The 144,179-nt window shown below is 42.4% G+C and overlaps 1 protein-coding gene across 4 annotated transcripts; it reads left to right on the forward strand.

The window, feature by feature from the left end:
* Positions 1 to 3,707: 3,707 nt before the first annotated feature.
* On the forward strand, positions 3,708 to 85,302 carry MALT1 (MALT1 paracaspase). 4 transcript variants are annotated; one of them, XM_073343639.1, is made up of 17 exons: positions 3,708 to 4,009; positions 10,393 to 10,559; positions 23,995 to 24,116; positions 25,878 to 26,028; positions 36,509 to 36,687; positions 38,338 to 38,434; positions 39,225 to 39,257; positions 41,672 to 41,698; positions 47,242 to 47,274; positions 51,884 to 52,087; positions 65,700 to 65,877; positions 68,891 to 68,965; positions 74,402 to 74,529; positions 77,200 to 77,349; positions 78,885 to 79,042; positions 80,597 to 80,722; positions 82,093 to 85,302. In XM_073343639.1, the coding sequence occupies exons 1-17, from the start codon at positions 3,849 to 3,851 to the stop codon at positions 82,540 to 82,542; spliced, it is 2,439 nt and encodes an 812-aa protein (XP_073199740.1). In that variant the 5' UTR covers positions 3,708 to 3,848; the 3' UTR covers positions 82,543 to 85,302. The 4 variants fall into 4 exon arrangements, with proteins under 4 accessions (XP_073199740.1, XP_073199741.1, XP_073199738.1 ...); XM_073343637.2 differs by lacking the exon at positions 3,708 to 4,009 and adding an exon at positions 7,644 to 8,046; XM_073343640.1 differs by lacking the exon at positions 39,225 to 39,257.
* Positions 85,303 to 144,179: the final 58,877 nt, after the last annotated feature.

Consider the following 144,179-nt stretch of genomic DNA (forward strand, 5'->3'; position numbering starts at 1 on the left):
CTCACACGGTCAGTGATAGTGCCCCAATTGTGGACGCGCTCTGCTGACAGAGGGAGTGAGTGTGAACATGACAAGCCAATTATTATTATAGCGATTTTTGAGTGTCAACATCTGTAATATAAACAAGGCCTTAATCAGGCAGTTAGGTAGCTAAGTATATAGCTAGTCCTGTCTCAGGATGCCTAGGCTTTGTGTAAAACCTAGGCTGGAGTCTCTAATAACAATCTTTTTCTTGGTTGTTCCATAAGCATGGTCTAAAGGGAATGTTCACTGGAACTTACAACTACCATCAAGGGTGTCAATTAGTATCAACTGGAGCAGTTGTTTTTGTGATCAGGTCAATCATTGCTCAGTAGAAACTGGACTGAGACATATCAAACTCACTTCAAGGCCACGAAGGAGCTGTCAGGTAGTAAAGACTTACATACGCTGCCCCTCATTAGCTATATTTTACAGCATGGTGTCTGAAGATTGACAATTTAGAAAAAATAACTTTTAGATGAAGTGCCTCCTGTAGGAGTAACACAATAAACAACTTTGAAAGCAACTTACTACAAATATTAATCATACGGAATGTAAATAACCACAATGTGTAATGAAGTCCTCCTCCTCCTAAGCAGATATTTGCATATGAATGTACCTTAATATCCTGGATGAAATCCAGGCTACATTAACTTTAATAGGGTCAGGATTTCATCCCATGGTGCCTTTACTAGAAGAGGGAAAAAAGGCTCTAAAAACTGGAGGTTCTGCTTAAGCTTCTTTTGTGGGGGAAGAATGCTGGGGGAACAGAGGGCACAGCTGGAAGTGATAAAGCACTGAAACCAACAAAAACCTAACGTGCTAGCATTATACATCCTAGAACAGCCAGCCACAGGCATGGGCACACTGCCCCTGTTCATGAAAGGTGCTCTATTATAATGCTAACCCTTTCTCAGAGTGGTCATTGCTGCACGTGCTACTGCCAAAGAGAACAGAAACACCGTCAAGTAGGAGAGGAATGCCAGTATTCAGTAAAACAACATACAGGAAAAATTCCCACAATCTGACATAAATCTGGAAGTTAACAAAGGGGGTTTTAAAGGGTCAGTTTTAATTATTGATTAAGTGTCTGCAGTGATCTTGGCACTGTACAAGACACACAGATGGAGGCGTTTGGATATCCGGATGATAGGGTTAGCTTGGAAATTAAAAAGAAAAATTTTAACTGAGGATACCTTATGCAAAAAATTCCCAGGGTTGGTGCCTGAAGTTTGAAAATCTCCCCTTAGAATATCTAAGGAACAATAGCAATTAGGGTCCACTCTCCCATTGACAGTAATTGGGAGTTAGCTACTTAGTTGCCATTTGTGCCTTTGAAAATCTCTGTAAACATATATTTAGGCATCTAAGTAAAAGCGGCTTGGTTTTCAGGGGAGTAAAGGTGCTGGGTATACTCAGCTGTCTCTCTCGGTTACAGCACATCACTGGGAAGGCTCCTGTGCTCTATTCCTGGCTTTACCAGTAGATCATTACATGTCACCAGCAAGTCAAGCCTCTTGTCATGTCTTTGCCTCAGTTTAACATGTCACATTGGTTTAAAAAGAGGTGCAATGAGGTTTATAAACCACATTGCGCTCCTGAGATAGAAAGTAATATTGAAGAACAAAGTATTGCTATTTAACAATTCAATTATCTTGCTTTCAGATTAGTAGTGTTTCAAGGAAAACAAAATGTGAACAAATGAGAATCAGAGTACATGGCGTTGGCTAAAATCATCCAATTTGAGTGCCTACAGTTAGCGACCTAACTACATATTTAGGCACCTCAATAGGTGGCCTGATTTTCATAGGTGCTGAATACCCATTGAAGTCAATGGGAGCTGCAGATGCTGCCAGGGATCTTTGAAAATCAGGCCACTTATTTAGGTGACTAACTTTAGGCACCCAAGTTTGAAAACTTGGCGATTGATTGAAATAGATGGTAAAATACAGAGAATTTATTTTTAAGTGATTGAAACAAATCACTGGCAATCTATATAGATACGCATCCTCTGGGTAGCCTCTGACCGTGGGTCTCCCCTGGCATCCAGAATTCAACTTGAAGTGTGGCTAAACTCATGTTTAATTGTTAGTCACCTGTCATACAAGTGAGGCCCCAGGAGTGTAAATGGTTTATTTTCTGAAATATAAAGCTAATTTTGCCTATTTTAAAGACCAGGTTGACTCTCCCCTTTCTGTTTTGTTTTTCATAAGAAAGCTTTTCCCCATGTCTAGGTACCTTCAACTTCATCATGACAAAGGGCAGGGCCAGTAGCTGCTTCTATTTGCAGCAGGCCTAAGCAGAGCAGGAATGGGGACATAGATGCATCTGAGCCTCCCACCCTCAAACTTTGCTTCTAGGCTTTTGTTGTTTCCTAATGAGCATAACAAAAACTTTGATGGTTTCATTATTTCCCTTTCACTTGTTAGAACAGCTGAAGTTTTCATTCACAGACTGAAATTACAGCTTAATGTTTCTAGAATAAAAAAACTTCCAAATTATAGAATCATAGAATATTAGGGTTGGAAGAGACCTCAGGAGGTCATCTAGTTCAATCCCCTGCTCAAAGCAGGACCAACACCAACTAAATCATCCCAGCCAAGGCTTTGCCAAGCCGGGCCTTAAAAACCTCTAAGGAAGGAGATTCCACCACCTCCCTAGGTAACCCATTCCAGTGGTTCACCACCCTCCTAGTGAAACAGTGTTTCCTAAAATCCAACCTAGACCTCCCCCACTGCAACTTAAGACCACTGCTTCTTGTTCTGCCATCTGCCACCACTGAGAACAGCCAAGCTCCATCCTCTTTGGAACCCCCCTTCAGGTTCCAAAGAGGAACATATTTATGTATGTTTCACCCAGATATAGGCCCTGTTGGTAGTGTATGGGCATTTCAAAGCTCTCCCTGGATCTTAGCCTGAGGGCATGCCCGTCCTTCCAAACTATCAGCCTAATGATCCATACTCCATGGGGGGAGGGGGGGGGATAAGAGGAGGGTGTCTCTGACTACTAATTAGCTACTACAACAATTTAGCAACTTGGTGGCCTGGGTAGTACTGAGAGGAGTTGGGACATGGGGCGGTGAGCAAGGCCCCATGGCAGGATCAGGCTGAGGTGAACTGGACTGGTACAGGGAGTGGGGAGCCATTCCAGGGTCTGGCTGAACTGAGGTGAGTGGTTGCGGGGGACCCATAGCAGAGTGATGCTTTAGCAAGGGACAGGCCAGGACAAGTTGAAAGAGTGGGGCAATCATGGCATGGTTAGACTGAGGGAAGGGCTGTGGGGAGCTGGGAGGCACAGCTGGGTGAGGATCTCCATAAGGGGCTCTGGGGGGCAGGCACAGAGACTAGGTAGTCATGCAGGGAAAGGGAGATGAGGGCTGGCATAGTGAGTGGAGAGAACAGCAGGGTCAAGCTGAAGTGAGATGAAGCGGGGGGAGGCACGGGGGGAACCCCGGTAGGATCAGACTCTCGGAAGGGCTGGCACAGGCATGTCTGGGGGAACCAGAGGCTGGGGCACAGAGCCGAAGGGGCTGACAAAGTAAAGAGGAGCCTCAGCCCGGGCAGGTTGAAGTGAGGAGGGGGGCTGGCCCAGGAAACGGGGCCGTCGCGGCGGTCGGGCGGGGCTGACACCGCAGGGCGAGGGAGGGTGGCGAGGACAGACGAGACCCAGCAGCTCCCTGCTCGCCCGGCGGGTGGTTGCTGGGGCGGGAATCCCCGGCTGGCTCCTTCCGGGTGCAGGCGCCACCTCCGCCCCGTTCCCGGAGCCTGAGGCGCGGGGGAGGTTCAAACCGCTCCCGGGGCCGCTCGCAGGGGTCTCTGCTCCCCGCGATGTCGGTCTCGCCCGTGGCCCCGCTGGGGTCGCTGCCCATTAACCTGCTCAGGGAGCCGCTGCTCCGGCGGCTCAGTGGCGTGCTGGACCGCGCAGCTCCGGGCAGGGGCTGGAGAGACTTGGCGCAGCGAGCCGGGAGCCACGGCAGGGTCCAGCTCAGGTGAGGGCAGCCCCCTGGGGGCGCCGAGGCAACGGCAGGCGGGGGGCAGGAGCGGTGGGGTGCCTGGCGCGCAGGAGCCCGGGCGAGTCGGGACAGAGGGTCTGGCGCCGGGCGGGGGAGAGGCACATGGGGCAGGCTCAGGTGAAACGAGCAGCCGGCGGGAGCCTGGCACAGGGGGCAAGTGAGGGTGGCTGGGGAGCCTGGCACAGGGAGGGGAGAGCCCTGCGGGAGTGGGGGCAGGTGAGGGTGGCTGGGGAGCCTGGCACAGGGAGGGGAGAGCCCTGCGGGGGGGGGGCAAGTGAGGGTGGCTGGGGAGCCTGGCACAGGGAGGGGAGAGCCCTGCGGGAGGGGGGGCAGGTGAGGGTGGCTGGGGAGCCTGGCACAGGGAGGGGAGAGCCCTGCGGGAGTGGGGGCAGGTGAGGGTGGCTGGGGAGCCTGGCACAGGGAGGGGAGAGCCCTGCGGGGGGGGGCAAGTGAGGGTGGCTGGGGAGCCTGGCACAGGGAGGGGAGAGCCCTGCGGGAGTGGGGGCAGGTGAGGGTGGCTGGGGAGCCTGGCACAGGGAGGGGAGAGCCCTGCGGGGGGGGGGCAAGTGAGGGTGGCTGGGGAGCCTGGCACAGGGAGGGGAGAGCCCTGCGGGAGGGGGGGCAGGTGAGGGTGGCTGGGGAGCCTGGCACAGGGAGGGGAGAGCCCTGCGGGAGGGGGGGCAGGTGAGGGTGGCTGGGGAGCCTGGCACAGGGAGGGGAGAGCCCTGGGGGAGGGGGGGCTGGTGAGGGTGCGGCTGGGGAGCCTGGCACAGGGGGCAAGTGAGGGTGGCTGGGGGCCCTGGCACAGGGAGGGGAGAGCCCTGGGGTGGGGCAGGTGAGGGTGCGGCTGGGGGCCCTGGCACAGGGAGGGGAGAGCCCTGCGGGGGGGGCAGGTGAGGGTGTGGCTGGGGGCCCTGGCACAGGGAGGGGAGAGCCCTGCGGGAGGGGGGGGCAGGTGAGGGTGGCTGGGGAGCCTGGCACAGGGAGGGGAGAGCCCTGCGGGAGGGGGGGCAGGTAAGGGTGGCTGGGGAGCCTGGCACAGGGAGGGGAGAGCCCTGCGGGGGGGGGGCAGGTGAGGGTGGCTGGGGAGCCTGGCACAGGGAGGGGAGAGCCCTGCGGGGGGGGGGCAAGTGAGGGTGGCTGGGGAGCCTGGCACAGGGAGGGGAGAGCCCTGCGGGAGGGGCAGGTGAGGGTGGCTGGGGAGCCTGGCACAGGGAGGGGAGAGCCCTGCGGGAGGGGGGGCTGGTGAGGGTGCGGCTGGGGAGCCTGGCACAGGGGGCAAGTGAGGGTGACTGGGGGCCCTGGCACAGGGAGGGGAGAGCCCTGGGGTGGGGCAGGTGAGGGTGCGGCTGGGGGCCCTGGCACAGGGAGGGGAGAGCCCTGCGGGGGGGGCAGGTGAGGGTGTGGCTGGGGGCCCTGGCACAGGGAGGGGAGAGCCCTGGGGGTGGGGCAGGTGAGGGTGTGGCTGAGGAGCCTGGCACAGGGAGGGGAGAGCCCTGCGGGAGGGGGGGCAGGTGAGGGTGGCTGGGGAGCCTGGCACAGGAAGGGGAGAGCCCTGCGGGGGGGGGGCAGGTGAGGGTGGCTGGGGAGCCTGGCACAGGGAGGGGAGAGCCCTGTGGGAGGGGGGGCTGGTGAGGGTGCGGCTGGGGAGCCTGGCACAGGGGGCAAGTGAGGGTGGCTGGGGAGCCTGGCACAGGGAGGGGAGAGCCCTGCGGGAGGGGGGGGCAGGTGAGGGTGGCTGGGGAGCCTGGCACAGGGGGCAGGTGAGGGTGGCTGGGGAGCCTGGCACAGGGAGGGGAGAGCCCTGCGGGAGGGGCAGGTGAGGGTGGCTGGGGAGCCTGGCACAGGGAGGGGAGAGCCCTGCGGGAGGGGGGGCTGGTGAGGGTGCGGCTGGGGAGCCTGGCACAGGGGGCAAGTGAGGGTGGCTGGGGGCCCTGGCACAGGGAGGGGAGAGCCCTGGGGTGGGGCAGGTGAGGGTGCGGCTGGGGGCCCTGGCACAGGGAGGGGAGAGCCCTGCGGGGGGGGGCAGGTGAGGGTGTGGCTGGGGGCCCTGGCACAGGGAGGGGAGAGCCCTGGGGGTGGGGCAGGTGAGGGTGTGGCTGAGGAGCCTGGCACAGGGAGGGGAGAGCCCTGCGGGAGGGGGGGCAGGTGAGGGTGGCTGGGGAGCCTGGCACAGGGAGGGGAGAGCCCTGGGGGAGGGGCAGTAAGGGTGTGGCTAGGGAGCCTGGCACAGGGAGGGGAGAGCCCTGCGGGAGGGGGGGCAGGTGAGGGTGCGGCTGGGGAGCCTGGCACAGGGAGGGGAGAGCCCTGCGGGAGGGGGGGCAGGTGAGGGTGCGGCTGGGGAGCCTGGCACAGGGGGCAAGTGAGGGTGGCTGGGGAGCCTGGCACAGGGAGGGGAGAGCCCTGGGGGAGGGGGGGCAGGTGAGGGTGGCTGGGGAGCCTGGCACAGGGAGGGGAGAGCCCTGGGGGAGGGGCAGGTGAGGGTGGCTGGGGAGCCTGGCACAGGGAGGGGAGAGCCCTGGGGGTGGGGCAGGTGAGGGTGTGGCTGAGGAGCCTGGCACAGGGAGGGGAGAGCCCTGCGGGAGGGGGGGCAGGTGAGGGTGGCTGGGGAGCCTGGCACAGGGAGGGGAGAGCCCTGGGGGAGGGGCAGTAAGGGTGTGGCTAGGGAGCCTGGCACAGGGAGGGGAGAGCCCTGCGGGAGGGGGGGCAGGTGAGGGTGCGGCTGGGGAGCCTGGCACAGGGGGCAAGTGAGGGTGGCTGGGGGCCCTGGCACAGGGAGGGGAGAGCCCTGGGGTGGGGCAGGTGAGGGTGCGGCTGGGGGCCCTGGCACAGGGAGGGGAGAGCCCTGCGGGGGGGGGCAGGTGAGGGTGTGGCTGGGGGCCCTGGCACAGGGAGGGGAGAGCCCTGGGGGTGGGGCAGGTGAGGGTGCGGCTGGGGAGCCTGGCACAGGGAGGGGAAAGCCCTGCGGGAGGGGGGGCAGGTGAGGGTGCGGCTGGGGAGCCTGGCACAGGGGGCAAGTGAGGGTGGCTGGGGGCCCTGGCACAGGGAGGGGAGAGCCCTGGGGTGGGGCAGGTGAGGGTGTGGCTGAGGAGCCTGGCACAGGGAGGGGAGAGCCCTGGGGGAGGGGCAGTAAGGGTGTGGCTGGGGAGCCTGGCACAGGGAGGGGAGAGCCCTGCGGGAGGGGGGGCAGGTGAGGGTGTGGCTGGGGGCCCTGGCACAGGGAGGGGAGAGCCCTGGGGGAGGGGCAGTAAGGGTGTGGCTGGGGAGCCTGGCACAGGGAGGGGAGAGCCCTGCGGGAGGGGGGGCAGGTGAGGGTGCGGCTGAGGAGCCTGGCACAGGGAGGGGAGAGCCCTGGGGGAGGGGCAGTAAGGGTGTGGCTGGGGGTCCTGGCACAGGGAGTGGAGAGCCCTGCGGGGGTCAGGTGAAAGTGGCTCCCAGACTGCTGCGCTGGGCATCACAACATGGGGAGTAGATGGCCAGCCCTCTGTGGAGAAAGAGGTGGTTAGGGACTATTTAGAAAAGCTGGACGTGCACAAGTCCATGGGGCCGGACGAGTTGCATCCGAGAGTGCTAAAGGAACTGGCGGCTGTGATTGCAGAGCCATTGGCCATTATCTTTGAAAACTAATGGCGAACGGGGGAAGTCCCGGATGACTGGAAAAAGGCTAATGTAGTGCCAATCTTTAAAAAAGGGAAGAAGGAGGATCCTGGGAACTACAGGTCAGTCAGCCTCACTTCAGTCCCCGGAAAAATCATGGAGCAGGTCCTCAAAGAATCAATCCTGAAGCACTTACATGAGAGGAAAGTGATCAGGAACAGTCAGCATGGATTCACCAAGGGAAGGTCATGCCTGACTAATCTAATCGCCTTCTATGATGAGATTACTGGTTCTGTGGATGAAGGGAAAGCAGTGGATGTATTGTTTCTTGACTTTAGCAAAGCTTTTGACACGATCTCCCACAGTATTCTTGTCAGCAAGTTAAAGAAGTACGGGCTGGATGAATGCACTATAAGGTGGGTAGAAAGTTGGCTAGATTGTCGGGCTCAACGGGTAGTGATCAATGGCTCCATGTCTAGTTGGCAGCTGGTGTCAAGTGGAGTGCCCCAGGGATCGGTCCTGGGGCCGGTATTGTTCAATATCTTCATAAATGATCTGGAGGATGGTGTGTTTTGCACTCTCAGCAAATTTGCGGATGATACTAAACTGGGAGGAGTGGTAGATACGCTGGAGGGCAGGGATAGGATACAGAGGGACCTAGACAAATTGGAGGATTGGGCCAAAAGAAATCTGATGAGGTTCAATAAGGATAAGTGCAGGGTCCTGCACTTAGGATGGAAGAATCCAATGCACAGTTACAGACTAGGGACCGAATGGCTAGGCAGCAGTTCTGCGGAAAAGGACCTAGGGGTGACAGTGGACGAGAAGCTGGATATGAGTCAGCAGTGTGCCCTTGTTGCCAAGAAGGCCAATGGCATTTTGGGATGTATAAGTAGGGGCATAGCGAGCAGATCGAGGGACGTGATCGTTCCCCTCTTTTCAACATTGGTGAGTCCTCATCTGGAGTACTGTGTCCAGTTTTGGGCCCCACACTACAAGAAAGATGTGGATAAATTGGAGAGAGTCCAGCGAAGGGCAACAAAAATGATTAGGGGTCTGGAACACATGAGTTATGAGGAGAGGCTGAGGGAACTGGGATTGTTTAGTCTGCAGAAGAGAAGAATGAGGGGGGATTTGATAAATTTGTTGACAAATTTGACAAAATTGTTGCAAGGGAGAAAATATACTGGTACAAATTGGTCTGCTTTGTAGTCTTCCTGCCAGGATGTCTTCACACTTGTCTGCTGCTGAAGTTTATTGGATCTTGGGTTATGTTAGTGTCCCTTTTTCTCAAGAGTCTAAAAACCCTTTCCTATCACCACCTTATCAATTAATCTGTAGCAAGTACATGGTAATTAAATAAAGGGGTTCTAAATAAACGTTTCTTGTGGTGACATATGACTTCATATATTTCCATAACTTTGATCCTCTCCTAATTCTTCACATTTTGAGACTATCCAGAAAAGGTTATTAGAAGTGGCTGTGAACGCTTAAGACTGAAGTTTTAATGCATGGATCTCTACGTCTGCAATTACAGATTGACAATGAAGCGTAAATACATTCATAGACTTTAAGGTCAGAAGGGACCATCTAGTCTGACCTCCTGCACATTGCAGGCCACAGAAGGCCCCTAACCTCTCGTTGAGTTTCTGAAGTCCTCAAATCATGGTTTAAAGACTTAAAGTTACGGAGAATTCACCATTTGCACTAGTTTAAACTTGCAAGTAACCCATGCTGCAGAGGAAGGTGAAATCACAGAATATCAGGGTTGGAAGGGACCTCAGGAGATCATCTAGTCCAACCCCCGGCTCAAAGCAGGTCCAATCCCCATTTTTTGTCCCATATCAACTAAACGGCACCCTCAAGGATTGAACTGACAACCCTGGGTTTAGCAGGCCAATGCTCAAACCACTGAACGATCCCACCAAACTATCAGATTGATCTCAGCCAATCTGACCCAAATGTGGTGATCAGTTAGACCTTGAGCATGTGGCCAAGACCCACTAGGCAAATGTCTAATATTTAATCTTTCTTAAACTATAGCAGTACATCAGTGATGAAAGCATCATTTCTGAAATAGTGTCTTCCTGGAACCACAGTTTAAATCCTGCCATTGGTGACTCATTGTTTATTGCTTCTGAAGTCGGCACACCGTAAATGGAAAGGTTTTTGCACAGGTATTTGGTTTTTCAGAGGAGATCATGAAAAGTGAAGTCCTGCCTACAAGTGGAGGAGTCTGCCCACTGTATTGGCTAGAATTGTTCTACACACAAATATTCTTTGTGTGGCATGCAGTTCACCTTCATTCCAGGCAGCTTAATTAAAGTGGCTGTGTATGATTTGTATACAGTTGTCATGTATTTTGAAATCCTCTTGAGTTGAGATGCTGCATATGTGTAAGATACTTTAAATACTTCCAGGAAACAATAAAATATAGAACTGGGAACATACCTCACATTAGTGGAATAATCTCTACTAGATTCATATATGAAAATCCACTGCTTAATTGGAGTCAGAAGTGTACATCAGGAAGATCTTGTATTTGTAGTAATGAACCAGATTCCTGTCAGTAATTTCCCCTGCAAAAATGAATATTTACTTTCACATATTCAGTTTTATCAATATTTCCGTACAAGGCAATCTCATCGGGGCAAAATTAGGTATGAGTATTGCACAGAGATCAGGTTTCTCTTTCTCCATTTTAAATTGATCAGCTGGCATACACACAAATGCACTTAACATTTTTATTTTATTTTTTGCAGTTCTCTGGAGTTGGAACAATGTTCTCTCAAAGTACTGGAGCCAGACGGAAGCCCCAGTTGGAGTCTCCTGAGACTAATGGGTGAAAGGGGTTGCACTGTGGTGGAACTGATGGAATTCTTACAGGCCCTGGAACACACAGAGGCTCTTCAGTGTCTCAGTCCTCCAGGTTAATTTTCGTTCTTAAATTCACCATTTATATGCATTATGCTGGAAACTCACTGCGGGAAGGGTCCTGTTTTACCTTTTTATAGGTAAAAGCTAGCAATACTACACTTCCAATTTGGAAACTGAAAAAACTTCCATAATCAAAGTCTTTTTTTATTTATACAGAAGTATTGAGGTGTGTGGTGTGTTGTTTTTTTATTTATTTTATTTTATTTTTTCAAGAATCCAGAATAGATGAACTGTTAGGAACAGATGGGCAGAACAGAAGAGTCTGTTATGAAGACAATAGGTATATTTGGGAGGGAAGGTAGATGGTTTGCTTGCCTAATTATTTAAAAAGTAAGGTTTTTGTTTGTTTTGTTTTTCCTACTGTAAGCCCTGCAGCCAGGACCACACAGGAGTCTGGAAAAGTGGATTCTTTTCTGTCTTATGAATCAACAGAACTGTCATTGGTCTACACTTAAAATTTGGATTGACCTAACTGGGTTGCTCAGTAGTGTGAAAAATTCACACTCCTAAGTGCCTTAGTTAAGCCAATGTAACCCCACCATTGTGGACCTGGCTAGGTCAATGGAAAAATTCTTCAGTCAACCAAACTGCTGCTTGGGAAGGTGGATTACCCATATCAATGGAAAAACTCTTTTGTCGATGTAGGAAACGTCTACATACATACAGGCCTGCTGACAGTGGGGGAGCAAAGGGGGCAATTCCCCACAGACCCAGGCAATTTAAAAAGGTCCAGGGGCCCCCAGCTGCTGCTGCGGTAGCGGCTGCTGGGAGCCCTGGGCCCTTTTAAATTGCCAGAGTGGGCTGCAGGCAGAGATGAAAGTAAGCTGGAAGGCCCGGTACAGTGTATCAGCAAGAGCCGGTGTGCCGTACCGGGACCGGCTTTCCCAGATGGCAATTTAAAGCCCTGGGGTAGCAGTGGAGGGGCTCTGGCAGGGATTTAAAGAGTCCCGGGGCTCCAGCCCACGCTACCGCCCTGGGGCCTCATCTGGAGTACTGTGTCCAGTTTTGGGCCCCATGCTACAAGAAGGATGTGGATAAATTGGAGCAAGTCCAGTGAAGGGCAACAAAAATGATTAGGGGTCTGGAACACATGACTTATGAGGAGAGGCTGAGGGAACTGGGATTGTTTAGTCTGCAGAAGAGAAGAATGAGGGGGGATTTGATAGCTGCTTTCAACTACCTGAAAGGTGGTTCCAGAGAGGATGGTTCTAGACTATTCTCAGTGGTAGAAGAGGACAGGACAAGGAGTAATGGTCTCAAGTTGCAGTGGGGGAGGTTTAGGTTGGATATTAGGAAAAACTTTTTCACTAGGAGGGTGATGAAACACTGGAATGCGTTACCTAGGGAGGTGGTAGAATCTCCTTCCTTAGAAATTTTTAAGGTCAGGCTTGACAAAGCCCTGGCTGGGATGATTTAATTGGGGATTGGTCCTGCTTTGAGCAGTGGGTTGGACTAGATGACCTCCTGAGGTCCCTTCCAACCCTGATATTCTATGATTCTATGAAATCCCAGCCTGAGCCCTGCTGCCCGAGCCCTGGGGTAGTGATGGCGGGACTCTGGCGGGGATTTAAAGGGCCGAGGCGATAGTGGCGGCTGGAGCCCCGAGCCCTTTAAATCCCTGACGGAGCCCAGCCGCCGCTACCCCAGGGCTCGGGCAGCAGAGCTCAGGCGGGGATTTAAAGGGCTCGGGGCTCCGGCAGCCACTACCACAGCGGAGCCCCAGGCCCTTTAAACCTCTGCCAGAGTCCAGAGCCCCGGGAAAGCGGTGGCAGCGAGGAGTCCCCAGGGCTCCTCGGTGACTTAAAGGGCCTGGGGCTCCATTGCCATAGCAGCAGCTGGAGCCCTAGGCCCTTTAAATCGCCCCCGAGCCCCAGGGCTCCCAGCCGCCTCTGCAGCTGGTAGCTTGGGGTGATTTAAAGGGCCCGGGGATTTAAAGCTGTGCTTCTTCCAGTTGAGAGCACGCCCCCTGCTCAGGACTCCGGCATACCGTTAAATCCTTTAACTTACTTTCACCGCTGGCCAGAGGGCTCCTAGGCACTCCTGACCACACTGGGCTCTGCGCTTTGGGGGGTCCAGTGGGCTGGCACGATTGGCCAGCTCGGTCAGTCCCAGAAGTGACAGGCGGTCCCAGAAGTGATGGATTCCTCACTTCCGCCCCGGTCCTCCCTCCTCCCCCTCCCCAGGGACGGCCCTGGCCTTGGGGCCCAGAATTGCTATCGGCGAGCCTGTGCCCATAGTGTAGGCATGGCCTAAGACTCCTCTCAACCTAGCTATTGCCTTTCGGAGAGGTGGATTAACTGCACTGATGGAAAAACCCCTTCCGTTGATGTAGGAAGCATCTAAACTACGGCACTACAGCAGCATGGCTGCCATGCGGTAGCTGTGCTGCTGAAGTGTAGACATAACCTGAGCAAACTTATTACTGAGGTCGGAGCACTCATTGTTTGCAGCTGTCCTTTATTACATGAAACAAGGCTAACAAAATGGGGTGCTGATCCTTAATTTGGATTTCTAGATGCTATGCAAATTATACATTTCAACAGAATTCCTATGTGTTAAAAGAGTAAATCTATGAGGGAGACCGCAACTGAGCAGTCATCTTGCTGAATCTAGTCCTACTGCATTTTGATGCTATCTGGTTTTGAATTCTAGATAGTAATTAATGAGATTTCACAAACAGAAAAAGTTAATGTATATACAAGAGCAACAGTCAGAATCATAGGTGAGTTTTGTACTCCTTGTCCCTAATTTTTGAGAATAAATGTGTTTTCATTACTACCTATAATGTATTCCAAAAACACCAGGCCAAATTCTGTTTTGTTATATAAATTGGCCCCCTAACATTAGCTTTTATAGTTTAAGGCCTTAAATCTGGGAAGAATTCATACAGGAATTGTTGTTTTAGGAGAAATTAATCTAGATAATCAGTTATCCTGTTCTGTTTCTTAAATCAGCTATGTGGGAATAGCTGTGTGGCATTTTAGACTCACTGTGCCTACTTTTTACAGTTGAATTATTGCTTTCGCCAAGATCGGTATTAGAACTGCAATGTGTTGCTTTGTGTAAAAGGAGGGTAATGTGAAGAATTCAAAGGTATAATGAACTTTTGTGACCGTCTAAATGAAAGTGTATCTGCGTGAACATATTAAGGCCAGGTCTACACTTGAGACTTTTGCAAGTATAGCAGTGTCAGGTACAGAAGTGATTTGGGGAGATGGCGCAACATTTCTATACTGAGAAAATCCCTAGTGTAAGTGGAGAAATGTGGGCTCGACAGAAATACCATTAAGTGAGTACATAATTGGTTAAACAACCACAAACAGAGAATAACTATTAATGGAATGATGTCAGATTGGAGAGAGGTCTCAAGTGGTGTTCCACAGGGATCTATTTTGGGCCCAGTGTTGTTTAACACCTTTATTAATGACCTGGATGGAGGTATAGGGAGCATACTGATCAAGTTTGCAGATGACACAAAGCTGGGGGGCGATTTGCCAATACTTTGGACGATAGAGCTAAAATTCAGAGGGATCTTAATAAATTGGAGAACTGGGCTATAGACGACAAAATGAAACCCAACAAAGACAAATGTAAGGTGCTATACTTAGGGAAGAAAAACCAAATGCACAAATACAGAATGGGGGAAAACTTGGGAGCAGAACTGTTGAGAAGGATCTGGGAGTTGTGGTGGATCACAACCTCAACATCAGTCAGCAACATAATGCTATTGCAAAAAAAGCAAATGCAAGTTTAGGTTGCATTAACAGACGCATAGCATGGGAGGTGATAGTACAGCCCTACTCTGCACTGATTAGGCCCCAGCTGGAGTACGGTGTCCAGTGTTGGTCACCAGTGTATAGAAAGGATTTAGAGAAACTGGAAAGGATCCAGGAGCCGGCGACAAAGATGATTAAAGGGATGAAATGCAAGCCATATAAGCAAAGGAGGAGATTAAGGGGGATATGATAGTGCTCTTCAGATACTTGAAAGGCTGCCATAAAAAAGATGGAGAAAAGTTGTTCTCTTTTGCCACAGAGAGCAGGACAAGAGGTAATGGGTTCAAACTACAGCATAGCAGATTTAGGTAAAATCTCAGGAAAAACTTCCTAAGTGTAAGAACAGTAGGACAATGGAACAGACTGCCTTGTGGAAGCTTCTTCACTGGAGGTTTTCAAAAAGATGTCTTGGATGGTGTAGGCGCAATAAATCCTGCATCTTGGCAAGGGGTCTGACTAGATGACTCTTGCAGCCCCTTCTAACCCTATGATTCTAAAGTGTAGTTATAGCAACATAAAGTGCTTTTATCAGTATAGCTATAGCAGCAAATGTAGACCTGGTCTTAGTGAAGTGTAAAGTAATGAAAAGGTGAAAACATGGGGGGTTTTGCTTTTGTTTTGGGTGCACAAGGAAGGAAGGAGTAGAAATCTCATCCCCTTGGTTATGATTGTGGGAACATAAACAATCTGGTCATGCTCAGCAATAACAGTAGCTGGAGAAGTTGCAGAGTAGCAGCCGTGTTAGTCTGTATCCGCAAAAAGAAAAGGAATACTTGTGGCACCTTAGAGACTAACAAATTTATTTGAGCATAAGCTTTCGTGAGCTACAGCTCACTTCATGCATCCGATAGTACCACAAGTACTCCTTTTCTTTTTGCAGTACCTAGAGAAACAATTCATTGTGTGTGTAAGGAATGAGTATGCCTGCCTGAGGAGGAGGACGATAAAGAAAATAAGATGGTCCATACATTCCTTTCTCTAGATTACTTGCTGTAGGTCATAAAATGTGCAGTCATGTGCAGACAAGAATTGAAATCTTAATGTGCTCTATCTTGTTAGTGATATGCACTTAAGATAACAATCAGGCAATTTAGTAAGCTATTTGCTTGTTGGAATTAGACCTTCCTATGGTCTAGGACCAGTACTTCCTTTGATATTGTGCCTCCTTTGAGCAGGACGCAAAGAAGCTGGGTCTGTTTGTAATGTCCAGGAGATCTCTTTGGGATCTAATTAGACTTGAGGTACATTTGCAGTGCAATAAAAGACCCACAGCATGGCTGTGGCTGGCCTTGGTCAGCTGTCTCAGGCTGCAGGGCTAAAAATTGCAGTGTTGTAAATGTTTAGGCTTGGGTTGGAGCCTGGGCTCTGAAACCCCATGAAGGGGGGCAGGTCTCAGAGCCTGGGTTCCAGCTTGAGCCCAAACATCTGCATTGTATATTTTAGCCCCACAGCCTGGCCTCTGAGCCTTAGTGCCACAGGTTTTTTATTGCTGCGTAGATATTCTAAAAGTGTTCCTGGGAAGATAACTTCATTGATAGAAGAGCTTTATAATGGAACAGAAAGCTGCATTTGAATCGGTTGAGTTTCCTATCCCCATGGGAGCGTGGCAAGGCTTTGTTTTGTCATCATCACTGTTCAATATTAGTGTTGATCAATTGATGGATAAGTTTTGAGGAGGCAGTTTGCTTTGAGATCTTGAATACACCAATGACCTTGTCTTGTTGACTAAGTTTGGAAAATTGCCGCAGTTTATGGCCAGTCTGGTCAGGCAAGAAGCAGCATGCATTAGTTTGGTTATTAATCCAGATAAAACGAAGTATCTGGCCATTATCAGGCAGTCTCCTCCATATTACAACCAGCTCAATATTAACCTTTCTGGACAGAACATCGCGCAGGTGGCAGCTGTCAGATATTTGGGCCCAGTGTCATAGATAGTGCTGGAGGATGCTTGAAAGATATAGATGCTTGTATAGCAGCAGCTGCTGCTGTGTTTCAGGCCCTTCAGTGGCTCTGTTGAGACGTTGTGACGTCAAGCTTGCTGCAAAGCTTTGGGTCTGTAGAACCATAGTTACACCAACTCTGTTTTATGGCAGTGAAATATGGGTGATGAGGAAAGCTGGAAGAACATCTGATAGATGTTTTTGATTTATGTCTTTGTCCACTGCTTTATATTGAGTGGCAGGACAAGATTAGAAATGGGGATGTTCCAAGCCAAAGCTAGCAATCATGTCTATCAGCACTGATTTGGTTTCAGTGGCTTTCTTGGTAGGGACATGTTATTAGAATGGAAGATCAACAAATTCCAAAGTGTGTGTGTTCCAAGGAATGCTGCTACACAGGTGATGATCGTAGGTGTCAAAAGCTTAGTTGGCATGACAAGATTGCCAGTGGTGGACATGAACTGAATATACAACCACACCACTTTAAATGCTTTGCCAGAGATTAATTTGGGTGGTGCTCAGTTTGCAAGGGTACCATGTCCCTTTGGGATTTCCCCTGATGATGACTGAGATCCTTTTTTGTAGTGGACAAGATCAAGAGGCTATTCCTAGTATTGGGACTAATAAGCAATAAAGAAAAGTTGTCTTATCCTGTCCCAAAAGATGTCAGATATGGACAACTTAATAAATGACTAAGGGGGACTCTTTGGATAGGGTGACAACTGTTTCTGTTCATCAGCTTCCTTTATCACATAAAACCTTAATACAATTTATTTTAATAAAGCCATCATTAGTCTTTCGCAGCCATGTCATCTAGGTGATTCTGATATACTGTTCTCAGCCAGTCCTGCATTGGTCTCTGTCAGGGTATGTCTTCACTAAAGAGAGAACTCAAGTTACATACTGTAGAGTTACAGCTCTCGAGTTAACCTAGCTCGAGTGAGAGTGGCTGCTCTGCAAAATAACACTTGAGTTGCTGTGTCCACAATAGCACTGCACTTACTTGTGGGTGACACTAAGACTTCTGGGGACATATCCAATGGGTCTCAGCGCTGCAGTAATCTGAGCTGCACTATGAATTGTTCTGCAGCGTGATGTGCGAGAACATGTCTGTTCTTTCTGGGCCCGCAGGGGGAATCGTGGGAAGTCACAGGAGGACTAATGGCACTCAAGTGCTGCTAGCCTGTATCCACTCTTCAGAGTGGTCATGTGAGCAGCTCAGGAGCTGTGCTCACTTGAGCTTTCACCTGTCTCTCATCTTGGGCCAGCCAACTCAGGTTAAACTCACCACCACATTCAGACTATTGGTTCTCAACTAGGGGTACACAGAGGCCTTCCAGGGGGTACATCAACTCATCTAGATATTTGCCTAGCTTTACAAAAGGCTACATAAAAAGTACTAGCAAAGTCAATACAAACTAAAATTTCATAGAGATCAAATGAGAAAGTAAGCAATTTTTCAGTAATAGTGTGCTGGCACACTTTATATGTCTGATTTTGTAAGCAAGTAGTTTTTAAGTGAGGTGAAACTTGGGGTATGAAAGACAAATCAGACTCCTGAAAGGGGTACAGTAGTCTGGAAAGGTTGAGAATCACTGGTCCACACTACAGATCCCTTGCTGGTATGACTATGCCAGCACAGCAGTTCAGGCAGACCCCGCGAGTGGAGATGTGGCATAAGCTGGAAGGACTTCATCTGCTGACATAGCTACACCTTCGCCCCAATGACATTAGCTGTGTTTTCAGAAGCACTGTTCTGTCAGCATAGTTGCATCTACACTGGGGTTTTGCTAGTGCAGCTGGCTGAAGTGTGTGGGTTTCTTGTGTCCCCCCCCCCCCGTTCCTAGCCCACATCTGTGCTGGCAAAACTGTGTAGACCAGGCCTTAAAGCAGGGATGTTGGGTGTGTACACAAGTCAAAGTGGGGCAACACTGGAGCTAAGTATGCAGTGAAGACAAGCTCTCAGAGGCTGGGAAGAGCAGTTACAGCTTTAGCAACCTGATCCCTATTGCATCTCATGGCTGTAAATCACATCCTATCAGTGGTGGCATTGGACCTGAGTCAGACAGGGGACATGAAGCCAGAGTGAATGCATCCCTATGTTGGTGACTCAGTAGGACACCCAAATTACTATGACTTTCCAGGACCCACTCAGAGCTCTGCTGATAGGCCAGCCTACGACAATATGTAGGTTGTTCTAGAGTGAGGACACTACAATCCATCAAAAAGGTGTAACCTCATCTATCTTGTTTAACTGAGGGTTATTTGGCTGGCTTAGAGTGACCCTGATAGTTCAGACCCCAAGGTTTTGATAAAGACCAAGCATGTGTTAAGACTGAATCTAACTGACAGCTTTTATAAATGGTAGAATTTTCCTGGGTTGGGTTATTTTGTTGTGTTTTTAAAGAAGAAATAACTCCTGATAATTATCCAGGTTTTTACTCCTAGAAACTCGGATTGGCCCTGAACTTTAGGTCAAAATGTACTGGTAATACCCTCAGTTTGATCTGATGATCCAAGCAAGATTGATTGCACAAATTTACTTGAATGTTGTGTATGCTTCTTTCTTTAAAATTGGTGGCTGGGTCATTTAATGTCACAATTGAGTAGCTGTCTTTACGTTAATTATTATGGGTATTGCTAGAGACTTTTCTTTCTAAGCTTAGTTTCATCCTAAGCAAATTTTTCCTGAACGTACACATCGTCTGAATAACCTGTTCACTATTAATGCTATAGGGTAGTCTCTTTGAGAGCGATGCACCTGTGCAATGAAGGCAATGGAGTTGCACAGGTATAACTGAAGGCAGACTTTTGCTGGCAGAATGTTCTTACTGGTGGTGATGCCCAAGAAGATAGACAGGTTTATCCATCATCTTCACATGTATAGAATATTGCTGCATGTGCCTCCAACAATGGCTTACCTGCCTGCTGCCTCAGTTTCCCCCAGCTAAACTAAACAAATATGAACCTTCCCCTTTTGGGATAACAAAAATCCAAACAATTCATTCATTTGTTCATTCTGTCTCCTGGAGTTGTGTAGTAAAATCAACAGACCAAATCCAAAGAAGAAATTTCCTTCCCAATCTCCCCTTGGTTTCCCGGCTCCCTATCCAGGAAGGACAAGGGCTCAACTGGCAGACTGCGTGCAGTCATACTGCCCAGCCTTCCGTGACCTCAGTGAGTCACACTGGTTGAAACTCAGGCAGAGGTATTTGCTGCCTCGAGTTCTTTTCCCATGGCAACTTAGGCAAGTCTGTCTGAATTTGTACAATGTTGAGGTTGAGTTTATACAGAACTGGTGCTTAGGGTCAAATCGTCTTTTTACGTGTAAACTATGTAGAAATCAGTGAAGGATGACAAACAGAAATCATGACACAGCCGTTTTAGCCACTTTTCAGGGTAAAACCACACTTTGACTTCTGCATTTCATCTTTCAGAAGAAGTTCAAGAAGCAGTAAAACCCATTTGTAATCTCTTACAAAGTAGCGTGAAAATTTTACATCGTAAAAATTTTCTTTATAATAAGAGGGTAATTGTATTATGCTAAAATATTTATTTCAAGGTGAAATTGTAAACATTTGCAGGAAAACAAACTAAATTCTGAAGAATGTTTAAACCAGTTTTCTCAGAACTTGCCAGTGTTACTGTAATATCTCCACAGAATGGGAGATGCTAGTCTTTCAGAGAATTTGGTTTTCTTACATATTAAAATGTTAGTGATAACTGGAGCTGATTTAAAAGAAATATTTGAAAATTCAGAACATTTCTTTTCTTTTTTTTAATGCTTGAGTTTGTTCCAGTTTTTCTGTAGAAGTATTGACTTTTTAAAAAAAAATTCTTTTTCAAAATTTACATTTGAAAATTAAATGATTTACTTAAGAAATTATAAGGTTCCCATCACTGCTGTGTCTTAGTGTCTCACAAACCTTTAATGTGTCTACCTTGTAATCACCTAGAGCAGGGGTCGGCAACCTTTCCGAAGTGGTTTGCTGAATCTTCATTTATTCACTTTAAGGTTTCACGTGCCAGTAATATATTTTAACCTTTTTTAGAAGGTTCCTCTCTATAAGTCTATATATTATATAACTAAACTATTGTCATATGTAAAGTAAACAAGGTTTTCAAAATGTTTAAGAAGCTTCATTTAAAATTAAATTAAAATGCTGATCTTACGCCGCCAGTCCACTCAGCCCGCTGCTGGTCTGGGGTTCTGTTCACCTAGGCCGGCAGCAGGCTAAGCGGGGCCTGCAGCCAGGACCCTGGCTGGCAAGGGGCCAGCAGCCAGAACCCCAGACCGGCAGCGGGCTGAGCAGGGCTGGTGGCCGGGATCCCAGACTGGCAGTGGGCTGAGCGGCTCAGCCCGCTGCCGGTCTGGGGTTCCGTCCGCCGGGTCCTGCCAGCCAGGGTCCCCGCTGCCGGCCCTGCTCAGCCCGCTGCCAGTCAGAGATCCCGGCCCTGCCCATATAGAGTGGGTACCCACCTTCTCCCTGGTTCTAGCCCATTCTCTTCCTCTCTCTTTGCACTGAGCTGAGGGTGGGAGTGCACTGAGCACAGGGCTGGGGGTGAAGGAACAGGCTGGGGTTTGGGGTGTAGGGTTTGGCCAGGAGCTAGAATGAGGGAGGGGGCTCAGGGTTGGGGCAGGAGGTTTGGGGGTGGAGTGCTTACCTGGGCAACTCCCATTTGGTGCGAGGGGTGCAGGTGGGAATGTGGGGGGTGGGTATAGGACCTCCTGTTTGGTGTGAGGGGTGGGGGTGGGAATGTGGGGGGTGCAAGAGTCAGGACATGGGGTATGGGGGGCATGTGAGGGGGTGCAGGAGTCAGGGCAGGGGGCTGGGGATGTGTGAGGAGGGTGCAGGGATCAGGGCAGAGGGCTTGGGGTGTGGGCTGGGGTCATGGGGCTGCTCCCAGCCCCTTGCCCTGAGCAGCTCACAGCAGGGGGCTGGAGGGGATAAGCCCTGATTCCACCCCCCTTCCCCAAGGCCCAGTCCCCACCTCTTTTCCGCCTCCTCCACGGAGGGGTGAGCTTGCTGCAGCTCCACTTCTCCCCCTCCCTCGCAAGGACCATCAGCTGATCAGCAGCAGGGAGGGAGAGGAGGAGGGGCAGGAACCCAGCACGCTGGGGGAAGAGGCTTGGGAGGGGGGAGCTTGCCTGCCCTGCAGCAGGAGCTGGCAGGACCAAGCTTCTTCACCCTGCCCCGATTGGGGTGGGGGTGGCGGAGAAGAAGAGCGAGCCGGGGCAGGCAGGATTTTTAATGGCACGCTTCTGCCTGCCGGGGTCCCGGCCTGGGTTTGTCAGCGGGCTGAGCGGGGCCGGCGGACCCGGCAGGCAGCAGCATGCCATTAAAAATCGGCTTGCGTGCCGTAGGTTGCTGACCCTAGAGGATAATAGAGTTATAAGGAATAGCCAGCATAGATTCGTCAAAAACAAATCATACCAAACAAATCCAAGTTCCTTTTTTGACAAGGTCACTGGTTTACTGAATGGGAGGAAGCAGTAAATGTGATTATATCTTGATTTTTAGTAAGGCTTTTGATACAGTCCCACATAACAGTCTCATAAGGGAACTAGGAAAATGTGGTCTAGATGAAATTACTATAAAGTGGATGTGCCACTGGTTGAAAGACCATGCTTAAAGAATAGTTATTAAGTGTTTCCTGTCAAACTAGGATCCTGCAGGGGTCCATCTGGGGTCCAGTACTATTCAGCATTTTCATTAATGGCTTGGATAATGGAGTGAAGAGTGTGCTTAGAAAATTTGCTGATGATACCAAGTTGAGAGAGGTCACAAGCTCTTTGGAGGAAAGGATTAGAATTCAAAATGACCTTGACAAATTGGAGAATTGGTCTGAAATCAACAAGATGAAATTCAATAAAGACAAGTGCAAAGTATTTAACTTAGGAAGGACAAATCAAGTGCACAGCTACAAAATGGGGAATAACTGCTAGGTGGTAGTACCGCTGAAAAGGATCTGGGGTTATAGTGGATCACAGTGTGATGCAGTTGTGAAAAGGGTAACATAGTGCTGGGGTGTATTAACAAAAGTGGTGTAAGTAAAACATTGCAGTTAATAGTCCTGCTCTACTCAGCACTGGTGAGGCCTCATCTGGAGTCCTGTGACCAATTCTGGATGCCACACTTTAGGAAAGATGTGGACAAACTGGCGAGAGTCCAGAGGAGAGCAACCAAAATGATAAAAGGGTTAGAAAACCTAACCTATGAGGAAAAGATTAAAATAATGGATATATTTAATCTTTAGAAAACACTGAGTGGGAACCTGATACGTTTTCAAATATGTTAAGGGCTGTTACAAAGAACAGAGGGCTCAATTGTTTTTTAGATCCACTGAAGCTAGATCAAGAAGTAATCTGCAGAAGGGAGATTTAGGTTAGATATTAGGAAAAAAACTTTCTATCTATAAGGTTAGTTAAGCTCTGGAGTAGGTTTCCAAGGGAAGTTGTGCAATACCCATCATTAGAGGTTTCTCAAAAACAGGTTAGACAACACTTGTCAAGGGTGATCTAGGTTTACTTGGTCCTGCCTCAATGCTGGGGCTGGAGTTGGTGACTTATGGAGTTCTCTTCCAGCCTTACATTTCTATGATTCTGTGATTCACAAATACTCCTGTAAGGTAGGAAAGTGCTATTATCCCTATTTTTACAGATGGGAAACTGATGGACAGAGACTGAAGGCTTGTTTACATGGGGAAGTTATTTTAGGATAAGTTAGTGTGAATTTAAAGTGTCATAGCTTTTCCACAATAACTCCTCACTGGACACTTATGTTGGAGTAAGAGTATCCAGATGGGAAGCTATTGCAGACTAGCTTATTCCATACTAACTGTTCTGGTCAGTTTCCCCATACAGACAACCCCTGAGTGACTTGCCCAAGATCACAGTAAGTCTGTGGTAGAGCAGGAAACTGAATGCTGGTCTCCCAAATCTTAGGCTAGTGCCCTAAGCACTGGACCTTCCTTCAGGTCTACTTTCCTCATCTTGAAAATATTCCCACCATGTGACTAGACCGATCAATCAAAATAGGGGGAAAAGGCCCACACACACCGAAAAGCCAACAGGTGAATGAATATATGTACACTTAAAATTTTTGTCAAAAATGCAAAAACCATTTGGGGAGAAAAAGTCTTCATGAAAATTCAGTTTAGAAATGTCCCTTTTTGACTAAACTAATTTTTGTTGGATAAATTCAACCATCGATAAAATAAATGAGATATCAGACAGTAACATATTAAGAACAGAACAAAACATTTAAAAGGCCTGATTCTCATTCATACTGAGTCCCCTATACTGCACTGAGGCAGTGTATTGGGGCCTTAAAGTGGGTGTAAGTGTAATTTGTGAATTCCTTTGTATTTAATACACATTTTAAAAGAACTTGCCTAATGTACAAAAAGTTAAATCCTTTCTCTGGCAACAGACTCCCAACCACAAATTTGTTAAAATTGTGGCAGTAAAAATGTTAAATAAGGTAACAATTTTTAATATTAAATAAATCTTATTTAATCATCAACATACCACTTACAACTAATCTTCATCACTTCAGACAATTGTAAAGTACATGCAGTAGGTAAACTGCAAAAATTCAGCAGCGCAGTTCTAATCGTATAACAATATTTAACTTACAAAAGACAAATGGAAGCAAGTTCATTCTTGTTGCAATGTCTTAACTTCTCCTTTTTTTTTTTTTTTTTAAAGGTATAAAGATTGTTGTACAGCCAGACCCTAAGTCAGTATTATCTGGACAAACGGTCAAACTATGTTGTTGGGCAACTGGATATCCATTTCTGCATTATCAGTGGTTCAAACAGAAAAAAGAGGTAATAACCAAATATAGGAAATCTCAAGGATTCGATGGAAGTATTGGGTAAAGTCAGTCTACAGAATATAAATCCTTACAAAAAACTGGAGTTCATCTTCCCTATTCCCCAACTGGCTCACAGATATTTTTAAGAACATTTATGGTGAAACTTTCCAGATTGGCAACCCGAAAGAGCAGAACCCTCAGTACTCTTGTCACAGAAGTAGTACAGCACAGGTTATGTCCATTAAAGTTTTCCCACATCACCCTTCAGATGTCATGTGCTTCAACTGTCTGTGACAGTGTCTAGAGAATAGTCCAGTCTACAGGTCCAGCTTGACCAATGGATTCTGTGATCCTGCAAGAATGGCACCAACTGGAAATGTGAGAGAACTGGACTGAGACCACCAACTCATTTACCTCAGGCCATTCAATCTCTGTTGGAATGTAACAACTTCCAGTTGCTATAGCACTAGAACATGTTGGAACTGGTCACCTAGAACTGAAGGGCTGAAGGCTTAAAGTGAGCATGTCACAAATATGACCAATAAAATAAATTGTTGAAGTGGGTCTGAGTTGATATTCCCAAGCAGGGCCATCCTTACCTATATGCAAAGTACACAGCTACGTAGGGCACCAGGAAACTTGGGGCACCAAATTTCCTGATGCCCTGCGCAGCTGCATGCTGGTCCAGCCCCAGCCCCGCCTCTTTCCCAGGCCCCCTGCCCCAGCCCCGCCTCTTCCCACCCCTGCTTCACCCCAGCCCTGCCCTGACTCCACCCCTTCCCTAAAGCCCCCGCCCTGCTCTGCTCCAGCCCTGCCTCTTCCCACCGCTGAGGAGTGTAGCAGGGCTGGGCCTGCGCTCACCGGCAGCGGGAAGTGCAGGGACCCAGCCCCAGTCGCGCCACCAGTGACTGCTGGGGAGTGGTTCCCCCCACGCCCCAAGACAGCCCCTCCCACCCCCGCAGAGGCCTGTCCCCCCCTGCAGGGGGGCTGCGTAGGGCCCCAGAATAGCTAGGGATGGCCCTATTCCCAGGGGCGTGCAAAATGGGGGAAAACAGCGGCACAGGCCACTCCAATAATCAGCAGGGTCACAGAGTGAGTTCTTCTGGCCCCAGGACCACTGCGGCTGAAGGAGGTATTAGCTCCTGCTGGAGGAGCTCTGCTGTCCCTGCTGTGTCCGCCCTCTCTTTTGCTATAATGAACCTCTGGCTATAATGGTCAAATGGCTTGGATCCCCAGGGGTTCGTTATGGCGAGGGTGTGCTGTCTTTTCTCATAACATCATGTGCTTAACGTGTCCCTCCAAAAGCGGTCAAATTTAAATTCCTGCACCCGCCCCATATTCCTATAGCCTGAGTAGCATTCCGCAGTTAAAAAGGAACACAACTTTTCTCCAATGCCCCCCACCCCACCCCTTATCCAGGTGTATCTTCCTGTAAGAGGAATGCCTATTGATGAACTCTTACATTAGCAATGATATTAAAGTCCATTTTTAAGATCTAGTGTTAGATCACTTTTAGGCCTTAAGCAACATGTTAAATTAGTTTGATCCAGATAGAGATTGTCTCCAAGTTACTAAAATGTGTATAATAATTGCACTATTTACTATATAGTTTTGATTCTTATCTGCTAAAGGTAAATTTATTTTCATGTATAGTCTTTTGCTGCACTAGTAGTCAGGAGTACTGTCCTTGCTAGAAACAAATATTCTAATGTTTACCCCAAACCAGCACCAGTCAGTCTAAGTTAAGTTTTTCTGTGGCTCATATGTAACACAGGTTCCACATGGGACTTCCCCAGAGTTGATTTTTAACCCAGTGAGTGTAAATGATTCTGGGTTTTACATCTGTCGAGTGAACAGCGATTCTTCCTTTGTGTTCAGTCGGTGGGCACAACTGGACGTTTGTGATCTCCAGGGAGTGTCTTATGGTGAGTTGCAAATGCCTTTCACAATGGGGCCCCTCTGTTCGGATCTGGGGGTGGGGAAGATGAACCAGATCATAATTCAGTAGGCTTAAAGTAAATACGCATCTGACAAATTCAGTCTGCTATGAAAGTGTCTTTGACTTGCTGTAACGACTTAATTAGCTAAAGCCCAGATTATGGCCCTGCACTCATGATTATACAAGTTAGTGAAGTGGGTGTTTTATGCCTCACTGCCTTGTGCTGGCTACCCATATCACGGCATATAGAGACGGAGGGAAAACGGGTTCTGCAGAGCTTGCTATGTATTGTTGTTCCCCCCCCAAAGTAGGTGGGAATGGTAGAATAGGTGTAGCCTTGACTCCATCCCTCCCAATGTGCCTGCCAGGCTTCAGCATAGTGTGCTGGCACATCAGCAGACATGTGCTGCACCAAATATAGACCTAGAACAGTCTCTACACCCTCTCCAGAGCAGTAGAGAAATTGAGAGGGAGATTAATTTATGAACTAGTCCTAACACACAGTACTTAGGAGAATATAAACCGATGTGTGGAGTGGTAAGTTTAAAAAAAAAAAGTGACAATGTAGACAAGTATTTTTTTGCATCCAGTGTTTGTCTATTTTATAAACTGAGTAAAATAAAGAGTTAGTATTTTCTGTGTGACTAGAATTCTTGTAAGTTTACAACTAAACAGTTAATTATACTAATGATAGATAGTCAGGTAAGTCACAGATATGGTTCACATTTACCTGTGGTAGGAAAATCATGCATAAATTACGTAATGTTAATGTGGAAAACAAGAATGCAGGAAGAAAGGAATAAATAAAGGGGAAGAGAAAACTAAGATGCAAAGATTAAAATCTGCTCACTTGTATCCATTTAGTTGCTACCAAAGTTGAGGAGAGTGTGCAGGCTTTCTTTTATTTGCAGTCCACTTTATAGGCCTTATTGTGCTAACACCATTCATTGCTTCCAGTTTCAGAGGCTGTGTGGTTTTGGTGGTTATTTTGGTAGGGTAGTCCATAGAACTTTTGTAATGACAGTTGTTCATCTGTAACAAATAGCAACATTTTTACTGTTTGTTAACGGCCTTGCTTGGAAGTTTTGGCATTTCACTGAGCCTACTGATGAGGTGAAATGTGCAAAGTTAAAAAAGCAAGCAAATCGTCTTCAATCTGTAAAGAGAGAATTTATTTTACTTTATTATGCAACTCATAGGCGGTACTTTCCTGTAGGCTTTTTGAACTACAGGAGTGTTCTGCTTACAATGTTACTCCAGACAGGAGAAGAGTGTAGGGAACACTGATCAAACTTTTACTAATGTTGCAAGGACTAATGCTAAAACAGAGACCTTTTTAACATCTGAAATTAAAGAATTATTCAATTTGATATTATCTGAACAATTGTCTTCTCCCACTTCACCAAAAGTGCAGCTATTTTTTAACAGTCTTAAATCATCCTGATTGTAACATTGGCTCCCATAGACCGTGAACTGGGTCATGGCTATTTAGTAAAACTGCAGAGAGAAACTAACTGCCCCTCACGCAAAAAAAACCAGAAAAAAACAACACAAGTGTTTCACCTAAGTAACACAAGTTCTGACAATTAAAGGGCAATGGATATATATATAGTCAAGGTTCCTTCCCCACTCTGAACTCTAGGGTACAGATGTGGGGACCTACATGAAGAGCCCCCTAAGCTTATTTTTACCGCTTAGGTTAAAACTTCTCCAAGGTACAAACTGTTTTACCTTTTTCCCCTGGACTTTATTGCTGCCACCACCAAATGTCTAACAAATATATAATAGGGAAAGAGCCCACTTGGAAACGTCTTTCCCCCCAAAATCCTCCCAAACCCTACACCCCCTTTCCTGGGGAAGGCTTGATAAAAATCCTCACCAATTTGCATAGGTGAACACAGACCCAAATCCTTGGATCTTAAGAACAAATGAAAAAGCAATCAGTTTCTTAAAAGAAGAATTTTAATTGGAGAAAAAGTAAAAGAATCACCTCTATAAAATTAGGATGGTAAATACCTTACAGGGTAATCAGATTCAAAACACAGAGAATCCCTCTAGGCAAAACCTTAAGTTACAAAAAGACACAAAAACAGGAATATACATTCCATTCAGCACAACTTATTTTATCAGCCATTTAAACAAAACAGAATCTAATGCATCTCTAACTAGATTGCTTATTAACTCTTTACAGGAGTTATGACCTGCATTCCTGCTCTGGTCCTGGCAAAAGCAACACACAGACAGAGAGAACGCTTTGTTTCCTCCCCCCAGCTTTGAAAGTCTCTTGTCTCCTCATTGGTCATTTTGGTCAGGTGCTAGCAAGGTTAGCTTTAGCTTCTTAACCCTTTACAGGTGAAAGGGTTTTTTCCTCTGGCCAGGAGGGATTTAAAGGTGGTTAGCCTTCCCTTTATATTTATGACATATATAATATGAGAGAGGCACGAAGAGATTAGATTATCAGTAAATGTCTGTAAGCATTGATTTCATTGTACACAAAAAAGTTAACAAATTTATAGAGGCAAAGTAAGAAGAATGCTACTTGAGAACTTAGAATTTGATTTAAGGATATTTACTTTGTATATTTTGACATGTGATGTTGAGAAATTGATGTTGACAAATTGTTTTTTAGTGATTATAAAGCTTAAACTTTTTGAATCGCAAAGTCTACTGTAATTAATAATTATCTGACCTCCCCCAATTTCCTGGAACTATGAACATTTAAATTGATGAAAAAAATGCTTAAAACCCCATAATTTTTGCAGAACTGTGAAACTAAGATAGAGAAAAATAAAAAAGCTTACAAAAAACATTGATATAGCCATTGAAATTATTAAAAAAAAAATTGAATTCTGCCAAGCCTGGATAGATACAAATAGAAAGCAATGCACTGTATCGCATTGGCAACAAAACATTAACATTCTTTTCTCCTCTTTCCCCCTCTCCGATGAAATTAAAGTCACAATGAAGTTTTATTTAACAGACGTATATGTGTCTAAAGCAAGAAGCCTGTGAGAGGAGGGGGATGGCTAGCTTTTAGCGCCTTTAGTGTTTTCCAGACATTGTAAGATATAATGAGGCAACAAACTGAGCCTACGGGGCTGGGAAGAAGTCTAGGCGCAGTGGTGCTGGAATCCAGAAGGATCTTTATTCAGCTTTCCTTATATAATACCATGTGCTTATATAGTGACTTTACTCAGTATGTATGTGGCCCTTATACTTGCCAGCTGGCATTTTCAAAGGCTAATAGGAGTTAGGGATGTAAAATATTAACCAATTAACTGTCTTGTTGGTAAGGTGTTCTGGTTAACATTTAAACTCCGGCTGCCCCCCATCCCCCGTGCCATGGGTCCTGACTGCCACCTCCCCCCCGTGCCACAGGTCCTCCCCGCCACCGGCCCCATGCCCGCCGCCAGCCCCAGGGCAGGAGCTGGGCACGTGGGACGGCAGCCAGGACTCCAAGCATGGGCCCAGCAGTGAGTGGAGTCTCTAGGCACTGGGGTAGCAGCCAAGATCCTTGGCGCCTGGGGAGGCAGCAGAGCCTAACAGTTAAATGTTTAAATGGTACAATTTTAATACTTTAAACGCTTACTTTTTTTAAATGTTATTTAGATCCCTAATGGGAGTTGGACACCTGATTTCCTTAGGCCTTTTTGAAAACCTCCACTTGCAACTTTACCTAAGAAATGTTTTCCATCCATTCCCCTAACCCTGCTCCACCGGAGGGTAGAAAGGACAAACCTTGCACCATTTCTGTATCTTAAGCTAAGCAACTGAGGTGCCATCCATTGGGCTCTGATTAAATTTAAATAAGAAATAATGAACCCAAAGAAGGAGGCAGCAACTCTCAATGGCCCTGGGTTGGCATGTTTGCTGCACTCCTACTACTTTTATTTGTTGAGCAGTCAGGACATAAACACCCAGGAAGGAGGCTTTGAACCCCTCTGTTTACAACTGATGCTAACCCTTACTAATTCTTTGACTAGTTAGAGAAGCAGTTTGACTTGGATTTTGTGGGACATTGGATAAATGGTAATTTCTGCAGCTGCAGAATTGCAGCAAATGAACGCTGGTTATGACTCTAGAATTTGTAGCATGTGTGGTACAACTGTTTTGCCTCCCATCATCCACACACGGGGAGACATAGTTTAAATCTGTACCAACCCAAGGAACTTGGAAACATACAGATGTCTGTTAGGTCAAGAGGTGACAGAACTCTGCAATCAAAGTGTCCGAAACAACAAACCACTGCAAGCTGATATAAAGTACTAAATTGTCAGTGTGACTTCCTCACATAGGTGTATGTTTCTGCAGTTCAATAACACTAGTAATAGTGTGTTTCTGCAGTTCAATAACACTAGCAATAGACTTAGCAAATTTTAAGTTGACCAGTGTTGAAAGTTGGATGGTAAGCCTGTCAGCCTTTACAGTAGCTCATTTCCTTCCTCAACAGTGAGCTTTGCATGGGGAGATCATAAAAAGTAATAGAATGTGCAGACTAAGGGGAAACCAGTCGTCCTCCACAGCCATTGAGAGTCCCTTGACAATGGTCCTGAATGTTATGGATGGTTTTGGGTTTTTTTTCCCCTATGCAAAGGGGAGACTGGCTGTGAGGGTCCATGTCGGGGTTGCTCACAACCTGTGTAATGGAGAACCTTCAGTGACAGTTGCTCTGGTCTTCAAAGGTAATCTGAAAAAGGGAAACCCACTTTGTGTTGTTTTATTTCCTTTTGGCATATATAAAGAAAGCCTGAAGGTCTGTATGGCTTTTACAGGGGTAAAATGCTTTTTTGTTTTTTGTTTTTTTTTGTTTAATCGTGTTTCAAGAATAGCCAGTCCTACCTTCTCTTTTTACTGGAGTTCTAAGAGCACAAGGGGGAGCTTTCTAAACTGATTGTTTGTCAGGCATCTGAGAAGTTAATAAAAACAATTTGCCTAAAAATTCCTTCCCATCACAATTGTTCGAGTTTCACCTCCTTTCAGAGTTTCTGTCCTGCAGGAAATTCTGAGATTTTTAAACTTTGGTTTTGTCCCAAATCAGGACAAAGTCAATATTTGAAATTATTACAAAAATATTTCATTTGCACTTTATGAAAAGGAAACCTGTTGCTCTTTTGTTTATATTATCTCAAAAGAGTAAGTCAAAAGAAAATGTTTTGATAATTTCATCAAAATTTTCACAGGAAGTTAATACATTTCTGTGGAGGTTGGGGATTCCCTGAGTCCAGACCAGATCCCAACCCAAGTTATTTATGATGCTCTCCCCCTGTTTGTACCACATGAGGCGTTCTCCAAACAAAAGAAAGGTCCATTTCTCTCTCTTTCCCTTGCGTAAGAAAGAGAAATCACAGGAAAAGAAAGGCAAAGCTTGCCTGTCTCTAGTCAGGTAGTCTTTCTGGGGTCAGCCCTTTGGGGCTTGCCTTTTCAGCTGGTCTACCTCCAGTACCTCCTCTTGGGGCATCTGGTTTATCAGCTGGTCCACGCAGTTTCAGGGGTGGCTAAGGCCTGCAAGTATCTCTCTTGGCTGATTTCTGTCTGTGGTCAGCAATCTCTGAGGTATAGCAGCCTTCTTGCAGCAGGTTTTCCCTTTTTAAGCTCTTCCCCCCACACCCGCCCAATCCATGCAGGGGAAGCCTTACAGGATGCCTTGTTAAGGCTGAACTAGGCTCGTTAGACTCCTCTCCACCAAAGTGAGACTTCACAGTTCCCAGAAATGTTTCAATTTTGTCAAATTGATACTTTCTGATGGAAAACAGTTCTGTCAGTAAATTTTCAGCCAGCGCTACCTCCTTTGCACCAAGGAAGCCATAATTTTGTTTGCTCTCTAGTTATTAATCAGCTTTCTGGAAAATCAGAGTAGATGAGATCTGATTTTCTAATGCAGAATACTAGGACTTGGGCCTTTCTTTCAATCTTTTTTCTGGGATGCCCATAAGAGATTTCAATGGAGTACTCAACTGCTATTCAAAGAGGGCAATTTTTGTTTTCCTTTGCAGATCACCTTAAGGAAAGAAATTGGAGGTTCTGACTTAATTCCCCCCAAAATGTGAAAATTAGTTGAAGCTTCTAGTTAGTCTTTAACTCTCTTATCTCTTGCTCGAGCATATATTTTGTAGGATCTCTGAAATACAGCGTGCTGTACACGCTGTGTTGCTCGGACATTGTAGAATGGGACAAAGGGAGTCAATGCATACAATACATATTGTTATGAGCTCTTAATCCACAAGTGATTGTCAGGTTAGATGCCAACATGTGTCTGCATATTCTGTACCTTAAATTTAAACACATTGAGATGACAGGTTTCAGAGTAGCAGCTGTGTTAGTCTGTATCAGAGAGTACTTGTGGCACCTTAGAGACTAACAAATTTATTAGAGCATAAGCTTTCGTGGGCTACGTCCCACTTCATCGGATGCATTGAATGGAACATATAGTAAGAAGATATATACACATACAGAGAAGGTGGAATTTGCCATACAAACTGTAAGAGGCTAATTAATTAAGATGAGCTATTATCAGCATGACATGAGTGACCACACAAGCTTCATGATGTTTTCTTTCTGGGAAAGTCTGCACTTGCTACCGTGGGTTTTTTTGTTGTTGTTTTTTTTAATTTTACCAGACATCCCATGCATATTTAAATTCCTCACAGTGAAGTTGCTTCTGTATATACAATAGAAATGTATTTAATCTCAATATTTTATCAGTTTCTATATTAATATATTTGTGAACACAGTTTTGTTTAGGAAGAAACTTTATCTAGGAGTCAGAACAAAGAGGTGAGTGGTGTTTATAAAGCACTTCTAGTACTATAGAAGAGCCCATTAATTCTGTTGTTGTTAATAGATTCACTGTCAAACTTGGCTATTTGAATTAAACAAATATTGACACGCTAAACTTGGTGACAATATTGCAGTTTCACTGTAACCCCCTAAAATGTTCACTGCCAGCCATCTGCAGCAACATAAACTGGTGGTGAGAGGAATTTAGTTCATGCATGCACATCCCTGCAGGCAGGTCAGGGGGTGCCATGCAACTCTTCACAATCACCATTGAGAGAGTGAAGAGGGTATAAGTAAATAGTCCAAAAGTGTAACTTCCATTGCTTTATATTTAAACCACTAATCCTGAAATCTACAGAATGCATTTCTCAGGTAGCCACACTGTTAACCATTTAATTTTTAAATCCCTCTCTCCAGTTTTAAATGTCTTTCAGATAATAGCTTTGTGCTAAGAAGCATCTAATATATAAATATATCAAATAAGTATTGAGGATGAAACAGGAAGACTCGGTTTTGGTTATACAAAACCATGTCAGCTAGGTTTTGGGGTCTTGTAAAAATAAACCCGGAGTTGTTTGAATCTGGATTTAATTTTATGTGAACCACAACAATGTAGGCAAGCAGGCAAGTTGTGTCCTGGATTAGGGTTTTTTGTTTTTAACCGAAAAAAACAAAATCCTATGTTTGGTTTACCTGTAATCAAAATATTTTATGTTGGTAATGCTTACTCTTGTTTCATTGAAAGTCAAAACCAGCAAATAAAGCCAACAGTAGCATATCCTTAAAGCATAATATACTCCACTGCACTGAAAATATACTTTGGGGGCACCAAAAGGGTCAGAATCTGAACTGCAGCTGGTTTCTGTGGCAAACAGTTGTAGTTCTGCTTCAGCAACAACAGCTGTCAAAGTTTCAGAGTTAAGATGCTGATCCCTGCATGCTGTGGTGGTAGTACATCATGAGCATTCAATTTGTAACACTGGAGGAGCTTCCTACAGAAGAGCATTCAGCCTTGAATATTCCGTAGTTGAATTAATGTCCTATAATAGATCACAAAGTGGTACTGGGGCTTATAACATTGTTGGGAGTTGTCAACTAACGCTATTAAATATAGTGTTATGTGTTCAGGTAAACAGAACTTATGGGAGACATTTCAGTGGTGGTACACTTCTTTTTAGATGCTGAACACGTCCTCAGTGAAATCTTCTATCTAAATCTCACTCTAAGAATCCTTTAACAGGTATAGCTGCAGTTGATAAAATATATACATAAAAGCATACTGAAAGTTATATGTTGGAAACATATACTACTGATCCCAATTGTGGGAGATGCAGAGCTGCATCTACAATGTACTAAGTCCCTTAAACCTCCTAATGACTTCAACAGGAGCTAAGGGTGCTGAGAAGCTTGCAGAAAGTACTCAAAATCAGGTCCTTAACAGTATTATTTCCAATATGAATTGCAAAGAAAAATCTGGATAAAAGGAGGATTGGTTTTCCAATCCTCCAGCAGTGCATGCTGGTCCCTAGAGGAAAGAGTGATTATCTGTTGTTTGCAATATTAACTTTTCTGTCTATTCGCTGTATGTATTAACATAGAGAGAGTTCAGTTTGGACTGCTATGAATAATGGACCAGATCCTCAGCTGGTGTAAAGTGGTGCAGCTTTATTGACTTCGGTGGTGATACACCAAGTGAGAATCTGGCCCATAAATTGAATGAATCAATTTTGTTACATATGGAGCCAAAATAATACTTTCCTGCCACACTTATGTAGAAATTGATAACTGACAAATATATATCAACCATTTTCCAGTATGAAGATTATGATCAAAGTTGTATTAAATGAACTCTGTTATGTTACCCCTCTTTTCCCATCTGGATTGTGAGATAATGATTTTATTGCTTTTTGCTTATGTCAGTCTTAATCTTTGCTGGCAAAGCCGATTGGTCTTATGGTGTTGAGGATTGTTCCAACACGTTCATTTTTCTGGCAATGTCGCTAACCAGTTTGTGTAGTGATATTGTAAGTTTTGCCTACTGTTGTTTAGATGAGGGGTACATCAAAAAGTGAGTGAGACGGGAAATAAAGTGAAGCTGGAAAATATGTAATCACTAAGGGCCAAGATTTTAAAAACTGACTAGTAATTTTTGGGTGCCTCAATTTTTGGATGCCTACAACTTTAAATGCCTTAAAGAGGCCTGGTTTTCAGAGGGTGGAGGCTTGGCACTTTCTGGAAATCAGACCCTGTCAACCAAATATAAAGGGACCCAAAATCACAAGTCATTTTTTAAAACATTGGTTTAAATTGGATAGTCTATAGACTGGTAACAGTCTTCATTGGTGCTATGTAGACAGAATAGCAGTAAACATACTGTAGAGTAATGGCTCAGTCTTTCGAGTCCTTTGTGCAAAACTCTCACTAAAATCAGTGGAATTTTATTCATGAAAGGCTTGTTGCATTTGGCCCTGTGTGTGATGAACAGCGAGGTATCAAAACTGGCTTTACTATCTTATTGATGACTAAATTTAGGAATGTAAAACATGAATGGGAAGAGGAATTAATTTTTTGAACCATGTCTTTTCAAAGAGGGAATGTTTTCAAATATGCCTTCCATGTTTACTCATTGTTGAAAATGAGGGGATCTCATTTCAGCTGAGGATGGAGTAATATATTTGGGATATAATATAGTTGGCCAGAAAGATTTTCAAGTTACCTGAAGGATTGAAAGGTTAAGTCTCATTAAACCCCTATCTACTGTTACACAATCTTACCGGAGTAGTGTCCAGGATGGCTTTTCATCTTGGTCTGATCTAGAAATGGTGTCCCCTTCAGTAGGATGCAGCTCTCATTATTGTTATCCCCACCCTGTCACTTAGATTAGATTACTGCAGCGTACGTGTATTACACTTTAAATCTATTTGGAAACAGAAGATGAAACAGAATACAGTGGTTCAGTGCTTTATCTTGCTGTGAGCACATGATATTGGTGTTCTTGAACCCTCACTGACTGCCTTTGAGTTTTGGGTGGATGTCCAAGTTTTGGTTTTGACTTGCCAAGCCCTAAATATCTTGAGTCCTCCCTACCTGAAAGAGGCACTTTTCCCATGCCATACTACTGTAGTTGTGATCCACAGAGGTATTAGAGTCCTTGGTTTTATTAGAGAGGCAGCTGCTCTCAGTTGTGAGGGTCCCTAATTTGCTCTTTCTCCTTTCTCCATTCCAAAATCGTCTGAATTTGCTGCTGTTTAGGGCATGCTGCAAAGCCCTTCTGTTTGAGCAGAAGTCTGGAACAGGCTGAGGTTTGGGGTCTCTGTGTGCAGTATTTTTGTTGTAGGTGGTTAGGATGATGTGGGAGCGGAGCTGGGGCAAGTCTGGTTGTTGATGATCTGATTTGTATGGAAAAGGTTAATGGTTTGTTTTCACTGTATTTTTAAGGTCCTTAGGCACTACTGTAATAAACATTATTAATAATAATAGTTTGTCACAGTCTAGAGACTAGGAGAGGTACCTCCTTATATGGTGAAATTGAAGTAAATAAAAGGCAAACTAATCATTCTCCACCTCTCTTTGTCTCAGACTCTCCCCTATTTAAGACAGAGCAGTAAAAAAGCTTGGGCTTGCTTCTCAGTGAATTCTTTTTGTATGTGTGTTTTTTCTCTCTCTTTCTTGTTTTTTTTAAATTTAAGGAAGCTTGGTTGGTTTGCCTGAAAACAAGATACATATCTGCATTCAGCCCCAATCACAAAACCTGATGGTAGGGGACACATTGGTTCTAGAGTGTGGTGCTGTTGGAAACCCAGTTCCTCATTACCAGTGGTTCAGAAATGGACTTCTGTTGACAAATGGGAACAGAAAGGTATATAAGGTAAGTTATTGAGGGGTTAAACTAATTTAACCACTTTTATCTTAGTTATTTGCCTCAGAGACTTTAAATTATAAGAATCATTTAGCCATGAGATAGCATAAGAACACTTTCAATTTTTTGGTGTCCCATTGCTAGTATTTCCATAGTAGTTTTGAGTCCCTTTGGAGAGCAGAGTTCTAAAATAAGTTTAATTAGGGGAACAGTGTCTCTGGTGGTATTAATTGGTTGGAGGCCATGGAAGATACTTTTGTATCCCAGGCTAGAGTGACTTTAATTTAACAGAAGGCTACAAAGAGATGTAGGATGCATTTATTGATTATATTTTGGACTAAATGTTTGCAGCACCTTTTCTCTATGCCATACCTGAGAATGTTGTATGTGGCAAATATTTTTCTCAACTCACCTGAGCTGTAGTATTCCATGCTTAATTAATCTCAGATCAGCAAGATAGATTTGTAGTAGGGTTGTCAGCAATTAAACAAATTAATCATGTGATTAAACAATAATAGAATACCATTTATTTAAATATTTGTGGATGTTTTCTAGATTTTCAAATATATTGATTTCAATTACAACACAGAATACAAAGTGTACAGTGCTCACTTTGTTTATTTTTGATTACAAATATTTGCACTGTAAAAACAAAAGAAACAGTATTTTTCAATTTACCTAATACAAGTACTGTAGTGCAATCACTTTATCATTAAAGTTGAATTTACGAATGTATAATTGTGTACAAAAATAACTGCATTCAAAAAGAAAACAATGTAATATCGTAGAGCCTGCAAGTTCACTCAGATGTTCCTGTTAACTGCTGGCAATGGCCCACCTTGATTATCACTACAAAAGGTTCCCCCCCACCCCACTCTCCTGCTGGTAACACCCATTTTTTCATGTTCTGTGTGTATATAAATCTCCTCACTGTGTTTTCCACTGAATGCATCCGATGAAGTGAGCTGTAGCTCATGAAAGCTCATGCTCACATAAATTGGTTAGTCTCTAAGGTGCCACTAGTACTCCTTTTCTTTTTGTTTGTCTTAGTGATTGGCTGAACAAGAATTAGGACTGAGTGGACTTTGTAGGCTCTGAAGTTTTCCATTGTTTTGTTTTTGAGTGCAGTTATGTAACCAAAAAAAATGTACATTTGTAAATTGCACCTTCACGACAAAGAGCATGCACTACAGTAGTTGTATGAGGTGAATTGAAAAATACTATTTCTTTTGTTTATCATTTTACAGTGCAAATATTTGTAATCAAAAATAATATACACTTTGATTTCAATTGTAACACAGAATACAATATATATGAAAACGTAGAAGAACATCCAAAATATTTAATAAATTTCAATTGGTATTCTATTGTTTAATAGTGCGATTAAAATGGTGATTAATCACGATTAATTTTTTTGAGTTAATTGCGTGAGTTAACTGCGATTAATCAAGAGCCCTGATTTGTGGTACAGCTCTTTGTCTCCAATCCTGCAACAAGCTTCATGCAGACAGATCCCTATGCTGCAGGATCAGGGCTTTTGTATTTGAAATCTTGTGAAGGATGTTTAGTCTTAATTTTTATGAATTTTTCCTTTTTATTGGTTTAACTGAAAATGCATTTTATATATTTTGAGATGTGTGGTTCTGATGCTTTATATAGGTGTCTTATGTGGACATGGAACATCAGGGGACCTATTGGTGTCATGTGTTTAATGACCAAGACAATCAAGAAAGCAAGAAGATAGAAGTCATGATAGGTAATGGTTCTGTTCATTTGACGTATAATAAAAGCTGGTAAATAAACCCTGATGACTTGGCATTAGAATTCCTATTTGAAGCTTCCAGTGCATGGCCATGGACAAGTCACTTAATCTTTCTGTAACTCCAGTTTGCCCAGCACACAGGGATTTTTAGAAACTTAACATTTTTAAAGTGCTTAAAGATCCTCTGCTAGTATCTCTGTGCAATTTATCAAGTTTCTGAACATGCTAGTATATAGTGAAAAGTCATTCAGTTCATCTAGTTTGTGAACAAAAGATAGGGCCAGTGCTTTGACAAGAGAATGACCGGTCTGACTATTGAGATTTCACCTATAGAATTTTGGTGGTGGTGGTGACTGAGTTACAGTTGCTCACTTCCTTCATAAGCACAAATAGCACCAAGTGAAATTACCCACAGTGAAGGCAAATAAATGTATAATCCAGTTTGTTTGGGTGTGTGTGTGTATGTGTACACCTGCAAAAGGAACCTAGAGAGTGGGAAAAATATATTCTAATGATTTATAGACTGGTCTTTATAGGCACTGGAATTGTAAATATGAATTTAGACTTATGATAACTATTTATTTGTATTTTCACTCTAATATTGTATATACCTCAACTGTGGCAACCAAATTTTTTCAGTGCTAATACCAAGAGATGGAGCTGTTTAAAATATGAATATTTATCCATATTTAGCAGTACAGTTTGGCAGTAACTGCTGTCGTCTTCTGGTAGTATACCAATTGAGAGCATGAATTATACTCAGATTTTTCTCTTAAAATACAAGGAAGAAAAGCCATGGAAGTGGAATGCACGGAAGGTAAAGTAAATCTTTGGTTGTGGGTGGCTTTAAAAATAATCCTGAATGCTAGGAATTATGGAGATTGCTGGATCTATAACTACAATAGTGTGTGAAGTTGAAGGCTTTAATGTGCTCTAGCATATTGATTTGCAACATAATTTGATACTTATGTATGTGCTTCCCATTGCTCCTTTGCATCTGGTTCTATCATTTTAAACAAAATCATGAGCTACTTTCTTCATCTGTGCATCAAAAATATTTTGGTTCTGCACTATCGCCATGTGCAAAGCTTGAAAAATTTACCAGATTCTTATGAAACATGAGGGTGCTGGGATGTCTTCAGCTAGGCAAAGGGGTAACATCCTTGGGAAAAGCGCAGCTCCCTAGGCACCAGTGGCTGCTGATTCAGACCTAGTGTAAATTAGAGCAGCGGCAGTACTCTCATAACTTATGTTGGCTGGCAATGGCCTGTGCAAGCAGAGACTGCTGGAGTGTGTCCTCTGTGTTGGGGGTGGCATTGGGATGGTTCTGCCAGTTCTACACCAGCTTTATGCCTACACAAATGCCTTATGCCTTTCTCCAGCTGTTCTATTAGGGCAGCTTTACTTCCTCTTTGCATTGCTTCATGGTACAGAGGGGATGTAATGAGAGCCAAGGATCAGGCCCTTAATGTCCATATCGTACCTTGACTACTTAAACTATACATTATTTATGGTATGCTTCTGTACAAAAGGAAATTTACTTAGAGATTTTAGGGAGATTTTATTTAACCTTTTCCAATCAAACCAGGCATAGCATAATTTTTAAAATATGTATATGTAGTAACTAAGGCTGTCAGTTAATCACAGTTAACTAAAGCAATTACTGCTCAACAAATTAATTAGATTAAAAAAAGTCACAATCACAGTTATAATCACACTGTTAAACAATAACAGAATACCAATTTAAATGTATTATAAATATTTTTGGATGTTTTCTTACATTTTCAAGTATATTGATTTCAGTTACAACAAAGAATACCAAGTGTATAGTGCTCACTTTATATTTTTATTTTTTATTACAAATATTTGCTCTGTAAAAAAAGATAAACAAATGAAATAGTATTTTTAAATTCACCTCATACAAATAGTGTAGTGCAGTCTCTTTATTGTGAACATGCAACTTACAAATGTAGATTTTTTTTTACATAACTGCACTTGAAAACAAAAAATGTAAAACTTTAGAGGCTCCAAGTCCACTCAGTCCTACTTCTTGTTCAGCCAATTGCTAAGACAAACAAGTTTGTTTACATTTATGGGAGATAATGCTGCCCGTTTCGTCTTTACAATGTCACCTGAAAGTGAGAACAGCCATTCACACGGCACTTTTGTAGCTGGTGTTGCAAGGTATTTACGTGCTAGGTATGTGAAACATTTTTATGCCCCTTAATGCTTTGACCGCCATTCCAGAGGACATACTTCCATGCTGAATTTAAATTAGTATGCTATTATTGTTTAACTGCAATTAATTGTGACTGTTTTTTTTAAAATCGTTTGACAGCCCTAATATTAACAGGTACATTGGAAGAAACAGGGAAGAGTGCAATATTAAGCTATTATGAAGCATTTTTTCACCAATATACAGAGTTTGGATGAGGCCCTATGAACTAGTTCTGCCTATGTGAGGGGCCAAGTGCCAAAAGTAAATGGAACATGTAGGTGCTAAGTACCTTGCAGTATTGAGCCCTTTACACAGAATACCTTCAACGTCAGATTGGTCTTGTGTGGGCCCTCTGCTTTGGTGTGAGTCTAGAAGACTGTCTAGATTTCTCTGTCTCCGGGCACTTGAAATAAATTTTCCCTTAGCTCCCATTGAAATCCCTGAAATGAAAAATCAGAGAGTCCTGTGAATGTTTGACATTTCTGAAAATCATCCCAGAAATGTCTTTATTTATCTTTTTTAAATAAATATATTCTTGTTTAGTATGTTGCCATTTTAGAATGTTCATAAAAACAAATATCTTCAAATGTGTGATTCCATCTGTTTTCTCACTTGTCATTAAAGCTGCTTGAATGTCTGTGGATTAATTCGGTGAAGTATATACTACATATTTTTCCCATTAGTGTTTCTGTTGTGTCTATTCCCTGATATAGACACTATAATGAAATCTGAGTACCGTAGCTAATCATATTTCGTAATTTGATGTAAATCAACTTGTAGTTTTTTGTTCTGTGTGTGCGGTGTAGTGGAAGCTTGTGAAGGGATAAATTTACTAAACTACAAAAATTCAGATTTTTTTTAAATAATTTGTCCAGGTTTTAGAGCTTGATTTTCTAGCCTTCAGTTTCTGTTAAATACAGAATACGATAGTTGATCATTTTTATAACCAATGTTTATTTTCCTTCTTGTTTGTCAAAACTGTAATTTCATTATTTTTATGTATTTCTCTACAGAAGAGTTAAGTAGTCTTGGAAAGCCTGGTAAGTAGCACACGTTTTGAAATAAATAGCTTTAATTTCAGATTTGAAATGTATATTAAAAACTGAATAGATCAGCGCTGCAAAATTTTAGTTATATTTGCATAGTCCAGGTGTATTAGATCTGGGGTTTTGATTCAGTCACACCATCAAGCTGTCCTGCAGTCACTCAAGAGCATGAGTACCAATCTCTGGGCAGACTGATAAGAAGCAGGGCACAAACCCCAAATTGGTTGTGAGTTCTATACTTAAATTTTGCCAATCCATTATCAAGTATAAACTCCTCAAGCATGATAACAGACTTAATATGGCGTCACGGACAGTCCTCTTGTGGACTCTGATCTATCTTGCCACCTAGGTAAGCTTATCTTTGTGATAGATGATCCCTTACATCAAATATCACAATAATATTTAGGTTTCAGAGTAGCAGCCATGTTAGTCTGTATTCGCAAAAAGAAAAGGAGTACTTGTGGCACCTTAGAGACTAACAAATTTATTTGAGCATAAGCTTTCGTGAGCTACAGCTCACTTCATCGGATGCTGTAGCTCACGAAAGCTTATGCTCAAATAAATTTGTTAGTCTCTAAGGTGCCACTAGTACTCCTTTTTCTTTTTAATAATATTTAGGTTACTCCCAGTCCCAAAGGACAAATCACTTACCCAGGTCATTTGCACTTTAGATATAACACCAAAGATAGCACTTGTAGCCAATGCTATAATAAACTATCTAAAGATTTATTAACTGGGAAAAGGAAATAAGCATTATTTACAAGTTTAAAGCAGGTAGATGTAGATACCCAAATGAGTTCCTATCTTAAGTTTCAAAAGGTAATAGAAGCTTTTATAATAAACATTATGTCCCTTAGGGCTAACCCGGGCTAAGCAGCTGGGGATGCCATGCTTATGCCTAGAAATCCTGCACCCCTAGAGCAGCAAAGAGATACAGTTTTTCTCCTTGTTAGGGCTTTTTTATTCTCCTCCCCCGCCCCCCTTCTGATTCAAGTTGCAAATTTAGCTGGTGAAAGGAATTCACTTGCACCTCTCCTTTTCATGGGGAAAGGGCGGGGGGAGGGGAGCAACAAAGTATTTTGTCCTCTAATGTTCTACAGTAGTTCGTATGCTGTTGATGGACCTTCTTTGTCAGGTGGGAGATAACGTCCTATTGGAGACTAGTTTTTCACTCTAGTTAATGTTTCTCTACTGTCTGATGACTTACATAGTTACAGAGGCTTATCATGCAAATGCTCAAATATTACCTTACAATATGGGATACAGATGATATTGTAAGTAAGATTGTTGCATGCAGCAATTTACAATTCAATGAAGCCTAAACACTATTCATATTTTTATAACTCTAATACCTATTTCATGAATATTAACACACAGGTGAACCAGACTGATTCCAGCTATATGTTTGTTAGTATCCAAGTGAGGCATGGGGACCTTGGCATAAATTGGCACCTGATTTGCCAGCGTTACACCTATATCTATTAAAAATGTTAACTATCATGTTGAGGGCACTAAAATAAATTAGTATAATTTGAAGATAACCCAGCAAATCAGTTTATATAGTTGCAAAACTACAGCAAGCCACTTAATATTAAAAAATAAATCTGGTTTGTTTGTTTTTTGGCTTCCTGTATGTGACCTTTGTATTTGAGATGTTTCAGTGTGATGCTGTTTTTAGCAGATTATCTGCTGCTAGAATGACAGGTTTCAGAGTACCAGCCGTGTTAGTCTGTATTCGCAAAAAGAAAAGGAGTACTTGTGGCACCTTAGAGACCAACCAATTTATTTGAGCATAAGCTTTCGTGAGCTACAGCTCACTTCATCGGATGCATGCTGTGGAAAATACAGAAGATGTTCTTATACATACAAACCATGAAAAAATGGGTGTTTACCACTACAAAAGGTTTTCTCTCCCCCCACCCCACTCTCCTGCTGGTAATAGCTTATCTAAAGTGATCACTCTCCTTACAATGTGTATGATAATCAAGGTGGGCCATTTCCAGCACAAATCCAGGGTTTAACAAGAACGTCTGAGGAACAGTGGGGGGAGAGGTTTTAGTTGGGGGCTGAAGGTGATGGATAGTGGCGTTCTGGTCACTTCAGCCCCCAACTATAACCTCTACAACCTATCCTGAAGGAGGACCCATCACTCTCACAAATCTTGGGAGACAGGCCAGTACTTGCCTACAGACAGCCCCCCCCAACCTGAAGCAAATTCTCACCAGCAACTACATACCACACAACAGAACCACTAACCCAGGAACCTATCCTTGCAACAAAGCCCATTGCCAATTGTGCCCACATATCTATTCAGGGGACACCATCACAGGGCCTAATAACATCAGCCACACTATCAGAGGCTCATTCACCTGCACATCTACCAATGTGATATATGCCATCATGTGCAAGCAATGCCCCTCTGCCATGTACATTGGTCAAACTGGACAGTCTCTACGTATCATAGAATCATAGAATATCAGGGTTGGAAGGGACCCCAGAAGGTCATCTAGTCCAACCCCCTGCTCGAAGCAGGACCAATTCCCAGTTAAGTCATCCCAGCCAGGGCTTTGTCAAGCCTGACCTTAAAAACCTCTAAGGAAGGAGATTCTACCACCTCCCTAAGTAACGCATTCCAGTGTTTCACCACCCTCATAGTGAAAAAGTTTTTCCTAATATCCAATCTAAACCTCCCCCACTGCAACTTGAGACCATTACTCCTCGTTCTGTCATCTGCTACCATTGAGAACAGTCTAGAGCCATCCTCTTTGGAACCCCCTTTCAGGTAGTTGAAAGCAGCTATCAAATCCCCCCTCATTCTTCTCTTCTGCAGACTAAACAATCCTCCCTCAGCCTCTCCTCATAAGTCATGTGTTCTAGACCCCTAATCATTTTTGTTGCCCTTCGCTGGACTCTCCCCAATTTATCCACATCCTTCTTGTAGTGTGGGGCCCAAAACTGGACACAGTACTCCAGATGAGGCCTCACCAATGTCGAATAGAGGGGAACGATCACGTCCCTCGATCTGCTCGCTATGCCCCTACTTATACATCCCAAAATGCCATTGGCCTTCTTGGCAACAAGGGCACACTGCTGACTCATATCCAGCTTCTCGTCCACTGTCACCCCTAGGTCCTTTTCCGCAGAACTGCTGCCTAGCCATTCGGCCCCTAGTCTGTAGCGGTGCATTGGATTCTTCCGTCCTAAGTGCAGGACCCTGCACTTATCCTTATTGAACCTCATCAGATTTCTTTTGGCCCAATCCTCCAATTTGTCTAGGTCCTTCTGTATCCTATCCCTCCCCTCCAGCGTATCTACCACTCCCAGTTTAGTATCATCCGCAAATTTGCTGAGAGTGTAATCCACACCATCCTCCAGATCATTTATGAAGATATTGAACAAAACCGGCCCCAGGACCGACCCCTGGGGCACTCCACTTGACACCGGCTGCCAACTAGACATGGAGCCATTGATCACTACCCGTTGAGCCCGACAATCTAGCCAGCTTTCTACCCACCTTATAGTGCATTCATCCAGCCCATACTTCCTTAACTTGCTGACAAGAATACTGTGGGAGACCGTGTCAAAAGCTTTGCTAAAGTCAAGAAACAATACATCCACTGCTTTCCCTTCATCCACAGAACCAATAATCTCATCATAAAAGGCGATTAGATTAGTCAGGCATGACCTTCCCTTGGTGAATCCATGCTGGCTGTTCCTGATCACTTTCCTCTCATGCAAGTGCTTCAGGATTGATTCTTTGAGGACCTGCTCCATGATTTTTCCAGGGACTGAGGTGAGGCTGACTGGCCTGTAGTTCCCAGGATCTTCCTTCTTCCTTTTTTTAAAGATTGGCACTACATTAGCCTTTTTCCAGTCATCCGGGACTTCCCCCGTTCGCCACGAGTTTTCAAAGATAATGGCCAATGGATCTGCAATCACAGCCGCCAATTCCTTCAGCACTCTCGGATGCAACTCGTCCGGCCCCATGGACTTGTGCACGTCCAGCTTTTCTAAATAGTCCCTAACCACCTCTATCTCCACAGAGGGCTGGCCATCTCTTCCCCATTTTGTGATGCCCAGCGTAAAAGAATAAATGGACACAAATCAGATGTCAAGAAGTATAACATTCATAATCCAGTCGGAGAACACTTCAATCTCTCTGGTCACACGATTACAGACATGAAAGTTGCGATATTACAACAGAAAAACTTCAAAACCAGACTCCAGGGAGAGCCTGCTGAATTGGAATTCATTTGCAAATTGGATACAATTAACTTAGGCTTGAATAGAGACTGGGAGTGGCTAAGTCATTATGCAAGGTAACCTATTTCCCTTTGTTTTTTCCTCCCCCCCGCCCCGCCCCTGTTCCTCAGATGTTCTTGTTAAACCCTGGATTTGTGCTGGAAATGGCCCACCTTGATCATCATACTCATTGTAAGGAGAGTGATCACTTTAGATAAGCTATTACCAGCAGGAGAGTGGGGTGGGGGGAGAGAAAACCTTTTGTAGTGGTAAACACCCATTTTTTCATGGTTTGTATGTATAAGAACATCTTCTGTACATTTTCTGTATTTTCCACAGTATGCATCCGATGAAGTGAGCTGTAGCTCACGAAAGCTTATGCTCAAATAAATTGGTTAGTCTCTAAGGTGCCACAAGTACTCCTTTTTGCTGCTAAGAATGAAGTGTTACTGAGTTAAGGTGACTGGCTGCCAAACATAAAAATGGTTGTGATGATATAGTGTCAATCAAAGTAGAGATCAAATAATGTAATTTGATACACATTTGTTTGTGTTGGTGATTCAAATATTACTCCATTAGGAATTATCCCAGACACTGGTTCCCAAAAATGTCACATCATAAAGGCCATATAATTCCTGTGCTGGACACAGAAGACAGGTTTACTTTTGATTTACATTCCAAGAGAATCTATTGACAGGGTTGTCATGATATATGCATGTTAACAAAAGGGGTAGGCATTTCACCCACCTGTTATTCAGCACTGAATATCGTTGTTAGCTCTTCCATACCACTGCAAGTGGTGAAATAAAAATTAAAGAATTTCTAGCAAAGCAAATTTCTAGCAAAGCAAAATTCTCAACCTTGCTAAATATAGAACATAACCCAACTCATGATCTGTTTGATTCCCTGCAATACATCTGATCAGAGAGGCTATACTGTACAGTATTTCAGATTTTATTGAAAATACTAACATGTAGTTTGTAAGATCAAAATCCACATTTCCTTGCCATCTCAGGTTCAGGGTGTAAAATCCCCCCCACCATACATATCCTACTAGAGCAAATGTGCTGGAGGTGGGAAATTAGGATAACAGCAAATAACTCATATTGCTAGGCATTAAGAGTGAAAACTTGTGCTGCAAAGTTAGAAAGGAAATAAAGACCACACCAAGCTATAGAAAAGAACTAGCTGAGATAGGGAGCTGTCTTAAATTAAACAAATGCACAACTTGTTTCTCTAATGTACACAACTACATTTGAAACTACTGATCCATGTTTTTCCTCTCTTTTAAATAGACCTTCAAGAGCAATCAGCTGACAGGCCTTCTGGTGAGTAGTTTCATATCCATGATAAATAATGTATATTCTGAACAAGAAATTGCTAGGGCAATACGTCTGCAGTATACTTAATGGCTATATTAAGAGAGGTATAAAAATCTCTGCAGCTTATTGGTTCTTTGGTTAGCAAACTTTAAGTATTTTAAATTAATTGGCATAGAATTGCCTTTCGGGTCTCATAATTTCTAGCTCCTTCTGTCTGTGGTCTCAACATGTATGTTGGTGCAGTATTTGAATGGTTTGACAATCTAAGATGGTAGAATTAGAATTGTTTCACACACAAGGTGGTTGTAATTTGTCCGATAAGTGAAAACTTTTGTCTCTTCCTCTATTTTTCCTTAGTATAGGACACCTGAGTTATAAATCTGTTTATTAGCACCGAATAGCTCACTGTATGAATCTCTCTGGTATTCCCTCATGCCTGCCTCTGTGTTACATGATCACCTATGCCTTCAGATTAAGGTGGAAAGCAAGGGGTTTTTTTTAATTAAATAAAAATAAACAACACAATAATAATAGGTGTTCCTCAGTCAGTACATGAATATCTTGGCTGCAACAAATACTTTCTGGTGGAAATGTGTGCGCACTGACTGCACACACACAAGGTTTGAGTGTCATGGTAAGTGTTGCAATACACTTATTAGATGAGTTCTGCCATACTTTACTAAAGATTAGGGTTGCCAACTTTCTAATTGCACAAAACCAAACATCCCTACCCCATCCCTACCCCACCCCTACTCCTTCTCCAAGGCCCCACCCCTGCTTGCTCCATCCCCCTCCCTCCGTCAGTCGCTCTCCCTGACCCTCACTCATTTTCACTGAGCTGGGGTAGGGGGTTGGGGTGTAGGAGGGGGGTTAGGGCTCCGGCTGGTGGTGCGGGCTCTGGGGTGGGCCCCCGGGCATAAGGGGTTTGGGGTGTGGGAGAGGGGTTGGGGCTGGTGCATGGGGTTGGAATGCAGCGGCGGTATAGGCTCTGGATTGGCGGTGTGGGCTCCAGGCCCCTGCAGCCCCTAGGTACAGTGGACGGCCAGGGAGGTTCAGGGTGTGGGCTCCAAGCCTCTTGCGCCCATAGGCACCACCTCTGTAGCTCCCATTGGTCATGGTTCCTGGCCAATGGGAGCTGCAGAGCCAGCACTGGAGCAGGGGCAGTCTGCAGAGCCTCCCTCCCTGCCTGCCCATGCGCCTAGGGGCTGTAAGGACCTGGCAGCCTCTTCTGGGAGCTGTGAGGAGCTAGGGCAGGCATGGAGCCTGCCTTAGCCCGGGACCCTTGCTGCACCATCGACTGGATGCCTGGCAACCCTACTAAAGGTATAATATGTTTCCTAACTTTATTGTGTGATTTTAATCTTGTAAGTAGAGATTGTTCTTCAAAGAAAAAAATAAGTGTGATGGGGAGAGAGAAGGTGAAAGGGGGTCTCTACACATTACAAGGGACCTATCTAATTGGGACATGTCATTTATTTATTTATTATTATTATTAACTTGAAACCACCCTGTTAGCACATCTGAACTTCCATCTTCTTGTAAAATCTTTCTTGCTTGACCTTCTTGTGAAATATAACCATACCACTTGGCCTTATTCAGTACTCTATTTTGTGCGTGGGTTCGTTGCATTTGGGCTGGAAATCTCTGATCAGCCCCCCTCCCCCCCCCCCCCCCCAAAAAAAAGGCCAAATTACCTCTTCGTTGCAAACATTCTAAGTTATATATTTTTGACAGTCTGATTGCCTTAGTAGTCTATCTTTGATTGATTATTAGGTGTCCGGAATGGCAGATACAAAATATATGCCTATGTTCAACCTGATTTGAACATTTGATTTTCAGAAATCATAAAGTTTATAAATAGACAATTAAAAGAACCTCATAGCTTACAGGCATAGACACATCATAGCACCTCTGGTACCGTGTTTGTTATAGTCAAAGAATTCCTAATGTCTAAGTTAAGCAACAACTTTGATGCTCAGTTTCTTTTAGACAAGGGGAATTTCTTACTCCATTGTCCATTTTTGGGGATTTGGCCTTGAGGTAGCTTGAAAACGTCCACTGGAATTGGATTCTTTGGCTAAGAACCTTCCTTGTGAAAGGGAATAAACATAGACTGTAACAATAAAAGGTCAAAGCATTTTGTTGAAACAGCTAGATACAAGCTGTGTGCATAATGACAGGCGTCCATGCCATAATAAGTCACTACAGAGAGAAATTGATTGCTGTTTTTGCCTGAGCCAATTCAGTTGTGTTATACAGAAGAATCCACACAGTAGAAATAAAATGGATCTCGTACATCTTGACACCCAGTACAAGTTGAAACTCCGTACCTCATTACAAATTTTGTGGTTTTCCCTGTTACAAGTATCACAGTCAGATACTGGGCAGAAGTTATGTGCTGAATCATGCAATTCAGTCTCTCTTATTAACAGTTTTGAATGATCACTGGCTAGAGTTAATAAGCTTGCTACCAAAGTTTAGCGTGGTGTGATTTCAGATATTAAATTGTGTATAATAGGATCTAATTCTGGTAGCCAGTTTACTAGCAACTAATACACAAATTCCAGGTACAACCTCCTCTTCCCTTAAAATCATAGTTGAGAGTTAGTGCTTCCATGACCTTAACTAGAAGCTCTTTACATGGATTTATTTAAACATCCTTGCACTAAACCCTTTCTAGAAAAAGCATTGAGTTCATATCCAAGATATTAATAAACTCTACTGGCAAAATAGACCAGTACCTTTCAATTTCTTACCATAAGAATAGCACATGGAAATTCAACTTGTGTATGTTTAAGCAATTTAATTAGACTTGATGGCATGTAAATTGTTTTGTTAATTTATGGCTCCTAATTTGTAGTGTTAAGTAAGAATAGTCCAAAAATGCAGTGTGGTCAGCATAAATAGGCAAGTGTTAATAACACAACATTGTACAAAACATCTAAATAGGTGGTTATTGAAGCCCTGAAAGTGTGTAATTTTTAAGTATCTCTCTAAAATGGCTTTCATTATACTGTAGCTTAGCTAGTTATAGCACTTCCTATAAATGACCTGTTTCTCTCTTTCACTCGAAAACTATGAACAGCCCAAACAATAAATAGACTTGGAAGCAAATGGCTTAATTTTTTCTGCCATTTGAACAGGTATCTACGGAGCCTTGGTTCTTTTTTTTTATTCACAAAAAGAAAAGGAGTACTTGTGGCACCTTAGAGACTAACCAATTTATTTGAGCATAAGCTTTCGTGAGCTACAGCTCACTTCATCGGATGCATACTGTGGAAAATACAGAAAATGTTCTTATACATACAAACCATGAAAAAATGGGTGTTTACCACTACAAAAGGTTTTCTCTCCCCCCACCCCACTTTCCTGCAGGTAATAGCTTATCTAAAGTGATCACTCTCCTTACAATGTGTATGATGATCAAGGTGGGCCATTTCCAGCACAAATCCAGGGTTTAACAAGAACATCTGAGGAACAGGGGCGGGGCGGGGGGGAGGAAAAAACAAGGGGAAATAGGTTACCTTGCATAATGACTTAGCCACTCCCAGTCTCTATTCAAGCCTAAATTAATTGTATCCAATTTGCAAATGAATTCCAATTCAGCAGGCTCTCGCTGGAGTCTGGTTTTGAAGTTTTTCTGTTGTAATATCGTAACTTTCATGTCTGTAATCTTGTGACCAGAGAGATTGAAGTGTTCTCCGACTGGATTATGAATGTTATACTTCTTGACATCTGATTTGTGTCCATTTATTCTTTTACGTAGAGACTGTCCAGTTTGACCAATGTACATGGCAGAGGGGCATTGCTTGCACATGATGGCATATATCACATTGGTAGATGTGCAGGTGAACGAGCCTCTGATAGTGGGGCTGATGTTATTAGGCCCTGTTCATCATCTGGACCTCGTTCCTCAGGCCTTACCCCTTACCATGCCGCTCAGAACAGCAGGAGCTCACAGCCACACTGCTGTGCTGTGCTGCAGGAGCGGCGGGCCAGAGTGCTGGTGGCGAGCTGAGGCTGTGAGGGAGGGGGAACAGTAGGGGAGGGGCTGGGAGCTAGCCTTCCCGCTGGTTGCTCAAGGGCTGGGCAGGATGGTCCCGTGGCCAGATGTGGCCCGCGAGCTGTAGTTTGCTCACCTCTGCCTTGGAGGCTTTTCAGCTGCAAAAAAAGTTTTAAAGATAAAGATGCTGTGAATCTTTTTGGGGGAGGTGAAAAGGTATAATTTAATAGTCAAATAAAACCAGACAGTTGCTTCCAAAGCAGTTTTGAAGGTGTGCACTTTCCCTCTTTCCCCTCCCCCAAATACACACATCGAAGTCAACTGGACTCCCCCTGCATGTATGAAAAGTCACTTGTGGGATCAGAGTCTAACTTCCTAACTTAAAGGCCAGTGATTCTGTGTGCATGCTTGTGCAGCTTGGGAATCTGTCATGCACTTCTCAGTGCGGGATCTGGGTTTTAATGAGAGAATCTGTTGTTCATGGTCAGCATAAAATACTACAATATACTAAATATTGCACATGCACTTAGATTTGAGAATAGCTCATCTTTTAAAAAAAAACACCTTATATTTGATTCAAAAATGTATAAAAATATGTTCATTTCTTTACAGCAATTGACAAGGTAGCTCTGTTAATAGGAAACATGAGCTATTGGAATCACCCTCAGCTGAAAGCTCCAATGGTGGATGTCTATGAATTGACCAACTTGCTGAGACAGCTGGATTTCAAAGTTGTTTCTCTGCTGGATCTTACTGAATCTGAGATGCGGAATGCAGTGGATGAATTTTTACTTCTTTTGGACAAAGGAGTGTATGGTAAGAAAGTCATGATCTGTCCAACTAATTTAGTAAAACATTTTTTGAGTCAAGAACACTCAGACGTTAACTTTCACCTCTGCCAGATCACTAAGTCCTATTTGACAGTAAAGCAGACTTCACTGTAAATAGCATGTATATGGGGGGAAGGAGGAAGTGAGTTAAACACCCGCCAACACATCCTGTGGCTTTGAGTAAAAGGTATTGTTGCTTTTATTAGTGAACAGATAAAATCTTTGAGCCTCTTTTAACCACACCTAAATGTATAGTATTCTGCTAAATACTGCTATGTATTTTCATATTAAAAGGTGTATTATTTGCTAAAGATTGCTGCATTTGTGTTGCTTGTTTTGGTAATGGGACATGCATAATTGTGATCTAGGGAAAAAACCACTTAAGCAAGAGTCAGCGCTGTGTAGTGTTTCCCAGAATGCACCAATACAGTAAGGTAGTGTAGCAGATGTAAATGCACAAACCTACTTGCAGTGGCGGAAAAGAAGCTGTGAGGAAACAATATTACTTGTAACCAGCTAGTTATCTGCCACTAACTGGTTACAAAATCACGAATGAGCCCTTTGAGTCATTGTGCTACATGCATTTGCAACTTTACACTCACTATATTTTGTTAACTTTGTACTCCTACAACTTAAAGATGATGTACAAATGAGGAAAAAGTTGTTTTGCTTCTTCAAGACATATAAATAAATTCCTTTTCTGCTTGCTTGTTTACCTTGGGACTGACAGGTCCTGTCTTTCCTTTTTTTGCTGAAGGTCTCACTGGAAAACCAGGAAACTGGAGGGGGGAGCTTTCTCAGCCTTAAATTACATGGGTAGTAATAATTTATTTGTATTACAGTAATGTCTAGAAACCTAAACCCAACTTGAAACCCTGTTAAGCCCGGCGCTGTATGTACATAGACTAAGAAACAATCCCTGTCCTGAAAACCTTGCAATATAAATAAACAAGACTAAGACTGGGAGAAAATAAATGTTATCCATGTTTTTTTAAATGGAGCAGGGTATTGAACCTTTAACACAGATCTTTTCTCCCAACTTTTTGTCAAGCTTTTAGATTAAATAGATGGTAATAAAAATTTCCTCTCCCTCCCAAGTTGTGGTGGTTTTCACTTCCTTGGTACTTGTGATGTTGTCCTGCTAGTTCTGCAGTAGTTCTCTATATGGGGTTAGGGTAGACAAACCTGAATTTCTAATGTGGAAAAACAAGCTCAGAAAGCTTTTAAAAAAAGCTAACACCACAATATTAGCCCTTCTGTATACGTAATGAAGAAACAAAAAGAACTCGAACTAAATTTGTCTTTATAAGTCACCGTTAGATTGTAGAGAAAGAAGCTGGGAACTCTAGTGAAAGATATGCCATGAACTTCTGATGCAGTTGCTTGTCTGCAACTTCAAGTGGCCAAGGGTTCATCAAATAATGTTAAATCCTAAGGTCCCTGTGACGTTGCACTCCATATGTTTTATGGAAACATGCTTAAGAGTGTGAATACAATGTAACTGGAATATCTTTATGAAAAAGGTCTCTTGTGAGATATCATAACAAAGATTATAACCTACTGAATATATTCCTCCTATTTGTATATATGAATCATTCTTGTATCTGAAGCTAGAAATATAAAGTATAACTCTGAGGTCCTATTGTAATTATGCAAAGTGTGGGCCCTTAATGGTGGTTTAGAATCTTGATGGCTCCCATTGACTAGGACAATTGGTTGTGGATGGTTTATTTAGCTGTGTATGTGTGGGCCAGCCCATGGGTAATGAAGAACGAGGCTTGCCCAAGGGGCAATTTAAAGGGCCTGGGGCTCCCAGCAGTGGCTGGAGCCTCAGGCCCTTTAAATTGCTTCCAGAGCCCCGCTGCTGGAGCCCTGGGGTAGTGGCTGCGGGGCTCCAGCGGCTATTTAAAGGGCCGGGGCTCCTCTGCTTCTACCGCCCCGGCCCTTTAAATAGCCGCCAGAGCCCCACCGCCACTGCTGCGGGGACTATTTAGAGGACCAGGGCGGTAGAAGCAGGGGAGCTGCAGGCCCTTCAAATAGCCCCCAGAGCCCTGGAGTAGCGGGGGCTCCAGGGGCTATTTAAGAGGCCGGGGCTCCAGCTGCCTCTGCTGCCCCAGTCCTTTAAATAGGCGCTGGAGCCCCGCCACTTCCCCAGGGCTCCGGCGGCTAATTAAAGGACTGGGGCACTAGAAGCAGGGGAGCCCCAGGCCCTTTAAATAGCCTCCAGAGCCCCAGGCTGCTGCTGCTGCTACCCTGGTGGTGGGGGGGAGGAAGAGGAGAAGGAGGGGGAGCACTTACTTTACAGGGTGGGCTGGGGCTGGCTCTGACCCCCTCAGCCCTGCCCCTTCCACCCTAGGCCCCGCCCCTTCCGGGGGCCAGAGCTGGCCCCAGCGTACTGGTAAATCACTCAACTTACTTTCACCCCTGTCTTACAGTGACATGTGACCATGTCACCTGGTAATGAAATGCATCTTAAATCTGGTACTTTTCCATTTAGAAGGAGGGGTGGGGACCCAGAGAGACAAAAGAACCTTGCCTTGTGCCAAAGCTATAAAATGGGCGGTGGGAACAGAACAAAGGGGGCTGCCAGTCATGAGAACACCCCTGCTTTCCACCTAAGATGTCTGCTGGAACTAACAAGGACTGTACCAGGGGAAAGGATTGGGCCCAGACTAGGAAGGAGTCTAGTCTGTGAAAGAAGCTTATTGGAACATCTCTGGGGGTGAGATTTTAAGTGTAATCAGTTTCTTAATGTATTAGGCTTAGACTTGCGTGTGTTTGCTTTATTTTGCTTGGTGACTTTCTTTGTTCTGTCTATTATTACTTGAAACCACTTAAATCCTACTTTTTATACTTAATAAAATCACTTCTGTTTATTAATGAACCCAGAGTAAGTGATTAATACCAGGGGGAGCAAACAGCTGTGCATATCTCTCTATCAGTGTTATAGAGGGCGGACAATTTATGAGTTTACCCTGTATAAGCTTTATACAGCGTAAAACGGATTTATTTGGGGTTTAGATCCCATTGGGAACTGGGTATCTGGGTGCAGGAGGCAAGTAACCTGTTGAGCAGTTTTTGGTTAAAGTCTGCAGCTTTGGGGGTGTGGACCAGACCTGGGTCTGTGATGCAGCAGCCTAGTGTGTCTGGCTTGACAAAAAAGAGTTCTGGAGTCCCAAGTTGGCAGGGAAAACGGGCTCAGAGGTAATTTCAGCACATCCAGTGACAGTCCCAAGAGAGTCTCTGTGACTGAACTCGTCACAGTCCCAATTCAGGCAGAACTCAAACAGAACTGTTAGTGAACACCTCTGGTGGAACTTCTCCCTGAATAAATACTGCAGGATTTGCCCCTTCATATATCTTCATGTATTGTGTAGGGAGAGCAATATGTGGACAATGACAGGGAGAAATAAGTTAGAAAATGGCAACTATAAGCTATTTCAGGATTGAGATAAAAGTGTACTTTGCAACACAGGGCTAACTTTAATAAGTTTAAATTTAGAATGATATCCCCTGGATATTGACAAATTATGGATGTGCAAACTAGTTTACAGGATGAATATTGCACATCTGGTGTCACATTGAGCTTAAATTTCCCCTTTCCCCCTGGACAGGTTTGTGATTTAATTCACAAATTAACTATGCTAGTTAAGTATGCTAGTTTCTGGTGGAGTTTTTTGTCATTAAAAACTTGCCTTACAAGCGAGTCATTGCCAGTACTGTGATAATGGGCAAGAGATGAAGATTGAGCTATACTGGTGAAATGTATCAACAATTTTCTCACGAGCATGTGGCATGGAAAATTGATCTGTCTTTCCTAAGTCTCATCTTGAAGGGGGAAGCTGAGTTACTGTCTCTATTACCTTGAAAGTGGAATAGATCAATTCAGCCAAAACTTTACTTCTTTATTAGGGAGCAGGCCACCCTGAATTATCTGATGCAGCGTGTGATGAGAGGTCTGCTGTTGACTAGCTAGATTTGGGTTTTTTTAAAGCTGTTTTTGTGTAAATTACTTTTAAAATAAGGATTTAGGACAGAGGCTAGAATGCTAAACGTAGGTGTCCTATACAAATGGCTCTAGAATTCCCCCCCTACCTAAATTCAGCCAAGAAACTGCTTAATCTGGTATTTTACTGAAACGGGTGCCAGGCCCACATGAAGTTATTTCTCTGCGTGGCTTTCACACTCATGTGATACCTGATGCTTGATAGGACTGGCCGACCTGACATTCAAAATATCTTTCACCATTTATACATCAGAGCAAAGACTCACAATCATATGGACGTTTATTATAGCTGTAAAGTTCACTCAGCTTTCTGATGGTATGACTTCCATTTGCCTCTCATGTAAAATACTTACGTTGTTTCTTGTGTGTTTGGGTGAGCTATGGACTCCTATTCTGTTTAAGGCTCTCTGTTTAAGTTAGCTGTTAACATGAATTAAAAAAATTAAGTGACCAGAGACTTTGACGTAATTCATACTAGCTCCACGTCAGAGCATTTGCAAAGTACATTTATACAGTTTAACCTTCATTTTTCCATCTAGCTGATACCTGTGGAAGCCAAGCATGGCATCTCCCAGTAAAGTTTATCATTAAACCTTTATAAAACTACTTTATCATTTAAATGATCATTCTGGATAGTAACTATGAGTGTCTCAGAAGCAATATAAAATATGCTGTCAGGGTATAAATTGCGAGTGATTTATTGCGTTTTAGTGGGCACAGCTCCAAACATAAGAGGCACAGCTGCTACTCCCATTTAGACCTTGTTTCAGATATTCATGATATTTACCATGACACTGTGTAATTACTACTTGCTGCCAGGAATGTGGCATTTCAAACACTGTTCACTAAAAGTAGAACTGATAAACAAATTGGTGATGGTGGTCTTGGTACTTTAGTTCCTCAATATATTTGTTATTAAATGCAATGCAGAATTATTGTGCTCATCATATATAAATGAGATGAGAGATGTAACAGCATGCATTTTAAAGATTGAAAGTAATCTGGCTATTTTCTTAGTAAAAACTCTGGAGATAACTTAAAATGTTGATTTCTGTGATCCTGATATTAGTACAATAACTGTTTGTGACCACTGCATCTTAAATACTTTTGCTGGCTGCTCATCAGATATCCTTAACCCAGTTACTTGCCCAATGACAGGAAAGAAATCCAGTTACCATTTTAAAATAAACCTATCTGGGGCAGAAATGCTCTGATAAAAGGTGTTCCTGCCCACTTTGTTTCATAACCCTATGAAAAACATAGTATGTGATCATGTAATTAAAGGCTACTATATGCATACATACAGGAGGCTGGATTAAAGTTGCATAGGCATTTCCTAGCTTCTGAGTGCTTTTACAGCAGATCCTTTCAACAAGTCGAAGTATCTGAGGCAATAAGTCCAGCAGTTCCCAAACTGGGTCACTACCCAAATGGAGTAACACCATCAGCAGAGGGGGTTGCGGCAATCCCAAGTGTGCGGTGGAAGCACTCTTGCTCTACATAGCATGACCTCACATGCATCATACGTCGGAGGTCACAGTGTGCAGAGGACACCATTTTGCTCTTCAAATGGTGTCCCCCATGAGGCATGACCTCTCACATGCCGTGTGTAGAGAACACCATTTTGCTCTTCAAAATGGCATCCTCCATGCTGTCTTGGGTCCTGGAAGGAAGTATTTCATCAAAATGGAGTCATGATGGCAAAAAGTTTAGGAACCTCTGCAATAAGCCATGTTTCCAGATTTCTGAAATATAAATGAGATGGATATGATGTATTGTAAGTATGTTTTATAGAGTGTGAGGCTCATATTGGCTCACAGGTCCCACTTTGCTGCCTGGCAACTTTGGTAACATCTGCAATCATATAGATGGTGGTTTATAGCTAATAATAAGGAGATTAGAGCCAGGCTTCCCTGACAAGTACCCTAATTTACTGTTTCTATATACTCACCCTGGGGGAAAAAAGGCTCCATAAACTCCCATAGTTTAGCTGTCATGTTTCTAGCTATTAACGTACAGCAGACTGACTGTTTTTCTCTGTCTTATTTATTTGTCCAGGGTTGTTGTAACATTTTTGTTTTTTGAAACCCAGCATGCTTAGTAAAGACACAATGAGAATGGAACCATTGTCAGTTCTTGAAATACCTGTGGCACTCTGCAACAAGAGGAAGGTTTGGATATTTATTATCAATAATATTCAGAGCTGTCATCATTAGTGACAAGTTTTGGAAGGGATATTAAACCTTCTCCTTCAGAGTTTAAGCCAATCTAACATTAGAAACAAGGATGAGACCTATTTGGGGGACAGATTATCCCACATCTGCCTATGGCAGGGTTCTTACACCTTCCTGGTATCTGGTGCTGGCCAGTGTCGGAGAAAGTATATTGAACTAGATGGACATATGGTCTGATCCAGAGTGGCTATTTCTATGTTCTGAAGGGGAGAGAAGGAGGAATTATGACAAAAAGTGGACAACCTAATGAGGATAAAATATGCCACCCATCTTTACTCTGTTTTTTTTAAAAAAAGCATTGGGGGAGAGAGGAATCTTCTTCCCCCAGCTCATCCCTGCAGCTCATCTCAACTCATATAAAGAACATTCTTCCTGAAAGAATGGCTGGCTGGCCTTCCTCTTGTTTAAGGAACTTGTTTTCATTTGTGAGGATTGTGTGACATGATAAAGTAATGACATCCAGTCCTCACAGGTGTAAACAAACAAGTCCAAGGCCAGCCGGCTTTCCTCTCAGGAAGAAAGTCCTTTAGATGAATCAAGATGAGATGCTGTTCTGGCAGATTGGGGGATGAGCAGGCGGAAGAAGATTCCTTCCCAATCACCCTCCACCCTCCAAAAAAGTATTAGAAACAAAAGTAGCAAAAGTGGGAGGCACATTTTATCCTCATCATTTTGTCCACCAGTTAGGCCTAATATCCAACACTCCAATTTTGTTTCATTACATTCTGGCTCCACATCATCTATTTTTAAACAAGCATAATTTCAACAGTCCTTGGATTATGTCAATGGGGCCTTTTTGGTTTAGACTAATCCAGTTTCTCTGTCTAGTTCTCTTGCACCAGTTTTTAACATTCAGTGTCTTAAACAACTTGACCTATTTTCATGGTTATTGTAACATCGTAAACTTTTGCTTACTTTTTACAATTGATTTTAGGGTAATTTTGTCCAATAATCACAACAAGGCCTGGCGTGAGTAGACATCATATTTTAGTGCAGATGATGCTTGATCCTGTCACCCTTCCTTTGGTACTGATCGATCCAGTTCTTGGCAGGATTAATCTACATAAAAAGCTCTGTCTAGTTCTGTGTCAGGGTTAGAATACAAGCCTATGCTAATGATTATTTGTACGATATTAATAAATGGCTGACTGCCTTTAAACAGAATAGGACCTAAATTTGGTCCACAACTACCAAGGACCAAGATGTTAATACTGTCTTATCGGTGGCTGTTGTAAGCACTGACTTCACTGGGATTATTTATGTGCTGAAAGTTTGGGTAAACATATTTTAATACCATACGGCATCCAGGCCATGGCTAAGTAGTACAAATTAAATTGCTAACTCTTCAGTTATTCAAACCTTTCTACCATGACTGGTAGTGGATAACAGCTCTCAAAGTGAAGAAACTTCATAAATCTGGGGACTCATTCTGATCTCACTCACTCACTTCATTGACATCAGTGAAGATACTCTTTATGTACTCTGATGCAAATAAGAGCAGAATTTGTCCCCTAATCTTTTTACATTGACCCTATGATCCTGAAAGCAGGAATATAATTGGACACACAGATGCTGCAACAAGTATCCAGGTGTTCACCTTTATTGTAAAAGCAATGTCAAGCATTCAATTTCCAACATTTCAACTAGTGTATATGTAATAGCAATTTGTTAAAATAGGACCATCCAAAATAAACTGGCAAAGTCTATTGAACAAACGAACACAATCAAGTGATTTAAGTTCTGCCTTAGAAGCCAGTTTGTAGATAATGCCTATGATTGGTGATCAGTTACTAAACTAGATAGTTTAGCCATTGCGTACCAGCCATATACAGGGAGAGCATTTGCAGAATGATATAACTAGCTAAAACAAGGAAGGCATTAATTTAGACATAAGTTTATTCATATGCCACACTTACCTGAGTAAAATGCATCTGTATATTTAAAACAAAGACAAAGAGAATTAATTTTATTTAAAAATACACCTATGCAACAGTTGCTCTCATGTGGTTTCGATATGTACGCAAGCACAGCCACAACTGAATTATTCACTCTAGTATGTTAATTTGCACAGTTTAAAAAAATCTTTTAAATACATAAGTTAGTGTGTTGCAGCAGAGATCATTTCATAGTACTGCTCTGTTAGTTCAAGTGGAAGATCAAAGGTTGAATGCCAGATGTGGTCTTATACTCTCTAAGACTGCTATGGTCCATTACTCTTCAAGCTAATGAAGGCGGAGACCTCCTATATCTTCTATTCCCACCTTCCATATCAGGCTCTGAATTTCTTTTGGGCGTGGTGGGGGAGGTGGTACATTTTCAGTTCAGAGAATGTGAAGTAGGCAAGTGCTCACATCTGTAGGGATTGATGCTTGTAATCTAGCTGCAGTCCAGAAAGATCTATTAAAGAATTTTTTATGTTGAATTGAACCTAGATGAGTAGGTGACAAGGATTGTGTTTTATATTGTGCAATAGCTACTTCCATGAGTTGTTCTACAAGGAAATTTTTTCAGCTTTCCATTTGGTCTAGGGTAGGAATGGGTTTAGTGTGAAAAGGTGCTTATAAACCGCTGGTAACATTGGCTAGACAAAGGAGTATAATCATCAGTTCAGGTGGTTAAACAATGTAAGGCCATGATTCAGGAAAACGTCCCTATTCAGGAGAGCATCTTAGCATGTGCTTCAGTCCCAGTGAAGTCAATAGGCTAATGAATGGGGGTAAGTAAAATTTGAAGGCATCCTGAATTTGTATCTGATTAGGAAGTTGATAGGCTCAGGAGCATGTCTGCATGACATTAGTACTATTTTCAATATTGAAGTAAAATACGTGTTGACCCCTGGAGGCTATTTAGAGTTGAGGAATGAAATGCTGTGTTGTTTCCATCCCTAGTTACATATGATATGCTCTTAGTGTTGTTGGGTGACTACCAAAGGTCATTACTAAAGCTGTTTTCTCCTGCTTACAGGCATGGGTTGTGTAAGCTGTGGAATGGTTTGGATGATGCCACTATAACAGTGGTACTAGGCTGACACAATAGGGCAGAAAAATCTGGGGCAACATTCTTTTTAAAGGGTTTGACTCTGTTCATTAGACACATGGACTGTTTTAACTAATACTTCAGTGGTTGTTATTTCCTGGTCTGTGGTGAGTGGTTATCTAGGTACATTATTGCATATTTAGACCTGTATAAATAAAAGTTTTACTAATTTAGGGTTAGATCCAAAGCATTTTAAAGGATCCCTTTGAATACAGTAAGCTTTGAATGAAGTCCTTTAGGATCATGCGCAAAGTGCCTATTAAGCAGATGCTTGGCACTCAAGTTGTTTTCTAACTTCTCAAAACTCACCAGTCAGCTGTAACCACAGGAATCTTGTAATTGTCTTACTGTTAGTTTAGTTTATACTGCAGATTGTTTTAACTAGATGTTATGTCAACTGTAAACCCTTTAGAATTGTACCTTTTTAATCAAGTGATGCTATTATAAGTCTCTGAGCTTCTGCCAGGTTTGAATGGCATCAAAATTCAAGTGGCATTTAAACAATTTTTAGGCTCTCACTTGTCTTGTATTTGCTTTCTGTGCACTTATCTTTACTCTGAATCTAGGTTTACAGTTTTCCATTGGGTTGTGAGCTGTGCTCATTGCATGTAGCAACTTTAAAGGTCTCTGTGTGACTTGGAAGCTTATAAATAATTGAAATTGTTGGTTTAGCTTAGAAGTGCCATGTCAGTCTCATGGTATTTCTGAAACACAAAGGACTGTAATTTAGTTGAAGTTGCTTTTCTTTTATTCCAATAACTAAAATGTAAATCTAGCTTTCTAAATATAAAAGCTGACTTTGATATAGGTGATTTCAGTGTTTTAAATGCACCTACTCTATTTTGAGCACTCAGAACGTGAAATTTTATGATGATGGGTGGTTCATAATTCCATTCATTTATTTTATTTGTATAGAGCCCCAGTCATACTGCCTATGAGGAAGATCCATAGCTGGCATATATTGTCATAACTCCACTGACCTCAATTGACTTATAATAACTTTCACCAACTCAGTATCTGGCTTGGCAACTAGAGTGTACTGCTGACTAAAGTTCCTTTTAAAACCAGATCCTGCAATAGATAAGTTAAGGAAATACCAGGAAGAGGCAGTGGGAAAATATATAAGCCTGTGACCATGAGTTATATAAAGAACAACTAATATACCATAAAAATTTACAAGAGGCAGAAATCATATTCACTGTCATAATTTTTGTTTTTGTTACTGAGATTAAATAGTTTTTATTTGATTTAACTGGTTTTCTTATCAAGGCAAGATATCAAGTATTTCTATTCATAATAGGCTAAATCTAAGGTTTAGACTAAAGTTAACCTTTTGCAGTAAGAAAATATTTAACTGTAATAAAATTTTCTCTGTAAAATGTTTATAGAATGTTTTGAAGACTTAAAGTACTATAAGTGAATATTTATTACAGATTTGATTCAAAGATTATTTTAAAGTGTTATCCTAATCAGTCTAGTAAGAATTTAACTTGAAAAAAAAAATTTTTTAATTATCCAGCAGAGAGAGACACACATCACAGTCATGAATTCTGAACCTGTAAACAGACTTAGAGACCAGACCTATTTTAAAAAGAGTTAAAGTAGTTTAATAACAGATACCTAGTCCTATGTCCTCTCAGTTTTTATGATGTAACAATTGCATTTTTCTAAATTTCAAAATGTTTCTCTCTCCTATTGCTGTAACAAAGCTTCACAAATACAAATGGAGAAGCTGGCTATATGGGGGAAACAATGAAACTGATGATACACAAAGTAATGCCAAATATAAAGAGTAAGCAAGCTGGAAAAATAGAAATATATTTTCTCTAATCGTTTAGTTATAGTAATTTTGGTTACTCATGATAGTAGTGGGGGGAGTTTTCAGACAAGTGTGTCTTTTTAAGTTGACAGTATCCCTTTAACGTTAAATATGTTTGTAACTTTTAGCTATGTAATTCAGTATTATTCCTTTCTGTCTAATATGAAATCTGAACTTACAGATATGCAGATGTGCATGTGCAGGAGCTGATTATACAAGTTAGTACAGCTGCTAACTCATCTATGCACAATTTAACCCTTTGTATAGATCAGTGGTTCTCAAACTGTGGTTCGGGACCCCAAAGTGGGTCACGACCCTGTTTTAATGGGGTTGCCAGGGCTGCTGTTAGACTTGCTGGGGTCTGGGGCTGAAGCCTGAGCCCCACCACCTGGGGCCTAAGCTGAACGCTGAGGGCTCCAGCCCTGGGTGGCGGGGATCAAGTTAAAGGGCCCCTGCCAGGGGCTGCAGCCCTTGAACTTCAGCTTACACACACGCACGCACACACACATCCTGCTGCCGCCAGGTCCAGTGGGTTCAGGCTTTGGTCCCTTGAGTAATTTTTGTTGTCAGCAGGGGGTTGTGGTGCAATGAAGTTTGAGAACCCCTGGTATAGATTATGCGCTATACTCCCATAACAGGCCATAATTCTAGTTGCTAAATGGATTTTTACAAATATTTATATTCAGACTTCAAGGGCATCTTGTTTATACGACAGAATCATAGAAATATAGGGCTGGAAGGGACTTTTAGAGGTCATCAAGTCCAGCCCTCTGCGCTGAGGCAGGACCAAGTAAACCTAGATCATCCCTGAGAGGTATTTGTCCAACCTGTTCTCAAAATCCTTGAATAAAGGTCCTTCCTCAGCCTCCTTTGGAGGCCTATTCCAGACCTTAACTAACCTTATAGATAGAAAGCTTTTCCTGATATATAACCTAAATTTCTCTTGCTGCATATTAAGCCAAGTCCTTCTCCTCCAATCTTTCATGGGCATGGAGAACGATAGATCACAGTCCTCTTTAAACAAGCCCTTGACATATTTGAAGGCTATCAGGTCCCCACTTAGTTGTCTTTTCTCAAGACTTAACATGCTCTGTTTTTAATCTTTTCTCGTAGATCAGGTTTTCTAAACATTTTACCATTCCTGTTGCTCTCCTCTAGACTCAATTCAGTTTGTCCACATCTTTCCTAAAGTTTCCTAAACACAATTGGATGCTGTACTCCAGCTGAGGCACCAGTGCCGAGTGGAGCGGGACACTTACCTCCCAGATCTTATATACAACACATCTGTTAATATTCACACCAAAATGAAATGAAGCTTTTTCACAGCTGAATCATATATTGTTCATGCATATTCAATTTGTGAACCATGACAACCCCTAGATCTTTTTCACCAGTACTGTGAACTAGCCAGTTATTCCCCATTTTCTAGTTGTGTATTTGATTTTTTTTCCTTTCTACTTGTAGTAATTTACACTTGTCTTTATTGAATTTCATTTTGTTGATTTCAGAGCAGTTCTCTAATTTGTCAAGGTCATTTTGAATTCTAATCCTATCCTCCAAAATGCTTATGACCTCTCCCAGTTTGGTGTCTGCATATTTTCTAAATATATTCTCCACTCCGTTGCCCAAATCATTAATGAAAATATTGAATAGTATCTGACACAGGACTGACCCCCTCTGGTACCTCACTAGATATACCCTCCCAGGTGGACAGTGAATCATTGAGAACCATAGTAGAACCTCAGTTACAAACTGACCAATCAACCACAAGCCTCATTTGGAACTGGAAGTACATGATCAGGCAGTAAAGACTTTATTAAAAAAAAAAAAAAAAAAGCAAATACTGTATGGTACAGTGCTGTGTTAAACATAAACTATTAAAAAATGGGAAAGTTTAAAAAAAAGACTTCATAAGGTAAGGAAACTGTTTCTGTTCTTGTTTCATTTAAATTAAGATGATTAAAAGCAGCATTTTCTTCCGCAGTGAAGTTTCAAAGCTGTATTAAGCCAATGTTCTGTTGTAAATTTTCGAAAGAACAACCATAACGTTTTGTTCAGAGTTACAAACATTTCAGAGTTAAGAACAACCTTTGTTCCCTAGGTGTTTGTACCTCTGAGGTTCTACTGTACTCTTAGAGTATTGTTTTTAAACCAAATGTACATCCACCTTATAACAATTTCATCTAGACCATATTTCCCTAGTACATTGTTAATCTAAAGCAATGTTATTTCATAAGTACCTACTGTCTTGTGTTAAAGCAATTTTACTTACCCAAACTCTTCATGTTATGTTTGCACACAGTAGGGTCAATAATTGCCTATTTTTATTTTGACTTTCTGCCCAATCATTGATGATATTAATTGAAAACTCTACCTGGATTAGCAAAAAAGTTTAATTTCTCCCAAACAACGTAGATGTAATGGGTAAAATGCTGGCCCCAGTGCAGTCAGTGGTGGCTTTTTAATGTGTGCGTATACCATATAATCTACTTTTTCCTTTCAGGTTTATTATATTATGCTGGCCATGGCTATGAAAACTATGGGAACAGTTTCATGGTTCCGATTGATGCCCCAAATCCCTATCGGTCTGCAAACTGTTTGTGTGTGCAGAATATACTCAAACTGATGCAGGAAAAAGAGACTGGGCTCAACGTGTTTTTACTGGATATGTGTAGAAAAAGGTAGGATTTCTAGTCTTGAAATGCTTACTGTAAATTGTAACTGTGGATTAATCAGTTTCCTTTTCATGGGAGGGTGAGGAAGGCTAGGGTGACCACATATCTCATTACTTTCCGACACAAAGTGTGAAACTCTCTCCTATTTTCTTTAGCGTTCACACAGCAACAGCAAATTACAACTGGAGAAGGGGGAGCATACTTTAAAAAACAAACAAAACCAGCTAACCAAATAATCAGCTGCTTCCAGGGAATAGGGAGGAAGCTAGAACCACATGTGGCACTTCATGCTATAAATGTTTTTGTAAGTACTTAGGTGGATGGAGGTTGGAGAGAATTTCTAGCTCCAATGGGTTCTGAGAGATCTTAGAGACTGCTCCAAAAATGTGAAAACATGAAGATGGTAATTCAGCTTATTATGTATTTTTGCATACAGATACAACCTATCCGCTCAACAGGTTAAAGAGAAATGTACTAAAGCATCAAACTAGCTAGATAAAACTGATAAGAGTTTTAAGTCAGCAGAGATTGCTGCTGTCTACTGCGTCATAAGACTGCTGTGGCTGGAAGATTTTGTGTTAAGAGCCACTTCAATTAATATGTAGAAACCTTTGATGATATGGAACTGTTGCAAAGTCCTTCATTTGTGACATTTTTGAAGACAAATAGATTTTTGTTGACTCCTTGTATACCAGTGTTACTGGATGATGCTTTCTCCTGCCTCCTGAAAAACAGTTTTATATATACAAGTTTAAAAAATGGAAAGGTTTAGCAGATTTATTTTAATTTAAAGAAACTTAGTTGACTTTCTCCACATGTAAAGTAATAATAAACCCTGTACCTAATTCAGCTTCCATTTGAAGTCCTCTCTTCAGTCAGCCCCCAGAGAACTCTTATTAAGGACATAAGAATGGTTGTACAAGGTTATGCCAGTGGTCCATATAGCCCAGTATCCTGTCTTCCAACAGTGGCCAGTGCCAGATGCTTCAGAAAGAATGAACAGAATAGGGCAAATTTTCAATGATGCATTGCCTGTCGTCCAGTCCTAGCTTCTGGTAGTCAAAGGTTTAGGGACACCCAGAGCACGGGGTTGTATCCGTGACCATCTTGGCTAGTAGCTAGAATAGCTAGAACCTATCCTCCATGAACTTATCTAATATTTTTTTCAACCCAGTTATACTTTTGTCCTTTACAACATCCCCCGGCAATGACTAGGATGGCTGCATCTGTATTGCAGGAAGGAGTACTTCATTATGTTGGATTTAAACCTGTTGCCTATTAGTGTCATTGAGTAACCGCTGGTTCTTGTGTTACATGAAGGGGTAAATAACACTTCCTTATTCACTTTCTCCATACCATTCATGATTTTATAGACCTCTAACACATTCCATCCCTTCATCGTCTCTTTTCTACTCTGAACAGTCCAATACTTTTTAATATCTCCTCATATGGAAGCTGTTTCATACCCCGATAATTTTTGTTGCCTTACTCTGTACCTCTTTCAATACTACTATGTCTTTGTTGAGATGGGGTGACCAGAAGTGCACACAGTATTCAAGGTGTGGGTGTACCATCTATTTACACAGTGGCAAGATATTTTCTGTCTCATCGATCCCTTTCCTAATTGTTCCTAAGATTCTGTTAGCTTTTTTTTTTTTTTTTTTGGATTGACAATGCACATTGAGCGGCTGTTTTCAGAGACCTATCCATGTTGACTTGGAGATCTTTTTTGAGTGGTAACAGTTCATTTAAATCGCATCATTTCATATGTATAGTTGGGATTATGTTTTCCAATATGCATTACTGTTTATCAACATTGAATTTCATCTGCCTCTTTGCTGCCCAGTCACCCAGTTTTGTGAAACAGTGAGGTGGCAAAGTTTGCTTTGGACTTAACTGTCTTGAGTAATTTTGTATCATCTGCAAACTTTTCCACCTCACTATTTACCCCCGTTTCCAGTTCATTTATGAATATGGTGAACAGCAATAGTCCCAGTATGTATCCTGGGGGGACATGGCTATTTACCTTTCTCCATTGTGAAAAGTGACTCTTTATTCCCACCATGGGTTAAAAGATAGGAAACAAGTTACCTTTTATCCTGTGACTGCACAGTTTGCTTAAGAGCCTTTGATGAGGAACCTTGTCAAAGGCTTTCAGAAAAAGTCCTGCACCACAGCCACTGGATCACCCTTGTCCACACTTTTGATGACACCCTCAAAGAATTCTAATAGATTCGTAAGGCATGATTTCTCTTTACAAAGGCTGTGTTGATTCTTCCTCAACATATTGGATTTATCTGTGTGTTTGATGATTCTGTTCTTTACTATAGTTTCAATCAATTTGACGGGTACTAAAGTTAGGCTTACTGGCCTGTAACTGCCAGGATCACCTCCAGCCTTTTTCAAAAATTGGTGTTAACTTAGCTGTCCTCTAGTCATCTGGTTACATACCATGGTTAGTAGATCTGCAGTTTCACATTTGAGTGCCTTCAGAACTCTTGAGTGAACAATATCATCTAGTCCTGGTGACTTATTACCAGAGAGATTATTCCTCATGACCACTACAGTGTTTCCAGAGCCTGTGAACTTCATTGCTAATGCAACATTAATAACCCAATTAAACGTCACATTCTACTGGCCGAAACAAAAATGTAAGAAATATGGCAGATTTTCACATTTCAGCCTTGCTCATGTTGCATTTTGAAAGGAAAACCCATCAAGTTTCCATTAGCCTAAAATGACTGGCAGATTTCAGTGGTTTCAAAGACTTCTGGCTAGGACCGTGGCCAAATTCAACAGCAGTTAATATAAGGTGCCCTCATCTAGTCAATGCATAATATTTGGCTGTCTATTGTTTTCATGAAAATGTTGATGCAGCTAATTCTGTTTACCATCAGTGGATTCATTCTTGATTTAAGAAAGAAAGAAAAATTATCTGTTTTCTATGACATACACTGCAACACTTCCATGATTGGGTTGTCAGATTCACATTCTAAACTTTTGTTTCCGTTTATTATAGAAATGAGTATGATGATACCATTCTGATCTTGGATGCCCTGAAGGTTACAGCTAATATCGTTTTTGGATATGCAACGTAAGGAAACTTCCTCCAACCCCATCAGATTTCAAGGCCAGAAGGGACCACTGTGGTCATTTAGTTGACTTTTTAAAAAAATAGTCCATTCAGTAGTGTAAGAGCACCAGTAACTCATCTCTAATATATGTTCCTACGCTATCCCTGGGCTATTTACATGAATGATTAAAATTGCTCTTAAATTCTGTCTTGATATTTTAGAGATGTACTGGCTATGGTCAGGTCTACACTAAAAAGTTAGATTGACCCAAGTGCATCGCTCAGGGGTGTGAAAAATCCACACCCCCTGAGTGACTGTTGTTAAGCCAACCTAAGCCATGGTTGGACGTTGATAGGTCAAAGGACAAATTCTTCTGTCAACCTAGCTATTGTCTCTTGGGGAGGTGGATTAACTACAGAAATGGGAGAACCCCTCCTGTTGCTGTAGTGTGTATCTACACTGAAGTGCTATAGCAGCTCAGGTGCAGCTATAGCATTTTAAGTGTAGACATAGCCTGAGTGTAGACATATCAGATGTACATTTTAATAGGTTTATTTGCTGTTCCCCATTCAAATGTGAGCTACTGCCCTCAAAAGCAGTAGATGCTAGAGCTTATCTCCCTAACCTGCTGAATGACTCATCTGCAATTATTTTAATAGTCAACTTCAGGGATGCTCCAGCTCATTTCGAATAAATATTAGTTTGGTATTAAAAACTATGGAGAAATAGAAAATGTTACTCCATATGCCCATAATGATTGAAATATATTTTTGTGACAGATAGCAGTTTCCTACAGTATCCTGAATATGAATTTTATTTAATTGGGTTTAATGCCTGTGGAGTCATTGTATTAAAAATGCAGTTGTTTGAGTTGTAGGATTTTATATAATTTTTCTAGGCACATGACCCATGTAAATGCTAGGAACTTCAAAGAACTGTTTGGGCAACACATGAGAAGTGGGTTTTTTAGGAAGTACAGGGTGACCTTTTGGAACCACGCCCTAGGGGAAAAAACCCACTGTCTGCTGTTTGCCTGTTCCTGGAAACTCCAGCTCAAAGACCCCCTCAACTATATGAGGGATGGAATAAACTTTTAATGAGGGTGCTAGTTTTGAGCTAAGGCTGTTATGAACTGGTAACCACAAAAAGAAAAGGAGTACTTGTGGCACCTTAAAGACTAACCAATTTATTTGAGCATGAGCTTTCGTGAGCTACAGCTCACTTCATCGGATGCATAAAGTGGAAAGTACAGTGAGGAGATTTTATATATACACACAGACCATGAAAAAATATTCATTGTAAGGAGAGTGATCACTTAAGATGAGCTATTACAGCAGGAGAGTGGGCACCCTGACAGCAGGATTGTCTGGCTATGTAGACTCCTTCCTCAGGCCCTACGCTACCAGCACTCCTAGCTATCTTCGAGACACCACTGACTTCCTGAGGAAACTACAATCCATCAATGATCTTCCTGAAAACACCATCCTGGCCACTATGGATGTAGAAACCCTCTACACCAACATTCCACACAAATATGGACTACAAGCGATCAGGAACACTATCCCCGATAATGTCAAGGCTAACCTGGTGGCTGAACTTTGTGACTTTGTCCTCACCCATAACTATTTAACATTTGGGGACAATGTGTACCTTCAAATCAGCGGCACTGCTATGGGTCCGCATGGCATCACAGTATGCCAACATTTTTATGGCTGACTTAGAATAACGCTTCCTCAGCTCTCGTCCCCTAATGCCCCTACTCTACTTGCGCTATATTGATGACATCTTCATCATCTAGACCCATGAAAAAGAAGCCCTTGAGGAATTCCACCATGATTTCAACAATTTCCATCCCACCATCAACCTCAGCCTGGACCAGTCCACATGAGATCCATTTCCTGGACACTACAGTGCTAATAAGTGATGGTCACATAAACGCTACCCTATACCGGAAACCTACTGACCGCTATTCCTACCTACATGCCTCCAGCTTTCATCCAGACCACACCACACGATCCATTGTCTACAGCCAAGCTCTACGATACAACCGCATTTGCTCCAACCCCTCAGACAGAGACAAACACCTACAAGATCTCTATCAAGCATTCTTACAACTACAAAACCCACCTGCTGAAGTGAAGAAACAAATTGACAGAGCCAGAAGAGTACCCAGAAGTCACCTACTACAGGACAGGCCCAACAAAGATAATAATAGAATGCCACTAGCCATCATCTTCAGCCCCCAACTAAAACCTCTCCAACGCATTATCAAGGATCTACAACCTATCCTGAAGGACGACCCATCACTCTCACAAATCTTGGGAGACAGGCCAGTACTTGCCTACAGACAGCCCCCCAACCTGAAGCAAATACTCACCAGCAACTACACGCCACACAACAGAACCACTAACCCAAGAACCTATCCTTGCAACAAAGCCCATTGCCAACTGTGCCCACATATCTATTCATGGGACACCATCATAGGGCCTAATCACATCAGCCACACTATCAGAAGCTCGTTTACCTGCACATCTACCAATGTGATATATGCCATCATGTGCCAGCAATGCCCCTCTGCCATGTACATTGGTCAAACTGGACAGTCTCTACGTAAAAGAATAAATGGACACAAATCAGATGTCAAGACTTATAACATTCATAAACCAGTCGGAAAATACTTCAATCTCTCTGGTCACTCGATTTCTGATCTCAAAGTGAGTATCCTTCAACAAAAAAACTTTGAAAACGGACTCCAACGAGAGATTGCTGAATTGGAATTAATTTGCAAACTGGATACAATTAACTTAGGCTTGAATAGAGACTGGGAGTGGTTGAGTCATTTTACTAAGTGAAACTATTTCCCCTTGTTTATTCCCCCCCCCCCCCCGCCCCCACTGTTACTCAGATGTTCTTGTTAACTCCTGGAAATGTGCTGGAAATGGCCCACCTTGATTTTCACTTCAAAAGGTTTTCTCTCCCCCCACCCCACTCTCCTGCTGGTAATAGCTCATCTTAAGTGATCACTCTCCTTACAATGTATATTTTTTCATGGTCTGTGTGTATATATAAATTCTCCTCACTGTACTTTCCACTTTATGCATCCGATGAAGTGAGCTGTAGCTCACGAAAGCTTATGCTCAGATAAATTGGTTAGTCTCTAAGGTGCCACAAGTACTCCTTTTCTTTTTGCGAATACAGACTAACACGGCTGCTACTCTGAAACCTGTAACCACAAAAGAGACCCTTTGGCAAGGTATGGGGGGCTTCAAAGACTCACCTTTCAGAGCCCATATTGGAGACAGTTGGGTGATATCCAGTAAGTTTGTTAGCATGCATGTGGGTTCTTTTCTTGTATTGAATGTTTTCTCTAATGATTATACTTAAGAATAAAATAGGCTTGCATAGGAAGTGCTGTGTGGTAACTCATAACTGTGGCAATTGCACTGTTCACCGTCTCTGAGGACAAAGACAAAGCAGATGTGCTTAGGCAGTCTGACTTTTCTGGGGAATTCACAGTATAATCCGAGAGCTATGCAATCTGGAAATAGCCTGGTCAGGAGGAAGTGAGATGCATGTCTCCACCCAAGAGAGGAGACAGCCAGGGGAGCCTGAAGCTGAGAGTGAGGGCCCTTGCTGGACTATAGAGGGGGAATATAGATGTAGTTGCCCTGAACTATGACATATGTGTCATTTCTTACTATAGCCATTTTGGTACCAGGACATACCAGAGACACGGTGGGCGAGATAATATCTTTTATTGGACCAACTTCTGCTGAGCTCTATAGAGCTCAAAAGCTTGTTTCAGTTAGAGCTATTACTAGGGCTCTACCAAATTCATGGTCCATTTTGGTCAATTTCACGGTCATAAGATTTTTAAAATTGTAAATTTCATTATTTCCGGTAATTAAATCTGAAATTTCACTGTGTTGTAATTTTAGGGGTCATGACCCATAAAGAAGTTGTGGGGGTCACAAGGTCATTGTAGGGGGGGTGTTACAGTACTGCTACCCTTACTTTTGCACGGCTGCTGGCGGCAGCCCTGTCTTCAGAGCCGGGCAGCTGGAGAGCGGTGGCTGCTGGCTGGGAGCCCAGCTCTGAAGGCAGAGCCACGGCCAGCAGCAGCACAGAAGTAAGGATGGCATTGTATGGTATTGCCACCCTTCCTTCTGCACTGCTGCTGGTGGGGCACTGCCTTCAGAGCTGGCTTGCCTCTTTAACAGCCTCCGCTCTCCAGCTGCCCGGATCTGAAGGCAGCGCAGAAGTAAGGGTGGCAATACTGCTACCCCCCCCGCCCCAAAATCACCTTGGTGTCTCCTGTGAAATCTGTGTGTAGTATAGGGTAAAAGCACACAAAAGACGAGATTTCACGGGGGTGTGGACGAGGCCAGATTTCACAGTCTGTGATGCCTTTTTCTTGGCTGTGAGTTGGTAGGGCCCGAGATATTACATTACCCAATCTGTTCCTCACATGGATTCAGAACTTTTTTGTGTTGTATAAACTTACTTTATGAAGATATACATTTCAAGGTAGGTTTCAGAGTAGCAGCCGTGTTAGTCTGTATCCGTAAAAAGAAAAGGAGTACTTGTGGCACCTTAGAGACTAACAAATTTATTTGAGCATAAGCTTTCGTGAGCTACAGCTCACTTCATAAAGCTTATGCTCTAATAAATTTGTTAGTCTCTAAGGTGCCACAAGTACTCCTTTTCTTATTTCAAGGTAGTGGAGCAACAGAAACCCAAAGGAATTGGTGGCTTTACCCATATCACTGCCATCTTAACACAAAGACTACAACTCCAGTGTCTGAGGGGACAGAGAAGTACAAACTGTGTAGTTTAACTTTTACTGAGTGTCAGAACAAATTTAAATTTACATATATGTTTTACAATAAAATAAATGGGTTTCGTTATCTGAGCTACAGCACTTAGACTGGTTGCAAGCTCTTCTTCCTGTGGCTTGCAAAGAACAAAGTTAATTCTGTAATTGCAGTATTTTGAAGTGGTTGTATAAAGTTTAGATTAGCAGTTTCAGGATAGCACCCTACTATTGTGGATTTAATATGGCAAATGCAAAAGCATTCAGCTGGTAAGTGGTCAAGAGTTTTACCAAACTAGGAGGTATTAATGGAATTTGTACTGGCACATTTTTCGGGCACTGCTTTGGGACTGTCCTCCAAGATAATTTGTTCAAGGAGCAATAATACTTTAGGTTGATCTTGCCTCATTTCTGTGATTTGATAGTAAATATGAAAGCTTCACAAATTAATTGTTTGTAAAGGTATATTGCATTTCTGTGAAGACCCAGATTGACTAGGTTCTAAATACAACTTAGTCTTCATACAGCAGTTCCTTATTTCATGCAGCATTCCTCTCACATTCATACGTCTTGTAAAATATTACTAATTATCATTGTCTCTCTCTTTTTTGCTCTTATATTTATTATGTATTATACTTTAAAGATGCCAAGGAGCAGAAGCTTTTGAAATTCAGCACTCTGGGTTAGCCAATGGGATTTTCATGAAGTTCTTGAAGGAACGCATGTTAGAGGACAAGAAGATTACTGTGCTACTTGATGAAGTTGCAGAAGGTGAAAGCAACCTACATTTTAACTTCCCTTAGCTCCCAGTTTTCCAAAAAAAAAAATCCTTTTTTTCTTATCTAAAACTCCTCTTTTACACAGAGTGTTCTTCACTTCCTTCTCTAAATTCTTATTACTGCACTGTGTAAACCCACCATCAAAATGCAGCTACCTCTTGTGTAAAACCTGAAACATCTTAATAAAGACCCCTTTCTGTAAGCTGATATTAGCTCCTGTAGGATGCAGGGTGCTATACGTTCAAATGTACTTTGTTGTATGATGGAATTTGTATTTCATTTGTTGCTTCAAAAGCTTGGTATTGAAGCATGTTTAAGGCTTTCCATACAGGAAAATCTTCAAGTGCATGAAGGAAAAAGCATGTTTAATATCTAATATTTCTGAACGTGGCTAGGGTTTAATATGCAAGAAAAAGTGCTTTCATTTTCACTTATTATTTCAAGTGAGACAGAATTGGCATATATATACACGTTTATCTTGGAAGCATTTCAGAAGCACCCCTTACCATAATAGCCCTGCTATTGATGAGCCACTATAATATGGCATTCATACTGCTTATTTGAAATTTTTGTGAGTATGCAACTCTCATGAGAGTTTACAGATGATTATATGGTCACGAAAATCACTCTCCTTTGTCATGTGATCTCTGGATGTGACTGCTAGCCCAATTGACTTGTCTGGAGACAAACTAATTAGGCTTGAATTCTGTGGGTCATATACAGTATTAATACCACATCTGTTGGCATAACCATTATTTACTGACTAGACTACAATGGAGGACCCTATTCATCATTTGTCACTCAGGCAGAACTCCCTGTGTTGTTGATGGGAGTATTGCCTGGGTGAAGAGTGCTGAAGAAAATGTCTTAGTTTAGAGTGAGCATTCTCTCAAAGCATAGAAGAGTAGACAAGAGCATTTACATGATGGATTATATACACTGATGTCTTTTTTTTTTTTTTGTACATAAATTCACTGGCTTTCCATTAAAAATATTGTCCAGGTCTCCCAACAGCTGGAGACTTAAAGTCTGTATAATGGGCCACATTCTGCTGTCAATTACACTCAGTCAGGGTACAGGGTTGTAAGTGAAGACAGAATTTGGCTCGGTGTGCATATCTGACAAGGATTCATAAATCAGAAAAGTCCAAACCAGATATCAAATATGCAACCAAATTGGTTTGCTGTTGACAAGACAGACTGTAGAAAATGTGTTAGAAAAGTTAAAACAATTCAGTTTTAACGTGCCAGCGCTATAGGGAGAAAAAGGAAATTATGATGATTGTGTGACTAGCTGCAGCATAAACACATACAGTGCACATGTACTGCATGATTAACAATTTTGCCACCACCAATTGAGGTATGACTCACCCATTTGACTAGAGTGTGGATCCATGGATGATAGTTACTTTTCAGTTACTACTTCCTTGCCTCTCTTGCATTTTCCCCCCACCTGGCTTATCTTCTATTTAACTAGATATGAAAATATGGAATGATAGGTCATTGTTTTAATATTTTTATTAAGTTTCATGACCAGCTTTGTACATGTACAGGACTATTATAAGAATATCTTGACTACTATTCAAGACAAATAAGAGTTTTAGCTATAAATCTTAAAATGATCACAAACTTCAGGATTTCAGCTGTGTGTGAGTTTGTGTGAGGGAATATGTAGGAGTCTTTTCTTAATGTACAGCATTTCACAGCTGACTAGGTGCTATCATAGAGTGTCTTTCCCTGACATCAGAAATTTTATTACTACAGCTTACTATTTTAACACTTACATAGCTACAAATGTGGACACAGTGCACAGAACGAAGATACAGGGTCTGTTTCATCTCTCATGCTGGTTGGAATTTTAAAATAACTATACTGAAGTTAATGGGTTCACACCCATGTAAGTGAGAAGAGAATGAGGCACATCTTTTCTCCTTGAGGATGTTAAAGTCCAAGTTATGTATGGGTCACGACCCTGTGAAGGATGCAATCAGGTAAAGTGATAGAGCTATTAACTATTGTCGGAAACAGCATATTGGACTAGATCAATGGTTCTCAAACTATTATACTGGTGACCCCTTTTACGTAGCAAGCCTCTGATCACGTATGGCAAAGGTGACATTCCAAAGGAAAATACATAGACCACTGTTCAGTAATGTATATATAATGTTTAATCCCAAACTTGAATAGTCCAGATATATGAATTCATGATTTATAAACCTTGATTTTAATTCAAATCACTCTTTAGCTATTGGTCTTAATCTTGTGCACAGCAAAAACCATCTGGAGAAAAAAAAGTGAGCTTAGAGTTGTTTCATTTAAATGTATAGGCCTCCATTCAGCAAAGCACTGAAGAATGTGACTGAATAAGCTTAATGTTAGTCGTGTTCTTCAGTACCTTGCTGCATCAGGGCCATACTGAAGATTTTTTTTAAATGTGGAGGCATGTAGAAAATAGACGCAGAAAAAATTGTTCTCCTAAGACATCTTGCGTGCTGCATTTCAGCTTTGAGTGAATTTGAATAGCCAATCACTAAACCTCCCTGATAGTGAGTTCATCATTGGAATGTGGTCACAACCATAACCATAATGCCAATGATGTAGCTGCTTTAATTATAATTTCAGCAGCTTTGATTCCTGCAAAACTATTTGCATCTTATCTTTAGATATGGGTAAATGTCACCTTACCAAAGGCAAGCAGGCTTTGGAGATTCGCAGCAGTTTATCTGAGAAGAGAGCATTAACTGATCCCATTCAGCAAACAGGATCATCTGCAGAGTCCCTGGCACGGAACTTACAGTGGGCCAAAGCTCATGGTACAGTAAACTCTCTTCCAAAAGATCACCCTTTCAAGATGTTAATTTCATTATTAATTCTTTCTCACTTGATATGCGTAAATAATTCAATTGAAAATATATGTGGGCGTAGTGTCTAGTCCTTACTATTGCTTTTTTCACTGGCTATAATATACCGTGTAGAAATGTACCCAAGGAACAGAATTCAGAGGACTGTTCAGATCTTGGAGGTTTTTGCTTGGGTTTATCTCTGGATGAAATTGTTATGGAACAATATGGGATGTTAAATTCACTTCATAGGAAGTAACTTCCAGAGCAGCATACCAGACATTATCCCTGACTTATTTTTTTTAAGCAAGAATATTCTCATTTTTTTTTCTGATAGGTTTGAATGTGGTACTGAATTGTCTGTAATGTATTTGAGCAGAAGATTAGTAGTCTAAGTTTTTCTTTCCTCTCTAATCCCTTTGCCACTTTTACAAATTTACAGATTGAATAGGTGCTCAAATAAAACTGGGCACCTAACTCCTATTTGTGTCTTTACCGTATTCTCCCTTATATATCATCCCTGGGTCTTTTTTTTTTTTTTTTTTAAATCACTGCACAGCATAGAGAAATGTGCTGGTTCTAATATCAGAACCAGAGATTTCGGGTTTTTTCAGTCACTATGCAGATTCCTAGTCAGTCCACTGCATTTTTTCCTTTTTATTTTTGGCCTTGTTCCATGCATAGGAAAATATCCACAAAGCCTTTTGGGCCACCAAAGACTTAGGCCTGGTCTAAACAGTCTTCCCCCCACTTCCCTCCCATCCCCCCGGTACTGACATTACTATTTCAGTTAGGGTTGTTCATTTGTTTGTTTTTTTTAACTGATATATAAATAAAGTTTATTCCCCTTCCTGTGTGCTAAGGATGCCAGTATAACCATGTAAATACTAAGGGGATTGTATTGCTTTAACTATAATGGTGTAGTTGAAGTGATACCACGTTACTGTGTAAACAAGCTAACTTGTCTGGATCAAGCACTTTCAGTATAGAGGCTAAATCGGCATCACTGTGTCACTCAGGTGTGTGACTGATGTCGCTATGCCAACAGCCCCTCCAGTGCGGACACAGTTATATCAATAGAAGACGCTTTCATCAACATGATTTGGGGAGGAAGCATTCCTACACTGACAGAAAAAACCCTTCTGTCAGCATAAGCTGTATCTGTACTACAAGGCTCTGCCAGTCTAGCTCCACCAGTATTGTGTAATCACATCCTTACTCATGTAAAATGTTCTAGTTGCACCCCATTTGGAAAGGAGCCTGTAAGGTGTGGGTTGAAGAGGTAGCTCACTGGCACAGGGTATGCCATTTATTGTTTTCTACCTACAGCACCTAGCAAATGAGGTCCCTGCCAGATTGTCTTCTAGTCACTACCACAATATAAATGTTTAATGATAGTAATAGGAAGGGAGGAGAATGTCCTTTTAGATCGCTAAAACAATGGCAGACGCATGTTAGGCTTTCATGAAAATATTTTAAACCTGTTTATCCAAAATACTTATTTGCAGAACTTCCAGAAAGTATGTATCTGGACTTTAAGTGTGGTGTTCAGATTCAGCTGGGGTTCGCAGCCGAATTTTCCAACGTCATGATCATCTACACAAGGATAGTAAAGAAACCTCCTGAAATACTAGTTTGCAAAGCGTATGTTACAGACTTCCCACTTGTAAGTGTTTCCTATTTGTGTTTCATGATTGCTCTGTATTTAAATTAATGGTTGTCTGCTTCTGCTCTTGTGCCAGACTACACCTTCTGGGAAAAAAAATTCAAATTTGAATTCTGAACCAAGCAGGATGCATATATAAAACAAATCTTATGATCTTGTTGAAACTCTCTTCTTTCCCTTCCCTTCACATCCTGATTTCTATTACTTGTTACATCTAAATTAGGCCTGATCCTGCAAGGTGCTAAATGCCTGCAGTCCTTATTGAAAGGATCAGTCGCTTAGGCCACGGTCCTACAAGTCACCTCATACAGGTGCACTACGACTCTCATGGATCCCCACTGAAGTCACCATAGCTGGAGAGCAGTGAATTGCAGGATTGAACCTTAAATTATAAACTCCTTAGGGCAGGAGCCTTGTTTTCTTATTCCTTCCAAGTGCCTAGCATGGTGCTTTCTAAATAATGATTGAAAAGAGAATTACGTATTTGTGAATTAACATATTAAATAAGTGTCCTTCTCTCCTACAGTGCTGTTACTATAGTAGTATATAGTATATTGTGAAGTGTTCAGCCCACCTGGTATTACAAGAGTATGAAGACAATACACTCTAAGGCCTTGATCTTGCAATAAGAAGTGCATGATCAGAGCCCCGTTGAGATCAATGGCTCTGCATGGGCATCGGGTATCTGCCTGTATAGATCCAAAGACCCAATCAGGGCCTTAGCAGGCAAAGTACAGAAGAAAGTGAGGGAGTGGGATGCAGCTGAAAGCCAAGATTCTAAGTAATAAAGTTTAGTGTGCATCTTATTGGGTTCCACATTTTTTTGTTCTGACTCGTTTATTTCATTATTTTTACTTCCCTGAGAGGGGCACAAGGGCACCCTGGCATCTTGGAAGAAATAGTGTTTTAATTTGAATTTATCAAAACGTACTAATTGTATAGCAGCTTTAGAACAATTGTACTCTGAAAATGACACATTTAAGGGAAACTAATCAATTGTTCTAATGCTACCTTAGTATACTCAAATCTAGAAGAGGAAAGCTCTATTTTTGTATACTATTAGCTATGGTAATGGATAGCAGTCCAGCTGCTTGTGACAGCACCCTGAGTTTTGACCTCTTGGTTTGGAGTGGAACAATTATGACTAGGGAGAGGAGGAGATGAAAAGGGAGGGAAACAAAACTTGCACGTTGTTTTTAGTTGTAAGAAATGGGGAAGGAGTCCGCCTGGAGTTGCATTTTAGGAAGACAAGAGATGAAACACAAACAACTACTCCAACTTGTGACTGATGATGAATTAGGCAGCCTAGGTGACTCTCTCTAATATTCATTGAATCTTATATGCAGAATCTTTTCGTTAAGAAAAGGAAAAACACTATTTTTTTTAGTTTTAAATTTTAATAAATTGTGTAGAAACAAGTTGTACATTGAACTCAAATCTTAAGCTACTTCACATAAAATCCAAATGTTCCTTTTTATTTTCCTTTTCACATTGTTCTACTCGTTTTTTATACCTACAACTTATTTCTCACTTTTTTTTTTTTTTTTGCAACAGGACTTGGATATAGATCCTAAAGAGGCAAATAAAGGGACTCCTGAGGAAACTGGCAGCTATTTAGTATCAAAGGATCTTCCCAAACACTGTCTCTACACTAGACTAAGTTCACTGCAGAAACTAAAGGTGGTTAATACATTTGTTTATACAGTACAGGTTAATCATGCTGCTTCACAACTCCAGTAAAAGAGCTGGATTCTATATGTATATGTATATTTTCAGTAATTGCCCAAAGCATGCTTGCTCATTTAAACATTTATTCTAGGGGCTTAGAAAACGAATGGCTAAGAGCACACTTCAGTGACTTGGCTCTGTAGCTGGCAGACTGAAAATATGTTCCAAAGAGACAGCCAAAGAATATGAAATCATATTATTTCACAAGTCCCTTTTAAACACAGCTCTGGAAAATGTGCCCTATAGGTTGAGAAGATTGATTGACTTCTCTGGAGGAATCACAGCACCTTGTACATATCATGTTTCCATGTCTATTTGCTCACTAAGCGTGATGCCTTAAAGCAGAGCCATAAGTTGAGATCATTAGTAAAAAGTGGAAATGTTATAAATAATCTCTTTACAATCCAGCCTGTGCCCTTGAACCCATCGTGTTTTAAAGCACGCTCACTTTGCATAGTTAAATGTTGCTGTTAAAGGATCAGAAGTGGACTGTAGCATTTTCAGGACTTTAGCATCTCTGCTGCATATGATCTACTGTATCTACTTTCCAATACATTGTGCCAGAGGGTACCACGAACACTTCTAGAAATTGCAAAAAATTGGAGTGTTTGTGGAGGTGGGTGGGATGAAGAGTGCCATACTGACGAGTGCTTTCTTATCCTGCTGCTAGCAGGTTTATAAATCAGGATCACCCATGAGTTAGTGTTACCCTAAAACCCTATATTCATTTAAGCAAGGTGCAAATGGCACCTTCATACTCTTATTTCTTTTGTGGCAGAAAGATGTTGCTGAATTGGGTTACTTAAAATTCAAATGAAATTTGGAGGGGAAGAGAGAAATCATCCCACGACTATATCTGCAGTACTCCTCCCAGTGCTTTTGTAGTTGTTTCATTAACAGAATTTCACCCACAGAGTGACAGGGGAAAGTGTTTCCTGATAAGGAAACAGCTAGTGCTCTGATACATGGTTGAGGGGAAAGGATTTGGGGACAAGAGGTCTCTGGATGTTAAGCTTGAGCTATATTTAAACACAGTATGAAGTTAGTGTGCAAAATTTTGCAATGAGTTTACATCTTTTCAGCCTCTTTGATTTCAGTGAGAGTGTGCTGAATGTAAATCAGTGCAGAATTTGGCCCTGTGTGTGTCGTATACATTTAACTGCAAGGCTTATAGCACTTCAGCAATTATGCTTATTATATGTCTATTTGTTACTGTACTTAAAATGTGTTAATTGCTACCTCAGACAAATAATCACCTTTTAATATTTTTATTTTACTCTGTTTTTGAGGGGAGAAGTAATTTTATTGTCTGTCATTCACAGGAGCACTTGATCTTCACAGTTTGTCTGCATTATGAATATCCAGGAATAGATGATTCCTTGGATGAAAGGAAGGAAGTTAATGTTGGGAAGCCTCTTATTGCTAAATTAGGCATTCATCATGGATTTAAGAAAAATTGTTGCATGTCTAACAGACCTTTCCATACCCAAGCATCCACTCCTGTGGCAGCTGAATACTACCTCTCTCCTAATCACTGTCAACCAAATTCCTACCCAGGTGTTCACCATCCAAACTCTGCTCATTCAGATCATTTCAGGCAGCCAGAAGCATGCCATTGCAATGGGACTTTGAATGTGCTAACTTCAAGACAAGAAGCATGGACTTACTCATCCCACATAAGAGAGAATAATATACCAGTAGAGACGACTGATGACACTGTTGACCTGGGATTCAGCTTCTCCAACAGCCTCAGATTATCTAAAAAGCAGTAACTACCATCTCTGCAGAATGTGCAGGAGCATCAATCCTGGGCTAAAGCACTCCAGCGCTGATTGTACATTCTCTGCAGTGTGTTCATGTTTTGAGAGAAGGTGTACTGGGAATTGTGGGTTGGGTATGGGTTAGTACATTTTCTCCTTGGAAACTTCTCAGATCCAAAGAGACAAGAATGGAATATAAACTAATTTTTCGCTCCTGAATTTTTTTCAGCAGTGAAGACAGGTGTGGGGTAATCATGGGGAGCTGGTGGCAGGAGAGGTGGGGTGGAGAGAAGCGTGAGCTGGGTACATGGGAACCCCACAGGAGCTAACCAGCAGGCACGCTGTTGTTGTCTGCAACTGTGCCAGCCAGAAAAAGAACAGAGCAGCAAGCGTGTAGCATTGAGAGGAAGTTGCATGTTTGTGGTGGGGAGGAGATGCACAGCAGAGGCCTTGTTCTTGTATCACAGGCTCTCTAGGAATACTGAAGCCTTGGTCTCCTCAGCTGTTCCTGACATGTCTATAATGACACATCCATCTTAAAAGGCTTGCATAATGGACCTGTTTCTAATCTTGATTTTTAGTTTACGAAGGGATCAGTTTTCCTGTGCAAAAACAAAATGGAAAAAATAGCAGTTGGAGAAGAGAGGGAGAGGGAAAGCAGTAAAAGGAATGTCCACATTAATGAAACTAAGCTATATGTGTACTTTATAAATGTAATTAAAATAGCATAGTAATCACTAAATGATAAATAGATTTTTAGACTTTCCTGTTCTAACCTGCACCATCAGTTGAGTTTAACATTCTGATTTTCTATTTATTTAAAAAATGGGAACTTCCATTTCTTTAAAATGTTTGTGTGCAAGCAGGGCATGTAATACCATTCATAAATTCCAAGAGTAATCGGGTACCATTATGATCATCTCGTCTGACCTCCTTTATAATACAGGACATAGAACTTCCCCAAAATAACTCCTGTTTGAACTAGAATATGTCTTAAAAAAAAATCCATTTGTGATCTTAAATTTGTCTGTGATGGAGAATCTACCTTAGCCTTTGATAAATTGTTTCAGTGGTTAATTGCCGTCACTGTTTAAAATTTTGCACCTTATTTCCAGTCTGAATTTGTCTAGCTTTAACTTCCAAATGTTAGATCTTGTTATAACTGCTAGACTGAAGAGCCCATTATCAAATATCTGTTCCCCAGGTAGATACTTATAGACTGTGATGAAGTAATCCCTTAACCTTCTCTTTGTTAAACAACACAGATTGAGCTCCTTGAGTCTATCACTGTAAGGCTTGTTTTGTAATGCTTTAATCATTCTCATGTTCTTTTGTGAGCCCTCTCCAATTTATCAACATCCTTCCGTGGAACTTTGATGTCCAGTGCTTAGAAGAAATCAACAGATGACTGAAGAGCAGTAGGCTCAAGCTCAATGCAGGAAAGACAAAAGCAATGGTGGTAGGAAAGGGGAAAATGTTTTCAAGAATGGGGAAATAAAGTAATATCGCCAATTGTTAAGGACACTGTACCACAAATCATTGAGGTGGAATGAAGCTACAGAATCCTGATGGATGCCTCACTACAGGTTGTTAGTGGTGAGAAACTCCTTCTTGTACCTTTGGATCAAATATTTGGAAGCTCTTCCAAAGTGTTACTGCTTTGTTGCTAACTGACTTCTGAAGAGATGACAATTTTTAAAATAAGCGTTACCCCATTTGTTGTTTTGGAGTAGAGATATGAGGCTAAATTTAAGCCCTAAATTTGTTTAGCATTAATATAAGCGCACATATAACGTAGAGGCCTATACTCAGTCTGGCAAGACCTGGTAAAAGCAGGAGTAATTTGTGCCTGATGTATGATGGCTGGGTGAGGATTTGAGCTAAAATATGTGAATGATGCTCCTGGACACCAGGCTGTGCTCTGGAATCATACACACGCCTGCTATGTTGTTACAAAAATAGCCCTGCACATTCCCCTCCAGGCCAAAATTAGTTCCTTTCTTATTTTCTAAATAAAAACCTTACCCACAAATGTGAAATCCCCAGCTACCTAATGCAAACTCATCCAAGTGATATGAAGGATTAGAATCTCATCCAAGTCAGGTTGCAAAAGGTGTGAGATACATATGCAGAGGCACTGTTAGGCACCAATCTTGAAATTTACAGTGCACCAGCGTACCCATATGTAGCTTTGTTGATAGGAACAAGATTCTGTCCTGCTTCAGTGAATTGAAGGATCAGGGCCATAGGTTTCATGCTCATTACTAGAACTAAAGCTGCAGGGATTTACCCTTAATTTGATGTGTGGCTGGAAACTAGTTTCAAAGCAATAGGAGATAGGTTTCTAAAGATGTCACAAAATATCTTGGTGCTCTGAAAGTATATTAAATTATGATATCGTTGTTCAAGTGGGTTCTTATCTATGATCATAAATTAGCCTCATTCCTCTCCCGTTGCTAACGGGTTGAGTTGCTGTGCATTTCATTTTTTCCTTTCCACAGTAGATGCAATTATGAAATTTCTGCGTTAGTAAAATTTTTGCAGAACTTCACAATAAATGAAAAGGCAGGAAAAAATAAAGGATGAACCATTGCTTAAGAATAAATGCTTATTGGTCTTGAGAAACTACATTAAAGATTCAATTTAAAATGCTGCACAAGTTTAGGTGGAACACATCCAAGCTTTTCAGATAGGTGGTCATTGAACAAAGATATAGTTTAGAGAGGAGAAGTTAGTCTTGTAATTCTATGGTCCTATTATAAAACAAATTCTGTAATCTGATATTTTGGCTGGAATATTGAGTAGACTACATATGGTAATTCTACATGGTGATGGAAACAATGAATGTCTCTAATCCCACTTGGAAATGGTTAATAGCATTATTGTGTGTAGGTGTTTAATGAAAATCTATAAATTCATCTGTGTTGAAAGATGGCTATTCCCTAGTGTCAGTTATCTCTGTTAATGTATTATTTATTTACTAAATGACAGACAACTTTAACATAAACACAAATGGACTGTAGCTTTTAGTCTTCTCTGGAAGAGTATAAAATAGTGAAACATTTTCTGATTTTTGAAATATACCTGTGCATTTATTATTGTATAAACAGATTTTTACATGAAAATTATAGCTTGAGATACAATCTAGTACAATAGGATACTTAGCTAAAAGTTTGTTATAGTTTTATTATTATTACATTTTTTAATTGTTTTCTACTGTTGCAATAAAATAATTCACAAAAAGATATATACGGTAGCTTGTGTCCCTTTTCTCTTCCTTTCAAACTTCAGTTAAAGACCATGCAAATCATAGAAATAGAGACTGAAAAATGGAACTTAAGGTCAAGAATGGCACCTATATCTTCTGGTGACTGTCACAGAAATAGGAAGAGTTCTATTCCTGCATGGCACAGCTCATTGCATGGCCAATTCTGCAAAATTGGCAAGATGTTTTGGATGTCTGGTTTTGGCCAACTTTAGAGACCAGTTGAGCCTGACTCTCTGAATGAAATTCCCCTTCGCTTCAGCTGGAGTTGTATGTGATCAGTACCTCCTGAAAATCAGGCCCCTGTAGGTATCTCAAGTTGGACGCCCAAAACTGGAGGCCCTATTTGCACACTTAGACTTTATCATCTTTGTACCTCAGTTTCCCCATCTACAATGAGGATGGATAGTTCTTGACCACCTTTCAGGGGTGTCCAGGCTTGCTTCATTGATGCATGTAAAGCTTTTTGACATATTTGAATAAAAGGTGTTAGAGAAGTTCAAATGATTACTTAATAAGACTTATGAAATTGGCGAGAGCCAGACAAGACCCGTGTGTGTGCGTGTGCGTCTGCTCGCTCACACACATTTATAGGGTATGACAGTTCACTGAACAGGAAGGGTTTCCAGAGGCAGATCTATCTGAGTGAGCTGGAACTGACCCTGGGCACGCAGCCACAAATGGAAGATGGAGAATGGAAGGTTGTGATTTTAAATTTGTCTGTGATGGAATATCTACCATAACCTTTGATAAATTATTTCAATAGTTAATTACCCTCACTGTTTAAAAATGTACACCTTTTTCCAGTCTGACTTTGTCTAGCTTTAACTTCTAAATGTTGGACCTTGTTATACCTTATGTGAATTTTGGATTTGCTACTTGCACTTTAGAGGGTGTACCAGTTAGTGGTTAAAAGGTAATGTGACATTATTGACTATGTAACAATTACAACTGTGTACACACTTGAGGAACGCCCACCAGACACTATGCAATCAGCCTGGATGGGCCATTAGGAAGGACAATAAAACTTTGAAGATACTAATCTCCCTCCTTCCTGAGAAGTTTCCTGAGATGCTATTTTGACACTGCAGGTCAGGTGATCACCTGGTACTACACCCTATCTTGGACTTCATGTTTTTCCGTTAAGAGGGGGTGGGGGTCAAACTGGGAAACAAAGGATTCCCACCATATGCAAATCCTATTTAAGGCTGGGGAGTGAGTTAATCTTGGTTATTCTCCATTGGCTCCCTCCCCAAGAATGTAGACTGCTGAAAACAGCTGGAGAAACAAAGGAACTAAGCTGGGGGGGGCAGGGGCTGAACCCAGGGGAGAAAGATCTATCCTGTAAAAGGAATACCTGAAGATTTAAGCTGCAAGCAGTGCAATTTACCTTCCAGAAATTCTGCAACCTGCATAAAACAACATTTAGAATGAGAATTTACTAATATTAACCAGTTAATTTAGTGTAATAATCTTAGTTTGTGTGTTTTGTTTTAGGTTTCAGAGTAACAGCCGTGTTAGTCTGTATTCGCAAAAAGAAAAGGAGTACTTGTGGCACCTTAGAGACTAACCAATTTATTTGAGCATAAGCTTTCGTGAGCTACAGCTCACTTCGTCGGATGCATACTCTGGAAACTGCAGAAGACATTATATACACAGAAACCATGAAACAATACCTCCTCCCACCCCACTCTCCTGCTGGTAATAGCTTATCTAAAGTGATCACTCTCCTTACAAGGTGTATGATAATCAAGTTGGGCCATTTCCAGCACAAATCCAGGTTTTCTCACCCTCCGCCCCCCCCCCCCCCCCCACAAACTCACTCTCCTGCTTGTAATAACCCATCCAAAGTGACCACTCTCTTTACAATGTGTATGATAATCAAGGTGGGCCATTTCCAGCACAAATCCAGGTTTTCTCACCCCCCCCCCTTTTGTTTCCAAAAACCACACACACAAACTCACTCTCCTGCTGGTAATAGCTTATCCAAAGTGACCACTCTCCCTACAATGTGCATGATAATCAAGGTGGGCCATTTCCAGCACAAATCCAAGTTTAACCAGAACATCTGAGGGGGGGGGGGGGTAGGAAAAAACAAGGGGAAATAGGCTACCTTGCATAATGACTTAGCCACTCCCAGTCTCTATTTAAGCCTAAATTAATAGTATCCAATTTGCAAATGAATTCCAATTCAGCAGTTTCTCGCTGGAGTCTGGATTTGAAGTTTTTTTGTTGTAAGATAGCGACCTTCATGTCTGTAATTGCGTGACCAGAGAGATTGAAGTGTTCTCCGACTGGTTTATGAATGTTATAAGTCTTGACATCTGATTTGTGTCCATTTATTCTTTTGCGTAGAGACTGTCCAGTTTGACCAATGTACATGGCAGAGGGGCATTGCTGGCACATGATGGCATATATCACATTGGTGGATGTGCAGGTGAACGAGCCTCTGATAGTGTGGCTGATGTTATTAGGCCCTATGATGGTGTCCCCTGAATAGATATGTGGGCACAGTTGGCAATGGGCTTTGTTGCAAGGATAAGTTCCTGGGTTAGTGGTTCTGTTGTGTGGTACGTGGTTGTTGGTGAGTATTTGCTTCAGGTTGGGGGGCTGTCTGTAGGCAAGGACTGGCCTGTCTCCCAAGATTTGTGAGAGTGTTGGGTCATCCTTCAGGATAGGTTGTAGATCCTTAATAATGCGTTGGAGGGGTTTTAGTTGGGGGCTGAAGGTGATGGCTAGTGTCGTTCTGTTATTTTCTTTGTTAGGCCTGTCCTGTAGTAGGTGGCTTCTGGGAACTCTTCTGGCTCTATCAATCTGTTTCTTCACTTCCGCAGGTGGGTATTGTAGTTGTAAGAATGCTTGATAGAGATCTTGTAGGTGTTTGTCTCTGTCTGAGGGGTTGGAGCAAATGCGGTTGTATCGCAGAGCTTGGCTGTAGACGATGGATCGTGTGGTGTGGTCAGGGTGAAAGCTGGAGGCATGTAGGTAGGAATAGCAGTCAGTAGGTTTCCGGTATAGGATGGTGTTTATGTGACCATTGTTTATTAACACTGTAGTGTCCAGGAAGTGGATCTCTTGTGTGGACTGGACCAGGCTGAGGTTGATGGTGGGATGGAAATTGTTGAAATCATGGTGGAATTCCTCAAGGGCTTCTTTTCCATGGGTCCAGATGATGAAGATGTCATCAATATAGCGCAAGTAGAGTAGGGGCATTCGGGGACGAGAGCTGAGGAAGCGTTGTTCTAAATCAGCCATAAAAATGTTGGCATACTGTGGAGCCATGCAGGTACCCATAGCAGTGCCACTGATTTGAAGGTATACATTGTCCCCAAATGTAAAATAGTTATGGGTAAGGACAAAGTCACAAAGTTCAGCCACCAGGTTTGCCGTGACATTATCGGGGATAGTGTTCTTGATGGCTTGTAGTCCATCTTTGTGTGGAATGTTGGTGTAGAGGGCTTCTACATCCATAGTGGCCAGAATGGTGTTATCAGGAAGATCACCGATGGATTGAAGTTTCCTCAGGAAGTCAGTGGTGTCTCGAAGGTAGCTGGGAGTGCTGGTAGCGTAGGGCCTGAGGAGGGAGTCTACATAGCCAGACAATCCTGCTGTCAGGGTGCCAATGCCTCAGATGATGGGGCGCCCAGGATTTCCAGGTTTATGGATCTTAGGTAGTAGATAGAATATCCCAGGTCGGGGTTCCAGGGATGTGTCTGTGCAGATTTGATCTTGTGCTTTTTCAGGAAATTTCTTGAGCAAATGCTCAGTGATCTGCTTTGTTCTATTTGCTGTCCCTTATAGTCACTTAATCTACCTTTTGTAGTTAATAAACTTGTTTTTTCTTTATTCTAAAATCCAGTGTGTGCAATTCATAACTGGGGAGAGGGCAAAAAGCTGTGCATATCTTCCTCCACAGTAAGGGAGGGAGCAAATTTCATGAGCTTACGCTGTATAGATCTCTATACAGTGCAAGACAATATAATTTTGGGTTTACACTCCAGAGGGTGTGTGCACTTGAATGATGATCAATCCCTGAGCAGAGTTTTCTGACAGAGGTGATTGCAGACTGTGTGTGATTCTACAGATGGGTGCACCCTTGTCTGTGTGTGTGCATGCCTGGCACAGCAGGACAGGGTGAGGGAGCCCAGGCAGGTGGAATGGGTGGGACCCCAGTATATCAGGTGGCACCCCAGAAGTTGGTCCAACCCATCGCAGGTAGAACTAGTAGTCAAGTTCTGGGTTCTATTCCTAGCTCTCCCTGGGCATTGTATGACTTTGGACAGGTGAGTTAACCTCCCTGAGCTTCAGTTTCCACATCTGTAAAACAAGGGTCAAAACTAAGGGAGGTGAACAGAAACCTGGAATTTTGACTCAGTGAAAACGTTGGTGGAAAATGTCAGCTTTCCATGGAAATTTTGATTTTTTTCATTCAAAAAACCTGAAAGGTTGTTTTTCAGGTTTTCAACAAAAAGTCTAAATTCTCCACAGGAAATGCCTCATCTTCTAACACTTAACTACATCACGGAAATGTGGTGAGGAAAAGCTGTATATTAGAGCTGGCTGGGAAACTGAATTTTACTTCTGTTTCAAAAAAACCCTGTGATGTTTTGGAAAGCATTTTGTCCTAAATCAGGACAAAGAGTAAAAACCTCAGGGGGGAGGGGAGTGATATTTCAGAAGTGAAATTCTACAGTATTTTGTTTTAAATATTGAAATGCTCTTGCAGGGGGGATGCTTTTTGTTGTGTCTGAAATAAAATATGCTAGCCCAAGCACCCTGGACCCCGCCCAAGCTCCCCCACCAGAAGAGCTGCTATGGGTGTTGGGGAGGGCAGTGGGCAGGTGGGTGAGCTCGATGGAAACCTGCCAGGAATTCTTCAGAAGGTTAATTTAATTTGACGTGTTCCCGCAGAATGATTTGACTTCAAATGGGCATTATCCAAAAGAAAAATGTTCCATTAGGAAACCTCCGACCAGGTCAAGTACATATTACCATTTATTACATGAGTGCATGTTCAGGGACTCTGTTCAGCCCTTGTTCCTCAGGCAAAACTCCTGTTGGCTTAAATCAGCATTTTGCCTGAATGAAACATGCTATATGTGTCCTTTAATGACACTAAATTACTAGCAGTAGAATATATATTTTTTCAACTTAAGACTGAAACCCATCTACTAGGATTTCTGTAAGTATGTATTTTATATGCGGAAAGAAGGCAAACTTTTTTTTAAAAGAAATATGGTGATGTTTTCTGTTTAGGATAATCAGTGAAGGAACAAATGAGTTTCTCCTATTAAGGCAGTGGTGCAATGGGACTGTAGAATGTTACATAACGAGATGGCGGAAACGTTATGAACACAAACTAAAAATACAGCCTGTAAAGAAGGAAAATTGCTCTAGTGCTGCTTGGACACACTGGTGAGGAAAGGCAGTTCCATTGTTTGAATTTCCTCTCCAGCCCTCCCATGCTGGAGTGGACTGAGACTACAGGTAAAATTGTGGCCCTATTGACACCATTGGCAAACCTCCCATTGATTTCAATTGGGCCAGGATTTCACCCTGTGTATTTTAAGCGGCATGGCTTAGAGAAATGATCATGCAACAGGGTGTGACATTATCTGATTAAACTGTGACTATATAGATCATGGTTTCAACCATTATGCTATATTTGCCGCAAACCTTGTACAAAGGTTGTCAAGTGAGGTGTTTACGACAAGGTTGTGATTTGCTGGTTATGATTGTGCTATCTGTGTGCATGTATCATTTTTGTATGTGAAGTTATAAATATTGGCTCTGTACCTGGATTTCAAATGTTTGCTCCTGGGGTACTGCCCGCAAGCACATCTTCGAGGGACTATTCAAATTGAGTGGCCCATCAAAAGACCATTAAACTGACAATGGACCATGGGAGATGCCCATCTGCACTTGATGGAATTTCCTGCTGTAACTAGTTGAAATGCATGGACATGGGAATTGCCCATGTGACTCCAAACGCCATCTTGTTGCTGTAATTTTCCACAGTAAGAAAAATGGGTTGCCCTCCACATGGCAAAAGTTATAAAAGGCCCTAGAAACCCCTCCAACTTGTATTCAGCTCTGCTTCTTACCTCTGGAGGGACTTTGCTACTAACTGAAGCCGTGAACAAAGGACTGAATGACCCATCCCAGTTGCGGATGTATTCCAGAGACTTGACTTAAACCAGCCGTTTATTCCACCATTGCTACAAGCCTAAACCAAGAACTTTGCAATTACTGTATGTGATTCTTTTAACCAATTTAAACTCACCTTTCTTTCTTTCTTTCTTTCTTTCTTTTTATGTATATACTAGGGCTGTCAAGCAATTAAAAACATTAATCACGATTAATCGCGCTTCTTGTTTACAATGTCACCTGACAGTGAGAACAGGTGTTCTCCTGGCACTGTTGTAGCTGGAATCACAAGATATTTATGTGCCAGATGTACTAAAGATTCAGATGTCCCTTCATGCTTCAACCTCCATTCCAGGGGACATATGTCCATGCTGATAACGGGTAGTTTCCGCATTGGAGCATTGCTCTTTTAAGACTTCTGAAAGCATGCGCTGCACCTCATCCCTCTCAGATTTTGGAAGGCCCTTCAGATTCTTAAGCCTTGGGTTGAGTGCTGTAGCTATCTTTAGAAATCTCACATTGGTACCTTCTTTGTGTTTTGTCAAATCTGCAATGAAAGTGTTCTTAAAATGAACAACATATGCTGGGTCATCATCCAAGACTGCTATAATATGAAATCTATGACAGAATGTGGGTAAAACAGCAGGGGACATACAATTTTCCCGCAAGGAGTTCAGCCACAAATTTAATGAGCGCATTATTTTTTTAATGAGCATCATCAGCATGGAAGCGTGTCCTCTGAAATGGTGGCTGAAGCATGAAGGGACATGTGAATGTTTAGCATATCTGGCACATAAATATATCTTGCAATGCTGATCACAAAAGTGCCATGCAAATGCCTGTTTTCACTTTCTGGTGACATTGTAAATAAGAAGAGGGCAGCATTATCTTCTTTAAAGGTAAACAAACTTTTTTGTCTTAGCGATTGGCTGAACAAGAAGTAGAACTGAGTGGACTTCTAGGCTCTAAAGTTGTACATTGTTTTGTTTTTGAGTGCAGTTATGTAACACATCTACATTTGTAAGACAAAGAGAGTGTACTACAGTACTTATGACATGAATTGAAAAATACTATTTCTTTTATCATTTTTACAGTGCAAATATTTGTAATCAAAAATAATATACACTTTGATTTCAATTACAACACAGAATACAATATATATAAAAATGTAGAAAAACATCCAAAATATTTCATAAATTTTAATTGGTATTCTATTGTTTAACAGTGCAATTAAAACTGCAATTAATCATGATTAATTTTTTTTTAGTTAATCGCCTGAGTTAACTGCTATTAATCAACAGCACTAGTATAAACTTTTAGATTTTAGATACTAAAGAATTGGCATCAGCGTGATTTTTGGCTAAGATCTAAGTTATACATTGACCTGGGTGTGTGTCTGGTCCTTTGGGATTAAAAGAACCTTTCATTTGATGAGACTGGTTGTAAAGAACCACTCCTCTCTGAATCCAGTGTTTTTGGTGGTGATATAAGAACTGGAATGCCCAAGGAAACTGCTTTTATGACGTCTTGTTAGCCAGTGTGGTGAAACAGGAGTTAACTTTTGTAGCTGATTTGGAATATCTTCTAAAAGAATAACCACCGGTTTTGGGTTGTTTGCCCTATTTCTCAGCAGTTCGTCTTGAATTTGGCATCCTCAGTTCTGACCCACTGTAAAGCAGAGAATCTTGTTTGTTTCACAGGCTGTTCTAAAGACTGCTGAAGGTCTGTTCAGGTGTAGAGCACGATATGGATACTAAGAAATATAACAGCATAATGCCATCTATAAATCCATGGTACACCCACACACTGAATATTGTGCGCACTTCTGGTCATTTCATCTCAAAAGAGTCAAGAAGATTAGGGTTGGAAGAGACATCACAAGATCATCTAGTCCAACCCCCTGCTCAAAGCAGGACCAACACCAACTAAATCATCCCAGCCAGGGTTTTGTCAAGCCGGGCCTTAAAAACCTCTAAGGAAGGAGATTCTACCACCTCCCTAGGTAACGCATTCCAGTGTTTCACCACCCTCTTAGTGAAAAAGCTTTTCCTAATATCCAGTCTAAACCTCCCCCACTGCAACTTGAGACCATTACTCCTCGTTCTGTCATCTGCTACCATTGAGAACAGTCTAGAGCCATCCTCTTTGGAACCCCCTTTCAGGTAGTTGAAAGCAGCTGCCAAATCCCCCCTCATTCTTCTCTTCTGCAGACTAAACAATCCCAGCTCCCTCAGCCTCTCCTCATAACTCATGTGTTCTAGACCCCTAATCATTTTTGTTGCCCTTCGCTGGACTCTCTCCAATTTATCCACATCCTTCTTGTAGTGTGGGGCCCAAAACTGGACACAGTACTCCAGATGAGGCCTCACCAATGTCGAATAGAGGGGAACGATCACGTCCCTCGATCTGCTCGCTATGCCCCTACTTATACATCCCAAAATGCCATTGGCCTTCTTGGCAACAAGGGCACACTGCTGACTCATATCCAGCTTCTCGTCCACTGTCACCCCTAGGTCCTTTTCCGCAGAACTGCTGCCTAGCCATTCGGTCCCTAGTCTGTAGCGGTGCATTGGATTCTTCCATCCTAAGTGCAGGACCCTGCACTTATCCTTATTGAACCTCATCAGATTTCTTTTGGCCCAATCCTCCAATTTGTCTAGGTCCTTCTGTATCCTATCCCTCCCCTCCAGCGTATCTACCACTCCTCCCAGTTTAGTATCATCCGCAAATTTGCTGAGAGTGCAATCCACACCATCCTCCAGATCATTTATGAAGATATTGAACAAAACCGGCCCCAGGACCGACCCTTGGGGCACTCCACTTGATACCGGCTGCCAACTAGACATGGAGCCATTGATCACTACCCGTTGAGCCCGACAATCTAGCCAGCTTTCTACCCACCTTATAGTGCATTCATCCAGCCCATACTTCCTTAACTTGCTGACAAGAATACTGTGGGAGACCGTGTCAAAAGCTTTGCTAAAGTCAAGAAACAATACATCCACTGCTTTCCCTTCATCCACAGAACCAGTAATCTCATCATAGAAGGCAATTAGATTAGTCAGGCATGACCTTCCCTTGGTGAATCCATGCTGGCTGTTCCTGATCACTTTCCTCTCATGCAAGTGCTTCAGGATTGATTCTTTGAGGACCTGCTCCATGATTTTTCCAGGGACTGAGGTGAGGCTGACTGGCCTGTAGTTCCTGGATCCTCCTTCTTCCCTTTTTTAAAGATTGGCACTACATTAGCCTTTTTCCAGTCATCCGGGACTTCCCCCGTTCGCCACGAGTTTTCAAAGATAATGGCCAATGGCTCTGCAATCACAGCCGCCAATTCCTTCAGCACTCTCGGATGCAACTCGTCCGGCCCCATGGACTTGTGCATGTCCAGCTTTTCTAAATAGTCCCTAACCACCTCTATCTCCACAGAGGGCTGGCCATCTCTTCCCCATTTTGTGATGCCCAGCGCAGCAGTCTGGGAGCTGACCTTGTTAGTGAAAACAGAGGCAAAAAAAGCATTGAGTACATTAGCTTTTTCCACATCCTCTGTCACTAGGTTGCCTCCCTCATTCAGTAAGGGGCCCACACTTTCCTTGGCTTTCTTCTTGTTGCCAACATACCTGAAGAAACCCTTCTTGTTACTCTTGACATCTCTTGCTAGCTGCAGCTCCAGGTGCGATTTGGCCCTCCTGATATCATTCCTACATGCCCGAGCAATATTTTTATACTCTTCCCTGGTCATATGTCCAACCTTCCACTTCTTGTAAGCTTCTTTTTTATGTTTAAGATCCGCTAGGATTTCACCATTAAGCCAAGCTGGTCGCCTGCCATATTTACTATTCTTTCGACTCATCGGGATGGTTTGTCCCTGTAACCTCAACAGGGATTCCTTGAAATACAGCCAGCTCTCCTGGACTCCTTTCCCCTTCAAGTTAGTCCCCCAGGGGATCCTGGCCATCCGTTCCCTGAGGGAGTCGAAGTCTGCTTTCCTGAAGTCCAGGGTCCGTATCCTGCTGCTTACCTTTCTTCCCTGCGTCAGGATCCTGAACTCAACCAACTCATGGTCACTGCCTCCCAGATTCCCATCCACTTTTGCTTCCCCCACTAATTCTACCCGGTTTGTGAGCAGCAGGTCGAGAAAAGCGCCCCCCCCTAGTTGGCTCCTCTAGCACTTGCGCCAGGAAATTGTCCCCTACGCTTTCCAAAAACTTCCTGGATTGTCTATGCACCGCTGTATTGCTCTCCCAGCAGATATCAGGAAAATTAAAGTCACCCATGAGAATCAGGGCATGCGATCTAGTAGCTTCCGTGAGCTGCCGGAAGAAAGCCTCATCTACCTCATCCCCCTGGTCTGGTGGTCTATAGCAGACTCCCACCACTACATCACTCTTGTTGCACACACTTCTAAACTTAATCCAGAGACACTCAGGTTTTTCTACAGTTTCGTACCGGAGCTCTGAGCAGTCATACTGCTCCCTTACATACAGTGCTACTCCCCCACCTTTTCTGCCCTGCCTGTCCTTCCTGAACAGTTTATAACCATCCATGACAGTACTCCAGTCATGTGAATTATCCCACCAAGTCTCTGTTATTCCAATCACGTCATAGTTCTTTGACATCACCAGGACCTCCAGTTCTCCCTGCTTGTTACCAAGGCTTTGTGCATTTGTATATAAGCACTTGAGATAACCTGTTGATCGCCCCTCATTCCCAGTATGAGGCAGGAGCCCTCCCCTCACAGACATTCCTGCCTGTGCTTCCTCCCGGTATCCCGCTTTCCCACTTACCTCAGGGCTTTGGTCTCCTTCCCCCGGTGAACCTAGTTTAAAGCCCTCCTCACTAAGTTAGCCAGCCTGCTGGCAAAGATGCTCTTCCCTCTCTTCATAAGATGGAGCCCGTCTCTGCCCAGCACTCCTCCTTCATGGAACACCATCCCATGGTCAAAGAATCCAAAGCCTTCTCTCCGACACCACCTGCGTAGCCATTCGTTGACTTCCACGATTCGATGGTCCCTACCCAGGCCTTTTCCTTCCACGGGGAGGATGGACGAGAACACCACTTGCGCCTCCAACTCCTTTATCCTTCTTCCCAGAGCCACGTAGTCCGCAGTGATCCGCTCAAGGTCATTCTTGGCAGTATCATTGGTGCCCACGTGGAGAAGCAGGAAGGGGTAGCGATCCGAGGGCTTGATGAGTCTCGGCAGTCCCTCCGTCACATCGCGAATCTTAGCCCCTGGCAAGCAGCAGACTTCTCGGTTTTCCTGGTCAGGGCGGCAGATAGATGACTCAGTCCCCCGGAGGAGAGAGTCCCCGACCACCACCACCCGCCTTCTCCTCTTGGGAGTGGTGGTCGTGGAACCCCCAACCTCAGGACATCGCATCTCATGCCTTCCAACCAGCGGAGTCTCCTTCTGCTTTCTCGCCCCAGACATATCATCTGGTCCACTCTCCGCAACGGTACCTGTGGAGAGAACATGAAAGCGGTTAGTTACCTGTGTCTGTGTTACTGGAACCCGGACATTCCGCTTACCTCTTCTGGAGGTCACATGTTGCCAAGCTTCTTCACTGGCCTCTTGGCTCCTCTGTGCAACCTGCTCTATATCTTTAGAGCTTTGTGCCCCTAGAAGCCTATCCTGAGTTTTGTCCAGAAAATCCTCAGTTTCTCGTATGCAACGCAGGGTCGTTATCTGTTGCTCCAGACCTTCAATCTTCTCTTCCAATATGGAGACCAGCTTGCACTTTGTACAGACAAAGTCGCTTCTGTCCTGTGGAAGAAAGACAAACATGGCACTACCTCTCTCCCCAGTTTAGTGTCATCTGCGAACTTGCTGAGGGTGCAATCCATCCCACCATACAGATCATTAATGAAGATGTTGAACAAACCCAGCCCCAGGACAGAGCCCTGGGGCACTGCACTTGATACTGGCTGCCAACTAGATATTGAGCCATTGATCACTACCCGTTGAGCCTGATGATCTAGCCAGCTTTCTATCCACCTTATAATCCATTCACCCAATCCATACTTTTTTAACTTGCTGGCAAGAATACTGTGGGAGACCATATCAAAAGCTTTGCTAAAGGCAAGATATATCACATCCACTGCTTTCCCTATATCTATAGAGCCAGTTATCTCCTCATAGAAGGCAATCAGGTTGGTCAGGCCGGACTTGCCCTTGGTGAATCCATGTTGACTATTCCTGATCAACTTCCTCTCCTCCAGAGTGGATTCCTTGAGGACCTGCTTAATGATTTTTCCAGGGAATGAGGTGAGGCTGACGAGTCTGTAGTTCCCCAGATTCTCCTTCTTCCCTTTTTTAATGATGGGCACTATATTTGCCTTTTTACAATTGTCTGGGACCTCCCCCGATCACCATGAGTTTTCAAAGATAATGGCCAATGGCTCTGCAATCACAACAGCCAACTCCCTCAGCACCTTCGGATGCATTAGATCCGGCCCCATGGACTTGTGCAGATATAGTAGATTGGAAAAAGTACAGAGCCAGGCAACAAAAATTATTAGGGATATGGAAATCTTCTATATGAAGAAAGATTAAAAAACTGGACTGTTAAGATTAGAAAAGATGACAAAGAGCAGATATGATAGAAGTCTGTAAAATCATTAATGGTGTGCAGAAAGGGAATAGGAAGTGTTATTTAACCCTTCACATAACAAATGAACAAATTAAGGTCAGGCTTGACAAAGCCCTGGCTGGGATGATTTAGTTGGGAATTAAGTCCTGCTTAGAGCAGGGGCTTGGACTAGATGACCTCCTGAGGTCCCTTCCAACCCTGATATTCTATGATTCTATGAACAAAACAAATTAATAGGCATCAGCTTTAAATCCAACATAAGGAAGAACTGACTTTTTATACCTTTTAACAAATAAGTGATGTCATTGCCAATTACTGACTTCAGCTAAAAATTGGAGACAGTTCATCCTTATTTCCAGTCTTAATCCAGACAAGATTTACAATCACCTTTCTTCCCAAGGCCTTTCCTCCTCTCCTTCTTGCTGTCCAACGGTTTTCCCATTGCACCTAGGCTCACATAGGCTTTAACACTGGTGTGTGGGCTGGGGAAGGGCCATGTTGGCTCATTTAAAGAGAGATTCTCTTTGTTTGATTTAAAGTCACCCCTCTTGGTCAGAGGCCTTCTTTTTAGAAACTTCCCCTTCTTTCATTAGTTATTCTTTGAACCAGACATCCTCCCTCCTTTATTCTTCCGGCCTTATTACTTATTATTTTCAAGACCTTCCTTCTATTTGCTAGTCAGGGCCTTTCTTTACAACACACATATATTTCCTTAACCAATAAGCTAACTTTAATTTTATACTTCTCCTACAACATCTGTCTAATTTTTTCCAATATATTAACATTTGAGACACATGCCTTGTGTGTTAAATGTGTGTAATCAAGTTTCATTAAGAAAATCACTAGAAGCAACTTATCATAGGTGTTGTAATGACACTCACGCTGTAATATGGTAATACCCTGTTAAAGAGAGATCTGTTGACTGTATAGTTTCTTTAAATCACTGTTGCAATGATTGTTTTGTATCTCATATTTACATACGAAATATTTGTAAACCTGCTAATGCTTCCTAAATAAATAGTTTTAAAAAAAAACAAACAACAACAAAAAGCATGTAAATCCATGCCTTAGTCCCATTGATTTACCTGGGAGTGAAGTATACATGTATAAATTAAGAATGTGCTTAAGTCCCCTTCCTGAATAGGAATGTTTTCCTGAATCAGGGTTTCTGATTTTTGGGTGGTTTTTTTGTTTTGTTTTTTTCTTTCTGAAATGAGGGGAGAGGAGAGTTATTTTTGGCTTGAAGTATTTGTTAGTTGGAGCTGATTTGTATGGGTGCTTTGTCATAGTATTTGCTTTTTTATTTTAAAAAAGTATCTTTGTGAAAGCACTTAGAGTTTTAGAATAGGGGCTTCAATAAATCAATCCAAGCAAAGCTGACAGAGTTCGTAAATTCTGTAAGTCCTATATCTCAGAGTATTGTTTTCCTTCCTTTCCTTTCTGGAAGTGGATGGCTAGGGGCTCATGGAGTTTGGGCTTTTATCTTTAGGTACCCTCAGCCTTTGCTCATGCTGGCCATCTCCCTGTCTAATTCACAGATGGCGGTGCTGGTGCTTAGTCCTGCCTCTGCTTTTATAGGTAAGTGTTCTCCTCCTGTATATCTTAGGTTTACCATACGTCCATATTTTCCTGGACATGTCCGGCTTTTGGGTTCTTAAATCACTGTCTGGGAGGAATTTTTAAATATCTAAAAATGTCCAGGATTTTGCCATTATTATTTTTCCCCAAAGAAGAGTTGATCATCCAAGAAAGAGTGAATGTTGATCACTCGAGAGAGTGCCCGCTTTTCCCCCCTAGCTCCCACCGCTTGCACCGCGAAACAGCTGTTTTGCATGGCTGGGAGGGAGGTGGAAGGAGGGGGAACGCGGCGCACTCAGGGGAGGAGGCTGGTCCGGGGCGGGGATTCAGGGAAGGGGTCCAATGAGTCAGGGATGGGTAGGAATTGGGGCGGGGACTTTGGGGAAGGGCTTGGAATGGGGGCGGGGAAGGGGTTGAGTTGGGCCGGGGGTGGGAGCAAATTACCCCCCCCATGGAGTGTCCTCTTTTTTCAATGTTCAAATATGGTTACCCTAGTATATCTTAATATGGGGCCCATAACTTAGAACACAAGCAATGAATTAGCCAGTCAGCTAGTCCTATTTACGTTGCTTTCTCGGTCACTCTGTCACTTAATGATCTCTGTTCCTCTAATTTAGACAAGTGTTCTGGGAGAGGGGTAGGGGATGTGTCTCTTTGAAACCTCCATAGAGTGGCATCTAAGGTTATGGTGCTACGGGAAGATTTAACAGGAAGGATTCTTTCTGCCCTTCACAAATCTCTCGTGCCTTGCTTTTAACCATTTAACATGTGCAGTAGAGATGGCAAAACAATTGTCACACAGCAAATCCATCGAATGTCCAGAATGTTTGACTGGAACTCAAAACAAGTTGAGTCTGGTTGCAGGGACTGATTAAGGAACTGCTTTAATCTCACCTTTGGCCTAGTTCACACCAGGAAGCTTCTTACATAAGACTTTCAGCCTCAGGCACCACTTAGTGCTGGAGTGTAGGACACAGCCACAGAGCCATTAAGTATTAATTAATTTTAGAGTTACTGGAATACAGAAAAGAGCAACATATATTGGGCCAAATTCCACTCTCAGTTAAGCCCATGTAACTCATTGACCTTGTAAGTTTTTAATGGCTTCAGGTGATCAGATGTCAATTTTAGGTCTCGTTCAAAAGATGACCGTTCCAGCAGCGTGGGGCATTGGTCCTCTGACTCAGTGCAGTACCACCTTCTGAATCATTGGTACGATTTCCTGCAGCACCCAGGTGTTACCGCGCAATCCAAGTGTACTCCCTACTTAACCTGAGATGCATCTGAATCTCTGCAAAAAGTGGTTCAGCTTCCTGTACATTTCATATTTACTCTATGCGTATTTCTGCAAGTGACACTGCTATTAATCAACTGTCTTCCTTTAGAGACTGCCCCAAAATATCCTCAGACATGAGCACAATTTTGTCTTACCTTTTAGTAGGCTGTCTCCATTAAGCAATCCCTCAGTGGTTGCTTGAGCCAAGTTCCACTGTATTGCTGATGCTGGTTTTGTTCATCTTGTGGCAGCCAATTAACAGTTGTAGTAATTTCCGTGCGTTAAGCATCAGAGCTACTTTTATATCATCATTACTTACTGAACACTATGGGCATATTGTCTTTCAGTGTAAGCCCCCCAGTTTTAAACAATACAAAGTAAAATCTATCCAGTTCCTAGAATACATTATGAATATGTCCCAGATTGAGGTGTCATTAGAGGAGGTTTTGGAACAAATTGATAAACTAAACAGTAATAAGTCACCGGGACCAGATGGTATTCACCCAAGAGTTCTGAAGGAACTCAACTGTGAAACTGCAGAACTACTAACTGTAGTGTGTAACCTAACATTTAAATCTGCGTCTGTACCAAATGACTGGGGGATAGCTAATGTGACGCCAATTTTTAGAAAGGGTTCCAGAGGTGATTCCCAGCAACTACAGGCCAGTAAGCCTGACTTCAGTACCAGGCAAAATGGTTGAAAGTATAGTAAAGAACAAAATTGTCAGACACAGAGATGAACGTGATTTGTTGGGGAAGAGTCAATGTGGTTTTTGTAAAGGGAAATTATGCCTCACCGGTGGCACAGTGAGCTGAGGCTGCGGGGGAGGGGGAACAGTAGGGGAGGGGCCTCCCGGGCCAGGAGCTCAGGGGCCGGGCAGGAGGGTCCTGCGGGCCATAGTTTGCCCACCTCTGGTTTGGGGTATGATCATGTTTAGCACAATACTTGATTATTTTTACACCCTTTAAAGACTATAATTGGTTGTATATGGGTACAACAAAATACACTGAAGCAGGCAAGTGTTGCTTCTGACTTTCCACCTTTAATTGGCCCTTATGGTGCCAGCACATTGCAGCTTCATTTTAACCCAGCAACAAATTCTTGAATTGTAGGACCAGTAATAATCAACAATGGATAAAAAAGTTACCCAGAGAAAAAGAAGAAAAGGGTTATTCGTCAAGTGACAGCCTGAGTTCGACACCCAGCTTTCAAACTGAAAGTTATAGAAGAGAAAGATGTGGCAAATCTACAAGATAAGAAAAGGAGTTTTCAGCAATCTTGGCTATCAAGATTTATGTGGTTGAAGTACAATAGTGAATTAGACAGAGCTTTTTGCTCACTCTGCAAAAACTGTTCTGAAAGGAAGACCTTAAGATTTTCTACGAAGGTCGAACCAATGTTTATTTCATTTGGATTTCAAGATTGGAGACACGCATTGCGTGGTTTTACATCACACAAAAAAATCCTTCTGTCACAAGGAAGCCATAATGAAGTATCGTGCTCTGCCATCGCAGGTCCAGGGTTCTGCACTAATGTCGACCAGTTACAGAAAAGAATCACCATCAGCTAGGAATGCACGGCATAACATTTTTAGCAGTGTTCAGTACCTAGGTCAACAAGGAATAGCATTACATGGACATAATGAGAGTGATTCAAATTTGATGCAGCTCTTGTTGCTACCCAGTACAGATTCAGAGGAACTGAGACAGTGGCTTAGTTGCACAAAATACAAGTGACTGTCACATGAGGTTATTAGCGAGATGATTGAAAGGATGGCAATGATGGCGCTAAGACCAATAGTGCAAAAGATAAAGGTTTCAAAGTTTTACGCCATTGTAATGGATGAGACTACCGATTTGTCAAAAGAACAAGTAAGTTTTTCTTTAAGGTTTTTTTCTAGCAAAGACTGGGATATTTATGAGGAGTTTATTCAGTTTTACCAAACTGACGCAATGGACACTGCTTCTCTTTTCAAAATTGTGAAAGACACACTTCTCAGATGTGATATGCCCTTTTCTGATTGCCGGGGATAGTGTTACGATGGAGCCAGTAATGTGTCTGGTAAATTTACTGGGGTCCAAGCCAGAGTGAAGGATCGAGAGCTGAGAGCAGAATTTGTGCACTGTGCTGCACATTTCCCTTAACCTTGCCACACAGGATGCCCTGCATAATATTCCAGAATGTCGTTATATGCTTTCAATGGTGAAAGATCTCATCAATGCCTTCAGGGAGTCATCAAAGCATATGGCAGCATTAAGAGAGTTTCAGAGTGAAGGGGAGCCTTCTTTATGACCACTGTGCCCAGCAAGATGGACACTAAGGATCAGTAGCAGTAAATCACTGCTCCATAACTACAAGGCCATGATGAACTGCCTAGATGAATTTAGTTACTCTTCCAATGAATTTGACTCAAAATGTAGTGTATTCTCGAAGCAACTTCAATCTTTTTCAACGTACTTTACATTAACAGTTCTTGTGAAAGCCATGGAAGCTAATGCAAAAATTCCAAGCCCAAACGTGTCACTGGCAAGAGTTATGAAGAAAGTTGGCCTGTCACAAGAGGTGTTGAGCAGGATGTGCACGGACTCGTCATACAATCACTTCTGGGAAACAACAGTAGAGAAGGCAAGAAATCTTTATTTAGATGATCCTACACTCCCAAGAAAATGCAAGCCACCAAGATGGCTCAACCATGGAAGCCTTCCTCACACCATCAGTGACCCCAAAGAGTATTTTCATCAAATATATGTCGGGATCATTGATGCTTGCAAAGTTGCCATTGAACAAAGGTTTTCAACAGAAAGCTTTTACATTCACAGTAAAATTGGAGAAGCATATAACGGATGCAGCAAATGGCTCAAAACAGGACGTTGTTCAAAGAAGTGAAGTTTTTCATGTTGATCTTAACATGGAGAGGCTCTCTCTTCATTAAGAAATGTTGAGTCATATTTGCAGAACAAGAAATTGTCAGCTTAATTCGGTGAGCGAAGTGAAACAATTTCTGAAACAAAACGAAGACTTGAGTGACATTTCAGAAGTTACAATTCTCCTGAAATTATTCTACACGATTCTGACTACAACCTACACCGCTGAGCCATCATTCAGTTTCCTGCACAGACTCAAAAATTATTTGCGAACAACAATGGCCCAAGAATGTCTAAATTACTTGGTATTTCTGCACATTCATAAGAACTCTACCTCTGAATTGGACATTGCAAGTCTCCTGGAGGACTTCATTTCAAGAACTGACTGACAGAAAGTGTTTGCTGCCTCCTGAAGAACATCGCAAATGAAGGGGCTATATTTGTTTTAATTTTAGAAAGTACTTGCTTTTCAGGGTTATTGATCCAAGAGCGCTTGGTTGTCTCCATATTCAGAGTATTAATAAAGTTGATATTCTTAGTTAAATAGGTGTTTCTTAAGATAGTGATATTGTGCAATATAGGGAAACTGTTAAATGCTTACGATTTCCAGTCCATTTTTACATTATTTTAAAATATATATATTGGCTTACAAGGTGGGCGGGGGGCAGGACTTAGACCCATTCTGGGCGCCACCAAAAATTATACAAACCTGCTCCCCCTGTCAACAAGCATGTGAACAAGGGGGATCCAGTGAATATAGTGTACTTAGATTTTCAGAAAGCCTTTGACAAGGTCCCTCACCAAAGGCTCTTAAGCAAAGTAAGCTGTCATGGGATAATAGGGAAGGTCCTCTTATGGATTGGTACCTGGTTAAAAGATAGAAAACAAAGGGTAGGAATAAATGGTCAGTTTTCAGAATGGAGAGAGGTAAATAGTGGTGTCCCCCAGGGGTCTGTACTGGGGACAGTCCTATTCAACATATTCATAAATGATCTAGTAAAAGGGATAAACAGTGAGGTGGCAAAATTTGCAGATGATAAAAAACTACTCAAGATAGTTAAGTCCCAGGCAGACTGAGAAGAACTACAAAAGGATCTTGCAAAACTGGATGACTGGGCAACAATGGCAGATGAAATTCAATGTTGATAAATGCAAAGTAATGCACATTGGAAAACATAATCCCAACTATACATATAAAATGCTGGGGTCTGAATTAGCTGTTACCGCTCAAGAAAGAGATCTTGGATAGTTCTCTGAAAATATCCACTCAATGTGCAGGCGCAGTAAAAAAAAAAGTGAACAGAATGTTGGGCATCATTAAGAAAGGGATAGATAATAAGACAGAAAATATCATGATGCCTCTATATAAATCCATGGCATGCTCACATCTTGACTACTGCGTGCAGATGTGGCCGCCCCATCTCGAAAAAGATATATTGGACTTGGAAAAGGTTCAGAAAAGGGCAACAAAAATGATTAGGGATATGGAACGGCTTCTGTATGAGGAAAGATTAATAAGACTGGGACTATTCAGCTAGGAAAAGAGACAACTAAGCGGGGATTTGATTGAGGTCTATAAAATCATGACTGGTGTGGGGAAAGTAAATAAGGAAGTGTTATTTACACCTTATAACACAAGAACTAGGGGTCCCCAAATGAAATTAATAGGCAGTAGGTTTAAAAAAAACAAAAGGAACTATTTCTTCACAGAATGCGCAGTCAACCTGTGGAACTCTTTGACACAGGATGTTGTGAAGGCCAAGACTATAACGGGGTTTAAAAAAGAACTACATAAATTCATGGAGGATAAGCTATTAGCCAGGATGGGTAGGGATGGTGTCCCTAGCCTCTGTTTGCCAGAGGCTGGGATTGGGCAACAGAGGCTGGATCACTGATGATCACCTGTTCTGTTCACTCCCTCTGGGGCACCTGGCATTGGCCACTGTCAGAAGACAGGATACTGGGCTAGATGAACCTTTGGTCAGGCCCAGTATGGTCGTTCTTATGTTCTTAATGGTGGTAGGCTTATTTATTTATTTTTGGTGTTCTGTTTTTTTATTTAATTTACTAGCTATTTTAGTTTAAGTGCTGTTGACTATGGATACAGTAAGCATGTTTCTACATTAGTTGTATTAAATGGCTTTTATTTATATTGTATCGCTGTCACAGTTTATCTGTACCAGGTTTATTTTAAAAGCCATTTAAAAAAAAAACCCACAACCCTTTCCCCTCTTTTCTGTTTTCATGCACAGCCAACACAAGAGACCGCAATTACTCCGAGGATTGTGTTACCACAGCAACCAACCATTCTCCACACATACTTCTGTCGCTCGGAGGAGTTACAACGCGGGAGGAAATGACTATGACTTCCTCCTCTGATCTTACTTAGAAATAATTTTAGTCACCAGGTTCGCAACTTTGTGATTTTTCTCATCAATTGAAACAAGTATGACAAGTCACAAATCCAGTATGTAATGTACTATACTGTACATACCACATGATATTAAGCTGGCTTATAAAATGTGCCTCCAGACGCTATGTATTTAAATACTTTAAATGTACTATTACTATTTAATATGTGTTTTAATGAAGCACCAACAAGAGTGATATAGTTTTGAGATCCAGTGTCAAAACCCCTTTTGACTTGACTGTGAAAGTCACCATTGTATCTTAACTGCATATGGTTTGTGGAAGAGGAATCATGTTATGATTCAGTGATCATTTCTGGTACAGCGTGTGTCAGGATTCCTGGGTTCTGTCCCCAGCTATGGCACTGATTTCATTCCCAGGGGCAAGTCACTTACTCCCTCTCCCACAGAGTATCTGCAAATATTTCTCTCCCGCACAGAATTGTGTGAAGTGCCTGAGATGCTCCGATGAAAGATGCTGTAAATAGATCAAATTATCTTATTGTTTTGCAGAATTATAACAGAGCTATGCCCACTGCACTGATGGGGAGATCCTCAGCTGGTAAAAATGAACAGATTTTGCTCTAGTCAGTCCACTCTCGAATGGACTGATTTTGTACTTCTATTCTTGATACTGGGAAATGGGCCACAACATAAATGTAGATGGGAAAGACGTGCATGAAATGCAAAGCCAGGTGGTTTCCTGTAAGCTCTATGCTTCCCGGATGAGAAGTGGCACCCTTTACAAAAGATTGCCCTCATCCTTGTCCCTTCCTTCAAGGTCCCGAATCACAGTGGACCTTACTCTAGCCAAGCAGCACCTATATTCACTTTGAGGCCAGAAACATTTGCCAGCACAGTTATGTTGGTTGGGGTGTGATTTTTTGGAGATGTTTCTATACTGCCTAAAGCCCCAGTGTAGATGCAGTTATACCAGCATAAGTCTTTTTGCTGGTACAGCTTATTTTGCTTGGGGAACAGGTATAAGCTATACTCACCTAAGCACCTTATTGCTAGGGGTGAAAGTAACTTAAGGGATTTACCGGTACACAGGGCTGGGGTCCTGAGCAGGGTGGGGCTCGGGTGGAAGGGGCAGGACCTTTAAATTCCCAGGCCCTTTAAATCACTGCGGCTACCCCAGGGCTCTGGCAGCGATTTAAAAGGCCAGGGGCTCCGGGCACTGCTGGGAGCCCAGGGCCCTTTTAAATTTCCTGGGGAAGCTGCCCCCTGCCGGTATGGTCGGCTGTGTACTGGCTCATACCGTACTGGCTTACTCTCACCTCTGCTCTTCTCTAGCTTTTCCCCATCACAGTACAAGCATGCTTCAGTGACTCCCATCTCACAAAACCCACCCTCGACCCTACTTGCCTCCCCAGCTACCATCCCATATGTTTTTCTCTTGTCCATCTCTAAGATCATTGAACGCTGTCTAGTGTGCCTCTCTTCCAGTTAATTTTAGACTCTCTCCAATACAGCTTCTGCCCCTTGCTTTCCACTGAAACCATTCTCAGCAAAGTCTCTAATAACCTTTCCTAGACAAATCTCAGAACCAGTGTTCCATCCTCATCCTCCTTCAGCTAGCCGCCACCTTTGACACCATCAGCTATGCAGTTAATCTTATTCTCCATTGGCTTCCAGGACTCTGGCCCCTTCTAGTACTCCTCCTGCCCCTCTAGCTGATCCTTCAGCGTGTCCCTCAGAGGATCCTCTTCATTCCCCCTCCCTCCAGCTTTCTGTGAGGGTTCTATAGGGCACTGTCCTTTGTTCCCTTCACTTCTCCCTCTATAAATTAGCTCTTGATAATCTCATTCATAAACACAAATTTAACAGCCATCTGTCGGTCCGTCATGGATATTAGCCAAGGTGGTCAGACATGCAACCCTAGGCTCTGGATGTCCCTGAGCCTCTGATTGCCAGATGCTGGGACTGGACAACAAGGGATGAATCACTTGATAATTGCTCTGTTCTGTTCATTCCCTCTGAAGCATCAGGTATTGGCCACTGTCAGAAGACAGGATATTGGACCAGATGGACCACTGGTCTGACCCAGTATGGCCATTTTTATGTTCTATGCCGATTCTTCAATCTTGCGGTGTGTTTACACTGGAAATGCTAGAGTGACACAGCTGCAGCACTGCAGTGTGGCTGGAAGGGGTTCTTCCATCACCGTAGTAAACCCACCCCTCAGAGGCAGGAGCTAGCATTCTTCCATTGACCTAGCACTGTCTATACTGGTGCATAACTACAGCTCTCAAGGGTGTGAATTTTTCACACCCGAGTGACATAGGTAAATTGATCTAACTTTCTGGTGTAGACCAGCCCTTAGTCAAGTCACTTAATCTCTCTGTGCCTGGACTACCTATCTGTAAAATAGGGACAATAGCATTTGCCCACCTCAAAGGTTTAATTATTAAATAAACCTGAGAGTTTAATAATTAAAATTAAAGATTGTGAGGGGCTCAAATACTAGGGTGACAGGGACCATATAAGTACCTAAGATACCTAGAGAGACTGTGCCTTGGAGATGCAAAACTGAACATCTCCATGGAGAAATTTCTGTAGGGAATGTATTCCCAAATTGCAAAGCAGACTTTCTAAGGGCTGGTCTACACTTTAAAATTAGATCAGCCAAACTATGTTGCTCCGGAGTGTAAAAAGTCCACACCCCTGAGCAATGTTGTTATGGCAACCTAAGTCCTCAGGTAGACAGCACTAGGTTGACAGAAAAATTCTTCCATCAGACTAGCTACCGTTTCTTGGGGAGGTGGATTAACTACATTGACAAGAAAACCCCTCCTGTTGGCATAGGTAGTGTCTCCATCTGAGAGCTACGCTGGCACGACTGAAGTATTTCAGATTTAAACAAGCCCTAAGATACAAAGCAAGATCATCATCAGGCAGAATAGGCTGAAGGAAAAATAATTACTTTAAAAATAAAGAACAATTTAAAAAAAAAAGAACATTTATCTTCAAGACATTTAACTCCAGCCGAGTTCAAGATGAGGCATCTGAATGATACAATCTTCTTTCACTTTTTTTCCTTATCTATATTTGATGATTATATTGGTGTTTGAACCTAACTGCTTTGAACTGTTTTCTTAGCTGAGTTTTGATGAACTGCATATTATCTGCATTCACCATGGGGATTTGCTAATGTTTCAGTAGAGTATTATTCTTGAAACAACAAATTGTTCAATAGGTGGAAGGACTGCATTACTTCAGTGGAGTTACCCCATCATAAAATGGGGTAACAGAAGTGAATTAGGCCCAGTATCTCATGGTGTTGACCATGTCTTGCCCAGCTATATTTCCCAGAATCCCAATTCCTGTTTGTGGGTGGTGTGTGTAACTATGTCACTATGTCACAGCTGCTTTTCCGTGCACTGCCCCTTCTAATTTCCACTAGACTGCTGTCTGCAAGTCAGCTTCCACTTTGTGGGCGGTTTGGACGCAGCCTCATACAGAGGAGATGTGCATAAAGGACTCCCTCACGAGACTTTGAATTTCTCGTTTGTTATTGTTTTCCCTTAGTATAAAATAATTTGTTTAGACTTAAACTATATGACTGCTATTTGAGTGTGTAAAACATAACACTGAGCCAACTGGGACCAGGTCCCTGGTTAACCAATGAAAGTGCTGTCTGAAGTTATGGCGTCTTTCAAGATTGCCCTGAGATACAGTGTTTGCTTTTGAGCCCAACGGGAAGGGAAGCCTGCCAGCGGGAGGAAGAGCCTCTTAAGCAGTATGCACTTCTACTTGGTTTCACTGAGTAATCCAAGGTGTTCTGCACTTATTCCAGGTATGTGGTCGGTCTGTATTTAACTGGGTGCAGGGAACATCCAATAGAGTTGATTAAGTTTCAACAGACATTCTTCCCTTCCCCCTATGTAGTTAATAATGTTCTTAGATTATGTATTATTGTTTTATTAAAATGGAACAATATATATAGCTGGGCTGCATGGCAGAACCCACATTGCGAGCAGGGCCGGATTTAGGGGCAGGTGACCCATGCGACTGCCTGAGGTGCCAGGCGTGGTGGGCGCAAGGTGATGTTTTTGTTGTTCGCGACAAAAGGGGAAACGGAATGTCTGAAGTAAAATGTTTCCGGTGCTCTGTATACGGATTCATTTTATCGACTGAAAATGCCATTGGCCAGTGTTTGATCTCTTGGATGCTGTGTTTCAGTTCGCGAGGGCAAAGGCGAGAAAAGTGAGCTGTTGAACTAAAGGACTAGGCGTAACATTCTAAGGCTGTCACCTACTGTAATAAGAAAAGGAGGACTTGTGGCACCTTAGAGACTAACAGATTTATTTGAGCATAAGCTTTTGTGAGCTACAGCTGTAGCTCACGAAAGCTTATGCTCAAATAAATTGGTTAGTCTCTAAGGTGCCACAAGTCCTCCTTTTCTTTTTGCGAATACAGACTTACATGGCTGCTACTCTGAAACCTACTGTAATGTTATTTAATACTGGTCAACCCAATGCTGGCGCACAGTTCAATTCCTTGATGTTAGTACATTTCAGTTATTCTTAAAAATTAAAACGTTTCTATAAGCTTAAAAGAAATGAATTTTTTTATCTGCTTCTATATGGCATGAATAAATACAGATGTACAGATCCTAGCATACACATTTATCATCCTATATGACAGGGATAAATCGTGCATCAAAGTTGTGAAATGGGCTACAAATGCAATAAAAAATAAGGTATTCAAAAGCTTAACAAATGGGGGGGGGCACTGAAGATGCTCCTTGCCTGGGGTGCCATTTGGTCTAGGGCCTGCCCTGATTGCAAGAGCAGTTTAAGTATTCTGTAGTACTTTTTAGTGCTTCTTTTCAAACATTAATGCTTCTGTTTCTGGAACACATTCTGCACGGACTTGAACTTCATGCAGCCCCACTGAGTTACCCAGGGTGTCACTAAGTGAAATTGGGTGCAGAATTTGACCACATCTTGGCATGGGTAATTTTTTAGCCTCACTCAAGTGACTGTGCCTTTACATGAGCTAAGTGTTGGAAGGTACTGTCCAGGCTCCTCTCAATGATCCAGATTAATCTCTGTTGGAAAACTCCTGACTTCAGCTGTGATACATCAGGAACGAGTTTGGACCCAGTAACTTCAGGGCCCAGGCCCACTACAAGCATGGCAGAAGAAATTAAGATAAAATTATGGATTCCTGATGACACACTATTGGAGTCTGTCTGACACTCCATCTTGTTATTTTAGCAACAGTTCTGAATAAAAAATCAACATGATCTGTCTGGAGTATGGACTCACTCTTCAATTAAGGAACTCTCAAATTCCGTATTTGCACCATTTGTAATAATGATAATGCTAGTTGTCATTTGGCTTCTGTTCTTACACGATGTGTTATGTTTCTAAGGTGCTAGAAGCCTCTGCTTGTTAGAGGTACAACAACGTCTCGGAGAAACATCTTGGGAATAGGAGCTAGGAGCTTTGTTATTAAGTTAATGTGTGACCTTGGGCATGTCACTTAGGGCAAAATCTTCAAAAGTGGCCACAGTTTTTGGATGCTCAACTTGAGACATCCAGGGATGGATTTTCAGAAGCGCTGAACCACCTCTATTCCCAGCTGAAGTCAGTGGCAGCTGTGAGTTCTTCACACCTCTGAAAATCAGCCCTCCAAAGTCTAAAGTTGGCATCAAGACATGCAAAATCAGAGGCCACTTGAGAAAACATTGACCTTCATTTCTAATGCTTTGGTTTCCTCTCTGTAAAATGTGAGAAACACCCACAATAGCTACCTCACAGGGCTTAGTCCGGTAATGTTTGGAGAGTGCTTTGAGACGATCAGCAAGTGCTAAACCTGTTTTAGAAGGACTGTTAATTACAGCCCTTTCAACAGTACACTATAGCCTATTAAATATGGACTTGCTGACCTTCAGAGCCTGGTGGATTTTGCTTTATACCTATCTGTGAGATATATGGAGGACCATTGTACGCTCTGCTTCAACACTGCATCTACAAAGAAAACATTTTGCTTGAAAGAGCTCTTTGATTATCAGACTGGTCTGAGTGGAAATAATGGGATTGTTTTGATTAGAAAATAGCAGTGCTTCATGCCAAGCCATTTGTCTGTGCCAGCAGGTAGAGTGCAGCAGGTGACTGATCCACTGAGTTGTAATCATAGCAGAGATCTTGTTGCTTAAGGGGGTGAGGGGCAGGGGAAAGAGACTTCTGTAACACACAAAAATCAAGTATAGGACTTCTATTGTACATTAGAGAGAAATCCCTCTGCTGTGCTCAAAGGGCTGCCTTCACCACTGTGTCCTGGTTACAACATGGCGCTCTGACATGTTAACACAGTCTGGTCCGATGGTGTAAACAGGTGCAAACCACATGGTAACTATGTTTCTGAATCGTTAACATTGGCTTTTAGCAAGTCTATAGCATGATTTAGGAACATGATTAAAACACTATTTGATCCTCCTCTATGCCCCAAGATGGGACTGTCTGAAATATTGTGGGGTGACAGCGAGGTAAATGTGTCCCTAAGGACGGTGTTCGTTTCAGCTTAATTACGTCCAGAGATACTGCTGTGATTGCTGCCATAGAATCCTAAGTGCAGACCGGAGCTATCAAACAGAGCTGTGAACAGGGGAGTTTGAGTGGGAGTTCTGTTGGAGGAGAAGGGGCTTTGTGCTGGGAGAGAAGCTGAGCCCTGATTAGGGGGCGGGGCTTCCCTGACTAGGGGTCCTATAAAGGTAGCAGCCAGTCAGGCAGCGGCACAGGAGCAAGCAAACAGAGCTGTAAACAGGGGAGTTTGAGTGGGAGTTCTGTTGGAGGAGAAGGTATTTGTGTGTGTTTTTGTATTGGTATTATCTGTATGTGTAGAGGCTTGGAGGGGCTTTGTGCTGGGAGAGAAGCTGAGCCCTGATTAGGGGGCGGGGCTTCACTGACCAGGGGTCCTATAAAGGTAGCAGCCAGTCAGGCAGCGGCACAGGAGCTAGCAAACAGAGCTGTAAACAGGGGAGTTTGAGTGGGAGTTCTGTTGGAGGAGAAGGTATTTGTGTTTGTTTGGCTTTGTATTGGTAGTATCTGTATGTGTAGAGGCTTGGAGGGGCTTTGTGCTGGGAGAGAAGCTGAGCCCTGATTAGGGTGCGGGGCTTCACTGACCAGGGGTCCTATAAATGTAGCAGCCAGTCAGGCAGCGGCACAGGAGCTAGCAAACAGAGCTGTAAACAGGGGAGTTTGAGTGGGAGTTTGAAAGCGGAGTTTGTCTTGTGGTGCTTGTGTGGGGTTTGGTTTTGCTGTGGGTGGTGGTGTTTTGGTGTGGTTTGTGTTTCCCAGGTTAACAGGATTTAGGTGGGAAGGCTATGACAGATTCAGAGGTGGCAGTGGGAGTGACCCATGTAGCAGATGACACAATGAAGATGACTGGATGTGGAAGCTGTGGTATGTACATGATCCTGGAGGGGGCACCTGGTAAGAGTTTTGTCTGCATGAAATGCCGTCTGATAGAGCTGATGGAGGAAAAGATCAGAGGTTTGGAGATGCAGGTGGAAAGTCTGGTAGAGTTTAGGAAGGGGTTTGAGCAGATTATGGAGCAAAGACATGAGGTATCTGAAGGGAAAAGCTCAGACTTGCAGATGGAAGCAGGACTAGGGAATTTTGAGGGGAGACTGGGTGAGGAAAGTGGTCAGTGGAAGCATGTGACTAAAAGAACTAGGCAGAGGAAAAGACGGGCTAGTGAAGGAGAAATAGAGCTTCAGAATAGGTTTGCAGAGTTGGAAAATGAAGAAGGGGCTCAGCAGGTAGTCACTGAAGGTGACAGGGCAAGGAAGAAGAGAAGAGCGGTTAGTCCTATAGGAAAAGGGGAAGAGTTAATGGAGATTACACCAAATATGAGCCCCAGGAGGATACAGGATGGGTTAAAAAGGATTACAAGGGAGAATGGGAATGGAAAAAACTTGCAGCCAGAGGGAACAGGGGATAGACTGGAGAATAGCACTGTCACTAGGAAAAGGCAGGTCTATGTGATTGGGGACTCTTTATTGAGAAGAATAGATAGGCCTGTAACCAGAGCTGATCCAGAAAATAGGAGGGTGTGCTGTCTTCCAGGTGCTAAGATACGGGATGTAGACCTGAGGTTAAAAAGGATTCTAAAGGGAGCGGGAAAGAATCCCCTAATTATCCTTCATGTGGGAACAAATGATACGGCTAGATTCTCACTGGAAAGTATTAAGGGAGACTATGTTAGGCTGGGGAGGACGCTTAAGGAAATTGAGGCTCAGGTGATCTTTAGTGGGATTTTGCCTGTTCCTAGAGAAGGGCAACAAAGGTGTGACAAGATTATGACTATCAATAGATGGCTTAGGCAGTGGTGCTATAAGGAGGGCTTTGGGATGTATGGCCATTGGGAGGCATTCATGGATAGAGGACAGTTCTCTCGGGATGGACTTCATCTGAGTAGGGAAGGAAATAGACTTCTAGGATGGAGGCTGGCACAACTGATTAAGAGAGCTTTAAACTAGGAATTTGGGGGAGATGGTTGGGAGATGTCCAGGTAATCTCCACGCCAGAATTTAGCATAGAGTGGAAAGAAAATGAAGTAAGAGTGGATACAGCTGTAGGTAGGAGGAAGGGCAGTGTAGATACAAGTCTAATAGGTTATACTGGTAGTAAAATAACCGTGCCTAATAGGGTACAGAATGTGAGTGAGGCCAAACAGCAAAAATTAAGATGTTTGTACACTAATGCAAGGAGCCTAGGTAACAAAATGGAGGAACTAGAGTTACTGGTGCAGGAAGTGAAACCAGATATTATAGGTATAACAGAGACCTGGTGGAATAGTAGTCATGACTGGGCTACAGGTATTGAAGGGTCTGTGCTGTTTAGGAAAGACCGAAATAAAGGTAAAGGTGGTGGAGTAGCACTGTATATCAATGATGAGATAGAATGTAAAGAAATAAGAAGCGATGAAATGGATATGACTGAGTCTGTCTGGGCAATAATTAAATTGGGGAAGAAAACTATTAGAGCCTCCCCTAGGATAGTGCTTGGGGTGTGCTATAGACCACCGGGATCTAATTTGGATATGGATAGAGCCCTTTTTAATGTTTTTAATAAAGTAAATACTAATGGAAACTGTGTGATAATGGGAGACTTTAACTTCCCAGATATAGACTGGAGGATGAGTGCTAGTAATAATAATAGGGCTCAGATTTTCCTAGATGCGATAGCTGATGGATTCCTTCAACAAGTAGTTGCTGAACCGACTAGAGGGGATGCCATTTTAGATCTGGTCTTGGCGAGTAATGAGGATCTCATAGAGGAAATGGTTGTAGGGGATAATCTTGGCTCAAGTGATCATGAGCTAATTCAGTTCAAACTGAATGGAAGGATTAACAAAAATAAATCTGCAACTAGGGTTTTTGATTTCAAAAGGGCTGATTTTCAAAAATTAAGGAAATTAGTTAGGGAAGTGGATTGGACTGAAGAATTTATGGGTTTAAAGGTAGAGGAGGCCTGGGATTATTTTAAATTAAAGCTGCAGAAGCTATCGGAAGCCTGCATCCCAAGAAAGGGGAAAAAATTCATAGGCAGGAGTTGTAGACCAAGCTGGATGAGCAAGCATCTTAGAGAGGTAATTAAGAAAAAGCAGAAAGCATATAGGGAGTGGAAGAAGGGAGGGATCAGTAAGGAAAGCTACCTTATTGAGGTCAGAATATGTAGGGATAAAGTGAGACAGGCTAAAAGTCAAGTAGAGTTGGACCTTGCAAAGGGAATTAAAACCAATAGTAAAAGGTTCTATAGTCATATAAATAGGAAGAAAACAAAGAAAGAAGAAGTGGGACCGCTAAAAACTGAGGATGGAGTGGAGGTCAAGGATAATCTAGGCATGGCCCAATATCTAAACAAATACTTTGCCTCAGTCTTTAATAAGACTAAAGAGGATCTTAGGGATAATGGTAGCATGATAAATGGGAATGAGGATATGGAGGTAGACATCACCATATCTGAGGTAGAAGCGAAACTCAAACAGCTTAATGGGGCTAAATCGGGGGGCCCAGATAATCTTCATCCAAGAATATTAAAAGAATTGGCACAAGAAATTGCAAGCCCATTAGCAAGAATTTTTAATGAATCTGTAAATTCAGGGGTTGTACCATATGATTGGAGAATTGCTAACATAGTTCCTATTTTTAAGAAAGGGAAAAAAAGTGATCCAAGTAATTATAGGCCTGTTAGTTTGACATCTGTAGTATGCAAGGTCTTGGAAAAAATTTTGAAGGAGAAGGTAGTTAAGGACATTGAAGTCAATGGTAAATGGGACAAAATACAACATGGTTTTACAAAAGGTAGATCGTGCCAAACCAACCTGATTTCCTTCTTTGAGAGAGTAACAGATTTTTTAGATAAAGGAAACGCAGTGGATCTAATTTATTTAGATTTTAGTAAGGCGTTTGATACTGTGCCACATGGGGAATTATTAGTTAAATTGGATAAGATGGGCATCAATAGGAAAATTGAAAGGTGGATAGGGAATTGGTTAAAGGGGAGACTACAACGGGTCCTACTGAAAGGTGAACTGTCAAGTTGGAGGGAGGTTACCAGTGGAGTTCCTCAAGGATCAGTTTTGGGACCAATCTTATTTAATCTTTTTATTACTGACCTGGGCACAAAAAGTGGGAGTGTGCTAATAAAGTTTGCAGATGATACAAAGCTGGGAGGTATTGCTAATTTAGAGAAGGACAGGGATACCCTACAGGAGGATCTGGATGACCTTGTAAACTGGAGTAATAGGAATAGGATGAAATTTAATAGTGAGAAGTGTAAGGTCATGCATTTAGGGATTAATAACAAGAATTTTAGTTATAAGCTAGGGACGCATCAACTAGAAGTAACGGAGGAGGAAAAGGACCTTGGAGTATTGGTTGATCATAGGTTGACTATGAGCTGCCAATGTGATATGGCTGTGAAAAAAGCTAATGTCGTCTTGGGATGCATCAGGAGAGGTATTTCCAGTAGGGATAAGGAGGTTTTAGTACTGTTATATAAGGCACTGGTGAGACCTCACCTGGAATACTGTGTGCAGTTCTGGTCTCCCATGTTTAAGAAGGATGAATTCAAACTGGAACAGGTACAGAGAAGGGCTACTAGGATGATCCGAGGAATGGAAAACTTGTCTTATGAAAGGAGACTCAGGGAGCTTGGCTTGTTTAGCCTAACTAAAAGAAGGTTGAGGGGAGATATGATTGCTCTCTATAAATATATCAGAGGGATAAATACCAGAGAGGGAGAGGAATTATTTAAACTCAATACCAATGTGGACACAAGAACAAATGGATATAAACTGGCCACTAGGAAATTTAGATTAGAAATTAGACGAAGGTTTCTAACCATCAGAGGAGTGAAGTTTTGGAATAGCCTTCCGAGGGAAGTAGTGGGGGCAAAAGATCTATCTTGCTTTAAGATTAAACTCGATAAGTTTATGGAGGAGATGGTATGATGGGATAACATGGTTTTGGTAATTAAATATTCATGGTAAATAGGCCCAATGGCCTGTGATGGGTTTTTAGATGGGGTAAGATCCAAGTTACCCGGGAAAGAATTTTCTGTAGTATCTGGCTGATGAATCTTGCCCATATGCTCAGGGTTTAGCTGATCGCCATATTTGGGGTCGGGAAGGAATTTTCCTCCAGGGCAGATTGGAAGGCCCTGGAGGTTTTTCGCCTTCCTCTGTAGCATGGGGCACGGGTCACTTGCTGGAGGATTCTCTGCTCCTTGAGGTCTTCAAACTACAATTTGAGGACTTCAATAGCACAGATATAGGTGTGAGGTCTTTTTTAGGAGTGGTGGGTGAAATTCTGTGGCCTGCATTGTGCAGGAGGTCAGACTAGATGATCATAATGGTCCCTTCTGTCCTAAATATCTATGAATCTATGAATCTTAGTTATTAAAGCATATGGGGCGGGGTAAGGGGAGGAATATAACCTATCATAAGACACCCATCATGTATTCAGTGACTCTCAACCAAAATACAGTGAGTGCTCCCTAGTGCATGCTGTGGAATGGGAAACCTTTGAGTTGTGTTATAGCACCCCTATTGGTCTAACAGCAAATTCTTGTATATGCTACACTTTCTATTGTCAAAGTGTACACATTCTTCCTCTGCTTTACAAGAGAAAGCCCCAGAGATAGCAATGTTGGCCTCTTATTTTCAAGGATACCGGGCTGCCCTAATGAGTGGGACATTGGCTTTGCCAGTGGACTGAGGCGATAGAGAGTTGTCAGAACTTCCAGGGGTGCAAATCTAAAAAGATCTTTCAAATTAAGGTTATTTGCTGTTCTCTGAGCTATTGCTTGCCCTGACATTCCAGCTTTTGTAGTTGCATCAAATATATATGTTGGAGTGTCAAATAAAAACCATCCCAAGATTTCACCTTCAAATCTTCTGAAAATGTGTTGCTTAACTTTCTATATTGGAATGAGCTAGGCAGTGTGTATGGATGGAATCGGCCCTGCTAATCTGTGTCTCATAGTTCCCACGCTGCTAATGGGAGATTCTCCTTTAGCTTGTTGTAAGGGCCTGTGTTCTTGGAACAGGAGGATGAGAGTTCCAGCCTCACTGCTGCTGTGAGTTACCTGGTATGCAGCAAGATGGCAAGGATGCAGTCCGAGGTGAGCCCCACATTTATCACAATATGATATTGCTATTGCTTAGGATCTTTGGAAGCTTGTGAGTTTTCATTTAGAAGTGAATATAAATGATCCACCTGTAAGGGTTTTAAAAAATTAAGATGTGATGCTTTCACGAGGCTGACAAAAATTAGTAAGAGGAAAAGCATGCAGCAGTAATGTGCAGAGTGTATGCACCCAGCAACTTGCTCTCTCAAAGGATGCGTCATAGTCTGAGGTTCACACTATGTGTTTAAAATTATATTTCAAACTCAACAGGAACAACTGCCAGCTAACTAGTCTTGATCCAGGATCACAACTGCTGGAGGATGTCAACAACATGGTATTCAATTACATGGGCAAGACATTTTAACCTTTTATATCCTGGCTACAGTCTTATGTTTGCAATGAATACATCCTTTAACATCCATCACTTCTGTGTTTGTTCTTAGTGTGCTTCATTTCTGAACTGCCAGGAGGGCAATCGTTTCTTATCTCCAAGGGATCTACTGTAGATTAAATTCATCCCTTTGTTCTCTATGTAACAGAGATGTTGGCAGTCCATTTTCTTTCCTCAGTGGATGATAACGGAAGGGAACTTAAATCCTTAACAACATGAGGTATCTATAGTCCCCCTCTGCTCTATTAAATTTCTTGACTAATTCATACAATTATATATGCTGTTTGCCCTTTATTTGATGAGCAGTTTCTTCTTGTGTGTTCAGGTAAGTTACAGGTGATATTCACCTCTTACTGCTGCATGCAGTTCTGCAGGCTACTTCCAGTTGCTGGCACCCCGTTTAAGTTGTCAGCCTTGCTTGGCAGGCCTTCAGTGATTCAGCCCTCCAGCCAGGTCACACAATCAAAAAGAACTCCTTCTGGGGTAGCAAAGAGTCCAACAAAACTCTCTGTCTGGCCTCACCAGGGTCTACACCTCCAGTTCTGGGCCTTTAAATTCAGCCCTTGACTTTGGCTTCCAAAACTAGCCTTGTCCCCATCTTGAGTTTTACACCACTTTGCTGAGAGGGGCAGGGGGGGAGGGACACAGGCCTGCCCACTTCTCCAGGTTCCAACCCAGGAACCCTATACACAGCAGCCATGTACTGCTCGCTCAAATTCATTACTACTTCCATGGGCCTCTTCGCACCTTGCCCCTTTATCTTCATCCCTTACCTTAGGGTTAAAGTTCTCAGGTACTCTACCTCCCAGCTACAACAAATGCAGCCAGAACCAATCTCTGGTTGTCCCTCAAGCCCCTTTGGCCAGACAAGCACACCATTCCTCATTCTTCTGGTCTCAGACAGAAACTGACCCATTATAGCCCTGCAGCTCCTTTTATCTGAGCCTACAGGGCTCTGATTGGCTGCTTCTGTGCAGCCTCTCTGGGCAGGCCTGGAGGACTCATTTTCACTGTGCCTTTCCTGGAGCAGACTGTAGTTTGACTGTGGGTCCTCCAGCAGGGGGCCACAAAGGGCCTCGTACATCCTGTTACAAGGTAGCTCAGTGGTGAGGTCAACATAGGTATTTTTTAAATGCCATTGAAATGGTTATTAAAATTCACTATGAATATTCAACATAATCCATTGTAATAGAGGGATTTATATCCTCCAATGTATAAGAGAGAGAGGGAGAAGAATCTATTACATCTCTGTAGTGCTCCAGAGGTAATGGAAATGAATGGGATGGGAAGGAGAGAGCTCAGAGTATAAAACCCTGATAAATTCTAAGCATAAAGCTGATGGCCATGGAGTGGACTTAAGAAAACCCAGTGGTGCTTATCAAAGCTCTCCCCACATGAACTGCACTGGATTGGACACACACAAGATTATGCAGATGTCAAAAATAGGATCACACTGGTTCTGTTGGGCTCTTTGGGATTGGCTTCCACTCAGTGGGACTTAGATAGGCACCCTAGGCTCCAGTAGTCAACTGGGACTCTACTCCCCCATGGTGAGGCTGGAATGCTTCCCTGACTTGGCTGGGCTCTTTGAGCTCGACTATCCTGTAGTGTAGTCAGTTTAGACGGCCTCCAGGAGCTCTATTCCTCTCCTCTGACTTGCTGCCTCTACTGGTCAGTTTGCGGGGCGAGAGGGCAAGAGGTTGTGGTGCTCTCACAAGGGCTCTATTCATAACACCAGCTCTACCCACTTGTAGCACCAAAGTGAGATACAGTGCTCAGTAAATCAGGCAGGTCTTCATAATATGATCTTGTTTCCTCTTGTTTCTTGCGCTCTAGTCAGCACTGAAATAGTTAACAATGTTCCGGTTTAAATGACCGTTATTGGCCTTTACTGGGACCCTAATGAGATGATGCTACAAGTTGTTACTGCATCAGTTACACACAGAGTAGGTCTGTTTGCAACTCTATAGGCTAAGGGCTTAGGGCTGGATTTTCCAGTCCGCTATGGGCGCTTGCGTAGTACAGATCGTGCTGAGTAGTTCTGTTGTGGCTAGCAGAGAATTCTCCTTGTGGAGGAAACTCTCAGCTGGAGTAAAATCGGCAGAGACCCACCATCCCCTTCCTGCACCAGCTGCATTTCCCCTATGTCTGGCATAGGGGAACTCTACTGTGTCTGTCTTCCAATGACTGCTCTGACTTACCGCGGAGCCAGCCAGTGCAGGATTGGTGAGCCACAACTAGCTCCTTGCAGTCCCCTTGTGCTTTAACAGAGCTTGGGCATGGTGGAGAACCGAGTACTTAACATTTCCCCCCCTCCCCCTCCCCATGAATGCTGAGATTCTGGAGAACAAGTTGGCAGCTTCCCAAAAAAGTACTGGCTCCCCAAGTTACTGAGAGGTAGCCTGTGGTTGCTGAAGAAAAACACATGTAATGATTCTATCAATCTGAAATACAAAGGTGTGTAGGTAATATAGCAACTTGGGGAAAGCGTTCACTGTCAGAGTGCACTAAGCTATTGAGGTTGTAAACGCTACAGGCAAGGATCAGGTCTGTCTCCCTGAGTGTCTGTCTGTGCAGCCTAATGCATAATGAGGCATTGATGCTGACGGGGCCCTGTGAGCAGTGCACTGTACGGAATAGAAAGAACTTGAGAACTACCAGGCCCGAATCCTCTAAATTTTTCTGAGGTGCATATACACAGAGCTTTTCGCCTCTGGGTCATGTTGATAGCCATCAGAAGTTATCATCTGACAGCTCTAATGGTGGGTTGTTTGAAATGTTAGTGACCTCTCTTCAGTTGCTAATTGACTGGCTTCTGCATCACAGAATCCACAATTGGCACTCCGGAAAAGAGGAAAAGAATTGAATGGAAGTGGAGACCAGGTCTATCCAGGTCAGAGTTCAGGGCAAATCAGCACGGGGGCGCTCATGCTGCTCTCTAATCTGCAGAGTTTACACGGAGCACCTTCTTTTCCTTCTGCCAATCTGAGACACTTCACGAGCACTAAAAAACTCCCTAGGAAGGATTTGTTTTGTTCCAGCTAATGTATAATTTGTAATTATACATTAGATGGAACAATTATAATGTATAATTTAACAGCCCACCCTTTTCTTTGGCATCTGTCGTCTAAAAAAACCTAATTTTCACTTACTGCCATTGCTTTTAATGTCAGTGAAAGCGGCATATTTTATATGCATATATGCAAATTACAAGGAAATTAGATGCAAATAGTGTAGATATTATACACAGCAAATTTAGATACATATTAACTTTAGATTTCACTATTCCGCCTCACTGTGTTGCAAGCCACCAAAGCATAATTTTGGCGCAACACTGCCTCCCTTTGTCATTTGCCCAGTTATTCCAACATCAAGATTATACATTAAAAGCTAGGCTTTTCTAGCCTCATTGTTTGAGGCAGATCTTCAGTGAAAGAGCTCTATTAAGTCCAATATTAAATTTGAGAATTTAAACACCCAGGCCAAGACTAGGAAAAGAATAATCATGCCAAAAGAAAAGGAGGACTTGGGGCACCTTAGAGACTAACAAATTTATAAGTAAAACTATTTCCCCATGTTTATTCCCCTCCCACCCCCCACTGGTCCTCAGACATTCTTGTCAACTGCTGGAAATGGCCCACCTTGATTATCACTACAAAAGGTGTCCCTCTCCCCCCCCCAGCTGATAATAGCTCACCTTAAGTGAAAAGAAAAGGAGGACTTGTGGCACCTTAGAGACTAACCAATTTATTTGAGCATAAGCTTTCGTGAGCTACAGCTCACTTCATCGGATGCATCCACTGAATGCATCCAATGAAGTGAGCTGTAGCTCACGAAAGGTTATGTTCAAATAAATTGGTTAGTCTCTAAGGTGCCACAAGTCCTCCTTTTCTTTTTGCAAATACAGACTAACACAGCTGCTACTCTGAAAATAATCATGCAGTTAAAACATAGCTGGGAGTCAAGTGGTCGGAAGACTGTTCTTATTTCTAACACAGATTTCCTGTGTAACTTTGGATAAATCTGTAAACACCCTGTAAAATAATAGCCACTTTTGGTTTGTGTGTGTAGGACAGAGACTAAACCAGTTTTGTGCATTCATGCTCCCTCTAGTGGCTAAACAGGAGCAGTTTTACTAACAAAGGGCTTGATCCTGTAAGATGCCCCTACAAAGATGTCAACTCTGGTTGATGAGGGCATTCAGCATCTCACAAGAGGTGCTTGGTACTTTTCAGGGTTGGGCTATGATCCAGACTGGACTATTGACATCACTGATGATTTCAAGCTTCCAAGAAGGAGGGGGAAGTACTGATAGAAAATACCTGAATGGAAACCAGGAAAAGGACAAAAGTGATAGACTATGAACAGTAGAAATGCTGAATCTGAATATGCCTTCATCTGCCCCATAGAACTCAGGAGTTACATCGGTGTGAGCACACAGCTGGGTTCTCTACCAGAAAAACAATGGCGAGAAAACAGCAGTATTGAAAGCTGTCTAAAAAGCACAGTAGGTGGCTGTTCACTCCAGCAGCATTTTGACACCACAGGCTGAGTTGGCAACTTGCCAGAAGCTTGAGGGTTGTGTCTAATTTCCATATAAATTTACATATACTTTGGGACCAACTTAGCTGCATATAAACGTAACACTGGTTTGTGCCTGACTCTTCCTTGACAGATGAATGAAAATTACTTGGTACAGGAGTTCACTGCCTCAAAATCCCTGCAGTTCATGAGTTTTCTTCTTTCTTTGATAGTTAAAGGCATGAGAACCAAAGGCTAAAAAGTGGGAGCAGCCCAAGCTTCTAGGTTGACCCTCTGAGATCCACAGAGGTCCTCAAAAGTCCCTTACCCACCATTAATTATTGAAAGAGATGTGCCTCACTATCCGTTTTATAAGCTCTAATAAACAACCAAAGATAAAATCAAGAAAAGCACATCACCAAAGCCAAGCTGCTGTTAATAGTATTAAATTAAACTAAGAATAAAGCAATACAACTATCAAATCAGAATAAAATCAATAAATCAACAAGTTTGTTTCAGCACAGGATTGGAATTAAATAATCAAATTTGTTAAATCTTCAGATTAATTTAAAAAACAAACAGTCCTTAGAATTTAAAAGAAGGGATCTAAGGAAGTGGTTGTCCATTTGGCTATAAACCCCTATTAAAGAATTTTAGTAAAGTCAATCAAGTCAATAAAATGGAAGTGGTTAAAATACTGAAGCTAAATTATTGTCTAATGTCTGACTCATACCCTCAGAGCCAATTATAAGCTTCCTCTTTTATTTCAATTCTTGTGGGGTCGGTAACCTTTCCCCCTCCTCTCAGAACAGAGATGTTAAAATCCAGACTTCAACAAAATGCATTTAATAAGCAGAAGTTTGACAACTTTTGTGAATTTTAAACATAGGATGCTGAACATACCTTAATGAATATCTTGATGAGGCAATGTTTGGGGCTAATTAAACATGGGAAACTTTCTTTCTGGAACCTTCCCTGTGTGGACTTTATGGGTGCTCCTATACACATGGATAGACACAGCCACAATTTCACACCCTAAAGTTAAAGAATATAAAAAGTCTGGGACATCTCTTAGCTAATGAAGACAAAAATGGGGAGCGGGGGAAGAGAAAATAAGATACTTAAGATGATGGGGTGGGGTTTGCAAACTCTTCAGCTCTCACAGTCTTCTGGACTTGTAGAGCAGGAGCAGGGACCGTGGTCACGAAGCCAGATGATGATCTGCTGGCACAGCTCTTCTCACTAGTGGACCTCCTTCAGGTGCAGGGAGACTGGTCAAAGGAAGGTGTAGGCTGTTTCTTGATGTCTTGACTTTCCCTCCTCAAGGCCCAGCTGGCCTTGGAGATTCTGGAACATCATTCTTCCCTCAAGTAACTTGTTTACCCACAAGGTGAGACCTTCAGACAAATAAGGTGTAAGGCCTAGTTTGCAGCCCTGCAATTTGGTACAGTCAGGTTTGAATGGGATCATCCGTAGCTCGCTAATCTTTAATTCCTGGAGACTCCAGGACAATCCTGGAGGGTTGGCAACCCTACCTCTTATTCCTCCCGCATACTAACTAACTAATCAACTAAATAAATAAAAAATTCTAGTGCCAGAGACAATTTCTGAGGAAGCTGTCACAGTCCTATCTGGGTGTAAAGTTCGTGAGATGACATTATGTCACCAGTTTCTGGAGAGTTTCACACACAAATCCTATAAAAATAGCTGATTGCTATGGTTCTTTTCAACAACTAGTCACTCAACACTCATCAGTCAGGAGCATTAAAAATCATTTGGATAATTTATGATGAGTGTTCTTATTTTCACAAACAAGACAATTTACAATCTTTCTAATTTGAAACTGGGCTGTAAATCAAACATCTTATCTTTGGTAATCTTCACCTTGATAGAGAAAAGTTACTCTTAAGATTAAACCCATTTAAGAAAAAAAATTAAAAGTTTATATAAGGTCTGTATTCTTATACATACTATTTTCTCATGCAGGGCTGCTGAGGAAAGGTTTGAGCTAAGATTTTAAAAGCTGGATACCTAAAGTTAGGTTCCTAAATAAGTGGTCTGATTTTACGAAAGTGCTGACTATACAAGCTCCTATTCAATTCAAAGAACATTTGAAAATCAGACCAGCTGTCTGAATGTAGACTAAGGAACCTAACTTTAGATATTCATTGGTGCAACCAGTCTTAGTGGTTAGAATAATGAATTTCCTTTTCTCAAAACCAAAGAGACAAAATAACAACCCATGTAGACAGTGTGGTCTAATGTTTAGAGCAGGGGACTGGGAGATTTGGGTTCTATTTCTTGGCTCTGACACTGAGTAGCTGCATTTTCTCAATCAGCGTGTGATCCATGCCTCGTTATCAAAGGACTATTGTAGAGAAAGCTAAAACCCACTTTGAGTATTAAAGGGAATCTAATTTTCTTTCAAAACTTTTTGCTAAAACTTAGAATTTTAAACTTGTAACTTCTTTGAAGTATTGGATATATGTTGTCACCCTACATACCTGAGGGAAGACTGGTGTTCCAGAATCTTCAAGGCCAGCTGGGCCTGAAAGAGGGAAAGTCAAGCAAATATCCAGTAGTTTATTTAATGCTGCAGACTATTTTGGGATACAGCATGTATAGAAGATGCTGCACAAAACATACTTGTTGAACTGTATTTCCTAGCTGCTCACAAGAGGGCAATGCACTCACATAATTTGCTTAGCTGGGCTGAGAACCTCTTTCAGTGTGTCTCTGTAAAGTCTGTGTGTCCTCTGAAAACCACAACTATCGTACAAGTGTTATATTTTTGCATGCCACTTGGCTGCTTGCAATTAAGTGTTACAGCTGTACTTAGTGTCTAATATTAAGCAGCTTCCCCCTGAAATGTGTTGAAGATGATTATTGTTAACTAAGAGGATTCCTGAGAAAGGAAATTGCTCTAAACTCGTGAGCCCCAGTTCTCTACTACATCTGCTCTGTGCTCAGCTGGATGGAGTGGAGAGTGGTGATCCCAGAGAGCCAGTGGCAGCTGATTGATCCTCAGACACGTGGCCTTGGGGGAAGTTACAGCAGCAGGGGGGCCTGCTCTAACTTCCACCCCTGGTGGCATTTACACCCATGGATAGGGTGACCAGATATCCTGTTCTTAAAGGGACAGTCCTGGTTTTTGGGACTTTTTCTTATATAGGTGCCTATTACCCACCACCCGCTGTCCCTTTTTTCCCAGTTGCTATCTGGTCACCTTACCCATCAGATCAGGCAGGATCAGGCATAATAGCACTTTGCTCTACCATGTCCCGTGTTGCTGCCAGCAGGCCCTCTATTCCTTCCATCTAAGGGTGAAGCGGGTGGTGGACTGGCATGTGAGGTAGCTATGCCAGTGGACATTTCTCCTGCACAGGATTTTGTGACAGAACAGACTCCAGCTGCTATGAAGGGGAAGCAGAGAAGTGTGCGTGTGGAAGTGTACATACTGCATAAAGAGTCAATTCCTGAGGCGGGGGAGGGGGAAGAAGGGATAACTTTTTAGAAAATTAATTATGTGTTTGGACCACGAAACAAAGGATCAGTGCAACTTGATCCCGAGAGCATGGTGTGGGGTGAGAGTCTAATATATATTCAATTTATATTTTTAAACAAAAGAAACCTTGATAGATTTTGGCTTGGCTTGTTTATTTAATGCAGTGAGTCTTGTTTTTCCCTTTGAACCATATATTCCCCCCAGCTGGAGAGTGGTAGCTTAATGGTCTAAGCCTCAGGTTTGAAATACCTAACGTCCCACCACGCACTGCAGGGTCAGCCCAACTCCTCTTCTTTCTAAGTCCAGTATAAAACTAAGTTCCAAGCTGTTTAATGTGTGGTGTGAATGATAATCCTCTGACTGAGGTTCTCTGCAGCGTGTGGCCTTAACGATCCCATGGTACTTTTCTGATAGGTCTTTTGCCCTGTGTCCTTGGTCATAGTTTCCATTCCCTCCACACACACACCCCCCACACACCCCGAGTAGAGTGCTGGGCACCAGTTCTTGGCTCTCTTCTATCTGAATTTTAGTGGTGCTGTTATCCTGATTGTAAGCCAGTTTACAGGAAAATTAAAAGTCCCCACTATGGATCACTCCCCATCCCTTTCTTCAAGGCTTGTTTTATTTCCAAAAACAAAGCCCTGAATCACTACCAATCAACTTGAACTATGGAGTAAGACCCACCTGAGGCCTTTCCAGCTTTAGCCAGCTGCAAGGAGAGCCCTTCCCCTAAGGTAACCTCCTTTCCTTTTCTAACCATACTTGAGATCAGCCATGGGATAAACAGGAACTTGGTAACTTTTGAAATGCCAGAGCGCCTTTACCCCTTCCCCTGTGACTTTATCATTTTATTGATGTAGTGCCATAATTCTGCATAGCACTTTCCAAACCTACAGGGACAAGGTCAGTGGCCTGATGACCTTATGTTTTGTGACCCAAATCTTGAAGTCCTGACTCAGATTTTAAGCAGTCCTTCCTCCACCAATCTCCCATTGAAAGTTGACTGTTTTCTTCTGGGGCTGTGCAGTAGCATCACTTGAGAGACCTGGGTTCTATTCCCCGCTAAACCACAGACTTCCTGGTTCAAGCCCCTGAATTACCCACATCCCAGGTGAATGCCCTAACCACTGGGCCATGGAGTCAGTTTCTCTCTCTCACCCACTGGATATTTAATTACTCACACAAGTGGAGACGGGGGGCGGGGGATGTCTGTACAGCCCATGGCAGTGAGCCTTCCAGCCCGGAGCAACAGACTCAGGCTTGCGGGGCTCACTAGTGCTCTAGGAATAGCTGTGTGGGCAGTGCCTGGATGTCCGGCTCAGGCTCTGAAGCCTGGGACTTGGAAGTCTGAGCCCCAGCCCAAGCTGTGATGTCAGAGCACAGCCTACACGTTTTTGGAGCACTAGTGCAAGCCCCACTACCCCGAGTCTGTTGACTTGGCTCATTTCCGTGGGCTGCGTAGATATACCCTGAAAGAGACACACACCCCCCCCCACTTCCACCCTAGAATAGCCAATAGCCTCTGGGTTAGGACAGTCACTTGGTCTGTGGGGAGACCCAGGTTCGAGTTCTTGGTCCAAATCAGGGGTCTCCCACATCCACCAGGTTATTCTGGGTGTGGGTCTCCCTCCCGCCCGCCCTCTCTTTCAGTTTTAGCCAAGTGGCATTTTCTGGTGGAAAAATTCCTGACCAGCTCTAACTCCACACAACATGCTCCATTTCTTTTTCAGGCCCCAATCTCTTCTTTAAAAATTAAAATGCTCTTCTCTTGCACCACAGCTAGTGTGGAAAGCAACAAGGCTGACTTCTGAGCCTGGGGAAAATGCATTTTGAATCTGAATGGCAAGTGTGTGCCCTGCAGTGTTTGATAATATCACACGGTTAGTCCCTGGAAATGTCATTTGTGTTCGATTAACTTCTCTGGTGCATTGCCCCAGGGCCAGTTCACTTTTGCATGGGATATGGCGCTCACTCTGTTGTTTTTCACCGGGCTGGAGATTTATCAGCCCATGCTCACAGGAAATAAACAGCCATTAGTTCTGTTCAATGACAGCCCTCTTCATTTGCTGTATGTATCATCACTCTATGACTGCCATAGAATATGGAACCCACAGTTGCAGTTTCTGGCTATTGATTCATCTTCACTGCTTTTTAATGTGCCCTCTATCATTTCTTGTATTGTTTGTTTCTTCTCATAATATAAATGTTGTGCAAATACTTTTTAATGAGCTTGATCATTTGCACAAGGACAAGCAATTTAAATTCACAGATTAAAACATTGACTTTTAAACTCACTATTCCAGTGGGTACAGATCTAACATACAGCACTCTGACTCATGTCCAGACAAATAGCAGAATGCAAGAACCTGTCACTACCAGGGTTAGTGAATCTGTCCATGGCTTTCAATAATTAAAAGGCACATTTATCATTATGGGGACAGAAACTAAACAGGCATTAGCTGACACCATCTACATTTTCTAGCCAGGTTTTCCAATGAACTGCTTATCTTTCCTGCTTTTTAATGATTTGCAAGTGTACCCACAAAGAGATAAAATGGAGGAGTATTGGTGACATACCAACAAATATTTGAAGGAGTAACCTTCAAGAGTGAAGATTATACTATTCGGGGTGGTAGAACTAGGAGTAATGGGATGAAATTTAGAAAAGAGGAGTTAGAATCTGAGCTGCTTTACCCTCAGTTTGTAGTTTGTGGCCATGTTAGCCCTAAACATCTGCAAAGTCATGTCTTTTGAGCTTCTCAGTTGGTCCTGATTCTGTTGCAGGTCTTCTGTCATGTCTCACTGCCTGTGTTGTACCTTTACTGCCATTAGTCTTTTCCTAGAGCTTTGTTCTTCTGCTTACAGGTGTGTTTTCCACATTGTTGACACACCAAGTCCTTACACTAACATGCAGCTTCTGAATGACCCATTGTGCCATATCAAACGTATCCTCAACTACCTGATATTTTTCTTGCAAGTCTCATTGTTAGGAGGGTAGATGTAGGCAGTCTTTAGCTAGGAATCAAGTCCTAGAGTGTTACCTAGAAGCACATACAAAGCCAGGGCTGTCTGTGAAAACTTCCAAGAGTCCTGGGATTGGGATGGAATTTGGGGAATGTGATCCCTGCTGGAATCTACTTGCCAGTTGGGTGTCACTCGCTTTGTTGCTTCTGTAGGCCAAGCTTACTGCACACACCAGGGGCTCTATGTGCATTCCTCCATACCCACCCCCGGGTGTGTCAGCCTCTCACCCCACTTTATCTCAGGGACTCACTGCAATGCCCCCATTCTATCCCTCATGCCAGAGGTTCTGGGCATCTCCCATTCCCTCTCCCATGCCAGGGCTTCCCCATTCCCGCTCATACCAAGGTCTCACATTCTCCCTCCATTCCACCCTTCCCCTCAAGTCTTCCCATTCTGCTCCCCTGCCATTCTTTCTTTTTCAGGGTGCCAACATTTTGAACTCAAGAGGGACATGGACAGAGCTAAAATGAAGACTCTTCCCACATGGAATGCGCTGATTTGTGCATTGTGCAGGAGGTCAGATTAGATGATCATAATGGTCCCTTCTGATCTTAATATCTATGATTTCTGCTGTCAACCATTTCTTCGCTCTATAGCGAATTACAGAGATGGTTGAAGCTGCTGGCTCTGCTAACCAGATGCCATGGCTCCATTTCCCCTCTTTGGTTTTTCTAGCATTCACAAAAATCAGCTAGGTTTTGCCCATTGAGGCCTAGAAGATTCCCTGAAATTTTAGAATTGACAGATGCAGTGTTCAAAACTTATCATGTTACATCCAACCAGAGAAATGCCATCAAGATGAGTATAGGGGCCTCACAAGCCTGACCCATTACAGTAAAATTATTATTACTGAGCTGTGACTATTATCCTACAGACACAGGAGAAGACCCAGTGTGAAATCCTGTCCCCACTGAAGTCCATGGGAGTTTTGCCATTGATTTCAGTGGAGGCAGGATTTCACTCCAGTCTTGGTCCCAATTTTTGGTTTGAAACACTGGTGTCCACCATAATATTTTTAGGAACTTCTAGTGGATTTTACAAAACTAGAAAATTGAGATTATTCACCTATCGTTTTAATCTGCTGATAATTGAAAAATGAAATTTTAAAAAAAATAAATTATGCAAATAAACATATATAACTTATAGACGATAAACAGAACTGGTTGAAACTTTTTCATTAAAACTTTTTGGGCTGGCGCTTTTCAACTAAAACCAAAATTTTTATTTGGTCCAGATTATTTTTTAATTAAAAAACCAAACAAACTGAAAATGAAACATTTGGATGAGCGAGGGAATTTTCAGTGGAAAAATTTGTTTTCAAGAACTGAAAACACAAATTTCTAAACCAAAAACCAAACTTTTTGTTTGTTTGTTTTCAAAAACCAATTTTTGGTGAAAATTTTGAAACAATTTTTGTAACTGGCTCTGGTTGAAACATAGCAATTATTTTTTAGGGAAATTTTGAAAAAAATTGTTTTCAAAATTTCCCATGGAAAATAATTGCTCCTTTTCAACCGGAGCCAGTTACAATCAGTGATAGTTAAAATGTGTTTTATTTTAAAAACTGTTAGATGCAAATGTTTTAAACATTTCCTATCTTCTTGATGATCATTCAATTCCAGTATTTATACAAAGATATATTAAGAATATTTGTCAATAGTATTTTTACCCATCTAAATGATACTGAGGCATCAATGAGTTATTCCTCACATTAGCAGATAGTGGCTCAGTAGCAACATCTGTTTTCATGCCCTCACAATTTATTCCCAGGCTAAACAAAGCCACTTAGGTAATAGGGGTAATTTATTTTAATCTATGTTAATATATTTCTTATCAAACTCCATCAGCCTACTACATCTGAAGATGTCTAGACTCTGGATAAGAGTCTGCTTTATGATATATGAAAAGCATCATTAGAATTTCAATACAACACATAGCAATGTTTGTGTTAATTAGGTAAAACCATTTAGAGTACTAAAGTAATGTTAAGCAGTTGTTGCAAGAAGCACCATAAAAATATGGTGATCAGAAATGTGGCAAGGGGCAATTATAAAGACACACAATTGTTTTGTTTTGTTATAGACATTATTGCTTGCACACAGGTGAGATAAGAGGGGCTGTAAAATTTGCATCATCTGAAACCAAGCTCTTTCTTGTATTCTGTGTCTTTGTCATAATTTTTATTGCCTGTTTTGAAGGTGTTAGAGGAAGATGATTTTATAAGGGGTCAATCCAATTTTTCTGCCAGTAAACATTTATATTATGGCATTTAAATGTGTTTCTGCAGGTATGATAAGCTAAAGAGGATTTAGGTCAGTCCTCTGCATTTTACCATTTTATTGTTTATAGCTCAATAACTCACTAATTCAATAATTCACCTATGTTTAATGGACAAAAATGCCAAAATTAAGGTTTTTTAAAATAAATAAATAAAAGGTTTCTAAACTTAGATTCATGCTTTTTAAATGTAATTGACATTTTTAAATGTTGGCAGACAAATGCTATCTGTACCAAATGACAAGGTAATCACTCTCCCATTACACAGTGCCAGTTCTACACAGCTCCTTCCAGATTTTATTTTATACGACTTTACTATGAATCCTTAAATGTTACATGTCAATAAGCAATTTGACCTTTAGAGGTGAACTTGACAGCTCATTTTATATTATATATTTATATATTCAAAGGAAACTGATTAATATGAATTTGGAGAGACCAGGGTTAGGTAATGTCTTTTATTGGAGGTAATAATTAAGGCTTCAACCAAGGGTGCTGGAACAGTTTGTATCGTGGGGGTGCTGAGAGCCATTGAACCAAACTATAAACCCTGTTTATGATGGAAACCACTTCAAGCCAGGCGGTGCGGCAGTACCCGCAGCATCCCTAGTTCCAGCACCTATGGCATCAACATTTCCTAATGGAATCAAACTCTTGGAGGGTTAATTTGTGCTTAACAGTGTGGGAACATAGAGAGAGAGAGAGTGGCATTTGCCTGTCTGTTTCCTCATTGCCTCAGCCAGGTAATAAAACTGTAGCAGGGCCTGCAAGCAAAAAAGAAGGAGCAAGAGGGAAAGTAGTGGGATATTTTAGGATCCAATGAAAACCAGGGAACTGAGCAGTGAAGTCTACAGAGGAGGTTGGGTAGTCAGGAAGCAATGGCTGAGAAGGGGAAAGAGCTTCTGATACAGAGGTTCTTGGGAGCAGAAAGGGGCAAGGAGACAAGGGACCTGTTGTGAGGAACAGGGGACGAGCTACCAACATGAAGTGTGTACACGTGCTGGAAGAACCAATCTCCACAGTATGCCAATAGTTTCCCCAAGGCAGCCTGATATTACACACAATCTAATCACTAACACAGCAGACCTTCAGCTGCAAGCTTTGTCTTCACTGACAATAATGGTGTGCTTTTACCGCAGGATAACTAATGCATGTTAGCTATCCCTTTGTAAAAACACAGTGGAGGTAAGACACGGTAGTTTTACTGTGAGATAAACTAGTGAGATCAATCCAGGGTGGGGTGTATAGTGCTGACCTTGCCTAGCTACCTCATGGTAAATGCTACTGGTGCCCTGTCTCCACTAGGATTTTACAGCAAGGTAACTAGCCCATATTTGTTATCTCCTTGTTTAAAAAAAAAACACCTTTGTGTCAGTGAAGACCAAAAAACCCCAGAATTCTAACACTGCGCTGATAAAGGACTGAAAGAACTGTAAGAAATGTGTTGTCTCTGGAAATTTTAAATTGTTCTAGGCTTGATTCTCCACTGGGCCCCAGCATGCGCTCTTATTCACATTCCCTGCCCTTTCTTGTTTGTTCCCCACATCCTAACACACCTTCTCCCTCCTCTCATGCTGACTGGGAGGGAAGAGGTACCAGTGCAAGAGACAGAGTAGCTGGGGTAAGAGGTGGAGTAGCCACCTCACACCTATGGAAAGTCCTACTACATACGAGGAATTCTCAAATGCAAATCTTCAGCTGCTTTAGGCTCTCATTGTGCGACATAAGCAGCATAAAGTGAACGTGGTGAACTGGGGAATCCAAACTACTGCGTTGTGTATGTAGAACAGACCTCACTATAGTGACGGCATAAAGAGAGAGTAGATGGTGGAAATGACCAGTATACATTTTCTTCATATGTATTCATGTGGGATTGGAAAATTTAGGCACATTTTTGGTACAGAGTGATTCCCTTCCTTCCCAACACACCAATATCAGCAAAGTTATTGACGTCACTTAGAACACGATTGAGCTCTTAGTCACAGTAGCTCACTTTAAACTCCTTTCCAGACAAGGGAAGGCTTGTATCAAAAGCAGTAATGGTAGGGCTAACCAATAAAATTTATTGAAATAAATATCTGAGAAGGGAACAGGCAGAGGGACTTAATAACCAATGATCAGTAATGAGAGGAGCTCATTGGGGAGGAGAGTAGATGCAGTTGAAATTAATGGGCCATTTATGCAAGCCAGTTGAAACTTTGTCTTTAAGGTAAAGGCTCAGTGATATATTAATTCAATGAGGCTTCCTTTGCTTTCCTCTACTAAATAGCCAAACTATGTAGGTAGCTGAGTTACACCTTCAGTTGCTTGCTCTTATCCAAAGCTTTTATGGTGAGATTTTCAAAAGCATGTAAAATTAGGTGCCCAGCTCCCATTTATGTTCAGTGGCTTTTGGGCATCAAACTCCCGTAAGCACTTTTGAAACTCCCATTTTGAATGTGTTTTGGATGGAACATAGGAATTTAGTTAGGGAAGTGGATTGGACTGAAGAACTTATGGATATAAAGGTAGAGGAGGCCTGGGATTATTTTAAATCAAAGCTGCAGAAGCTATCGGAAGCCTGCATCCCAAGAAAGGGGAAAAAATTCATAGGCAGGAGTTGTAGACCAAGCTGGATGAGCAAGCATCTCAGAGAGGTGATTAAGAAAAAGCAGAAAGCATACAGGGAGTGGAAGAAGCGGGGGATCAGCAAGGAAAGCTACTTTATTGAGGTCAGAGCATGTAGGGATAAAGTGAGACATGATAAAAGTCAAGTAGAGTTGGACCTTGCGAAGGGAATTAAAACCAATAGTAAAAGGTTCTATAGCCATATAAATAAGAAGAAAACAAAGAAAGAAGAAGTGGGATCGCTAAACACTGAGGATGGAGTGGAGGTCAAGGATAATCTAGGCATGGCCCAATATCTAAACAAATACTTTGCCTCATTCTTTAATAAGACTAAAGAGGATCTTAGGGATAATGGTAGCATGACAAATGGGAATGAGGATATGGAGGTAGATATTACCATATCTGAGGTAGAAGAGAAACTCAAACAGCTTAATGGGACTAAATCGGGGGGCCCAGATAATCTTCATCCAAGAATATTAAAGGAATTGGCACATGAAATTGCAAGCCCATTAGCAAGAATTTTTAATGAATCTGTAAACTCAGGGGTTGTACCGTATGATTGGAGAATTGCTAACATAGTTCCTATTTTTAAGAAAGGGAAAAAAAGTGATCCGGGTAACTATAGGCCTGTTAGTTTGATATCTGTAGTATGCAAGGTCTTGGAAAAAAATTTGAAGGAGAAGGTAGTTAAGGACATTGAAGTCAATGGTAAATGGGACAAAATACAACATGGTTTTACAAAAGGGAGATCGTGCCAAACCAACCTGATCTCCTTCTTTGAGAAAGTAACAGATATTTTAGACAAAGGAAACGCAGTGGATCTAATTTACCTAGATTTCAGTAAGGCGTTTGATACCGTGCCACATGGGGAATTATTAGTTAAATTGGATAAGATGAGGATCAATATGAAAATTGAAAGGCGGATAAGGAATTGGTTAAAGGGGAGACTACAATGGGTCCTACTGAAAGGTGAACTGTCAGGCGGGAGGGAGGTTACCAGTGGAGTTCCTCAAGGATCGGTTTTGGGACCAGTCTTATTTAATCTTTTTATTACTGACCTCGGCACAAAAAGTGGGAGTGTGCTAATAAAGTTTGCAGATGATACAAAGCTGGGAGGTATTGCTAATTTTGAGAAGGACAGGGATATCCTACAGGAGGATCTGGATGACCTTGTAAACTGGAGTAATAGTAATAGGATGAAATTTAATAGTGAGAAGTGTAAGGTCATGCATTTAGGGATTAATAACAAGAATTTTAGTTATAAGCTGAGCCACCAATGTGATATGGCTATGAAAAAAGCTAATGCAATCTTTGGATGCATCAGGAGAGGTATTTCCAGTAGGGATAAGGAGGTTTTAGTACCATTATACAAGGCACTGGTGAGACCTCACCTGGAATACTGTGTGCAGTTCTGGTCTCCCATGTTTAAGAGGATGAATTCAAACTGGAACAGGATGGATGAATTCAAACAGGCTACTAGGATGATCCGAGGAATGGAAAACTTGTCTTATGAAAGGAGACTCAAGGAGCTTGGCTTGTTTAGCTTAACTAAAAGAAGGTTGAGGGGAGATATGATTGCTCTCTATAAATATATCAGAGGGATAAATACCGGAGAGGGAGAGGAATTATTTAAGCTCAGTACCAATGTGGACACAAGAACAAATGGATATAAACTGGCCACCAGGAAGTTTAGACTTGAAATTAGACGAAGGTTTCTAACCATCAGAAGAGTGAAGTTTTGGAATAGCCTTCCAAGGAAAGCAGTGGGGGCAAAAGATATATCTGGCTTTAAGATTAAACTTGATAAGTTTATGGAGGAGATGGTATGATGGGATAACATGGTTTTGGTAATTAAATATTCATGGTAAATAGGCCCAATAGCCTGTGATGGGATATTAAATGGGGTGGGATCTGAGTTACCCAGGAAAGAATTTTCTGTAGTATCTGGCTGGTGAATCTTGCCCATATGCTCAGGGTTTAGTTGATCGCTATATTTGGGGTTGGGAAGGAATTTTCCTCCAGGGCAGATTGGAAGAGGCCCTGGAGGTTTTTCGCCTTCCTCTGTAGCATGGGGCACAGATCACTTGCTGGAGGATTCTCTGCTCCTTGAAGTCTTTAAACCACGATTTGAGGACTTCAGTAGCTCAGACATAGGTTTATCGCAGGAGTGGGTGGGTGAGATTCTGTGGCCTGCGTTGTGCAGGAGTTCAGACTAGATGATCATAATGGTCCCTTCTGACCTAAATATCTATAAGCTACTCCAGTGTCCTGTCTCCAACGGTGATCAATACCAGATGCTTCAGAGGAAGGGATAAAAACTCCACAGCAGGCAGATGTGGGATAATCTTATCCTCTCCCCCAAAAGAGTTAGAGATTGGTTTAAAACATGAGGTTTTATTTCCCTTTCAAAAATTTTTATTTGGCATTTACCGTTATAAATCTGGCAATTCTTGTTATCCATATAAAAGTCCAGTCCCTCTTTGAATCTTGCTAAGAATGAAATTACAGCTGGAAGAGTATTTCTGATACTGCGCTAAAAATCTGATGGGGACCTTGAACGCAGCTGCTTTCTGGAGTGCAGCCAGTGTTGTGCTAAATCTAACACCTCTGCATCGTATTGGGTCCCTCTTGCACCTTTGAACAACTGTCAATCCTGCTTCCAAAGGCATACTGGCTTCTTAAGCTAGTGACTCCCTACATGATATTTGAACATTCTCAGAAAAGTTGCAAAACTGACTATCTTCTTTGTAATTTGTGCAGTGGCTTTGTGGATGATGTTGGCACAGCTGTGGAGCTAAACCACCAGTTTGGTGGGCTGTCTGATCAAGATGAATGTCAGCTGTCTATACCCCTAACTGTTAAATTGCTCATCACTTTCAGAGCCCTGGCAACACACCAAATATTAATGGAGTGATTATGCATCCACATGGGAAATTCAAAAAGACCCTAATCAGTTTAAAATCAGTTTGAAAAAAAATTGGATTAGTTTGGTCAGGGAAAATAACCCACTTCCTCCCCTGACACACCCCACCCATGTACCTATTCGCTACAACAACACTGATTCTAAATACATTCTCTGGGTGGCGTACCCGAGATCACTTATTCACTGACACTTTAAAAACTCCCGCACCCCAGTCTGGGGTCTATGCTGGTTATGTGCTATGTATGTATCTTGTGAACCTTGTAACCAATACTTATAACTTCTCGTCACTCAAGCCTGACCCCAGATGTACAGTACCATCTCTCTTAACTTCTGTAAATTTGATTTTAAACATTAACTTTAATAAAAATTTTAAATTTGCTTTAGAGATATTTTGTTTTGTTTTGCTTAGTTCTCCTTTGAAATGTAATGATGTACGTTGGTGTGGCACCAGCAGAGGGAGTACAACCCACTGCATGCTGGATTCTGCCCCTGGCTTCAGCCACTATACCCTGCTCTGGTGGTATATAGGGGCTGAAAGGGAACCACAGTGAGAGAATTCCCCTATCAGAGGAAACAGCATAGGGCCCATGTAACCAGTCCAATCCTGCTCATCCTCACAGGACCTGTTGAGCTGGGAGGCATAGCCAGGTGGAGGTGGGTGAATCAGGGGTAGAAGGGAGCGTGATTGTAGCACTCATTGTTATAGGGAGACTGGGCTGCCCATCAGCCTAGGTACCATAAACTGAGTGTAAAATTCATCTCCTTTGGCCACCTGATATAAGACATTGCCCTTGAGCTCAAAATGGGGTATCTGCCCAACCAAGTTGAATCACTTCACTCTCTGTGAGAGATATTCCTTCTTTGTACACCCTACAGAGGAAGGCCTCGCTTTGTTGCTCCTTGCTCAGATTAGAGCAATTTCCCTACATCTACGGGATCCTGTTCCCCACCTATCACTACAGCCTGGATGTCCAGGTGGGGTCAGGCCAGGTTGTCTTCCATCTATGTTGAACTAGCATTTTCTCCTACCCAAGAGCCACTGTTTGCCCACTGCTGGTCCCTGTCTTCATGCCTGGTGACTCTTCTTTCCCACTTGGCTTTATGGGATTTTGTCTGAGATATGAACAAGTCTTCATTTGTAAATGTAGAATGTTCTCCCAAGGTCTCCTCCACCTTGGAGGGAGTTTCCCTGATTTCTTTCATCAGTATTTGTACCAGGTGTCAGAAATCCAGCCAGTCTCGACCTGTCAGACCCAAGTATGGTCCTTCTTGGCTAGAGAACATAAGAACAAAAGAATGTCCATACTGGGCCACACCAATGGTCCATCTAGCCCAGTATCCTGTCTTCCAACAGTGGCAAATGGCAGATGCTTCCAAGGGAGTGAACAGAACAGGGCAATCATCAAGTTATCCATCCCCTGTCATCCAGTCCCAGCATCTAGCAGAGCATAGGGTTGTATCCCTGACCATCTTGGCTAATAGCCATTGATGGACTTATCCTACATGAACTTATCTAATTTTTTTTTAACCCAATTGTATTTTTGGCCTTCACAACATCCCATGGCAATTAGTTCCACAGGTTGACTGTGCATTGTGTGAAGAAGTACTTCCTTTTGTTTATTTTAAATCTGCTGCCTATTAATTTCATTGGATGACCCCTGTTTTTTGTGTTGTGTGAAGGGGTAAATAACATTTTCTTATTCACTATCTCCACACCATTCATGATTTTATAAACCTCTATCATATCCCCCCTCACTCATCTCTTTTCTAAGATGAACAGTCCCAGTCTTTTTAACCTCTCATCATATGGAAGCTGTTCCATACCCTTTAATTCTTTTTTTGCCCTTCTCTGTACCTTTTCCAATTCTAATACATCTTTTTTTGAGATGGGGAGACCAGAACTGCATGCAATATTCAAGGTGTGGGCAAACCCTGCATTTATTTAGTGGCATTATGATATTTACTGTCTTATTATCCACCCCTTTCCTAATGGCTCCTGACATTCTGTTAGCTTTTTTGACTGCTGCTGCACATTGAGTAGATGTTTTCAGAGAACTATTCATAATGACTCCAAGATCTCTTTCTTGAGTGGTCACAGCTAATTTAGACTCCATATTTTTGTATGTATACTTGGGATTACGTGTTCCAATATGCATGACTGTTGTAATTACATCACTATTGTGATGGTGACAGGATTAATTTGTCCTCCCACTGCTAACTGGACTTCCATGCATGTGTCAAGGTTCCTTCCCCACTCTGAACTCTAGGGTACAGATGTGGGGACCTGCATGAAAGACCCCCTAAGCTTATTCTTACCAGCTTAGGTTAAACACTTCCTCAACGTACAAACTTTGCCTTGTCCTTGAACCCTATGCTGCCACCACCAAGCATGTTAAACAAAGAACAGGGAAAGAGCTCGCTTGGAAACATCTTTCTCCTGAAAATATCCCCCCTTCCCTCGGGAAGGCCTGATAAAAATCCTCACCAATTTGCATAGGTGAACACAGATCCAAACCCTTGGATCTTAAGAACAATGAAAAATCAATCAGGTTCTTAAAAAAAGAATTTTAATTAAAGAAAAGGTAAAAGAATCACCTCTGTAAAATCAGGATGGTAAATACCTTACAGGGGTAATCAGATTCAAAACACAGAGAATACCTCTAGGCAAAACCTTAAGTTACAAAAAGACACAAAAACAGGAATATACATTCCATTCAGCACAGCTTATTTACCAGACATTTAAACAAAAGGAAATCTAATGCATTTCTAGCTAGATTACTTACTAACTTAACAGAAGTTCTGAAGAGCATTCCTGACCTGGTTCCGGCAAAAGCATCACACAGACAGACAGACCCTTTGTATCATAGAATCATAGAATATAAGGGTTGGAAGGAACCTCAGGAGATCCCTGCTCAAAGCAGGACCAATCCCCAACTAAATCATCCCAGCCAGGGCTTTGTCAAGCCTGACCTTAAAAATATCTAAGGAAGGAGATATTCCCCCCCCCCGTCCCCTCTCCAGCTTTGAAAGTAAATTGTCGACTCATTGGTCATTTTGGTCAGGTGCCAGCGAGGTTATCCTAGCTTCTTAACCCTTTACAGGCGAAAGGGCTTTGCCTCTGGCCAGGAGGGATTCTATAGTTCTGTATACAGAAAGGTGGTTACCCTTCCCTTTATATTTATGACACATGGGTATTCCACTACGTCCCTGTGGAGACGGGCCAGTGACAGTACATCAACTGGGTGAATGTTGCTGGGTGCTAGGATCCCATCACATATCATTGTCTGTTCACAACTGGCATCCACTGGGACCTGGACTGGGGTCCCATTGAGGTTCCTGGTCATTTTCATTTTGGGGAGCCTGCGTGGATGGATTACATCAGTCCTAACTTAGTGAGTGGCATAATCTGGGAAGTCTTGCCTGATATGGGCTCTTTGCCACCGTGAAAGCAGACTACCTTTTCTGAGTCTGTCCTAGTTGACAAGGTGGTTTGTGTCTCAGCTCTGGGGATTATCCAGGGTTTGTGGGGTGAGGGATGGTTTGTACTGTTTAAAGATGACTGCACTGAACGTTGGTTCCCTTTGGGGAAGGATGGTGACCGATGGCCAGTCATGAATTTCCTATGTGGGTTCCTTCGATAGGGTTTGGGGTGAGAGTCCTTCCTTGTCAGTGTCAGAGTTGTGTCATTTCCACATTTTTGGGGGCTTCCAGCCTCTCCAGAAGCTGCCCTACTTTCTCTGGGTTGCAGCTTTTGATCCCAGCTGTTGCTAACCAGCCATTCAGCCACAGCTGCAGGAGTGATTGCTCTCTTCATTAACCTTTTAGCTCCTGCTGCTGTGTGGGGTCTATACACCCCATCACGAGACCCTATGGTACATAACCCTGTGGTATCAGCAATTCTCATGACGAATACAGATGTTACTGAAACAGTTGAGTCTCAATTAATTCCCAGTTTGAAGCTTACACTTGTCCAATCCTACCTTCTCAGTGAATGCAAATCCTGAAATCACTTCAGAAGTCAGTTTTAAATTCTGAAAAGATCAAGAAAAGAAACGCCAATGACAATGGCAGTATTTGGATTTTTTAAAAAAGAAATGTAAATGTTGATTTGCTGAAATACTAGTATTAGCCTTTGCTAGGGAGAGAGATCAGGTTTTACGCCTAGTAGAGCATGCGATGGGTTAGATGGAGCTCTCATTAGTTATTACAGCATTGAAACAATGTAGATGTCTTTTAGCCCACTTTAAAAATTACATTTGTTTTTAAAACAAATCGTTAGGAAAAACTTGGCGCTTGCAATATCAAAGCTTTTAAGTTTTTCAGCTGATTTACATAAAAGTGAATTTATAAGTATTTAAAATATTTTGGATTAATCTTGTTTTAAATCAATGTACATTGAGTAATATATAAATAATATATATAAATTTAACACTTTATCTTATGAAATTTATCACTATCTTTATTTGGCTGAATCACAGAACTTTATTGGAAAGGTCTATTATGTCTCTTAGCTCAGGAGTTCTCTAACTTTTCTCCAGTGTGGACCACATGCTTAGATTCAGTGGTGATAGGCACTATGCAAAAATCTTAGATACATTTTAATAGAGAGAGTGTCTATGGACCACTTCATCTCACACTCATAATCTCATTGAAACACTTTTGTGGCAACTGGAGCAACTGCTTGTGTAGTGACATCCCTGGATGGTGTCGTCACTGAACCAGGCATTAGAGCTCTTTGAAAATTTTTGAAAATTTTTCATAAAAAAAGGGACAAACGTTGCACTAAAATTTTCAGGAACAAATTTCCTGGTGTGTTGTTTAAACCACCTCTACCTGGGTCCTCTGAATCTAAAGATCTGTGCCGCTATTGTTTGAGCTAAAGAGGAGGGGTGAGAGCCTCACGCCTGCTCTGGCCCCTGTATTCTGGATGAAAGAGCCAGGGTGGCTTAAGAGGGCTCTAAAAGCCCCGGATCTAGTTTATGGAGGATAGCCCTGGCACAGGAACTGAGGAACACAGCCATAAGGTGTCTTCCAAGCCCTCCCCCACCCCCGTCACAAGTCTGACGTTAGGGGCATCTAGAGGTGCGTGTCAGGGGTGGTGCCGCAGCATGTACCCCTGTCGCTTGTAGCAACACCCTGCCACAGTGCTAGGTGGGGCAAGGACTCTAGCCCCAACACCTGGGCACCTGAATGAGTGGCACAGGCCCAGTTCTTGAGCTTCAGTTGAAAGGGAGAAGGGGAGTCAGAGCTCTGCTTGTGACACCAGATGCTCCAAAAGCCGCAGGAAGGGGTGAGGGAGGGTCCCTCCTTTGGCACTGGCTTTCAGAATAAACTCTGTCTTTGTGAGGAAGCACACACTGCACTTCCATAGAGGCAGTCTATCAGCCATTCCAAGCATGATCCTGGAGGCCTTTTGCCTGCCTCAGCACTGCATCAGCAGCCAAAATGCAGTTGGAATCTGTCTCTGATGCGTGGCCTCTTCTGTCCCCATAACGCAGCTAAGCTATGGTTTTGAAAGCTACCAGAGTCCAAATTTTATAAGGCACTTGAGATCCTCTGGGGCAAAAGGCTTTGTCTGATACGTGTAAGGGACCATAATTATTAGCACTTTGGAATTATTTC

Source organism: Lepidochelys kempii, chromosome 5, assembly GCF_965140285.1.
Source record: "Lepidochelys kempii isolate rLepKem1 chromosome 5, rLepKem1.hap1, whole genome shotgun sequence".
NCBI classification, from domain to species: domain Eukaryota; kingdom Metazoa; phylum Chordata; order Testudines; family Cheloniidae; genus Lepidochelys; species Lepidochelys kempii.

Excerpts from the sequence above, each read along its gene's own strand:
- MALT1 (XM_073343637.2), top strand. The coding sequence starts at position 7,787 with ATGGAGCAGGTCCTCAAAGAATCAATCCTGAAGCACTTACATGAGAGG. Across the intron at positions 24,117-25,877 it reads GGTTCAAACAGAAAAAAGAG|GTTCCACATGGGACTTCCCC; the intron begins GTAATAACCAAA and ends TATGTAACACAG. Across the intron at positions 80,723-82,092 it reads GTTCACTGCAGAAACTAAAG|GAGCACTTGATCTTCACAGT; the intron begins GTGGTTAATACA and ends TGTCATTCACAG.